The 121,896-nt window shown below is 37.9% G+C and overlaps 2 protein-coding genes and 1 long non-coding RNA gene across 6 annotated transcripts; 2 read left to right on the top strand and 1 right to left on the bottom strand.

The window, feature by feature from the left end:
* Positions 1 to 4,536: 4,536 nt before the first annotated feature.
* XRN2 (5'-3' exoribonuclease 2) lies at positions 4,537 to 89,938 on the top strand. Of its 3 annotated transcripts, XM_027621623.2 has the most exons (30): positions 4,537 to 4,749; positions 27,468 to 27,595; positions 27,683 to 27,794; positions 30,157 to 30,268; positions 32,737 to 32,795; positions 32,872 to 32,961; positions 33,973 to 34,045; positions 34,188 to 34,238; positions 34,681 to 34,838; positions 35,851 to 35,925; positions 36,012 to 36,145; positions 36,245 to 36,302; positions 36,386 to 36,493; positions 40,904 to 40,948; positions 42,351 to 42,482; positions 45,819 to 45,937; positions 48,042 to 48,177; positions 49,463 to 49,570; positions 49,657 to 49,746; positions 50,411 to 50,483; positions 56,104 to 56,187; positions 57,499 to 57,596; positions 58,428 to 58,507; positions 59,736 to 59,792; positions 68,117 to 68,185; positions 68,283 to 68,414; positions 69,407 to 69,534; positions 80,532 to 80,595; positions 86,953 to 87,091; positions 89,386 to 89,936. In XM_027621623.2, exons 1-30 carry the CDS (start codon positions 4,675 to 4,677, stop codon positions 89,449 to 89,451), a joined length of 2,853 nt encoding a protein of 950 aa, XP_027477424.1. In that variant the 5' UTR covers positions 4,537 to 4,674; the 3' UTR covers positions 89,452 to 89,936. The 3 variants fall into 3 exon arrangements, 2 of the variants coding, with proteins under 2 accessions (XP_027477424.1, XP_027477422.1); XM_027621621.2 differs by lacking the exon at positions 89,386 to 89,936 and having other exon boundaries at positions 86,953 to 89,360; XR_003524611.2 differs by lacking the exons at positions 68,117 to 68,185; positions 68,283 to 68,414; positions 69,407 to 69,534 and having other exon boundaries at positions 89,386 to 89,938.
* Positions 89,939 to 95,305: 5,367 nt separating this feature from the next.
* On the bottom strand, positions 95,306 to 97,769 carry NKX2-4 (NK2 homeobox 4). The gene is made up of 2 exons (XM_027624317.2): positions 97,116 to 97,769; positions 95,306 to 96,790 (listed from the first exon to the last, which is right to left on the bottom strand). Exons 1-2 carry the CDS (start codon positions 97,564 to 97,566, stop codon positions 96,168 to 96,170), a joined length of 1,074 nt encoding a protein of 357 aa, XP_027480118.1. The 5' UTR covers positions 97,567 to 97,769; the 3' UTR covers positions 95,306 to 96,167.
* A 5-nt stretch (positions 97,770 to 97,774) lies between these two features.
* On the top strand, positions 97,775 to 107,597 carry LOC113938747. 2 transcript variants are annotated; one of them, XR_003524959.1, is made up of 4 exons: positions 97,775 to 98,379; positions 98,600 to 98,743; positions 98,839 to 100,146; positions 107,541 to 107,597. It is a non-coding gene; the product is annotated as an uncharacterized LOC113938747 (long non-coding RNA). The 2 variants fall into 2 exon arrangements; XR_003524958.1 differs by having other exon boundaries at positions 98,600 to 100,146.
* The last annotated feature ends 14,299 nt before the right edge of the window (positions 107,598 to 121,896 follow it).

Below are 121,896 nucleotides of genomic sequence, written 5' to 3'. Positions count from 1 at the left end.
TCTTCTTTTACATTAAACCAAAGCAGGTCCAGTATTTCTAACTCACTTACAGTGGGCCATCTTTTTATCCATGTTTTAGCCAACCAAACAAACTGTCAGAGTCCTTTTTAACACCCCTCCCCTGAGCTGCAACATTCAATACAGAATCCCTGCTCAGTGTGCCCATCTCAATAAATGTGGCCTGACCCAACTTGAGGTTTCTTCTACCATTATTTCACACACTTAATATCCATTCCTATACATACTCTCTGGATTTCTGTCTCTATAAATTAGAAAACTCAAGCAGTTCTTTTGGAAGGTAGTGCACCTCATGGGTCACATTTTGCACTTCACTTTTAGTGGCCTGCTAGGACTTGCGTTTAATTACAGGTTGCTATAGATAGAATGAATGTTTGTGCTCCTCACAAATTTCTGTTGAAATCCTAACCCCCAAGGTGATGATATTAGGAGGCGGGGCCTTTGGGAAGTGTGGCTACTCATGAATGGGATTAGTGCCCTTATAAAAGAGACCTTAAAGAGATCCCTCACCTCTTCTTACAGTGAGAAGAGGACTGTCAATGAGGAAGCAGGTCCTCACCAGACACTGAACCTGCTAGCTCCTTGATCTTGGACTTCCCAACTTCCAGAGCTGTGAGAAATCAGTTTTAGTGTTTATAAACCATCCAGTCTATGGTATTTTGTTATGACAGCCCAAACAGACTAAGACATTGCCTAGAAGCAAAGAGGGGTGGTGAGAGTAGGTCCTGGGAGAATCAGTATTCTTTCAGGGCAACTGCCAGAGGAGAAGCCATTACACTTTCTGGAGGTAATACAGATTAAATCCCCACAGGTGGGAATAGAGAGGCTGTTTCTACTGGCAAAGACAAATCGGAATTAGCAGTCTTAAGGCCCCCAACTCCATCAGTTTTCTCCATGTCCCCATTCCAATTTCCAGGATCTCATTCCTTCCCAATCAGTGCCTTTACCTTAATTGGAGACACCCTGTGAGGCTGAGAATTCAATGTGTGTTGAAGGTCAGCCACTTCCACAATGAGGTTCTGAGTTTGGCTCTCAGCAATCTCAGCCCTGCTGTAGGTGATAAAGGTCTCTTCCAGGGCAGATAGACACTATTAGGTCATTTATGTGATGCTTGAGTTGGGAAATTGAATCCCTGAGCTCATCCTTTTCTTCCCTACTTTGCTCGGTGATGTTAGGGGAAATCAGCCAATCTCATTATCTATTTTTTGGTTTGACAAAAATGTTTGAAGTACCATATACACGGTCACCCAGATCCTTGCTTCTTACAAGTTGATTAGGTTGATTAGGATACCCAATGGTGATATTTTGCCAGGTCATGCTGTGGACTATCAGTGCTCTCTTTACTACGGGAAACAGTCATTAGTGTCTTTAAATCTAATCAGATTAGACAGCCAATTCCAGAAGCCCCAAAACCAATTCAGAAAATTCATCCTTAAGATTCTAGTCCTCTAGAACCACTCCTGGTACCAGAATCTGTATTAGTGAAGGTTCTCCAGAGAAATAGAAATACATATATATATGTATATATATATATATATATATACATATGTATATGTATATATATACAAAATAAGGAATTGGCTCATGCAATTAGGGGGACTGTTGAGTCCAAATCTGCAGTGTGAGTTGGATAACCCAGGACCTAGGACAGTGTGGGGGAGGGGGGTGCAGTTCCAGTCCAAAGGCTGGCAGCGTGGAGACCCAGGAAAGCGGATGGTGCAGATGGAATCTGAAAGCAGTCTGCTGGTGAAATCCCTCTTGCTCAGGGAGGCTGGTCTTTTTGTTCTATTCAGGCCTTCAACTGATTTGATGAGGCCTACTCACATTATGGAGGACAATCTGCTTTACTCTACCAATTTAGATGCTAATTTCATATGCAAACACCCTCACAAAAAGACCCAGAATAAAATTTTACCAAATATCTGGGCATTCTGTGGCCTAGTCAAACTGACACATAAAATTAACCATCACAACTATTATTTCAAACATATCATGTTATTCACAATGAATTCTATAAAGACAATGAGGGAAAGGAAGCACTTGGTAATCCAGAGATAAATAGTAGGCAAAAATTTCTCAAAGATTCTTTTCTATAATTACAATGTTGATAGAACCCTAACATAAATTTATGAATGTTTAAAAACACTGGTTTCTATATATTTCATATTATTCTTCACACTAATATAATCCAGATGTCAGCTGGAGGCCTTTCTCTGCCCACAAGTCTAGGCAAAAATGTTTTATTTCCAATGCTTATAAATTCTCCTCACTTCTGCTTCTAGAGCTCTACTATGTTGCCCAGCCCTACGGTCTTAGACAACAGTGACCCCAACAAGAGACTCATCCTCTTTTTTGATTTAAACAAAACTAAACAAAACTGACACCTAGCCTGAGTTTGTTAGATTTTACTGGAAACCCTGGGCTGAGAAAGGTATCTCAGAACACAGCTCATATTCTCCTCCCACATTTCTGGTTCCCTCTCCTTTCTGCCTTTTACCCTCCTTTTTTCTGCTCAAAATGTCAATTTTTGTTCCTCTTTCATGCAAAGCAATTTTAGCATCCAGTGAATTAGTTGTGTACTTCTCAAATGCCATTACTGGTTTGTTTGTCCTGTTTCCTTTGCAAGGGATAGGAACTAAGCCCAAACCAGCTTAGGGCAAAAGAATTTATTGGTTCATGGAATTAGACAGGTTTAGCAACCAAACTGCAGGAAGAGGGATTTAGCTGTACTCAAAAATCACTGGGAGGCGCCTGGGTGGCTTAGTCGGTTAGGTGTCTGCCTTCAGCTTGGGTCATGATCCTGGAGTACCGGAATCGAGCCCCATGGTGGCTCCCTGCTCGGAGGGGAGTCTGCTTCTCTTCCTGCTCCTCACCCACTTGTGTTCTTTCTCTCATTCTGTCTCTCTCTCTCTCACAGATAAATAAATAAAAAATCTTAAAAAAAAAAAACCCTTTTAAAAAAAACGGGAACTAAAAACTTCTTTCTTTGCAGACTGGAAACAAATCCCATTCTTATCTTTCAGGTTTCGACCATCTGGGAGGGGTACCTTAGCTTCCTTATGGTTCAAAGTTCAAAAATGCTGGGCAAGGACTCTCAGTGGCCTAACTTACCCAGCTGTCCATCCACCCATATGATGTGTGTGTGTTCATATAAGAACACAGCACCTCCCAAGGAAACCAAATACTTGAGGAGGAGGAGCTGTTTCCAGGAGAAATGAGGGATTTCACCATAGACATTAATAATTTCAGCTGCCCTTAGGGGGAAATCGGAGGAGGAGACGAACCATGAGAGACAATGGACTCCGAAAAACAAACTGAGGGTTCTAGAGGGGAGGGGGGGTGGGAGGATGGGTTAGCCTGCTGAAGGGTATTAAAGAGGGCACGTTCTTCATGGAGCACTGGGTGTTATACACAAACAATGAATCATGGAACACCACATCAAAAACTAAAGATGTAATGTATGGTGATTAACATAACAATAAAAATTTAAAAAAATAATTTCAGCTGCTCTTAAGTAAAATATTGGATAACAATTTCTCTAATTTCCACAAGTTGAAGCAAAATGGCATCAGATCACAGAGGAGGGGGCAATGAATATTGCATGCCAGGTAGCAAGGAGAAATACTTCAAAAGCCTCTTGAGGTGAGCCTTTAGGATTGAGTGTGATCTGTCAAGCCAAGAAGGGATTCCAGGGAGAGAGACTTCCAAGCTTGAGCAAATGGACATAAACACCTCCTCTGAGAGGAGGTATTTTTATACTCTGGAAAAATATATTTGAAGCCACCACGAAACAAAGGATAAAAGTATCCTTTTAGTGCAAGGATAGAGGATTCAATGATCTTTAGTTGGACTGAAACACAAGCTGTGTGAATAAACAAGTGACCAAATCCCCCTACAACTTGACTTTCTCATATGTTACATAAAGATGTAATGGTACCTGAAGGCTCAAGTGACGATTAAATGAGATAATCCCTTAGCCAATGCTTTCACACATCGTAAACGCTCAAAAAACCCGCTAGACATCGGCAATTATACTCATAAATGTAGCTGGAAATTTGCATTAAATGCTAAACGCCGGCTAGATTCCATCTTTTAAGTATTTAGAGTGAACTCGTTATGCAAACCAAACATCGTGAGGGCAAAATATTTAAAAGTACTCCTTTTAATAGACTAGATACGTACAGTGCCACAAAACCGGGAGCAACCAGGAAACAGAGCTAACGAGTGGCTAAACCCATTCTAAACATGCTCTGATTTTGTGAATTGAGACAGGTGAGAAACAGTGATAAACCCACAAAGAGCTCCCCGGGGACCTGCGGAGCGCCGGGATTCCGCTACCCCGGCAAAGCTGCGGCAAAGGCATATCCCGGGGACCCACACGACTCAGACGCGCAGGAGCACGGACTCTGCGTCTGGCCCCACCTACAACGAGCACCACATGCCAGGCCCCGCCAGCCCGCCCCACTCCGTCCGCAGCAGAACCCCGCCCCCGCCCCTCGGCCGGTCGACGTCCCCGGCGGCGCAGTCGTGACGTCACTTCCCGTCGCCGGCGCGCACGTGGGAGGAAGTGCCGGTGCCCGCGGCCGCCGCTCCTGCTCGTCTCTCTGGTTACGTTCGTCAGCCGGTCGGGCCGCTTCCTCCAGCTGGGCAGCCGCAATGGGAGTCCCGGCTTTCTTTCGCTGGCTCAGCCGCAAGTACCCGTCCATCATTGTCAACTGCGTGGAAGAGAAGGTGAGGAGGCGCCTGACGGCCGCCCGGCTAAAGCCCAGTGCTCAGGCGCGTTTAGGCCGCGGCCCTCGGCGCCCGCCGCCTGCCCCGGGGTCACCGTGCTGGGTCCCGCTCCGCCCTGTCGGCCCGCGGATAGCGGCGGTCTGACACGCGGTTGGGCGCCGGCACCCGGAGTCGGGGCCCGGGAAAGCGGGCGGGGCGGGGCGAGGGCCGAGAGGTGTACGAACTCGCTTGAGGGTTGTTCCTCCCTGGCCCGCTTTTTCCGGGACCGGAAGGCCCCGCCCACGGCTTTGTTTCCTCCCGGCGCCGCGCGTTTGGGTTTCGGAAGAGTGTTAGGCTTTTGAACCATTCCCGGCCCGTCCACAGAGTTAGCTGGTTAGGACTGCTCAGATGCTGATCCTGGACTTAACAACCTTGTAAAGTAATACCCGGCGGCGAGCTTTTTTTGTTGTTTACCCCAGTGCGAGAGGCCATTTGTTGCTGTAGTTAGATTCGACGGCAAAAGCAGCTGTCTAGGGCAAGATAGAAGTCTGATAAGTGCCCCCTTGTCTAGGTCCCCTACTGTTGGACAGCTTGCTTGTTAAAATTTTCGGAATTCCTGGATGCACTCGAACAATACATTTTGTTGTTAGTTTGTTAATACATGTATAGACTTTTGTCCATTCTTCAGTTTTGTATTTATCGTTTCCGTGTTTCCAGTCCGAGGTCGATTTTGTACTCTTAATTAGAATTTTTAGATTGGGAAGGTTCAGGGTCACATCTTGCCTCCCACCCCTTCGTTTTTGAAGGAAGTGCCCAGCCGTCACTGTGAAAACTTAGTTTCTTTTGGTAAAGGTGGTGGGATCTTGATTTTTGTTTATTTGCTATCCAAGGGGGGAATTGAAAGCCTTGTTTTGATGGTATTCCCAGTATTCCTTGTTTTTTTCTGAAAGAGAAACTGTTAAACTGAATGCTCGTTTCCTTTGTTTTTTAAAACTTTTATCAGATTTAACGTGCATCTCATTCCATTTTTACTTTCTAGTGATAACCATTTCTGTTTTGGTTCTATTTCTGAATATCATGCTTATTCCTGATTTATTGGTTTTGGGTCTAGTTGTGGATTTCTAGCTATGATAGAAGAGGACTTAGTCGCTCATGCAATCTCCCCCCCCACACACACACACCAATCCTCCTAATAATAGTACTTCGCTATCTTTATTTCTTCTAAGGGTAAAGTTGATAATTTTTATGTGGCTTTATTTTTTATTGTATCTTCTATATAAAGATCCCTTGACTTTTCACTGTCGAAGCTTAGGTATTAGCTTTTCTACTCCCGCTGCCCTTACTCTTCACCTCAGTTTGTCAGCAACACTTTTCCCTTGTTGGCATCCAAAATTAAATTGTGTGGGCGTTGGCAATACTGATTTGTTTTAAAAACCTAAAAAAATTAGGGGCACATGGGCGGCTCAGTCAGTTAAGCGTCTGATTTCAGCTCAGGTCATGATCGTGGGGTCCTGGGATCAAGCCCCGAGTTGGGAATACGTGCTTACCGGGGAGTCTGCTTGTCCCTCTGCTGCCACCCCCCCGCTTGTTCTGTCTCTCTCAAATAAATAAAATCTTTAAAAAAATAATAAAAGCTGAAAAAATCAAATAGTATTGTCAGTTATTGTCACTATGCCGATTCAGGTTATGTGCTGCTTTTGTCTTTTTCTTGGTGTTGCTTTTCTCTTTCCCTCTTTAGGTCGTTCCCAGTCCAAACTCCCACTTGTCTCAGCCTATTAAGTCCTCTTTCTTCTTGGAGACTGCTTCTTGAGGTTTTTTACTTCTATTGCTGTCACACCTGGTTATTTAGGGTTGCTGGAAAGCTGTTTGAGATTTTTAACAGTTTCTTTCTTCAGTTGGAGGTACTGTGTTCTGATCATCTTTCTTGGCTTAAATCCTTGGTTTTTATTTTCAGTCGAATTCTTAAGAAGTGCTGTGTAGGATATGAGTTTTCTGAGTCCGTTGTAGCCTTGTGCACATGAATGATCATTAGCTAAACATATTTTGAGTTTGAAAATATATTTCCCTTAAAACTTTGAAAGCGTTGTTCTTTTGACTTCTGTCATCCAGTGGTGGTGATGAGAAGTTGAATGTCAATGTGATTTATTTATTTAACCAACACACTTACGTAGTGTTTAACATGTACCGAGTGTTGTTCTAGGCACTTTACAGATTTATTAATTCTTCATAACCGTATGATTATTATTATAGATGAGAAAACTGAAGCACAGAGGGGTTAAGTAATATACTTAAGGCCACTCAGCCAATGTCAGAGCCAGTGGAAGACCATGCGCTTAATTTCTGTGTTCTTCTGCTTTCATTCTTTTGTAGTTGATCTATTTTTCTTTCTGAATTTTTTAAAGATCTTTATATCCTTGGTAGTGTAAGCTTTCATGATTATGTACTTAGGTATAGGTTTTTTAAAAATTTAAATTCATTTTGATTAGTACTAGGCTGACTGAGTCTGGAAACTTGATTTCTTCAGTTCTAGAGAATGTTCTTTGATTTTTTTCCTGACCTTTTTCTCTGCCCTCTGAATTCTGGATACCGGGCCTCTGATTGATTTATTTTTCATTTTTCTCTGTTCTCCCTTCCCCCCTCCCCTTTTGCAGCTTTATTGAGATGTAATTGACCTGACTCAAACTGTACATATTTTAAGTGTACAATTTAATAGATACGGACATATGTGTACATCCATGAAACCATCACCACAATCGAGATAATAAACAATACTCTAAAACATTCCATCTGCCCTTTTGTTATTTCTCCTTAAAGCTCCACCCTGTTGCCTATCTTTAATCAACCGCTGGTATATTTCTGAATGTATAGATAAGTTTTTATTTTCTATGATTGTGTATAAATGGAATTACATAGTAGGCACTCTTTTTTTTTTAACGTGGTTCAATTACTTTCATTCAGAATAATTATTTTGAAGTTTATTCATGTTACGTGTAGCAGCAGTTTGTTTCTTTTTATTTTTGAGTAGTTCTATGTTGTACATATATTACGTTTTGTTTATTCGTTCATCTGATTAAGGAACATTTGGATTGCTTCCAGTTTGGACCATCAAAAAACCAAAAAACAATTATGAACATTGGTGTCCAAGCCTTTGTGTGGATGTATGCTTTTATTTCTTTGGAGAATATACCTAGGAGTAAAATGAATTGTATGGTAGATGTGTGGTAATTTCAAAAGGAAATATTACCAGACTGTTTTCCCAAGTGGTTGTGCAATTTTGCATTGCATTGCCACTAGTAGTTTATGAGAGTTCTAGTTGCTCTGTTTCTTTGTCAACACCTGGTATGGTTAGTTTTTTCAGTTTTAGTCCTTCCAATGTAGTTTTATCTCTTGGTTTTAATTTACATTTCCCTAATGACAAATGATGTGGAGCATCTTTCTGGGTGCTTATTTGCCTTCCATATATCTTCTTGAGTGAGATGTCTGTTCAGATCTTTTGCCCCCCCCCCCCCCCCCGTTTTTTAAGAGAGGGAGAGGGAGAAAGGGGGGCGGGAGCAGAGGGAGAGAAGGAATCCTAAGCAGGCTTCATGCCTAGTGCAGAGTCCAACGTGGGGCTCCATCTCACAACCATCAGATTATGACCTGAACCAAAATCAAGAGTCAGCTGCTTAACTGCCGGAGCCATCCAGGTGCCCTTACATTGATTTTTTTTTTTAATTGTTAAACCACCTTGCATTCCTTGGCTAAATCCCACTTGATCATGGTATATTATTTTTATGTATTGTTAGATTCAATTTACTAAAGTTTTCTTGACAGTTTTTACCTTTATGCTCAGAAAGGATATTTGTCTTCCAGTGTTCTTAGGTGTTTGTCCACTTTTGGTATCAGAGTAATTTTGATGTCAGATTGAGTTGTGTTGTGTATGCCCTCTTCAGTTTTCTGGGAAACTCTTGGTAGAATTGGTTTTATTTCTTCCTTAAGTATTTGGTAGAATTCACCAGTGAGCCATCTAAACCTAAAGTTTTTTGAGAATCTTTAGCTACAAATTGTTTTTTTTTTTTTAAAGATTTTTATTTTTTGACAGAGAGAGCGTACAAGCAGGGGGACCGGCAGGCAGATGGAGAGGGAGAAGATGACCTGAGCCGAAGGCAGATGCTTAACCGTCTGAGCCACCCAGGCGCCCCAACAAAATCAGTTTAAGTGAACATAGAACTATTGAGATTATCTTTTTTTTTTTAAGGAGTTTGTGTGTTTTGATTTTTATCTATTTCATCTAGGTAGTCAAATTTGTTGACATACAGTTGTTCATAGGATTCCTTACTATCCTTTTGCTTTCCATAGAAAATGTAGTGATGTTATCTTTCTCATTCCTGATACTAATTTTTCTTTTTTGTTTCATTATGAGTCTGGCTAGAGTGATCTCAAAGAACTAGCTTTTGATTTCATTCATCTTTTTTTCCTGTTGTTTCTTCTGCTTTTTATTGATTTCTGCCCTTACTTTTGTTACTTATTTCTTTTAAGCTCACCCAGGGTTTAGCTGCTTTTCTTGTCCTCATTTCTTAAGATGGCAGCTGAGGTCATTGCTTTGATACATTGTTTCTTCTCATGTAGTTTTGGAGTACCTGCTACTACTGTGTCAGTTACATCCCACAAATATTGACATGTTGTGTTTTCAATTTTTATTCAGTAACAGATACTTTCTAATAGACTTTTTGACTTCTTTGGCCCTTTGGTTATTTATAACTTAACTTAATTTTCAAATATTGGGGATTTTAGACTTTTTTCTCTTACTGATTTCTAATTTAGTTCACTATCAGAGAACATACTCTGCATAATTTGAATCTTTTTAAAGTTTACCTGATTTGTTTTATGGCCCAGAATATGGAGTTGGTAAATGTCGTTTTGCCTTAAAAGAGATAGAAGTTCTGCTGTTGGGTGGAGTGTTTTATAAATGTTATCATGCTGGTTGATAAGACATAGAAGAGTTGAACAACACTTACTAATTTTGTTTTTTCTATCAATTACTGTTAGGGGTATGGAAATCTATTATATAATTATTTGGCCACATCTGTTTTTTGTTTCAGTTTTGTTGGTGTTTGCTCCTTGCATTATGTAGCTCTTTTATAAGGTGCATAAATGCTTAGGATTATTATGTCTTCTTGAAGAAAATGCTCCTTTATCGTTGAAAAATTAACTTTTGGGGGACTCCTGGGCGACTCAGTTGAGCATCCGACTCTTGGTTTCAGCTCAGGTCGTGATCTTGATTGTGGCATTGAGCCCTGCCTCGTCTGCTTGTGATTCTCTGCCTCTTCCTCTGCCCCTCTCCCACTCATGCTTTCCCTCTCTCTCTCTCAAATAAAATCTTTTTAAAAATTATCTTTTTTATCCCTGGTATCTCTGCGCCTTTGTTCTGAAATCTGTTTTGTTCAATGTTAAGATAGATCTTCTGACTAGGTCTATTTCTTTTTGTGTTTTTATATATATAGAGTGTGTGTTTTTATAGGCATCAGAGAGTTGGGTCTTGTTTTTGTATACTGTTTGATGATCTCTTCCCTTTTTTATTGTGGCAAAAAACACATAATATGAAATTTTCCATATTATTTTTTAAGTGTAGAATTCAGTGTCATTAAGTACTCAACAGTATTGTGAAACCATTACCGTTATTCATTTGTAGAACTTCTTCATCGTCCCAAACTCTACGCATTAAACAATAATTCTCTGTGCTCCCTCCTCTCCTACTTTCTGTCTTGTGAATTTGCTTGTTTTAGTTACATAATGTAAGTGGAATCGTATATTTGTCATTTTGTGTCTGGATTATCATTTAGCATAATGTTTTCAAGACTTACCATGTTTGCATGTATCAGAATTTCATTCCTTTTTAAGGCTAATAATATCCCATTTTGTGTGTGTGTATATATATGTCACATTTTGTTTGGACACTTGGGTTATTTTTACCTTTTGACTATTGTGAATAATGCTGCTGTAAACATTGGTGTATAATTATCCATATTCATATCAATGCTTAGGGTATATACCTATGAGTGGTCCCTGCTTTCAGCTCTTGGGGTGTATGCCTAGTGGAATTGCTGGATCTTGTGGTAATTCTGCTTACCTTTTGAGGAACTGCCAGACTGTTTTCCTAGTCTCCACTTTGTAAGCAGGACATTAAGGACATTTACATTTCACATGAGTATTGGTATGGTTAGATTTAAATTTATCAGCTGGTTTCTGTTTCATCTGTTCATTGTTTCCATTTCTACTTCTTTTGGATTGAGTATTTTTTATGATTTCATTTTATTTTTTCTTTTGATTTAACTACTCTTTATTCATTCAATCATCAGTTTTTCACTTTGTGTCCTTGGCTTATATAGGCCTCCATTCATTAGCTTTGCATTCTTAAGAAAAATGCCTTGGCGCGCGTGGTTGGCTCAGTCGGTTAAGCATCTGCCTTAGACTCAGGTCATGATCCCAGGGTCCTGGGATCGAAAGCCCCATGTCTGGGTCTCTGCTGAGCAGGGAGCCTACTTCTCGCTCTCCCTCTACCTTCTCCTCCTCCTGTTTGTCCTCTCTCTGCGTCTCTCTCTGTCAAATAAATAAATAAAAATCTTTAAAAAAAATGCCTTAAACTCTCCTAAACTCTGAAGAACTAGCGCTTCTTGCATTATACTGCACTGCTCTCTACAGTCTCTATTCTCTGGTTATTTCTGTGTGAGAGCTGAAACAAGGCAGTGTCGTCTTGTTTGACTTCAGCTGGGAATGTTCATGTTGGTGGACTCAAATTTTTCACTGCTCTTCTCATGTTTGTGAATGACTGTGGGAGTGCTGCAAATATTGATTTGAGGGTTACCAAAAAATTTTTAGTAAGTAGGTGAATTACCAAATAATAGAAGTCATGAATAATGAAGATCAGTGGTGTATATGCCCCACAGGGTAGTTGTGTGAATTAAATCAGTTAATACGAGTTAAGTGCTTCAAACATTGCTTTGTACAGACTCTTGATATTTCAGAATGTTATTGCTAAGTTAAGTTTCAAGGAGTTTGTATGTCCAAGTAAAAGTGGGGATATATTTGTGTCTAACTTTTGGTAATATTGTGTAGTGTAAGATAGTGCTCTGTTTTTATGTAGTGAAATCCAGGTTTCCTACTCTTTTTTTTCTCTCTTCCTTCTATTTGATTGAGTACTTTTTTTTTATAACTGGCACAAATCTGAGGAGGGGAGGAGGGACGGTAATGAACAAGGAGGCTGTTGGTTCCTGATTCTGCATTCAGTTTTGCTCAGTATAATTTTGGGGGAGATGGCTACTACATTTTTAGATAGCTTTATTGAGATATATGATTCATGTACCATACAATTCACCCATTTAAAGTTTATAATTAAAGGGTTTTTTGTATATTCATGGATGTGGGCAACCATCGCCACAGTCAGTTTTAGAACATTTTCATCACCTCAGAAGGAAACCTGTACCCTGTAGCTACCAACCCACTATCCCCTGCCACTCATATCCCTAAGCAACCACTAGTTTACTTTCTGTCTCTCTAGATTTCTCTATTGTGACTTTCATGTGAATGGAATCATATAGTCTGTGTTTTTTTCTGGGTGGCTTCTTTCACTTAACATTTTGTTTTCAGGGGTGCCAGGGTGGCTCAGTCGTTGGGTGTCTGCCTTTGGCTCAGGTCATGATCTTGGGATCCTGGGATAGAGCCCTGCATCGGGCTCCCTGCTCTGCGGGAAGCCTCCTTCTCCTCTCCCACTCCCCCGCTTGTGTTCCTCTCTTGGTGTGTCTCTGTCAAATAAATACATAAAATCTTAAAAACAAACAAAAAAAATTATGTTTTCAAGGTACGTCCATGATACATAGCATGTATCAGTACTTCCTTTTTTATGGCTAAATAATGCTTCATTGTGTGGATATACCACATTTTGTTTATCCATTTGTGTGTTGCTGGACTTTGGGTTGTTTCCACCTTTTGACTGGTATGAGTAATGGTGCTACATTCACATACAGGTTTCTGTGTGGACATGTTTTCATTTACTAGGTATATACCTAGAAGTGGGAATTCTGGATTATAGGGTAACTCTGTGTTTATTTGAGGAACTGCCAGACTGTTTTCCTAAGTGGCTGCAGCATTTTAATTCCCACCAGCAGGGTTTCAGGGTTTTAGTTTCTCCACATCCTCACTAACACTTGTTACCTGACTTTATTTTCGCCATCCTAATGGGTGTGAAGTTGATATCTCATTGTAGTTTTTATTTACATTTCTCTTAGGTCTAAATTATACTGAGCATCTTTTTTCATGTGCTTATTGGCCATTTGTATATCTCTTTTGGAGAAGTGTCTATTCATATTCTTTGCCTGTTTTTAAATTGGGTTGTCCTTTGATTGACCTGGAAGAGTTTTTTAAATGTATGTATTCTGAATACGAGGCCCTTAAAAGATATATGACTTTCAAATGGTTTTTTTTTTGCCTATTTTGGGTTGTCTTTCTACTTTCTTGACAGTGTCTTTTGAAGCAAGAAGTTCTTAATTTTGGTGATGAAATCTAATTTATTTTTTCTTTAGTTGCTTGTGCTTCTGGTGTCACATCTGAAAATCCATTTGCCAAATCCAAAGTCATGAAGATTTATGCTTGTGTTTTCTACCTAGAGCTTTATACTTCTAACTCTTAAATGTGGGTGTATGATCCATTTTGAATAAAGTTTTGCATATGGTGTGAGGTTAAGGTCCAACTTATTCTTTGGTGTGCGGCTATCCAATTGTTACAGCACCATTTGTTGAGAAGTGTTCTTTGCCAATTCAGTGGTCTTGACACCTTGTTAAAAAGCAGTTGACTATAGATATATGGGTTTATTTCTGGTCTTTGATTTCTGTTCTGTTGATCTATATGTTTATCCTGGTACTGGTACCGTAGTGTCTTGATTACTGTTGCTTTGTAGTAATTTTGAAATGAGGAAGTATAAGTCCTCTAGTTTATTCTTTTTTGAGGATTATTTTCTATATTCTGGCTTTCTTGGAATTGCATATGAATTCTACAATCCACTTCAGAGTATAGATTTTACATTTCTTTGATTAATTTTAGTTTTAGGATACTATTACGACTGGAATTGTTTTCTTATTTTTGAATTGTTCATTACAACTGTATAGAAATTAAATTGGTTTTTTTTTATATTGATCTTGTATCCTGCAACCTTGCTGAACTCATTCTAATAGTTTTTTAGTAGCTTCCTTAGGATTTTTAATATACGAGATCACATCATGCAAATAAGGAGTTTTACTTCCTCCTTTACAATCTAGATGCTTTTTACTTCTTTTTTTTGCTTAATTGCCCTGGGTAGAACCTCCATGACAGTTTAGAATTGAAATGGCAAAAGAGTGGACATCCTTGCCTTGTTCCTAACCTTAAAGGGAAACCATCTACTACTTCATCACCATTAAGTATGATGTTAACTGGTTTTTTTGTAGATGCCCTTTATATAAGGCACTTATGTTCCATTCCTAGTTTATTGAGTGGTTGTTTGGTTTTTGTTTTTAATCATGAAAGGGTGTTGGATATTCTCAAATGCTTTTTCTATATCTATTGAGTTGGTCATGTGATTTTTGTCTTTCATTCTATTCATGTGATGTATTGCATTAATTGATTTTTTGATGTTAAACCAACTTTGCGTTGCTAGGGTAAGTCCTACCTTGGTCATGCTGTATAATTCTTTTCATATATTGCCAGATTCAGTTTGCTAGTATTTTGTTGAGGACTTTTACATCCATGTTCATAAGAGTCTGTAGTTTTGTTTTCTTGTGATATCTTTGTCTAGTTTTGGTTATCAGGATAATATTGGCCTCATAAAATGTGTTGGAAAGTGTTTCTTCCCTTTTTTTGGAAAAATTTGTGAAGAATTGGTATTAATTCTTTGGTAGAATTTAGTGGAGAAACTATTTAGGCTTGGGTTTTACTTTTTTTTTTTTAATTAAGATTTTATTTGTCAGGGAGAGAGAGAGAGAGTGGGTGCGCACAGCAGGGGGAGCAGCAGGCAGAGGGAGAAGCAGGGACCCCAATGTTGGACTCTATCCCAGGACCCTGGGATCATGACCTGAGCTGAAGGCAGATGCTTTTCCAACTGAGCCACCCAGGCATCCCTAAGCTTGGGCTTTTAACTGTGGGTAGTTTTTTCTTTTTTCTTTTTCTTTTTACTGGTTTTGCCTCATATAGGTTTATTCAGATTATTTCTTTTGTCATTTTTGTATTTTCTTTTGTCATTTTTGTAGCTTGTCTTTCTATTTGTACATTTCATTTAAGTTATCTAATTTGTTGGTGTACTATTCATGATCCTTTTTGTTTCTGTAAAGTTGGCAGTAACGTTTTCTCTTTTGTTTCTGATTCTAGTAATTTGAATCTTCTCTTTTTCTAGGTCAAAGTGACTAAAGGTTTGTTGATCTTTTGAAAGAACGAATTTTTTGGTCTCATAGGTTTTTTCTCTTTATCTTTTTATTTTCTATTTTATTACTTTTTCCTCTAATGTCATTTCTTCTGCTGGCTTTGAGTTTAATTTGCTATTATTTTTCTAGTGTCTTAAGGTGCATATATGCATGGTTATGTTACGGATTTGAGGTCTTTCTTAATATAGACATTTACAGCTATGTTTTTCTCTGAACACTGCTTTGACTCTATACCCTAGGCTTTGGTATGCTGTATCTTCATTTTCATTCATCTCAAAGTATTTTCTTTTCTATTTATCTATCTATCTATCTATCTCTCTCTCTATCTATCTATCTATCTATCTATTTATTTGACAGAGAGAGAGTACAAGTAGGCAGAGAGGCAGGCAGAGGGAGAGGGAGAAGCAGGCTCTCCAGTGAGCAGGGAGCCCGACGTGGGGCTCGATCCCAGGAGTCTGGGATCATGACCTGAGCCGAAAGCAGCTGCTTAACCGACCGAGCCACCCAGACGTCCCTCAGAGTATTTTCTGATTTCTCTTTTGATTTCTTCAATTCACTGGTTATTCATTCATGAGTGTGTTAATTTCCACATATTTGTGAGTTTGCCAGATTTCCTCCTGTTATTTCTGATTTCATTTCATTGTGGCTGGAGAACATATTTTGAATTATTTTTGTGCTTTTAAATTTTTTGAGATTTGTTTTATAGCCTAGTGTTTGGTCTGCTGGAAAATGTTCCGTATGCAGTTGAGAATGTATATTCTGTTGTTGGATGGAGTGTTCTATAGAAGTCTGTTGGATGTGGTTGGTTAATAGTGTTCATGTCATCTATTTCCTTATTGATCTTCAGTCTAGTTTTACTCATTATTGAAAGTAGAGTATTGAAGTCTTTACTTTTACTGTTGAATTGTCTATCTTTTTTATTTCTGTCATGTATTAAAAGGCTTGTGTTTTAAAAAATGTTTTTTACAACACCTTTTTATTTTTTAATTGAAGTATAATTAGCACACAGTGTTATTTAGTTGTACGCAGTGTTAGTTTCACATGTACAGTATGATTGTACAATTCTATACAGTACTCAGTACTCACCAGGATAATGCATTCTAAATCCCATTTATATGTTTCACCCATCCCCTCACCCATCTCCCCTCTGGCCACCACGAGTTTTTTCTCTGTGTTTAACAGTCTGTTATTTATCTTTCTGTCTTTTTTTTTGGTCTTTAAAACTGTACATATGAGTGAAATCATATGTATTTGTCTTTCACTGTTTAACTTATTTCACTTTGCATTACATCCTAGGTTCATCATGTTGCAAATGACAAGATCTCATTCTTTTTAATGGCTGAGTAATACTGTGTGTGTGTGTGGATACACACACACATACACACATATATATATATATCACAATTTCTTTTTTTTAATAATTTTTTATTATGTTAATCACCATACATTACATCATTAGTTTTTGATGTAGTGTTCCATGATTCATTGTTTGTGCATAACACCCAGTGCTCCACACAGAATGTGCCCTCTTTAATACCCATCACCAGGCTAACCCATCTCCCCACCCCCCTCCCCTCTAGAACCCTCAGTTTGTTTTTCAGAGTCCATCATTTCTAATGGTCCGTCTCCCCCTCCGACTTACTCCCCTTCATTCTTCCCCTCCTGCTATCTTCTTCTTTTTTTTTCTTAACATATATTGCATTATTTGTTTCAGAAGTACAGATCCGTGATTCATCAGTCTTGTACAATTCACAGTGCTCACCATAGCACATACCCTACCCAATGTCTATCACCCAGCCACCCAATCCCTCCCACCCCCCACCACTCCAGCAACCCTCAGTTTGTTTCCTGAGATTAAGAATTCCTCATATCAGTGAGGTCATATGATACATGTCTTTCTCTGATTATTTCACTCAGCATAACACCCTCCAGTTCCATCCACGTTGTTGCAAATGGCAAGGTCTCATTCCTTTTGATGGCTGCATAATATTCCATTGTGTATATATACCACATCTTTATCCATTCATCTGTCGATGGACATCTTGGCTCTTTCCACAGTTTGGCTATTGTGGGCATTGCTGCTATAAACATCGGGGTGCATGTACCCCTTCGGATCCCTACATTTGTATATATCACAATTTCTTTATCCATCTGTGGATGGACACTTGGGTCGCTTCATATGTTGGCTGTTGTAAATAATGCAGTAAACATAGGGGTGCATGTATCTTTTTGAATTAGTGTTTCTGTTTTCTTCGGGTAAATACCAGTAGTGGAATTAACTGGATCATATGGTAATTCTGTTTTTAATTTTTTGAGGAACCTCCATACTGTTTTCCACAGTGGTTGCACCAATTTGCATTCTTACCAGCAGTACAGAAGGATTCCTTTTACTGCACATCCTCGCCAACACTTATTTCTTGTGTTGATTTTAGCCATTTTGACAGGCACGGAATATCTCATTGTGGTTTTGATTTGCATTTTTCTGATAGTGGTGTTGAGCATCTTTTCCTGTGTCAGCCATTTGTATGTCTTCTTTAGAAAAATATCTATTCAGGGCCTTTGCTTATTTTTAAATTGGATTATTTGGTTTCTTTTGGTGTTGAGTTGTATAAGTTCTTTATATATTTTGCATATTAATCCCTTATAGGACATATCATTTGTAAATATTTTCTATTTGCTAGGTTGCCTTTTTGTTTTATTGATGGTTTCTTTCACTGTGCATTTATTTTGGTATAGTCCCAGCAATTTAATTTTGTTTTGTCTCCCTTGCCTGAGGAGACATATGTAGACAACTATTTCTATGGCCAATGTCAGAGAATTTTTGCCAATGTTTTCTTGTAGGAGTTTTATCGTTTCAGATCTCACATTTACAACCCTCGTTAACCCATTTTGAGTTTATTTTTGTGCATGGTGTAAGAAAGTGATCCAGTTTTATTTTTTGCATGAAGCTGTCCAATTCTCCCAACGCTGTTTGAAGAGACTGTCTTTTCCCCATTGTATATTCTTGCCTTCTTTGTCATAGATTAATTGACCATATATGCATGGGTTTATTTCGGGGTTCTCTATTCTTTTCCACTGATCTATATCTCTTTTTTTGTGCCGGTACCATACTGTTTTGATTACTACAGTTTGGTAGTACATCTTGAAATCTGGGATTGTAATACCTGAAGTTTTGTTCTTCCATATGAAAATTACTTTGGCTATTTGAGGTCTTTTGTGATCCCATACACACTTTAGTATTATTTGTTGTAGTTCTGTGAACAGCGTTATTGGTATTTTGATAGGGATTGCACTAAATCTGTAGATTGCTTTGGATAGTATGGACATTTTAACAATATTGATTTTCTCAGTCTTTGAGCGTGGAATATCTGGGTCATGTTCAGTTTCTTTCATCAGTATTTTATAGTGTTTAGAGCACAGATTTTTTCACCTTCTTGGTTAAGTTTATTCCTAGGGATTTTATTATGTTGGGTGCAACTGTAAATGAGTTTTTTTTTAAAAATTCTCTTTCGGGGCGCCTGAGTGGCTCAGTCTTTAAGCATCTGCCTTCTGCTTAGGTCATGATCCTAGGGTCCTAGCATCAAGCCCCGAATCAGGCTCCCTGCTCCATGGGAAGCCTGTTTCACCCTCTTCCACTCCCCCTGCTTGTGTTCCCTCTCTCTGTGTGTCTCTCTGTCAAATAAATAAAGTCTTTTAAAAAAAATTCTCTTTCTGCTATTTCATTATTCTTGTATAAAATACAATGGATAGCTGTATATTAATTTTGTGTCCTGTGACTTTACTGAATTCATTTATCAGTTCTGATAGTTTTTTGGTGGAGTCTTTAGGGTTTTCTATGTATAATATCATATCATCTGCAAACAGTAATAGTTTTACTTCTTCTTTACCAGTTTGGATGTCTTTTATTTCTTTTTCATGTCTGATTGCTGTGGCTAGGACTTCCAGTATCATGTTGAATAAAAGTGGTGAGAGTGGACATCCTTGTCTTGTTCCTGATCTTAGAAGAAAAGCTTTCAGGTTTTCATCATTGAGTATGATGTTACTTGTGGGTTTTTCATGTATGTCTTTATTTTTTATTTTTTTAAAAATTTATTTATTTGAGCAGGGGAGGGACAGGGCGGGGAGAGAGAGAGAGAATCCCAGGCAGACTCCACACGGAGCACAGAGCCCAATGCAGGGCTTGATGCTTAACCCACTGAGCAACCCAGGTACCCCCATATGGTCTTTACTGTGTGGAGGTGTGTTTTCTCTAAATCTACTTTGTTGAGTTTTTTTTTTTTTAATTATCAATAGATGTTATATTTGATATCAGGTGTTTTTCTGCATCTATGGAAATGATCCCATGGTTTATATCTTCTTTTCTCTGTTAATGTGATATACTGTATTGATATGTGAGTATTGAACCACTCTTGAATCCTTGAATCTCTGGAATAACTCCTATTTGATCTTGGTGAATGATTTTTTAAATGTATTGCTGGCGTTCAGTGTGCTAATATTTTGTTGGGGATATTTGCATCTATGTTCACCAGAGATATTGGCCTGTAGTTTTATTTTTTGGTAGTGTTTTTAATCTGCTTTTGGTATCAGGGTAATGCTGGCCTCCTGGAATAAATTTGGGAGCTTTCCATTCTCTTCTAGTTTTTTGGAATAGTTTGAGAAGAATAGGTGTTAACTCTTTAAGTATGGGGATTGGGGGGGGAGTGCAAGGGAGAGGGAGAGAGAATCTTAAGACTCCACACCCATCACAGAGCCTGACTTGGGCCTCGATCTCACAACCCTGAGATCATGACCTGAGCCAATATCAGGGGTCGGACACTAAACTTACTGAGCCACCCAGGCACCCCTAGTGATTCAGTTTCATTGCTAGCAATCAGTCTGTTCAAATTTTCTATTTCTTCCAGAATCAGTTATGGCAGTTTATGTTTCTAGGAATTTACCACTAGGTTGTGCAGTTCGTCAGGATATAATTTTTCACTATTCTCTTATAAACCTTTGTGTGATGCTGGTCATTATTTTTCTTCTTTCATTTCAGATTTGAGTCCTCTCTTTCTTGGTGAGTCGGGCTAATGATTTATCCATTTATCTTTTCAAAAAACCAGCTCCTGGATTTATTGTTCTGTTCTATTGTTTCTTTAGTCTGTTTCATTTATTCCTGCTCTCACCTTTATCATTTCCTTTTTTGTACTGGCTTTGGAAAGCTTCATGTGTTTTGATGCTCTGTTATTTGGAACGTGTATGTTCTTAATTGTTAAAAGTTCCTGATGGATTGATTCTCATTATAAAATATCATTTCTGGTAATTTTTTTTTTAAGTTTATTTTGTCTGATGTGGTATAACAATTCGAGCTTTCTAGTGGTTGCTGTTGCATGGTATTCCTATCCATTTACTTTCATTTTTTATTTCTGAGTCAAAAGTATGTCCCTTGTAAACCCCTGTAGCTATAAACAACATATGGGTGGATCTTTTTTTTTAATCTGGTCTGACAATTTCTGACTTTTGATTGGATTCTTTAATCCGTTTACATTTAATGTTACTGATGTAGTTGTATTTATATCTGCTGTTTTATTTTCTGTTTCCCATACATATTTTATGATGTAGAACTTAATTTTCATTACTGACCTTTTTTTCACTCTACTTTTTTCAGTTTTTTTTAAGTGGTTGCTCTAGGGTTTGCCAAATACCATTGACTCTTGAGCAACATGGGGTTAGGGTTACTGGCCCCCATACAGTTGAAAATCTGCCTATAAACTTTTGACTCTCCAAAACCTAACTGCTAATAGCTTACCCTTGACTGGAAGCTTTACTGATAACATAAACAGTCAATGAACGCATAGTTTGTGTATGTATTATGCACTGTATTCTTACAGTAAAGTAAGCCAGAGGAAAGAAATGTTAATACAAAAATCATAAGGAAGAAAAAATACATTTATAGTAGCATACCTGTATTTACTGAAAAAAATCTGCATATAGGTGCGCCTGGCCCACGGATGCTGATGGTTCTGCAGCCTGGTGGCCTGGGCGCAGGAGCAGCAACCACCAGGCAGGCCTATGGGCAGCAACAATGGTCTGGAAGCCCATCTGCCTGGAAGTGTACCACTAGCCTGTGGCCATCCACAGCTGTGACCATGTGTGAGTGTACTGACATCTGGGAGGCCACAGGCCTGGGGCACAGCTTTGGGGAGGAGTTTATGCCTGGCCCAAGAGGGCCTGAGGTCCAAGCCTGCTTCCTGTGCAGCACCATTCCTACCCTTTGGGTGGATTCCTCAGCTTGGGCCTGGCCTCTTGTCTGCCAGCCCTGGACACTCAGTCCAACCACCCCATTAGCACATGTGGTGACCTGCAGCCCTACCTGGTCCTGGGGCTCTCTGGGGGCTGCTGACAGGCTTAGCTGGCCTCTTCCGCTACTCAGAAGGCAGCAGGTCACCTTCAGTTTGGTCCCATGAAGATTGGGGTGGGCAGTTGTAAATAAATGTTGTGTGGCTTTTGCTGTTAACTTTTAAAAGATCCGTGTGTAAGTGGACCTGTGCCAGCTCAAACCCATGTTCAGGGTCAACTGTAGATCTTACCAAGTTTAGATTTGTAGTAGTTTAATTCTAGTGTTATTATAGTATCTTTGCTGCTACATAGCTTGATTCCCATTTTCCTCTTTCTGTGGTATTGCTTTTATACATATTGGACTTAAAAATGTTACAAACCCAACAGTGTGTTATTGTAATTATTACTTTACTGTTTACAGGAACTTTCTTAGCCCATGGCAACTTTACTCCCACTCCAACTCCGTTTGTGCTGTTACTGGGAAATATATTGCACTATGTTACATTGTGTTATAAGCCACGATACATCATATACTATCATTTAATCCCGTTGCTTTTTATTTTATTTTTTTAATTTTATTTTATTATGTTAATCACCATACATTACATCATTAGTGTTTGACGTAGTGTTCCATGATTCCTTGTTTGCATGTAACACCCAGTGCTCCATTCAATACGTGCCCTCTTTAATGCCCATCACCAGGCTAACTCCTCCCTCCACCCCTCCCTATTTTATTTTTTTTTAAAAGATTTTATTTATTTTTCAGAGAGAGAGAAAGCGCACAAGCAGGGGGAGCAGCAGACAGAGGGAGAAGCAGGCTCCCCGCTGAGCAAGGAGCCTAATGCGGGACTCAATCCTAGGGTCGTGGGATCATGACCTGAGTCGAAGGCAGACACTTAACTGACTGAGCCATCCAGGCGTCCCTCCAATTGCTTTTTAAGTCAGTTAAGAAAAGAAAGGATTAAAAATATGTGTATTTACCTTTATTGTGGTTACTTGCCTTCAACCTAAAGAACTTTCTTTAGTATTTTCTTAAATTGGTTTACTGTCAACGCATTCTCTCAATTTTTGTTTATCTGGCAGTCATTTTTCACCTTTTTTTTGGATTTTAAGTAGGCTCTGCACCCAACATGGGGCTTGAACTCAACCCTGAGATCAAGAGTCGCATGCTCTATGGACTGAGCCACCCAGGCACCCCTTCACCTTCATTTCTGAATAGTAACTTTCCTCGGTTTAAGATTTTTGGCTAACAGGTTTTGCATTCCGTACTTTATAAATGTTATCCTACTGCCCTCTCGCTTCTGTTATTTCTGCTAGGAGCCAGGTGCTAATCTCATTGAGGTTTCTCATTATCTTTTATCTTCAGCATTTTTACTCTGATGTGTCCATCTGTGGTTCTCTTTATGTTTATCTTACGTGGAGTTCTTGGAGTTTCCTGCATGTTTAGGCTATTGTTTTTCAATACATTTGGGAAGTTTTTTGGTTATTATTTCCTTGAATATTCTTTCTGTTCCTCTCTCCCCTCTCCCTCCAGTAGGTGCTCCATTTACATGTGTGTTCATGCATTTCATTGTGTCCCACATTCCTCTCTGGTTTTCTTTTCTTTCCTTTCCTTTTTTTTCCTCTTTGCTCTTTGGCTTGTGTAATGTCTGTTCATCTGTCCAGGTTTTCTAATTCTTTTGCTTGTTCAAATCTGTTGGGTTTCTCAGGTGAATTTTTTATTTTAGTTACTGTACTTTGCAACTCCAGAATTGTAATGTTTTTATTTTTATTTTTTATTTTTGCTGACATTCTTTATTTGAAACAGACTGTAATTCTGCGTTTTTTTCCTTAGGCATACTTTTTTTTAGTTTTATAAATATATTTGTGAACCTGTTTGTAATCGCTGCTTTAAAATCTCTTCTGTTCAATATGACATCTGGACACACTCATAGGTGGATTTTTTGCTTGTCTTTTTCCTGGTCTGTGGTTTATTTTTTTCTGTTTTTCTGCATACCTAGTAGTTTTTTGATGCAAACAGGACATTTTAGATAATATACTATAGCACTTATGGGTACTGGTCCCCCTCCCTGCCCCATTCCAGGGCTTGTTACGTGTTCTTAGTTTATTTACTGGTTAGATTATTGTAGTGAACTATGTTTCTTTCTCACTGTGTTACATGCCTCTGATCTTGCTCCTCAGGGAGGTGCAGTTTGGGGCCATAGGTGGCCATAGCCATCCTGGGGATGACTGTGGTACAGGTAGGGCTCTCTCACACTTTCTGATCACACCCAGCAGTTAAACTTCACTAATTTTGGCCCTTTGGTCTGTTGTTTTCATTAGTGCCCTGGGGCATAAATTGCTCTATAGACTAATCCAGTCAAACTGGTTTCTTCCAGGGATTAGTTTCTGAGATTAATACTGGGTATTTGTTCCAACCAAAGGAGGGTTCCTCCCAGCTGTCTTACTCCCTGGTTCTCTGCTGCAAACTAGCTGGCTCGGGAAATCTAACTAGGGGAATCTAAAACTGAGTTCTGTAGTTTGGTATTTGCTTCAACATGGGAACTTTCCTTACAGAGGAACCTCAGCTAGGATTCATGATTTTTCTAATGCTGCTGTTAGATACTAGGCAGGCTTAAACAAAAATGCATCTACTTAGCTATTACTAAAAGTAGTGGTTTCTGCTTCACATTTGAGGAGCCAGAAAGCCTTGTAAGGTTGACTGGGACAGTAAGTTGGTGTGAAATTAATTTTGAGTGGTTTATGTTAAAACCTGTGGAGTATCTTTTTATACAGACTCACTATTTGTGTATTTGTACTATCTTTACTTTCTTAAAATATCTTCTTTACCTTGATTCCTTGGCATCTTTATCACAAATAGGATGATTTCTCAAGCTGCTTACTTGGGATATATGTACCCTTTTTTCCAAGAAGTGGAGGAGGAATGGGCTTCCTGCTAGGCAGAACTACCTTGACTGCCAGCCTTCTGGGTAGGTATGCTCCTTGTTCCTCTGGGGAAACTGCCACTCAGCCAGGGTACTGCACTACCTTTCCTCCTCAAGCACCCATTTTGCTTGGTCCGTGTGGGGCCTGAGTGGTAAGGGAGGGGGAGAATGCAGGGGACTGACCCTGTTAGTGCTCCTGGTGCTGATAGATCATCCAGAGGCTGTCCCTTGAGTCCCTCTCTGGGCCTGGAGCCCTCTTGTGTTTTCCCACTTCTTGGCAGGAAATCTCCTCTGCATGTTTTAGGCTGTTAGATGTACTAGTTTTCCACATTTCAGGTATCCCTCACGATTTTTCAGCCACAGAGGATTTTGTCACAGATTTGCAGTCGGGATGTTTGTTGTTAGTTTTGTGGTCTTGGGTTAGAAAGGGAAGGCTGCAGTGAAAACCCAAAAGATAATGAAAAGGTAATTGAAATGAATTGATTTTGGGGTTCAAAGTGGCTGTTCTTTTATCTGCCCTTTGATAAAGATCTCTCTTTAACCAGCGAGAGACACATTGGCATTGTATTTGGCAAGGCTTTTGAGGAATGAGTTCGTTTGTTGAGCATCAAAATCTTCTCTTGAAGAAACTCTATAAATTTATGTAATTAGCATGTTGTATATATCTACAGTAATTCTGAGAGGAAAATATGTTCACAGTCTTCTTATTGGAAATCCCTGGAATGCTCTTTTTTCCTCCCAAAATTAACGCTCCCCTCCAACCCACCCCCCAATGCCTCCCTGCACCATGTTGCACTTCTAGGTAGTATAAATAGAAATTCTCATGCAGCTACACTCAGCATTCATTGAGAAGCTGCACTATGCCTAGTGGTGTACTTTGGACAAAGGGCAGAAGTTAGCAAGCCAGTGGCCTCCTGTTTTTGTACGTACAGTTACATTGGAACACAATCATACCCATTCATAGACATATTGTTTATGGCTGCTTTCACTCTACAAAGCAGATAATAAGTTGTTGCAACTGAGATCATATGGCAAAGTCTAAAATATTTTTAACCTGACTTCCTGGGGAGCATAAAGACAATGAGTCTTGATTCTCCTGAGTGTGGTGTCTTGCTTGGTGCAGAGAAAGGAATGTGTGGACTTTGGAATGTAGAGGCTAGATGGAGAGGTAGAGAGCTTCCTGCCTTCATAGAGTTTGTTTTTGTTTTTTGGGGAGAGTTTATCAGGTTCTTCTCTATTGAAATAGACACCACCAAAATTGACCTCTTGTTTTCCTTACATTTTTATCCCATTCACTGCTTCTGATCAAGCCACTTTTTCCTGATATACGAGCATATATGTACAGAGCACTGTCTGAAAGCTGCTTCCCTGTTCTGCCTTTAAATCCCTTTTGTAATACCCTTTTCTCCCAATTATAAATGTACATTGAAATGCAATCTCATTCCTTTCCCTCTCTCAGAGATAACAACCAGGGTCACGAAATCGTTCCCTTGCTTTTTTATGCTTTCACTGTATACGTACTCAGTCCTGAACAATACCTGTTATTATTTTGTCTATTTTATAATTTTCTATAAATGGTACTGTATGTATCCTTCTGAAGCCTGGTGGCTTTTGGTTTTGTTTTTTGTTTGTTTGTTTTTGGCTCAGCAATATATTTGTGACTGTCCTGCTCTGTTTCTTTGATTCTCACTTGTGTCTGGCATTCCGTATATGGACATCCACAGTTTATCAATCCGTTCTGTGGACTCTTTCTTTTCCCCTAATTAAGTTGACCTTTCATTATAGTCTTCTTGAGATGTAATTTATATGCCATAAAATTCACCTGTTGAAAGTGTACAATTCAGTGGCTTGTATACAGATTGTCGCCGTTACCTAATTTTAGAACACTTTTATCACTCCCAAAAGAAATGTTGCACCCATTTGCATTCATTTCCTATCAACACCCCCCAAATTGAAACTCATCTATTTCTGTCTCTATAGATTTATCTATTCTGGATTTTTTCATATAAATGGGATCTTCTGTGGTCTTTTGTGATTGGCTTTCACTTAAAATATTTTTGAGACTCATCCATGATGTACACGATGGCTTTTAAGTTCACAGTTTTTTGCTGTTACAAATGATGCTTTATATGCTCTGTGTGTGTTAAACTTTTTTTTTTTAATGACATTGACTAACAGTAAAAATCTGATCTCATATTCTTATCATTCACTGAAGCTCTGGAAGAAAAAACAAAGGTAATATTCATTACAAAAATACAGTTGAGGGGTGCCTGGGTAGTTCAGTCAATTAAGTGTCTGCCTTCAGCTCAGGTCATGATCCCAGGGTTCTGGGATGGAGCCCCATGTTGGGCTCACTGCTCAGCAGGCAGTATGTTTCTCCCTCTCCCTCTGCTCCCTGTTCTCTTTCTCAAATAAATAAATGCAGAAGGAGGAGCAGTTAGTTTTCTGAGAGGTGTGTACGAAGAGTTATAAAATGAGTGACTTGATCTCAATCTAGACTGGGGAAAATTAGTAAGGTCTCAGGAAGTGGGTGTGGTCAGGAATGCAGAAGGAGAAAGTGTACAGAGGCACTGGGAGATGGAAGAGGGTTTTCTAGGAACTTAGAAGAGATAGGGTTGGCTGGAATGATACTGTGGCAGGACAGAAGGCTAATAAGTGTTGATCTTTGAGGTGAGTGTTGATACAGTTGATGGTCATGGCAGTGGGGCCAAGAGGAAATGAAGTCGAGAGGCCTTTTTCAGGTTAGATTGTTGGACTTACTGATAATGGCGGGGGGGATTGGGGAGGAATTCTAAGATGACTCCCACGGTTTCTCACTTGGACAACTGAATGATTTGAGATTTTGATAAATATCCCTCACGTAGTTGAGATTAACTTGTGTTGGAAGCTATCCGCTTTCTACAGATAAAATATCTGTATTAGTTTGCTTTAAGGAGTAAAATCATTTCTTATAATTTAAAGATGACTTAAAGTGTTCTGTTTCCAATTCAGAAGTGAAATGGGTTCATACTGAGCCTAGGGTGTGTTAATTTTAGACTTGAACAATCAAACTATTATTGTCACTTTCTCACAGCCAAAAGAATGCAATGGTGTAAAGGTTCCTGTTGATGCCAGTAAACCAAATCCAAATGATGTGGAGTTTGATAATCTGTATTTGGATATGAATGGAATCATCCATCCTTGTACTCATCCCGAAGACAAGTATGTAACCCATTTTTGTCACTGTCATGATAGCAGAAGTTACAGGGGAGTATTGTATTCTATTACATTGTTTGTTTGTCCTTGTAGACCAGCACCAAAAAATGAGGATGAAATGATGGTTGCAATTTTTGAGTACATTGACAGACTTTTCAATATTGTAAGACCAAGACGACTTCTCTACATGGCAATAGATGGAGTGGTAAGTGCTAAAAAAGTTAACTTAGAATCTTCTGTTTTTGTTTTTGCTGTGTTCTGAGTGTCTACAGTGAGAGTCAGCTAAATAACGAAAAATGTTGACGGTGGTGAACTTGAGACAGGCAACCTGATCCTTCAGTCATTCATTCAGACATTTCTTGTACCTGTTTGTGCCAGATACTGTGAGCTACTGGGGTTAATGGTGACTGCCCTTTCTTTTGAAGGGCTTACCACTAATGGGACAGAGATAAATGAACAAGGTAGTTAATTGTGGGCTTTATAGGTACTAGATAACACAGGCAGGGTGCTGAGGGAAGAGGAAATCAGTGCTAGTAAGGGGGTTAGGAGATAGGAGGTGACTTTTGTCTCATTTCTTGAAGCATAAAGAGTAACAGGAGATTGGTGGGCAGTGGAGGGGGATCAGTGGAATAGAAAGGAAGAGGGAAGACCTTCTGGATTTCTCAAATGGGCCCAGTAAATACACTTCCCATGCCTTGACCACACTAACACATTTGGGCAATTACAGGTGTTTTAGATTGGAAAGGGAAGTAGAGCAATGTCTTGAGAAGGCCTTATTGCCATGCTTAGGAGTTTGGATTTTCTCCTATGGGCAGTGAGTAGTCCTCAGAATGCTTTAAGAGGGCAATAACTTACTGACCTAGGGTGATAGGTCAGCTCTCAGCTAGCTTAGTTTATAAATAACCAGCAAACTATGTATCAGAGTTCAAGGAAAATTAAGATAAATCATAACTCTAAAATTTATTTAGCTGTATACAAATAAATTATCTTTCTTTTAGATTTAGTAATCCCTAGTGGCTAATGCAATGATTTTGAAGATCTAGAAAACTTTGGGTCCAAGATTAACTTTTCTGTGAGGTTCTCTTTATGCACTGAAAAATCTTAGCTACTTGATAACTTGGTAAGTTGCAGTTAAAGTGCATTGACAAGTAGAGGGAACAGGAAATATCTTATTTGGAGCATATTCCAATTCGTATTAGTGAAAGTTCTTGAAGAAAATCTGTCATTTTACATTCATTGTGCCCTTACTGCTAGAACAAGTATAAACTGTATGCATACCTGTGTGAGTGTCTGTATATCTGTATGTTTGTATGCTCAGGTGTGTAACATGTTTTTGTTGAAATATAAATGTGGATCAAAGAACTTGGTACTTGAAAGAGTTAGGCTAGGTGGTCTTATTTTACAGGAAAGGGAACTATTTAAAAGAGAATTTAAAATAACTTTTATGTAGACAGGATACTTGAGTCCCTTCCAACCACAAAACTCAGTTTAGGAGTTTCAAAACCTGAGAGTCCAGGGCGCCTGGGTGGCTCAGTTGGTTAAGTGACTGCCTTCGGCTCAGGTCATGATCCTAGAGTCCCGGGATCAGATCCCGCATCCCGCTTCTCCCTCTGACCCTCTCCCCTCTCATGCTCTCTCTCTATCTCATTCTCTCTCTCAAATAAATAAATAAAATCTTAAAAAAAAAAAAAAAACCCTGAGAGTCCAGTTCATTTCATTCAAGCTTATCCAGTGATTTTAAATTACATTTGGTCAGAGTAATTCAAAAGTATTTTCAGTTAAAACCTTGTTCCCTTTTTACCTGCTTTGCTTTGCTTTCTCGTAGAGACAGAGTGGTTATTGTGGGAAATACATTATAGAAGTGCCTTGGGGCGCCTGGGTGGCTCGGTCGTTAAGCGTCTGCCTTCGGCTCAGGTCATGATCCCAGGGTCCTGGGATCGAGTCCCGCATCGGGCTCCCCGCTCCGTGGCAAGCCTGCTTCCCCCTCCAACTCCCCTGCTTGTGTTCCCTCTCACTGTGTGTCTGTCAAATAAATAAATAAAATCTTTAAAAAAATTTTTTTTAATGAAAAAAAAAGTGCCTTGAGGTCCTACAGATTAAGAAGTAGTTTTCTTTTGCTTTTATGGGGCGTGGTGAATCTCATTTGGAGACCATCTTTGCTTTTAGGCATGGACATAAGTTCTTCCTGATCCTGGTTCTGTACTAGTAACTATTCACTGCATGCTGGCTGGGTCTTTGAGTAAAGTGAGCTCTCCTTCTTGGGTGCCTTGAAGCACCATAGCCCAGTAGAAGTGGCATTGGGTTGTGGACTCTGCAGTATTAAGTGGCTTCTTAGGATGTTTGTCCATTTGATATGTCACTCACTTACCTGACTGAGGTCAGCTTTTAAGTTCTTGATCCAAATTTAAGTTCTCAGGATTTACTATCTGTCATGAAAGGATTATTGGATATATTACTTTTCCATTTTGGTGTACTATTTTTACAAGAACAACTGGTTGAAAATAATGTACAGATTTCATTATACATATTTTAAATAGTATTGTATGACTGTGAAATAATGTTCTTAGGCACCACGTGCTAAAATGAACCAGCAGCGTTCCAGAAGGTTCAGAGCATCAAAAGAAGGAATGGAAGCTGCAGTGGAGAAGCAGCGAGTCAGGGAAGAAATACTGGCAAAAGGTAAAGAATGTGCATCTTGAACTTGGACTTTTTATGAAATGTGTATAGAATGGGGGGAGAGGTGTCAACTTCGCTCACAGTAGGTATGGTTTTAATTTAATTAGGATCTAGAATATCCGAGGAAAATTTATGTTCACTGTCAAAAAGTAGTTAATGGAATCCTTCATTCCCCCTAACAAGCTTGTTTCTTTTCCCAACTCTAGTAAAAGGGAAACTTAGGAATAAAAGGAGGGAATTCTGGTAGAGAGAGCAGATTGTCAGCCCCTCTTAGGGCAAGCACAACTCTTCAGCTAATTTGTTGTATCTGTAAAGGAGAAATACATTAAGAGTGCCTCTTACTTTTGTTTTCTATGGGGGCTGTTCGAAAGCTACAGTTCTGTAAACATTTTCCTTAAATCAGTCTGGGCAGCTTGCTTATTACTTCCCCTCAGAACTCCGAGGTCTGTAAGAGGAAGCCCGGGATGATGTGCTCCTATTTACAGGCTTTCACTAAGTCAAACACACTTCAGTGGAGGTGGATGCAACAGGCACTGAGGCGGTGAAGTACCCAGGGTTCCCTTGATTTGGGGGAGGGGTGGGGTGTGATCATCTTTGCAGTTTCCCAGAGCTTGAAATTCCTATTGGATATATAGGTAGAAGTTTGAAGTCTCAGGGGAGGAAGGTCAGGGAGTCCAGATACTCCATGGGACCAGTTCTCTCCCAAGACACCTGTCTGTGAGATGGAGTGTGGTTGTAGCAGGGTGATTTGTTTGGTGTTTTGTTACAGAGGCAGTATGATAGACCGGGAAAGCCACAATTTATTGGCTCAAGATACTGTACTTTGCAGGTAAAAGAGGATACCATAGTGTAGTCACCTCAGGCCTACAATTAGGACACATTTTCTGTTTTAATTTGCTGGAAGTGTGCAACTGGATAGTTACTTTAGCTGCAGCTTGTAATATGCTAAAAACCTGTTTGCACTTATAAAAGATAGTCTTCGATTTTAAAGATGTCTTCTTTCTTGAAGATGTTTTGAAATATATTTGTCATTTAAAAAAAGCTAATCGGTGATATGGAGGACAAATAGGACTTTTATATCACAGCTGATAATTTTATTTCTTATCATATAAAGCTGTTATAAACTCAGCAGTTTATGGGCACCTGGGTGGCTCAGTTGGTTAAGCATCTTTCTTTGGCTCAGGTCATGATCTTAGGGTTCTGGGATCAAGCCCTGTGTCAGGCTCCCTGCTCAGTGGGGAGTCTGCTTGGCCCTCTCCCTCTCCCCCCACTCATTTGTGAGCACACACGCACTCTGTCTCTCTCTCAAATAAATAAATAAATAAAAATCTTTAAAAACAAACAACTCAGCACTTTAATTTTTCCTAAGGTACATTTATCTCAGGAATTATTATCAAAATGAGAACTCCTAACGTGTGTGTGTGTATGTGTATGTTCTGCTGCAGAGGGCATTATGAAGAATGTCATCATTTTCATATTTCTATATAACTGTAGTATCTTTTGTATATCATATATTGTTTGATGGTCATGTTAAAGCTTGTATTAAATTTGAGAGCATGAATCTTATTCTCTTCCCCAAAGGGGGAACATTTGTTCCTTAGGTGACAATATTTCCTTTTCTTTTGTATTTGGACTTGTTTTTGTTGTTCTGGCTTAATACTGAAATACTTAATACCTTTTTTTTAATTTTTTTATTGTTATGTTAATCACCATACATTACATCATTAGTTCTTGATATAGTGTTCCATGATTCATTGTTTGTGCATAACACCCAGTGCTCCACGCAGAATGTGCCCTCTTTAATACCCATCACCAGGCTAACCCATCCCCCCACCCTCCTCCCCTCTAGAACCCTCAGTTTGTTTTACAGAGTCCATCGTCTCTCATGGTTCGTCTCCCCCTCTGACTTACTCCTCTTCATTCTTCCCCTCCTGCTATCTTCTTCTTTTTCTTTTTTCTTAACGTATGTTCTATTATTTGTTTCAGAAGTACAGATCTGTGATTCCACAGTCTTGCACAATTCACAGCGCTCACCATAGCACATACCCTACCCAATGTCTATCACCCAGCCACCCCATCCCTCCTACCCCCCATCACTCCAGCAACACTCAGTTTGTTTCCTGAGATTAAGAATTCCTCATATCGGTGAGGTCATATGATACATGTCTTTCTCTGATTGACTTATCTCACTCAGCATAACACCCTCCAGTTCCATCCACGTCGTTGCAAATGGCAAGATCTCATTCCTTTTGATGGCTGCATAATATTCCATTGTGTATATATACCACATCTTCTTTATCCATTCATCTGTCGATGGACATCTTGGCTCTTTCCACAGTTTGGCTGTTGTGGACATTGCTGCTATAAACATCGGGGTGCACGTACCCCTTCGGATCCCTACATTTGTATCTTTGTGATTAATACCTGACTTTTTTATGGGGAGAACAAAACATTGCCTCTTTTTCCTGTAGGTGGCTTTCTTCCTCCAGAAGAAATAAAAGAAAGATTTGACAGCAACTGTATTACACCAGTAAGTAGTCTCATACTTTGCCAGCTATTCCTAACTCTTAAATGGTAGGTTAATTTATTTCTTTCTGTCATTTTAGGGAACTGAGTTCATGGACAATCTTGCTAAATGCCTTCGCTATTACATAGCTGATCGTTTAAATAATGACCCTGGGTGGAAAAACTTGACAGTAAGTTTCACATTTTGGTACTTCAGAAAGATAAGGGTGATCATTTTAGGCTGTACTTTGATATGACTGATAACCCCATAAAATGCTAGTTGACTGTCAGAGGAAAGAGAAGCTTCCAGGGTTATTAGAGATGGGGTGCCCTGCATGGTCCAGTTTTAGACTGCTGAATTTTCTCTCAATGTCAGTTTTGTCCTCTTCATCACTACGAAGCTATAACACGGGACCCATGATTTAAAAATATATGTATATTTTGTATTCTATATAAAATATATATATACATATATATATAGGAAAGCAATTTTGAAATGAAAATTTCTATTGTTAGAAATCGAAACAGCAAGATTAAAGTCGTAGGGCTGCCTTTAAAGAATAGCTCTGTTCTTCTACGTGTTTAAGTAAGATTTAAATGAACTTATATGTAATTTTAAATTCAAAGCTTGTTGGGGCTCCTGGGTGGCTCAGTTGGTTAAGAGTCTGCCTTTTGCTCAGGTCAGGTCCTGGGATCGGGCTCCCTGCTAGGTGGGGAGTTTGTTTCTCTCCCTCCCCCTGCTCATGCATGCACTCTTCTCTCTCACTCTCTTAAATAAATAAAATCTTTTCAAAAATAAAAAAAAAAATTCAAAGCTTGTTTTGCTATAAACTAGACATGGTGAATTATATTTAATGGATATTTTTTATTGATTACTTCCTGGGCTTATGTGGTTTGGGGCTGTATCCTTGGGTTGCAGTGAGAATACTAGAAACCTGTGAACTGATCAGTTCTTTTGGCTAAATTTGACTGAAACATTTCATTTTTTCTCTTCCTGTAGTAAGTTAACCAGTGAAACAATTTTGGTGTTCATCACACACCTTATGAAAAATTTCTAATAACACTGTCTTAATAGAATCATCCTAATTTATTTTTTTATTTTATTTTTTTGATCCTAATTTGTTTTAAGCTATTCTATTTTATTGATTTTTGTGCTAAAAAATTGGGGATGAACTGACAGTGTTAAAAACTATTTTTTTTAGGTTATTTTATCTGATGCTAGTGCTCCTGGTGAAGGAGAACATAAAATCATGGATTATATTAGAAGACAAAGAGGTAAAACTCCCTTATAAATATTTTATTATATGTTCTATTAAAAAAGCTAAGCCATTATATAGAAAATATTTGGTAGAATGTGATATTCCTCTGGTATAAAATACATTTATATAAATAAAATGTATCTTTTCCCCCTCTTTAGCCCAACCTAACCATGACCCAAACACTCATCATTGCTTATGTGGAGCAGATGGTAAGTTTCTTCTTTGGGATTTGATTCTCTTGGATTAAACCATAGCAAGTTGATGGGTTGGTGTGTAGTAGTGGATTATTCCTGGTTTCCTGGAAATTCTAATAGGCCTTGCTCATTTTATGTTTGAGAAGGAACTGGTATTAAGTTGTTTAATCTGTGATTCATGTTCATTTATGTTTATATTTTAAAAATGTTTTTCAACCTTTTGATATTGTATACCTTTAAATGGAAGATTTTCTGTGCCCATGTGTCTGGAGGACAACTTGTTGCCTGAGAACTAAGAAGTTTTAGGTTTTTTGGCTTTACCACCTCTGTTTATGTGCTAATTTGGGCTTTTCTTTGTGTTGGTGTCTTGTGTTACTGTGGTGTCCTTTATCATTGGTTGTGGTAGGGTCTTCTTAAAGTGCTCACTGTTCATTGTTTTATCATTGTTGATTGATAGCTGATCTCATTATGCTCGGCCTTGCTACACATGAACCCAACTTTACCATCATTAGAGAAGAATTCAAACCAAACAAACCCAAACCATGTGGACTTTGTAACCAGTTTGGACATGAGGTCAAGGACTGTGAAGGTTTGCCAAGAGAAAAGAAGGGGAAGGTAGGAATTTTGAAATGGTAGTTGCCTCATTTAAAATTTTTCTATTTTATTTTTTGTTGTAATAAAATATACTTAACACAAAATATACTATTTTAACCATTTTTAAGTTTACAATTTAGTGGCATTAAGTATATTCAGGTTACTTCATTTTTAGAATGGATAAAGAGAAGACTATATTGTATTAGATTTTTACCTACTTGCTCTGTTACCCTCACAGGACTGTATCTTTCAAAGCCCTTTAAAGTGAACACACATTCAAAGCATGCATGCACTCAGTCTTTCTCCTCTCACTTCTAACATAGTTTATGTCTACATGAGACTTAGGTCTCCTAGTTAATAATGTCTCTTACACATGATTTGTTTATAGACGTATTTGTTTCAAATGATTATTTTTTCTTAAAAAGAATATAAATAAAATATATTAATCTGCTTGATACTTTTAAGTTACTCCTAGTTCCTATATATTTTGGGTTCACTTGATTATATCCAGCCCCCTTTGAATGGGTTTTCATCTGATTTAAGAATATGGTGCCTCTTTAAAAGACATGCTCAGTGGAAAAAAGGTAAAAAATTTACTGTATGTTCATAGAGAAGGGTCTAGAAGTATATACCTTGAAATTTCATATTGCCTGGAAGTAGGTCAGGGGTTGGCAAACTACAGCCCTCCAGATTTGACCAATGAGCTAAAAATGGTATTTATATTTTTAAAGAGTTGTAAAAACAAAACATGAAAAAATATGCAACAGAGACCATATGTGTCTCCAAAAGGCTAAAATGTTTACTATCTAGCCTTTTGCAAAAAACATTTGCTGATCTCTGGTCTAGGTGTGATTGGGATTATGGATGATTTTTTATTTTTAAAATGGTTTGGTGAGGTTTTTGGGTTTTTTTGGTTAATACTTGTAATATTAAAATGAATCTTGCTCTAGAGAAAGCCATGATATTTATTTCATTGGAACAAGTTATAGCCTTTAGAGTAGACTTGTTTAATCTTGACTCCCCTTTCCTGCAGCATGATGAACTTGCAGATAGTCTTCCTTGTGCAGAAGGAGAATTTATCTTCCTTCGTCTTAATGTTCTTCGTGAGGTACGTAGCAATAAACATTGGGATTAGTGCTCTAAAGCAGGGTGGCTTTTGATAGCTTTAATGGTAGCATTCCTTCTTGGTTGTAGTATTTGGAAAGAGAGCTCACCATGGCCAGCCTGCCGTTTACATTTGATGTTGAGAGGAGTATTGATGACTGGGTCTTCATGTGCTTCTTTGTGGGAAATGACTTCCTTCCTCACCTGCCATCATTAGAAATTAGGTACGTGTGTTTGTGTGGGTTTTCAAACTAGTGTTTTAGCCTTCTTGCCTTTACAGTGCACACTGGTCCTAATGCGAAATGTTTGTTTCCTGGTGGCAGGGAAGGTGCAATTGACCGTTTGGTTAACATATACAAAAATGTGGTACACAAAACTGGGGTAAGTTCACTCTTGAATAATTTCAAAACAGAAGTATTTGCTTTTATAAGAAGATCATTTTACATGTATTTTATCACTTACAGGGTTACCTTACAGAAAGTGGTTATGTCAATCTGCAAAGAGTACAGATGATCATGTTAGCAGTTGGTGAAGTTGAGGATAGCATTTTTAAAAAGAGAAAGGATGATGAGGTAAAGTGTTTCTATTGCAGTAGCTAAATTGCTCCTGTCTCTAATAGGCTGTGATGATCCTCTGATTGTACTTTTAACCTCTTTGAGTGCGTTGTTATTATTATAGTGTATCAAACACAATTGTAATCATGAGTGGTCAGTGCTTTGATTATTTTATAAAGGTGGTGATGCTTGTTGTGTGGAACTATGTATTGCACACTGTGTGAGTTGCATTGTAATTTTTTTCTCTCTTCATAATTTTAATTAAGATAAAAATCCAAACACCTCTCTAATCAGTAGGCTGTGAAATGAAGGTGCCAAGGCTAGATGAATCCTGGGCTTGAACTCGTGGCTGCCATGTTTTATAGGAAATATTTATGCCCTGGAAGACAGGTTAAGACTTAGGAACTCTCTACTCTGGTAGTGGAGTATAGGGGTTGGGGTTGGATCGCATCAGCCAAAGCAGAGGGTTGCAGGTCTGAGTAAGAAATTTATACGTGAAAGAAAGAAATAAAATAACAAAGCACTTGGAAATTGATTACATATGATAGGATGAGTGCTTAGGTGAAGTCCAGGTTTCTGGCTCAGGCAGTTGGGAGATTGGCTGGTACCATTCACTGAGATAGCAAGCACTTGGGGTAGAGCAGGTTGAGGTGGGGACAACGTAGAAATTGAGTTTCATTTTGGAGATACTAAGTTTGAGGTGCCATATAGGAGACACTGGAGAGGAGAAAGTCCATGAAGCAATTAGATAGATTTGTGTAAAGCTCAGGGCAGAAGTCTTTTGACAGGAGATTTGAGAACCATTAGTGGATGGGAGTTACTTCAAGCTGTCAGTGTGAACTTGAAGTCCCTGGGAGCCTGTGTGGAGTGAAAGTGCCTCCAAAAGAAACGTTGAGAAACATGGACATTTATAAAGAGAGAGAGGAGCTAGTTGTAGAGAGATGGAGGAAATCCCTAAAGAGAGAAGCCATTGGTGCTCTGTGACGTGTCAGGGCAAGATGGACAGGCCTCTAGTCCATGGCCAGGGGTTCAGAGGCTCTGGGGAGTCAGTGGGGCTTAGGGGCGGTAGCCTGGAGTCAAAGGAGGGTGGAGGGTGATTGTGGGGGAGTGTCAAGGGAGGCAAGCAGTAGGTGAAATTAACAGATAGTGCTCCTTAGAGAGTGAAGGAAATCCTTTCAGAAACTGATCTTAAAAAATTCATATGCCTATTTTGAGCAAATATTGCTACATTGCTTCATGATTTCCTTACAGATTAAAACATGTCATTGTGTCTGACAGGATTTTATATTTTCTTCAACTTTGTGTATTGTAGCTAGTGGTCTCTTTCTTAGAACTTTCGGTACCATTTTATGTAACAGAGTGAGTGGACTCTAAGCATTCTTTCCAAAACCTTTGGTACTTGGTAATCCACTATGGTGGCAAGAATTTTTCATGTGTAAGGTTCCAATAACAGAACTGAGTTTGGGATATCAAATGTGTAGCAGCATAGCCATTTTAAACTAAGTCTTCAACAAGTGGAGTTGGCTCCACTTGACCTGCTTCCATTTATGCTTAAGAAAAAAACTAAAACTGTACTGTGTACTACTTGATATAAAAACCTTATATTAGAACAGCCCTTTTATGTGGCTTTAGCAGACTTTGTACTAATAAATATTGGTGATATTTGGCATAGAGCAGGATGTATGAGATTTGATAGGTACCAAAGTGCTTCAGACTTAAGTAATATGATTTCCAACTGGACTAGCAGAGAGGGCATTTTAAAGCTCTTTGGATCTTTTTTGGTGTTCCTGACATCATACGATGTCTATCAGCAAGGTTGGGCATTGGTGGAAATAAATGAACCTTCAGAAATTCAATATAAAAGTATCCAGGTGTATGTATTTTCCTGGAAAGTGTGTCTGTGGCTTTTGACTGATTGCCAAAGGAGGAGTTCCTAGCACAAAATAGTAGAAAAGGAATACATCAGTATTTGTTACTAAAACTGAGCAGTTGAAGGTGATGCTTTTTATTTTATAAGCTTCGATGTTTGCCCTTTATCTTGCAAATGTCCTTCATTTATCCAGCAAACATTTATTAAGTGTTTATCATGTGCCAGACAGTATTCTGAGTGTCATTGATATAACAGAAAAACAAAAAAGCAAACAAAAATTCCTGACCTCATGGAGCTTACATTCTTCCAGAAATGGACAATAAGCACAAAAGCTAAGTAAACTGTGTACTGTGTTAGAGAATGATGAGTGCTGGGAAGAAAATTAAAGCAGGTGAGGAAATACTGGAAACGTGGAGATGGGGTTGTTGCAGTTCTAGAAAAGGGGATTAGAGAAGGCTTCACCAACAGATGACTTTGAATAAAGACCTGGAGAACGTAAAGAAGTAAACCATGCAGGTGTTTGCAAGAAGAGCTTCTCAGGCAGAGGGAGTAGCCAGTGCAGAGGCTCTAGGGTATGTACCCAGGATGTTGACTGTATAGAGGCAAAGTTAGAAGACAAGAGCCTGGTTAGGAAGCTCTTTTGCAGCAGTCCAAGGGAGCCAGCATGGTGGCAGTGAAGATGATAAGAGGTAGTTGGATTTTAAATGTTTTGATGGTTGAACCACTGGATTGGCTAATGATTCAATGCTAGGTTGAGAGAAGGAAAAGTATCAAGAATGACTCCAAGGCATTTTGTCTGAGCAGTTGAAAACTGGTCTGAGCAACTGATGAAGAAGACTGAGAGGTGCAGAGTTGGGGGTGGGGATTCCGTTTTGGGCATGTTAAGTTTGGGACACCCAGTTGGAGATGTTGAATGGGGAGAGGTCCTGGTTGGAGACTCATCACCGTATAGATGGTGTTTAAAGCCATGAGACTAGATGATTACTCTCATAAGAGTAGAGAAGTCCAAGTATTAGGTACAGAGGAACACTAACATTGAGAGGTTGGGGAGTAATGGAGTGAAGGCAATGCAGCAAGAGTGAAAAAAGAGAACCAGGTGAGTGTAGTGGCTTGGAAGCCAAGTGAAGAGCATGATTCAAGACCGAAGAGTCATGGTCAGATAAGGACTGAAAACTAATGGCTTTCACTGTCTGCAGCTCGTTGGTACACTGGATAAGAAACATTTAAATTAAAGGTAGAGAGGAAAGCTTGATTAAAGAAATTGGTGGATTTCATATCTTAGGAGGTTTTAAGGTAGCTATTCACCATATATCCAACATTGAGCTTCTCTTCTGGCAGAAAGTATAAATTTTAGATCTTATTAAGGGTGTTATTTTGCAGTTGGCATTACTGACCTGGAAGGGATAGAAGTGCCGCTAGTCAGGTGGCAGTCAGTATAGTACCTACTGGTCCCTGCTTGGGGCTATTGTAAGACCTTAGTTGTTCCAGTGCCTTGATACTTACAGAATCTTGGGCATGGAAGGAGTGCTTTCTGGGACCAGGGAGGCCTTTGCGTTTTTTTGTTTGTTTGTTTGTTTTTGTTTTTTCTTAAACTTTCTTTTTAAGATTTTTATTTATTTGAGAGAAAGAGAATGAGAGAGAGAACACGAGAGGGAAGAGGGTCAGGGGGAGAAGCAGACTCCTCGCTGAGCAGGGAGCCCAATGTGGGACTCGATCCCGGGACTCCAGGATCATGACTCAAGCCGAAGGCAGTTGCTTAACCAAGTGAGCCACCCAGGCACCCCTGGGGCCAGGGAGGCCTTTGAATGGCCAGTTAGTGAGAAACAAGATCAGTCCCAAATCTGTTTAATTGAAACCGTGACTACATTTTGAAAATGAGTGGAGGGGAAGAATCAATGCAGACTGGACCCTTTCCTGTGAATTAAGTTGGCTCAGAATGAGCAGTGCAAACATCTGAATTTCCTTCCTTTCTTTCATGAGATTGACTTTTTGGAACCTGGCGGCGGTGGGGAGGCCGGGGGGAGGTAGTGTTTGCACAGAGCCCCACTTTTCTCTTTACCCACTTTGTGCCATGCATGCTACAGAATTAGGAACTGTCGAGCCCTTTTTAGGTAACAGAAGTTCATTATTAAATTGTCTTGTTAATATTTTTTAAATGGCCATCTTGGTTATTAACTGTATTCAGCTAAAACTTAAGAACTGTTTTCTTACTTACTTGTGTCTTCTCCATGTTGACAGCCTATTCGCTCCAGGGTAAAGCCAAGAGTCTTTGTCATGACTTTTGCATTCTTTCCTGAAATGATGTCAAAAACTATCTGAAAATATTAAGAGGAACAATTAAATTATATCTGAACTCCATTTACAGTGCTCTCTATCCCTCTAAAGTTCTGATAAACAGCACTTTGAACATACGGTCCATTGCCTAGTTTAATTATGTACTTAGGTTTCTGGGGTCTTCCTTTAAAACTTAAATTGTTTCCCAAATCATTCCTGGTAATGTTTAACTCTGACATTTTTGTGTAATTATTTGACAGAATATGTGGATTTTATACTTTTAGGACAGTTTTAGAAGACGACAGAAAGAAAAAAGAAAGAGAATGAAGGTGAGTTTTAATTTCATAAGATTGGCAATAGCATAAGTTTACGATTTGGGAGAAAGATGTTTATTGCAGTTAACGTTATTCCTTATCTAGTAGAGTTGGATAGGGCTGCCTTTTTGCCTGGAGAAAGAATGCTGGTGTCAAGTCTTTTCTAAACTCTCGAGTCTGAAAAGATGCACTTCATGGGCGTGGGGTGCTTAGCTATTTGATTTTTTTTGTGTGATAATCAGGTATTGTTTCTGTAATAAAAATAATCAACCCTTTATATTTTTTTATAAGTTACTGCATTCTGTCGACATCTTTGTCAGACTAATCTTCCTGAAACTTCTGTTTCCCTGTTCGGAAATGACCAGCGACTTTATAGTCTGCTTGGAGCCCACTTTTCTCTCAGACTGGCATGTGGTGTGTACTCTGATCTGGTCTGATTTTAGCTGCCCGACTTTTCTGTGCTATCTTCTAAATGTACCACATCCCTCCTGACTCAGAGTGTTGCCTACATTTGCTAGCTCTGAGTGGATTTCTGACTTAATGACTCCCTCACATCTTGGCTTTTCCCCTGGGACCTCGGCCCTAGTCCAGGGATGAGCAGTCCTTTTCTTTGAACTCTGCTGCTGCTTACTTGTGATATTTGTTTTCTTACCTCATTGCATAATGCTCTATAGTTACTTCTTTGGTTCTTGTTTTTCTTGTCTTTATTGGATTTTAAACTCATGGAATTTAGGGAATGCCTTTTATTATTATATTTTTTTAGAAGTGAGCAAGTTGGGGAACTTAGAAGGGAGAAAAGTAGAATTATTTATTGTTACAGGTAGGTTCAAAACCACTTAGATTGCAAGGGGAATATCTGCTTTCTACCTTACGTATTACTATTTTCTTTCAGTCAGTATCTATGTAAAAAGTATGTTTTACCAGCCAGCCACAACTGTCACCTATTACAGCTATAATCATAGATAAAATTAATTGGAAATAAAGAGTTAAATTCTAGTAAGGTGAAGGGTAAATAAAAGTGGGTTATCTTAAGTATAAATCAAACTCTTAACTAGTTTTTTAACCTTCATAGTTATATTATTTTTATGTGCCTGAAATTGTTTCTTGAATGTTTTCTGAAATTATCAGTAAACATAATGGAATAGCTTACTGAGTCTTGAATAGATTCTGTGTATCAGAACAGTGTATTATATGTATTTTTAGAATGGTTATTATTAAATAGTACATAATATTGTTTACAGGGTGAGTTAACATCAAATCAAATTGTGGACAGTCCTGTAAAGGCTAACAGAAATCCAGTTCCTCCTTTAATAAGTGCTTACAGTGAGGACTCTATTCCATTGCCTTTTTTTCTTCCTGTCATCTAACTGTATTGTGATTTAATTTTAATTTCTACATTTGTTTCCATTTATGTTAGAGAGATCAACCAGCTTTCTCTCCTGGTGGAATATTAACGCCTCATGCCTTGGGTTCAAGAAATTCACCGGGTTCTCAAGTAGCCAGTAATCCGAGACAAGCAGCCTATGAAATGAGGATGCAGAATAACTCTGTAAGTGGCTTACTTTTACGTGGCATTGAAAAGTGGTGACATCGGAGGTCTCTTGTGGTTGTGTGTGAATTTTGTTACTCAGCCTGGAGTTGTTTTGTTTTGTAGTTTTTCTCAATTTCTTTTCCCTTGAGATATTTTCAGCTTTGTTGCATCCATGGTTATCAATATGTAAATATCTAAATGATGTGAAAGAAAAGAAAATGCATGTAAATATAGCTAAGTGGCAGCAATGTTTCTGTAATGCAAATGGGCGCAGTGCTTCCCCCTTCCCCTAAAGGTACTGGGTGCTAGAAGCATGATGGGGACATCGGAGTATCTCATAGCTGGGGGTAAGGTGGGTTTTCCCCTTTCTTTCCAGGAATCAGCTCTGGGCATTTTATTATATATATTCCTCAGTCTGTCAAGTACAGGTACTCCTCACTGCTTAAACTCTTGCTCTCCAACTCAGGCATGGAATAGATCTGAATACATAATTTAAGGTAGCTCTCATTATGTAGATTCTAGTTGCTCTGTACTTAGAAACTCAGGAATTGAATGGATTTGCCACCTGATATCCCTCCTTGTTTGAACTTGGTGATCCAGACTGAAGAAGCAGATCATCTCAGCCAGCAAGGCTGTAGTCCATCCAGTAGCTTCCTGTTGTAGTGGCAACATACCATGAGCCCAGAGTACATGGCAGGGCAGCAGCAGGGGTGAAGGAACAGACCATGAATTGATGTACAGCAAAGAATCAAAGCTATTGCTTATTTCGGGCTGGTAGGCATGAGAGTGTGTGTTATAGAGAGATGAAATATATTTTGTAAGGTTTGGTATCTAATGTAAGTTTTTGTTTTGATATGTTCAAGGAAATTGCATAAGTTTTGATATTTCATTATTCTAACGGTTACCCTGTTGATGATCAGATCCTTTATTACAGGGCAATCTTCTTTGTGGAATTTTTGCCATATCAGGAGTTATATTTCTCAAATTCCCATCTCAAAGTTGTAGGACCTTAGCTATGGAATTTGAAAATTCATGAGAATTTGCATCTCCTGAGAGAAGCAGCCTGGGTTTCTGTTGTTTTTTTCTTCTGTTTGATTTTTGTGTTGTCTTACTCCTTACACGGTTAACAGTGGGATATGGAGGGCCAGTGAAGGGATTGCAGTGAAATGCTTGAATAGAACAGAAAAGCTTGTGTCCCTCATTAAGATTATAGTGACTGTCTTCCAAAGTGGAACTGAGTGACTTGTTTGTCTAACACCATGTCCATGATAGAATATTTTTTCTTATTCCCAGGGAGGCAGGGAGGTTTAAACTTTGCCAGCTCTAATTGCTTTGAGAAGGATTCAGTATGAGTCTCCACAGGACTGGACCCACTGTTGATTAATAATGTCTGCCATGGGAGTACGAATAGGGAGGTTGATGATTGATTAGGTTGCTTATTCGATCCTGTTTTAATTCCCCTTGACTCAATTATTTCTGTTGGAGTCTTTGCATAGAGGGATTTTCATCTAGAATGTTACGAATTTAAGGAAATCACAAAGCCTAATTACCAGTTTATTTAGAGGGAGCCTTTAAAGTGACAGATTTTTTTGCTGTTTTGTTTGTTTGAGCCGTTGGGCATATTAGTGTCCAGTACTGAGTAGCGTCTACCTGGTGGTCCACACTGTTAATGCTTTACTAGCTGGCTTCTGTTTCCTCATAAATATGTGTTTTTAAATTTTGCATTCTGAAATACAGTTTGACTATATCTGTGGCCATTTCATAAAATTTGACTGCAAAAAGAACTTTTTAAAAAGGAATTTGAATCAATTGGTGTGAATCTGGTATGGTCAGGAAAGACTGTGGGTAGAGAGAGAGCAGAAAAGAGCAGTAGAGATTTAGTATTAAAAAATAAGCCACTTTTTGTTTTCCCCTGCAGGTATATTATTTTTGTTATCAGATATAGTTTGTATCTTTTTCAATTTGGGAAAGGTTGCTTTTTACCCAGCTTCTCTGTACTTAGACAGCTGATAAGAATATCATTCTCATAATGTAATCCATATGGATTTAGTGTTTACAAAATAATAGTGATGACTTACTGAAAGGTGAGCCACCATATGCCACACCGTCATCTTGCTGTTGATCCTTTATACATATCATTTCATTTAATCCTCGCAGTAACCAACAAAGAGATAGAACGTTATCCCCATTTCAGGTTGAGGCTGACAGAGATTAAATAAATTGCCCAAGGCCAAACAACCAGTAAAGGTTGGACTTGGAATTTCAAATTCAGATCTGTCTAAAAGTATACCCATCTCATTTTCAAGTACAACAAGCGCCTTCCTGAATTTTATAGTTTTGGGTTTTTTGAACATACTGGCCGTAGAGTATCATGAATAAAATGGAAATTATACATTTTTTTAAAGAAAGTTATAAACTCTATGAGAAATATAATTTTGCTTTGTTGTAACTTTTTTTGGCCTGTGGTGTGAACTACATTCATACTAAGGTTTTAGTTAACAGTATCATTAAAATAGCCTGTTAAGCTCTCAATTTAAAAATAATTCAGTTTAATCACAATATCTAATATGCTGTGAATAACAGAAGAAAAACTACCATGAAAACCTTTTTTGCCACTTGTGGTTTTGGTCACATTACAAAACTTAAAGTTGCAGAGAATTTTAATTTTTTACTTAAATATTAAAATACTTTAGGGTGTTCACTGTGTTCATTGAATTACATACAAACGGAAGATAATAGTGAATTTAAAGTGGTATCCAAGTCTTTAAAATAATAAATCTGCATTTTTCTAAGTTACTAATACATTTTTACTTGGACCTTGAATTTTAAAACATTATCTGTAAAATAATTTAGCAGTTATCTGGCAGAGTCTTATTAAACTGTTGCTTTCCAAATGGTTGTGTGAGGTTGAGCATTTACCGCTTAACTTCATTCTCACCAGCACTGACTATTTTGTGTATTACTAATTAGGTATTTATATTTTCCCCCTTACAACTTTGCTGTTTGATTGGTAGAAAGTGAGCATGAGTTCATAACATGAGGGAACCACCAAAGAAAAAACAATTCCAGTCCTTTAATTTTTTAAAATCGATAAAATTAAATTCTTTTTTCCTCTGAAGTAATTTTATTCTAATGTGCAGATTCTTTTCAGTTTAAGCATAGGAAGCTTGGAACAATATAATTCTTTTATATAGAGTAGGCCAAGAACAGTCTTCTAAATATATTTACCGTATCTCTTTAATAGCTTTAACAGTTGTATTATCATGAAGCATGATTGTAATAGCAGTTGGATGTAACTTCTTATGTGAAATGAATAATTAAATCCTTTCTCTGTAATGTCATAATTGTTTGCAGAGTCCTTCAATATCTCCTAATACGAGTTTCACTTCTGATGGCTCCCCATCTCCAATAGGAGGAATTAAGCGAAAAGCAGAAGACAGTGACAGTGAACCTGAGCCAGAGGATAACGTCAGGTGAAACCATTTTTTGGTAACTCTTTGTTATCAAATTGCTGAAATAGATGCTGTCTAATTAATGCTGTTTAGCTTAGAGCAGCAGTGCCTTCAGATGCTTGCCTGTGATCTTTTTATCCACCAGTAATTAATGTGGAGGGTTAGAATAGTCAGTAAATTCCAGTGAGATGTGTAAGCTATAGCTGTTAAATCTAAGTACCTAGATTAGTATGCGTGCAGGTTTTTGTCCTCCAAGCCACTTTTCCCTCTGAGACCAGGCACTAGATCGGCTAGACATGAGGTGTTTAGCTCTGACTATGTGATCTGAATGTTACTGTTTTGAGATTAAATTTTCAAGCTGCTTAACATAGAAAGTTCAGTTACACTTGGATACGTAACATAGTTTGCTTTAATCTTCTCATTTGGAAAGGTTCTTCCTCAAATGAAATAGCAAAAGTCCTTTAGTTAAGAGATAAATATGTATATTTTTTAAAACCACAGACTTGCATATATACAATTCTATTTCATGATGGAGAAAGTGGGCTTTTTAGAAATAATTAAATGAAGCTATATACTTAAAATTTGTAAAAGGAAACTTTGATTCTTTATCCAGAAATTTGAGATCATTATATAAGATTAATAGCCTCTCATATAATTAAATCCAGATTTGAACCCTGGGTTCTGAGTGCAAAAGGCCAACAATCTTAATAATTGTAATTCATTAAGAATTTATCAAAATGATATATTTCAAAGTTAAACAGTAGTGGGCCACAACTCATGATTCTTTTATAGGACATGGATGATATGTTTGCATTTATGATGAGAAACTTCTCAAGTGTCATGTATGGTTCTGTATTTTCCTAACGTCCTTTGGTGTCAGATTCGGAGATCTGTGGTGACTTGTGATTGAGCATTTACCTGATCCTCTGTTTCTCCAACTCTGGACTTTCCTCTTAGAGTATGTTATCTGTTTTATTGTGTGGCCATCTTGATCAATACCGGCTTAATAGTTAACTTGATTTCTTAGTACTTTATTGTGTAATCCCAGTGCTGAGAATGGTCAAGGTGGAAATGCTTCTTTCAAGAAATGCTTGAGACTCTTGATGTGTATTTCATTAATATTTTCTGTAAAACAGTTATAATCCACATCATAGAAGATATTTGTCCTAATTGATGTTCTGTGAATGCTTGGGGCAGGTGGGAGGTAATTAAAATTGGTGTGGTGTATTCTGGAACATGACTGTAATTAATTTGTAAATTGTGGCACATGGTAGAAAATAGCCCTTAATGAGAATCATCATGATGTTCTTGATCTGTTCTGATTTGTTTCTTTAGTGTTCTTTGGCTTCTTTGTGTTCCTTCAATAAAGTGTTTAAATCTTTTAGAGAATGAAAAATGAGTACTTAAAAAGAAAAAACACTTTGAAAAAGTGGTTCTTCACATGTATTTTAAGTGATTAATGATAATTTAGTGAATTGATTGACCTGCTTCTAAGTTCTACCAGAACATACATACATGTGTGTATGTGTCCTTCCTTTAAGCCAACAACTCTTAGCTGAAAGAAGGATAAGGCCCAAGGATGGGAGAATAGGTATAAACATAATTTTCTGCCTGGTTCCTAGATTATTATTTTACAAACCATTTTTTACCTTTTAAAAAATTACCCATGCAAATCTTTTTTTTAAAGTAATTTGATTGACTCCTTTGTTTAGTTTAAATGTATTTTAACAAACTGAAGAACTGGTATAAAATATCTTCAATATTTGAATCTTACAGTGTAGTTTCAGAATTGGTCCACCATCAAAAAACATGTAAAACAGTATTAAAATTTGAACAAACAAGTGTTCAGTATCTACCTTAATAGTTAACTTTCTCTTTTTCCAAAATGTAGTTTTATAATGGTCTTACTAGAATCAGTGTTTGGATTTTTGATGTTTAACTATCTTTTAATAAATTCTGTGAAAGTGGGCTTTTTAGAAATAATTAAATGAAGCTGTATTAGCATTACTGTTTATCTCATTCACATTTGACCTGGATGTTAAATATAAAATGATTTGGTTGATAAACCAGCGGACAATTATGGAAAGTACTAATTCAACATGAACCGGCTTTGCCTGGGTTTTAGGCTATGGGAAGCTGGTTGGAAGCAGCGGTACTACAAGAACAAATTTGACGTTGATGCAGCTGATGAGAAATTCCGTCGTAAAGTTGTACAGTCTTATGTTGAGGGGCTCTGCTGGGTTCTTCGATATTATTACCAGGTACAGAGAGAATATTTTCCTCTAAACCTAGCTAATCATTCTAGGAAGATCATAATTTCTGTGTATTACTGAGCTGTATTGTGAGATTAAATCCAGACTCATTTTTTTAAAGCTTCCTGTTTAGAAATTCATTACCTTAAATAATATTTGTTTGTAAAGCCTTTGATGCTTCTCAAGTGTTAATATATAAAGATAATTTTTGTTGTGCTTAAGGATTTCAGCATCAAGTAGTGTGGGTTTGAGTGTACTTTGTCTTTAACATAATTAAAGTATGGTGGTTTTTTAATTGGAAGTAAAAAATAATTAATAGTCACTAAATGACTGAACAAAGGACAAAGCCTAGAAAATACTAGTAAGAATTTGAAAGGCATTTGAATGATACCATTTCCTCCGTGTAACGTAGTGATGTTACATAAAGTGTATTCTAATTGGAGTAATCCGTATCTGACTTAAAGCTTTTGATAATTGAGATGTCAGATTGGTGAGAGATTAGGTAGACATATAGGGAATTTTAACACTAGTAGTTAATAAATGGTTTCATTCTCTGAGAGCAAGGCAAGTTAAGTTTGGTGTGATCTGGGAAAAGATGAAGTTTGTCATTAAGTGGAAAGTATAATTTAATGCATTATCGAGTGTATAATAGTAAATTCATGTTTTACTTTTGTCCTCAGGGTTTTAATTCACTAGGCATAGAATCAAAACATGTATTAGGAATTCTCTTTTCTATCAGTAAAACCTACTGTTTTCTTTTTGATGGGTTTACTTAAATACTTTTATAATAAAGAGAAAGTTGTCACAATGAAAATATAATAGGGAATTGTAAAATGAAACTTAGGAAGTTTTATTTAGTCATTGTTCCAGTGATGTCCTTTACCCATCTATATGCTAAGTGCCAGCTACCACTGCTCTTCATTTTATTTGATGATGGCAGCTTAAAATTGGAAAGAAATGTAACCAAGCACATTTTAAGGGTAAATAGAAATAAATAAAATTGTATTTTACAAATTATATTTACAAAGTTTGGTATTTACTACTGATTATTTAAAGATGCTTTACAGTAGTTTTTAAATCAAGGAGCCATTGATATTAAGTAAAAGTTCAGTTAAAACAACTGTTAGGACTCATAGGAAAAAATTAATATATGGAATGTACGCTGGAAGTCATGTGTTCTATAAATGGAATGTTATAGGCTAATATTCTAATTTTTGTTTGCTTTTCTGTGTCCGTATTGAACGTAGATTTTTGTTTTTGTTGTTTTTTTTTTGTTTGTTTGTTATGATTCTAGGGCTGTGCTTCCTGGAAGTGGTATTATCCATTCCATTATGCACCATTTGCTTCAGACTTTGAAGGTATTGCAGACATGCCATCTGATTTTGAGAAGGGCACTAAACCAGTAAGCTTAATTATTTAGAGTCATAAAATTCATAGAATTTTGGCTTAGATAAAAATTGTGTCTTAAACTTTTTTTCTTTCTTGCAGTTTAAACCATTGGAACAACTTATGGGAGTTTTTCCAGCTGCAAGTGGTAACTTTCTACCTCCATCATGGCGGAAGCTCATGAGTGATCCCGTTAGTGTCTTAGTATTTTAAGTGTGTTAGTAACTGGGTTTTTGTCATATGTTTCACTAACATTAGACACAGTTGCTTTTGCATCTCATAGTTAAAACAGTGAAGTCCAAAAACAAAGTAAAAGTATTGAGTTCTTCTGTATATTTTTCACCTCCCCCACCCCCCACTTTCCTTGGCTATGAGAGCCCTACCTGGTATAAATAAAATTAGTGTTTGGGAGCAGTTCTTAAAACAGTTACTTTGTTCTCAGCCTACCTGTAAATCATTATTTTTATTTGTTCCAGCCATGTGTGGTGGCTACCACAGTTCAGACTGGCCTACCTAAAATTGTCTCTGAGCTTATTTTGTGTGCCAGATAGAAAGAAGGAGAGCCAGGCAAGAAGTAGGAATTATTAGAGTCAGTAAACTCTTCATTGACTGTCTTGGGTCCACAGTTGTCAGTTCTAAAATTCCTCTCTAATAATGCCTTTTTTTTTTTAATAAAATTGTTAATTTTGTTTTACTCTTGGGATTAATGACCTCATATCTTAATAACATTTTTTAAAGGAATGAAACCTGATTTTCTCATCAGGCCTGGTAACATGAATGAAAGAAATGTCAAATTCTTTATAACTCAGACATGTGTGACTTTGTTTTGAATCTTTATTTTTTCTCCTTGACATAGGATTCTAGTATAATTGACTTCTACCCTGAAGATTTTGCTATTGATTTGAATGGGAAGAAATATGCATGGCAAGGTAAAATTTAGATATTATTCTTTTTTTTGTTAAAACAGTTTCCTCTTTTTAGTAAACTGTAAGCAAACATGATTTAGGTGATGAAAGAATTTCTGTAAAAGATAAATATTTTAAGAATTTCATGTCAAAATTTGATTTTTTTCTGTCCATCCTGGCATTAGCAATGATTAGCATTCCTCTAAATAGTAAATTGAGTTGAAAAGATTGATCATTCTTTTGTGGGGTTTTTTTGTGATTAATTAATGGGACTTGGGTCTTGGGACTTGCTTCTAGTTAGTAGCTCACTGACACCTTGTAAGGTTGCTGAGAAATACAGAAACATGATTGCATTTATGTGGAGATTCACTTATACTCCATGGAAATTTGAAAATGAAAAATGTTTTAGAAATTTAGTTTTAAATACTTGACAGTAATCATTAAAGTTTATTTCCTATTTATTTATTTAGCTGTTATTTTCTCATTCCTTCTGTTTACAGTTTTTTAAGAATGTCAATTTTAAATTACTACTAAATTTAACGTGCTGTTTACCACTCAGCAAATGTGTGATGATGACTGAATGTAAAACACAATAAAGAAGTCTCTCACACAGTAAGTCAACTATTATTTCATGCCAAAGCCCCTTTCAGCAAATCACTTTAACCTTTACTTCCACCGTGTATTTTTCTAAGATAATTTCATTTGGTAAAACCATGTTTTTACTTTCTCCTTGGTTATTTCCTGTGGTGCAGATGACCAGTAACATGACTCAGAGAATTGTGAGATGGGGGGGGGATGAATAATAATTTACAAATTGGAAATCATTTTGTGAGATTTTAGAGTTGACTTTTGGTTTATGTAGTGAAGGAAATTTCGTATTACTTTAATGGAATGATAATGGGAAATGCAGCCCACTGATTGAGGTTAGCAGGTGTTGTGCTCTATGGTCATATTTTGTTATATGTAAATGGATTGGAGTCTTAGGTTGTTTTTAAGGTGCTTTGTGGAGGATATTTTGATTAGAGGGAAAGGGGTAAGAGGTAGTAAAGTAAAATAAGTACATAAGTGAGCATGTTTATGTAAGTGTTAAATAAATAAGTAAATATATAAACATGCAGATGTCTTGCTTTCTATATATATCATTGTAGTATAAATCATCCAGAGGAAAAGTGTGGCAGTGCATAATGGTTAGCAATTTCTTCATATCCTTGCCAACATTTGTTACTCTTTTTTTATTCAGTAAATGGCTTTTATGTATTTATGTATTTTTAGTTGAAGTATAATTGACATATACTATCCTGTTTCAGGTGTACATCATGGTGATTTGATATTTTTATACGTTATGAAGTGATCCCCATGATAAGTCTAATTACCATCTATCACCATGCAAAGTTACTACAATATTATTGACTGTATTCCCTATACTGTATGTTACATCCCCATGACTGACCTGTTTTATAACTAGAAGTTTGTACCCCTCAACCCACTTCACCTAGTTTGCCTATTCCCTCAACCTCTTCCCCCTCTGGTAACCAACAGTTTGTTTCCTTATCTGTCAATCTGTTCCTGTTTTGTTTTGTTTTTGTTCATTTGTTTTTTTTAGATTCCACATATAAGTGAAATCGTATGGTATTTGTCTTTCTCTGTCAGGACTTGTTTCACTTAGCATAATAACCTGATGTTGTTGGAAATGATAAGCTTTTTTGTGACTGAGTAATATTTCATTATATATATATCACATCTTTATCCATTTGTCTGTCGATGGACGCTTGGGTTGGTTCCATATGTTGGCTATTGTAAATAATGCTGCAGGGAATACAGGGATGCATTTATCTCTTCAGATTAGTATTTTTCTTTTCTTTGGATAAATATCCAGTGATGGAATTGCTAGATTGTCTGGTGTTTCTATTTTTAACTTTTTGAGAAACGTCCATACTGTTTCCCATCGTGGCTGCACCGTGTATGAGGGTTCCCTTTTCTCCACATCCTCACAGACACTTGTTTTTGTTTTTCTTTTTGATAATAGCCAATCTTAAAGATGTGAGGTGATATCTCATTGTGGTTTTGATCTTCATTTCTCTGCTAATTAGTGATGTTGAGCAACTTTTCATGTGTCTGTTGGCCATCTGGATGTCATCTTTGCGAAAAATGTCTGTTCAAATCCTCTTCCCATTTTTTAATTAGATTGTTTTTTTGGTATTAAGTTGTGTAAGTTCTTTATATATTTTGGATATCAGTCCCTTATTGGATGTATGATTTGCAAATATCTTCTCCCATTCAGTAGGTTGCCTTTTCATTTTATCGATTGTTCCCTTTGCTGAAACAAAAGCTTTTTAGTCTGATGTAGGCCCATTTGTTTATTTTGGCTTTTGTTGTCCTTGCCTGAAGAAACTGGTCCAAAAAAATATTGCTGAGGCTGATGTCAAAGAGCTTACTGCCTATAGTTTCTTCTAGGAGTTTTATAGTTTCAGGTGTTACATCCAAGTCTTTAATTCATTTTGAGTTTATTTGTGCGTATGGTGCAAGAAAATGGTTTAGTTTTACTCTCCTGAATGTAGCTTTCCAGTTTTCCCCACACCATTTCTTGAAAAGACTGTCTTTTCCTATTATATTCTTGCCTCCTTTGTCATAGATTAATTGACCGTATATATGCGGGGGGTTTTCTGGACCTTCTGTTTTATTCCGTTGATCTATATGTCTGTTTTCATGTTAGTACCATACTGTTTTTATTGCTATAGCTTTGTAGTATGGTTTGAAGTCAGGGAGTGTGAGACCTCCAGCTTTGTTCTTTCTCAAGATTGCTTTGGCTGTTTGGTGTCTTTTGCAGTTCCATACGAAATTTAGGATTCCTTGTTCTAGTTCTGTGGTAAATGCCAGTGGTATTTTAATAGGGATTGCATTGAATCTGTAGATTGCTTAGGATAGTATGGACATTTTAACAGTATTCTTCCAGTCCATAAGCATGTAATGTCTTTTCCATTTATTTGTGTCTGTTTTCTGGGTTTTTTATTTTTGTTTTGTTTTTTGGTAATAGCCATCCTAATGGGTATGGAGCAATATCTCACTATGCTTTTGATTTGTATTTCCCTAATGATTGATGATGTTGAGCATTTTTTCATGTGCTTACTGGCTATTTCTGTATCTTTGGAGAAATGTCTATTCAAGTTTTTTGCTCATTTTTGAATTGGGTCTTTGTTGTTGTATTGTAGGAGTACATTATATATTTTAAATACCAGTCTCTTATATATGACTTTGCATTTATTTTCTTCCATTTTGTGATTGTCTTTTTACTTTGTTTGATAATGTCCTTTGATGCACAAAAGTTTTTAATTGTGATGGAAGTTCAATTTTTGTTGGACTATTTTGTCACTGCCTGTGTTCTTGGAGCTGTATGCAAGAAGTCATTGCCAAATCCAGTGTCATGAAGCTTCCTCCCTTTTAAGAATTTTACAGTTTTAGCTCTTAACATTTAGGTCTTTGATCCATTTTTAGTTAACCTTTGTGTAGGGTGTAAGGTTAGGGTTCATCTTTTGCTGTGGATATCCATTTTCTCCAGCACCATTTATTGAAAAGACTGCTCTTTCCCCATTGAACAGTCTTGGCACCCTTGTTGAAAATCATTTGACTGCATATCTGAGGACTAATTTATGGGCTCTCTGTTCCACTGCCCAGTATGCCTGTCCTTATGCCAGTACCAAATTGTTTTAATTACTGTAGCTTTAGTAGGTTTTGCAATCAAGTAGTGGGAGTCCTCCAACTTTATTTTTCTTCTTCAAGTGTTTTGGCTATTTGGGGTCCCTTGAGATTCCAAATGAATTTTAGGATGAGTTGAAACTCAGACCTTTAATATTTTCATATTTTATGTAAGTATTTTCATTTATTAGACTGTAACAACACAACTTTTTTGAGGTCAAATTTAGTACTGTGAGGAGTTATATTTATTCCCCCAGCTGTTCAAAACTTGTTGAAAGTAATGGTAATACTTAAGTTCTTACCTAAGTTGAGTGTGTCTTAAAATGATAGATAAAATATATCTGGGTACTTTTTCAACATTTATTGAACCCTTACAATGTTGTGTTTTTATAATATTAATATACATAATTTCGAATGCTACATATTTTATATATGAATAGAGAATTTTAAGTCATTTGATCACAGTCACACAGTGGCTGAACTAAGGTCTGGACCCAGGGAGTGTGACTACATGTATTTACCTAAGTGTTACCACTACTTGGGTTACTTGTGTTGTTGAGCTAATGCATGTTAACATAATAAATAAGTACTCAGGAGAAATTCGCTGCTAATGTCATTTTTACTATCAGCTCACCCAAGCACTAACTTTATCACATCTGGGTATAATGCATTTCTTCCTATCTTGCCCAGTAGGGCTGATTGTTGCTTAGTAACCTTATTGCTGTCATTAGCACTGCAAGTTGCTTGACAGTTGGAGCTGGCTTTTGGAGTTGATATTGTAGGAAAGTCTTTCTGATAATTTGTTTAGATCTTAAGTGTATGACCAAACAAAACTTGAACAACTCCCTATGTTTTTTCCATGTAAATGTATACCAGTAGATGAAATAGCCTAACTCAGGTGATAGATGTTGATATTCTTGAAATTATTTTTTAGGCCCTTCAAAATTCACACTAGAACTTAGTTTCTTTTTAACTTTTAAAAAAATGCATATTACCCTTCTAGGTGATGAAATTGAATCTGTTTCTAAACTTTGAAAATATGGTAGCTAAATAATTAATGACAACTTTGGGAACCATTCATTTCTCATTTTAAAAGGAACAATCACAAGTATGGCAGTTTTGACTGTCAGTAGTTTCAGAATTATTAGCTCTAGCATTTCTCCTTGCTATTTATTTTACATTTTGTATTTTATTAAAAGACTATACTGTATACAGCACAACATATACAAATGGTTCAATAACTTCATGTATTTTTCTAGAAATAGATAATTGTATTACTGGTATGTTGCTTTGAAAGTTATGAATGTAGGCTGAAATAAAAGAATTACTTTAATTCCGGCACATTCCACAGGACCGAACCGTTTTCAGCCTGAGTATGAATAGTTGCATCCCTACCCAGCACCCAAATTGCTTAAGCCAGTCCTTAAAAACTTTTTGTATCTAAATTAGGTATTGGGTTTTAAAATGTAAAAAAAGAATACTATGCAGTTTTAGAACTGGAAGACATTCCATGTATTTATTCACATTGAACGGATCTTCTGAATATTTTAGTTGAAAACCAAGTCCTAGAAAGATGAAAGGACAAGCTCACACTCTTGTCAGATTAACTGGCTTGCCCAAGGGCATCTGCATAAGTAAGGCACGAGAACAGAGACTGGTGTCCAGGTGGCCACTTGTTCATTTAATTTAAAAATTTTATCATCACGGAGTTAAGAATCTGCAAACATGGTTTTTCATATATGAGCCATCTTAAGGATGGAAAGTATATGAAACTTTTTTCTTCTCTGAACACACGGAAAGTATTTGCATTTTGAGATTTGAATAGAGTTCAGTTCCAAAGTGTTTTTACGTCAGCAGGGATATTCTATTAGAAATGTTTATTTGGACGAGTAATAAGTGGAATTTGGGTGATCCTAATAGCTGGGTGGTTGGTGTGCGTTTTTTTCCCCAGGTGTTGCTCTGTTGCCTTTTGTGGACGAGCGAAGGCTGCGAGCTGCTCTAGAAGAGGTATACCCAGACCTCACTCCAGAAGAGAGTAAGAACTGCACTTCCACTTGGTTTCAACATTGAGTCTGTATCATACAGACTTTACATTTCCCTATGAAATTAGACTCTCTTTTCCATTTGTCAAATTTCACATAAAGGCATAAACCATAGGTTTTTACTTCTTCATAAGAAGTCAACTTTACTTCTTAAAATGTATTATCCAGATTGAATAGTAAATACAATTTTTTTTTTTAACTTCAAGTGTTTGTTAGATTTATTAAAAAGCAGCACTTTAAGGGGTGCCTGGGTGGCTCAGTCAGTTAAGCGTCTGACTCTTGATCTCAGCTCAGGTTTTGGTCTCAGCGTTGTGAGTTCAGATCCCATGTTGGGCTCCATGCTGGGTGTGGAACCTACTTTAAAAAAAAAATTTTTTTTTTCAAGAATATCCTTTGACTTTCTGATCCTTTTTTTTTTTTTTTTTAAGATTTGTTTATTTATCTTAAAGAGCGTAAGCATGCATGAGCGGGGGGTAAGGGCAGGAGAGAGAGGGAGAGAGAAAATCCTCAAGCAGGCTCTGCCTTGAATGCAGAGCCCAACATAGGACTCACTTCCAGGACCCTGAGCTCATGACCTGAGCCGAAATGCAGAGTCAGCTGCTTAACTGACTGAGCCACCCAAGTACCTGCCCCTTGGCTTTTTGATTCTTATATGACATGCGCACACACAAATATTTTTCTGTGCTGGGAGTGTATTAATTGCCTCCTTCTCCCTTCTTCCCTTCATCCTCTCTAAATAACAGTAACTTTGTTTAAAAAGTTATGTTGAAACAAAGGCATTTACTCTTAGATTGCTAACCTGAAATGTTATTTTGTACAAAGAATGACATTTAAAATACAGTTAAAAGTATTGGGAAATTGCAATGCTAGACTCAGTTGGAAAATTTATTTAACACCAGTATAATAAACCTATAGAAATAATTTCTCTGTCAGCCATCCTTAGAATAGTTTTTGTTATCAGATGGTATAATTTGTTTGGGTTTGCTCAGGAAATGGTTATATATTTCTTACAGTAAGAAATTGAGTTCTGTATAAATTACTTTGTCCCTTATCTTATAATACTATATTCAGATATTGTTTTAGTGATAATTTTTTCTGATAGTCATTGATCTTTGAAACCTTATTGTCAAACTTGTTTTTCTTCTACAGAGACCTCACAAGTTTAGGTCTGTCACTTTTACGTTATTTTTTGTAGACCTTATACTTAAGTTTTTAAATTTTAGATGTTTTTATTTTATTCTTATAAAAGTTGCTCTTGCAGATATAATTGTTTGATCTTTATTCTTTCCTTATTATCCCCCCAGCTAAAAGAAACAGTCTTGGTGGTGACGTCTTATTTGTGGGGAAACATCACCCACTCCATGACTTCATTTTAGAACTCTACCAGACAGGTTCCACAGAGGTATGGTCTCTTTTTCCGTCATAAAATGCTTTTAGACAGTATAATTATTTGGTTAATTCATCAGAAAAACATTTGTTAAATGTTGATAAAATAGAAACAAGTGGGGCACCTGGGTGGCTCAGTCAGTTAAGCATCTGCCTTCAGCTCAGGTCATGATTCCGGGGTCCTGGGATTGAGTCCCGTGTCCTGCTCGCTGCTCAGCGGGGAGCCTGCTTCTCGCTCTGCCCCTTACCCCAGCTCATGTGTGCATGTGCTTGCTCTCTCAAAAATAAATAAAATCTTAAAAAAAAAAAAATAGGAACAAGTGTACCATTTTAATCTTTAAAAACCATTTAAAAAGTGTATAATTTTGTGGCATTAAATCTGTGTACAGTGTTGTGTAGCCATCACCATTATCTACTCGCAGAACTTACTTATCTTCCCAAACAGAAACTGGTTATCCCTTAAACAATACATCTCCATTCTCCTCTCCCCTTACTTCTGGTAACCTGTCTTCTACTTTCTGTCTCTGAATTTACCTGTTCTTTGTAAATGGAATAAATGGAATCCTATAATATTTGTCCTCTTTTGTCTGACTTATTTTACTTAGCATAATGTTTTCAAGGTTCATCCATGTTGTAGCATGTATCAGGGCCTCCTTCCTTTTATGGCCATAGTGTGTATATACGACATTTTCTTTATCCATTCATCTGTTGATTGATGGAACTTGAGTTGTTTCCTCCTCCTGGCGTTTAAGAATAATGCTACTATGAACATTGGTGTACACGTATATGTGTGAGTCCCTGCTTTCCATTCTTTTGGGTTTATGATCAGGAATGCTTTTTTCCACAGCCAGTGGATGTACCACCTGAACTATGTCATGGGATTCAAGGAAAGTTTTCTTTGGATGAAGAAGCTGTTCTTCCAGATCAGTAAGCATTCATTTGTGCACATTGGGGTGACTGGGAGGAAGTTTAGCTAGCATTTTTTCCTTGTTGCCTAAATGTTTTATTTTCTGGTAATAGTGAGAAAACAAAACAGAAAACCAGCTAGACTATAAAAAAGACTTGGGGTCAGAGCCCACCTCTTCAGCCTAGTAGCTGTGTCACTGTGTTCAGGGAGCCCTCAGGGTCCCTAAAGCCCTTACGAGGAGATCCATGAGGTCAAAGCTATTTTCATAATAATACTAAGATGCTATGATATTATTTGCTTTTCTCATTCTCTTTCTCTCTTGAGTGTACAGTGGAGTTTTCCAGAAGCTGAATGTAGTGTGATAGCTATCTCAAGAGATTGAATCAGAAGCAGATAAGAGAATCCAGCTATTAAGATAGATATTAAGCCAGATATTAAAGAAATTTTCAAAAATGTAAGACACTGATACTTCTCTTTTTTTTGCTCTGTAAAATAGTTTTTCATAAAAAATGTTACTTATGTTAACATGTAATAGGTTTATTACTGTTATCTTTAAATTAGTATTTTAGAAATTTCTTAGTTTTAATTTTTATTAGGTAAATATTGATAGACATAACCAACATAACCAGAAGCTCTTTGAGGTCCTTGATTTTTAGGAATGTTTTAAAGCGGTTCTGAGATCAGAGTTTGGGAATTGCCGGTCAATTGTATCTTCCTCTTTTGTAGATAATATTGGGTGGTTTTCCAAAGCGATTCACTATTTTGTAATCTCAGTGGCAGTTTGTGAGAGATCTTGTTGCTCTACATTCTTGCAAACCCTTGGAATTGATTGTCATGACCTTAATTTTTGTCAGTTTAGTGGATGCTTATTGGCATCTGTGGCTTACAGTTGCATTTCTCTGATTACTAATGAAATGGAATGCCATATGGTATATTTATTAACCATTTACCATTTGGTTTTCCTCATTTATCAAGTCCCTTTCTATTCTTCTGTTCAGTTATTTGTCGTCCCCCCCCCCCCCGTGCCCCTTTTTGGTTTGTTTGTATCCTTTATAAATTCTGATATGAGCCGTTTGCCCATAATAGTTTTCTGTTAAGGAGATTACAAACAAGGAAGACAGGGTCCTTTTTTAAAGATATAATTGGTTATGTCATTTTTGTTGGTATATTTTAATGATTTTTCTTTCCTAAAGCAACATCTTAATTCCACTTATCCAAAGGTTACAACTTATTCTTCTTTCTCTTTAGAATAGTATGTTCTCCTGTCCCCATGTTACGGGATCTAACACAGAACACTGCAATCAGGTAAGTCTTCCAAAATTCATGTCGTTTGACCAAAACACAGCTCTGAACTTGCAAATAAGTTTAAGAAGACCTCTGAATCACAAGGAAATGGCAGCTATTATTCCACCAGTGCTTTGAGATTGGAGAGTCCCTGTGTTGCAGACCTCATAACACGGCCTCTTGACTTTAAATTATGTATATTGTTAAGGTTACTGATTTAACAAGCTTGCTTCTCTGCTTTCTGGTTTCCCCTGACAACCTCTAATTCTTCCCGGATTAGGAAAGTGGGAGGTAGAAAGTAGGAGTTTCTAGGAGTAGTTTACTATGTAGGAGCAAACAGACCTCTTCACCCCAGAGGCCCACACAGCTTCTCTGTGTTATAACAGATTATTTTCATTATATTTACAGGTGTGGCCCTGCAGAGTTGAAAAACAAAACTATTACATATTTTATTTTGGTTGAGATAGAATGAATTTTTGGAAATGTTTACCAACAATTACTATAAAAACTAAAATTATATCAAGGGTTAACTTCTGCTACCTGGAAAATGTACTTGCATTTCTTTCTTTATTTTTTTTTTTATTAACATATATTATTTGTTTCAGGGGTACAGGTCTGTGATTCATCAGTCTTACATAATACACAGCATTCACCACAACATACGCCCTCCCCAGTGTCCAACACCCAGCCACCCCATCCCTCCCACCCCCCTGTATTTCATTTCTGTCACGATGACAGCATTCCATATGTATAAAATATAATGTGACTGTTGAGAATAAAAACCAACACCCTACTCATTTGCTTAATTCTTGTATGTAATTACTGATCTTGATGGCAGGATTTATGTTACCTTTTTCTTCAGTCTGTAGGCAAGACTAAGGCAAACACAGCCTAGTAATTCAAGGATTTTGTAAAAGCCTGCTTGGGAAGACTGTTACTGAATCCTTTTTTCCCAGTCATTCTTACTATTTCTCTTACTCTTGGGAAGTATTTTAGATTTTATTTAGATTTATCATTGTAAAGTGTAAGCATGTTCATTTTCCTATCCTTAATGGATTTAGATAGCAACTGTCACTTTAGAAGGGCTTTTATTTTAAAGAAAACTGTCATGAATTTGGAAAATCTTTCTGGATTAGTTGCTTTTATTTATCTTTACACACATTTTTAATTTATCTTTACGTGTAATTTGTTCTGGCTCTTTGTCTTTGAGCTCTTCTGTTAAGGGTGGGGTTTAGAATTGTGAGCCAAGCTCTTGCACCCATCATGAACAGTCTGGTTCAGGCACATCCAGTGTGGACACTGTATTAACCGGTGGAGTCTCTGCCTTCCAGCGGTGCTTCAGGCCAGTTAATCCCACCAGTTCTGTCTTTGGATTGTCACGTGCTTGCTCGTGCTCCTCAGTTTTTCTGCCTTATTTTCAGGGGCCTTTCTGCCCAGCCCTTTAGAAGTAGTTAATTCTACTTAACTTTCTAATTAGGATAGAAAGACTTGTCCAAGGGAAAAATTACAAAATTGACAAATCCTTTAGCTTCTGTTTGTATGGTGGTGTTATTGTTGGCTGGTTGGTTCTGAGCCTGAAGAGGCCTTTGATATTATTTGGTACCCATTGTGTTCATAAGATTATTAAACTTATAAGACAAATCCCAGATCTAGGTGCATATTCAGCTATATGTTGAAAATAACTTCATAATAAAATTGATTTGAGTTAATTTCCTAGAGATTTGTGAAAGACCATGTTAACTTTTACCTTATGAGCTAATTTTCAGTGTTTCCTCTGAGGGGTAATGAGGTTGATCCAGTTGATTACAGTTTTTGTGTGTTTGTTTGTTTGGGGGTTTGTTTTTCATCCCAGTGTTGTGTTTGCTTTATAAATGAAAATCTGAGAGTGCAGGCTCTGGTGCCAGTTGCTGGTCATTTCTATTTTGACTCCTGTCATTTTTTTCCCTTCTCTATTTGGATGCATCCAGTATTCCATCCTGTATTTGAGAAGTTGTTTCTTCAAGTTGAGTTTAGGTGGGTTTTTCCCATCACATAGGTCTTACCTGTAGTGTTAAAAAGGTATATGATAGGGGTTATTGAAGTGTTTAAGTTCCTAGAAGGAAAAATACAGGCAGGTGTGACCTAGGAGATCTTTTTTTCCCTCCCAATTCTGATTCCATAAATCAGTCAACATATTAGTCGCTTAACTTTGAATAGAACAGAGCTATCTCCCGTATTTTTCCTCATCCCACTCTTCACCATTGTAATTTGCTTAGACGTAGTATCTTTAGACTAATTCTTTGTTAACTTTAAATGTAGGGGCGCCTGGGTGGCTCAGTCGGTTAAGTGTCTGCCTTTGGCTCAGGTCATGATTCCAGGTGGGCTCCCTGCTCAGCAGGGAGTCTCCTTCTCTCTCTCCCTCTACTCCTCTCCCTGCTTGTGCTCTTCCCTGCCCTCAAATAAATAAATAAAATCTTTAAGAAAAAAACATTTTAAATATATAAAACCTCATATGATTTTAAAATTAAAGAAAAGGTACTGCAGCAGCACAATGTTCTATTCATCTGGAGGAGTACACACACACACGTGCGCGCGCACACACACACACACACACACACACGCGCACACACACACACCCCTTTGTTTTACCTCAGACTCAGTGTTCCAGACCTCTTTGTCCAGTGCTCCTCACCAGTTCTCCTTGTTGATCTCCCCTTTGTGTCCCTGACCATCCTGTTGCCCAGACTTAGATTCTGCTCTCTTACACTATATGCTTTGGCTTCTCATTCTACCTTAATCCCTATATATACACCACTGTTCTGGATTTTCTTTTTCCCAGTTGTTTTTTCTATCTGGCTTTTCCCAGTGAGCGTGTATTTTGTAGTGTTTTTTTTTTTTTCCCCTTCATTTTGTAGTTTCTTCTCCTGAATTACTGTAATGATCTCCCAGCTAATTTATTTGATTCTACCTTCCCACTAAATCTACTGGCATACACTGTGAGGCTTATCTTTGTTAAACACTACTGCTCCTCAGAAATCTTTGCTCTGTAGTGTCAGTGGAATTACACTTCTTTGCTTTTTCAAGGCCTGTCATGGTTTGGCAGAGCCATATCTCTGTGCCTGAATCCCCACAGTTCCTCAAGGACACCTACCTCTTCCTTCAACCCAGGCTCTTCCCATGAGTATCCCATTGACCTCTGTACCTTCCTTCCATTGTTTGGAATGTTCGTTCCTTTGTAGCCTATCTTTCATAGCTTTTTTTCTCTTCTGAAATGTAATCTGGAATTTATATAATCTTAGATGTTATTTTTATCAGTAGCATTGTTAAATTTTTTTGGGTGTTTTGTTTGTTTGTTTTTCCTCATAACACCTGGCATAGTTCTAAACCTGGGTAAAAGCCCAGGTGTTCATAGTGTCAAAGCCCAGTGTTTGCCAGCATCTTCCAGGAGCCCTTATTCCTTCAAAGGAGTGTTTCTCAGACTTTCTGTGAATCAGGCAAGGGGTAGAATGTTTTTTCTCTTCAAGGAGCTTTTTTAAACGTAACCGTTAACTGTAGTATCTGTAAGACTTGTGGTTGGCAAGCAGATAACTTGAAATCAGAAGCCTAGAAGAAGAGGAATACATACAATCAGTCACAGACTTGATGGTGAAAGCTCTTGGGAGGGTTTAATTTCCACTGCTGGGTTAACTTCTTCTGATAGAATGTCAGAAAAGACATCTTAAGTCCTGTAAACTCTTAAAGTGCTTTAAAATGTCAAGTATATGAATCACGAAGTTTTTCTTACAAGAACAGTTTGCATTGGTATGCTGATTTAGCATTAATTAAGGAATGTATCAGGGAAAGGTAGAGTAAAAATATGTAACTTGATATTTGGAGTTTTCTGGTATCTTTGTGAAGTGTGCTAGCACTCAAACAGTAATAGTACTTAAAATAGCATTTCTAAGGATAATTCTTACAGTAAATTGAGTTGGAAAGGGATGTTATACATTCCATTCCTTTTCTGTTGAGACTTTGCTATAGTATTTTCTTGTTACTAATGGTGTCTAAAGTGCTACTTGTAATACAAATAAAAACACTGCTCAGTTTTATTTTCAACCACGCTTAGGTTTACAGTTTTTATATTTTGTCCTTAGGGTGTTTGTGTTGACAGGTGATTAAAATAATAGGGAAGTTCCCTACCAATGGATGGGTCCATTGTGCTACTCCTGGGTGGGCTGGTAGATAGAAGCCCAGGCTGGGTAAGTCAGCCCTGTGCCACCTGGAAGAAGTGGTGGAAAATGCTTGTGTTTACAGAGTTAGATGAAGCAGTATACATCTAAGCATAGTTCTCTTACCTCGAGGGGCCACCTGTTGAATCTATAAGCTGTTCTGTTAACTCATTTCCTCTCTGAAGGTGCTTCTGTCTTTTTCTTTAAAGATTTTTAAAATTTATTTGACAGAGACACAGCGAGAGAGGGAACACAGACAGGGGAAGTGGGAGAGGGAGAAGCAGGCTTCCTGCTGAGCAGGGAGCCTGATGCGGGGCTCCATCCCAGGACTCTGGGATCATGACCTGAGCCAAAGGCATACGCTTAACAACTGAGCCACCCAGGTGCCCCTGAAGGTGCTTCTGTCTTATCTAAGTGTTACTGCTTTCCCTCCCCTGACGTGCTCCACAGTAAGCTCTTTTGTTTCTGGTGGTAGAAATTTGCCAAAGAATAATCTGTTTTTCTTCTTTATTATTTCTAGTTTTATTATAATAACATTATTTCTGTTATTTTAGTTTCTCTGTTTATAAGAACATAAGCCTGAAGAAAATGAAGGAACTTTGAAAGCTTGGATCTCAGTAAAGTTCCCCTTTGGGACTAATGAGCTCCTGCCTGGTTTATGTATTTCAGTTTTTGGAGAGGTTTGTTTAAGTTGTGGCTGGTGTTTCACGTTAGAAAAGTATAGTTGAGTTGTGCTTTTCTTTTGTTCTTTATTTTCTAAAAATATAATAGTTCTTAGTATATATTTTTGGGAACAAATTACTAAAAAAACCTCTCAACCAGTGAAAGCTTAACTCATTTTAGGAGAGAATAAGTCTTCAAATTGTTCTCAAAGATCCAAGGGAAAAGAATGCTTTAATCTTGGAGATCAGAAATAGTATCACTTGTCTGTTCAGTAGGGACCTCCAAGCTTATTTTTAGATGCTCTTTTTTTGTCTCCTAATGGTTTGTTCCCTAAGAAGTATATGGATCACTCTGTGGAGTTTAGTTCTGAGGGTAAGTAGAGGAGATTTTGGAGATTTTTTTCCTATTATCTTGGAAATTTTTTCCCTTTTAGAACATGAGCATGAATGATGGAATTTTTAAAGTTTTATTGAGGAACAATTGACAGTAAACTGCACATATTTCATAAATAAATGGGTTTGTTTTCTCAAACACTGGTTTCAGCTGTTTTAGTATGTCTCTTATAACCATTGTCCTTCTGGAGAGATTATCCCTGTGAACCTGGGGTTACCTCTTCTGCCTGGGAACTAATTACCTTGGCTGTTTCCTTTATTTAGTTTCCATCTTTCTGTACATGACATGCAGATTTTCATCTCAAGCCCTATCGGAATGTGATCTTCATTCCAGTTCCAGCCCTGCCATTTCTTTTGCCTGCCCAGCATTCCCACCTCCAGCACATATTGAAGGCCCTTACCTAGACTGTGTCGATGATCTTCTTTTGGTTCTCTCCCTCTGCTCTCTTACACACTGCTGCCAGGAGGTTCTTTTTGAGTTGCATTCTTGATCTCATTTACTCCCTCACTGACTGACTACTTGAAGTGATTTCATGTTGTGGTCAGAACAGCCCCTCAATGACATTAACCCAGTTTGGTCAGTCTGTGTTCCTGCTCACTTCTTTTCATAAACTTGCTCACTCTAATCTAGCTCTTCTCAACTGAGGTCCCACTTGGGAGTTAAGGCTTGAGAACTTGGGGTACCTGGGTAGCTCGGTTGAGCAACCAACTCTTGATCTCGGCTCAGATCTTGATTTCAGGGTCGTAAGTTCAGCTCCTATATTGGGCTCCATACCCAAACTCCATGCCCAGCTCCACTTAAATTAAAAAAAAAAAAAAGGGCCTGGATGCCTGGGTGGCTCAGTCGATTTGAGTGTCTGCCTTCGGCTCAGGTCAGGATCCTGGAGTCCCAGGATCGGTTCCTGCATCGGGCTCCCTGCTCCACAAGGAGTCTGCTTCTCCCTCTGTGACCCTTCCTCCTCCTGTGCTCTCTCTCCCTCTCAAATAAATAAAATCTTTAAATAAATAAATAAATACAAATTTTTTAAAAAAGGCCTGAGAACTTCATTCATTGCATGTAACCAGTTGGTTTGTGTCCTGCTCCTTTAGAATGGGACTAGTTTTGTGTCTTTCTTAGGAGAATTGAGGATGCAATCACTCAGATCATTTGTATAAGGCTTACTTCTCTCCCAGATCCCCATTGAGAAGGCTACTCCAATTAAACTGAGCTATTCTTTGATTCTAGAACCCCTTTCCATGTCTTGGTTACATTTATTTCCTCTCCCATTCTGTAACCACTTTATATCATGGCCTCTTGGATGATGGTTTCTTTGGTCCCAGGTGAAAGAATCCTCTTCCCTCTCCCCCATACACACATGCTTTTATCCCACGTTCACAAAGACGTGTGGAAGGTATGTACACACACATGCTTTGACTCAGCATCTTTTCTGGTCTATTGTTGTCTTTTCCTCTTTCTTACGAAAATGTTATTAAATATTTCCCATTTCCTTTATCAGAAGGGGAGGCAAGCTTAATACCTGGCCAGTATTTGTAACCCCACGCCCACCCTGAGACTGTTTATGCCCTGGGAACTCTTAAAGTTTGTTTGGTAAACTGCTGAAAAGCCCTGCTAACATAAAGATAACTGTTTTTGAGACAGACTGCTGAAGAGCCCTGCTAACACAAAGATAACTGTTTTTGAGACATTCTCGTTGCAAGTCTTGCTCTATTACTGATTTTCTCTCTTTGTATCTGAAGGCCCTAATGAACCCCTATACTTAACTACCATTTTCTCTGTCACCCTCTTAAACCTGTGACACTGCCCTAAGCCACTTTGCCCAGTAGAGAACATTTGAGATAAAGACGGTTGCCAGTGAAGAGTGAGTTGTAAGAGGAATGGGTTCAGTAAATGAAGTATTGTTCAGCTGCTCTTGAAATCATTTTTATTATAAATGAAGTTATTTTTGTGTGCTTAAAATATACAGTTAAATCCCAGTGCAATGAAAATAGGCCCTAATAATTTAAAGTGGCAGTATTTGAAGAGAAAAAAGTTAGCTATCTAAGATGTCAACCACTTCAATAAAACCTTGAATAAAACTGTTTTCAATTGTAATCATGGAGGAATTTTAGAAAATATTAAAAAAGCACAAAGAAGGAAAGGAGACAGTTATACAGAGAATATCACTGATAACTTTTTGATGAATATATGTCTAGTCTGTTGTATATGTATTTTCCCCATGTCAGTAGGTATTCTATTACTATATTTTTTGAAATGTCAATTGAGGATTACATTTTTAGGGAGAACCATAGTTTCTTTAACCAGTCCACTATTAGTCATACACTTAGGTTTTAGTTTTTCAGCATGAATACAAATGTCGTGAACATCCTTAGGTATAAACTTGGTACAGATCCAGAGTCCTAGAAAGAGGCATTGCTATATCAAAAGGAAAACTTAAATATTTACCAGCCTTTGGGACACACAAACCCCACCAGAAAGGAAGCTTGATCCAGCTTATACTCAACAGTCTGAGTGTACAGACTTATAAAATAAGCCTTCTGTATAGTTTTCAAATTGTGACTGTTCCTGATACAAGAGAAACATTGAGAGAGGGCTCCAACTGGGAAATTTAATGTTTTTTTCCCCATAGATTATTTGTGTTCACTTTCTGATTTTGCAAGTGTTTCTAGTAGTGTTTGCATCTTTTCTTTCTTGCAACAAGAACTAATTTTCCCTAAGATGCTGGAGGGTAAGTGCCCCATACGAAACAAAATGAAAGGTGGTTTTTTTTGTTGTTGTTGTTGTTGCTTTTGTAAACCTTTTCCACCTGTCTCCAGTATCCTGTTGGAATTTCTTGAGATTTGAAGCAGTGTCTGTTTCTTCACTCTGATCACCCACAGTTAGTTAGAGCATGGCTTTTCCCACAGAGAAAATTACATGAAGGCTGTGTACTAGGAATTAGCAGCAGTTTGGTGAAAAAGATATTTAGCTATTTGGTGAAATTTTTGGAGAAGACTTTTGGAATTTTAGTTACTCTTTTTAAACATGAAATGTACCTCAGTTTACATAATAGTTGAGCCAAGGTAACATAATAAAGTCATTAAATTGTATGTTGCTCTCTTCTAGTATTAATTTTAAAGACCCACAGTTTGCTGAAGACTACATTTTTAAAGCTGTAATGCTTCCAGGAGCAAGGTAACAATGATGCGGCTATAAAATATGAACTATCTAGTTTTATTTTGTATGAACAATGTTTATCCCAGTACTGAATATTGTATTTTCAAATGGTCAGAAAACCAGCACCAGTACTGAAACCTAGTGACTGGGAAAAGTCCAGCAATGGACGGCAGTGGAAGCCCCAGCTTGGCTTTAATCGGGACCGGCGGCCTGTCCACCTGGATCAGGCTGCATTCAGGACTTTGGGGTGAGTGGTAGGTTGCTGTCCTTTGTATGTTTTGCTTTTTCTGAATCATTCACAAGGATTAAGTCAGTATTTATGCTACAGATATTTAAGAGACCATTAAATGAAACTATTTGGCAAATATTTTAATGACTTTGATACTCTTATGCTCTTCATTTTTAAAATTCACTTCTGTTTCTTTGCATTGTGCTTTATGTGCTGTTTGAGAATTATGTTATTTTCTCTTAAAAGGTTCTCCTATCTTTCTGACAGATCTTTCAAAGGAATAAAACATTCTCTTTACCTTCCAGAAAGTTTTAGCTGAATTAATGTATGGCAGAATCTGATTAAAGTGTTAATCAGTACATTACAATATATGATACATAATACATAGCAAGTACAAAATACAATATATGATCAGTACATGAAGATAACTCTTAACTTTGATCCATATTCCTACTTCTTGGAATTTATCTTGAGAAAATAATTTTAGAGGAGCATAAAGTTATATGCCTAAATCTGTAGTGCATTGTTATCAATAATAGTAGTACTAAATGAGAGGAATGGTTTGGTTTAATAAAATAAGAGACATCACATTGTAAAGTACTCTATAGGTATATACATACTATAATTATGAAGACTATGAAAAATACAGGGAAATGTTTGATAGAATTGAAAACGGCAAGGTATAGAGCAGAAGTATAGTGATAGCAACAGCATGAATCGTTGAGGGCAAAACTGAAATATGATACAAAAAAGAAAAGTAGACTCTTTACATGATGTAATTAATTACTACTTAAGTAATTATTAATCTTGATGTGGCAACGAATATACGCTATCACCCTTACCATTGGTACTGTTTTGAACTTTGTTAATCATAAATCTTTTAAGTTTGTATTATCTTAATCAGATCTAGTAGTAAAGAGACAACTACTAGCATTTATTTAATTTATATCAGCTGTGATGTGATGGGTCTGTCTATAAATTTTTTTCTGGTTGGTGGGGTCTTTTTATAGCCATGTTATGCCAAGAGGCTCAGGGGCTGGCATTTACGGCAACGCTGCACCACCACCTGCAACTTATCAGGGGAACTTATACAGGCCACTGTTGAGAGGACAAGCCCAGATTCCAAAACTTATGTCAAGTAAGTTTTTACAAATTGATTATTTGACATGCTAAATTAAATATTACAACAAAGGTTGGTTTCTAATCTCATTGCTAAAAAGATATATTTTATCAGGGCAGAAATAGTGGACTTAAAAACATAATTTAGAAGAATTGTAAGAGAATGTAAAGTCTTTCAGATACTTTTACCTTGGCTGTATATAGTTAATTGAATAATATGAATTGGATTTCTTATTTTCATCTATAAATCTGCTACAGTGAACATATGTAGAAGGAGGTATGTGGAGTGAATTGCTGTTTATTCCATTAATACAAGTATTGGGGCAGTTAAATCAGGTGCAGTAGATGCAGAATTGCAACCTCTTAATCAATTGAAAGACAACAGTATCCCTTTCATGATGCACATTGTAGCTCAGGACTACTTAAGATAAAGCCAGGCATTGCTTTAGGGAGGAATGCTCCTTTAATTCTGTGGTTCTGTGAAAATCTTGGCCTTTCCCTGACCCCTTGTAACCTGTTTGTGGATAGAAGTTGTTCAGAAATGTTACCCATTGAAAATAATTACATGGCATTTGGATTACAATGGAAAAGGAGAAGAAAGAGTTAAATGTTAGACTTTTCATAGATTTTGTATTCATTTTAAATTGTGTCCCCATTTTGTTATTTTTTTGAGTTCTATGGCTGTGTTCAAGTCATGTCCCGGGTTCTCAAAACCATCTTCTTCATAAAGCCTTTGCTTCTCCATTCCTGGTTATCTGGTTGCTACCCAACCAAACCAGGACAGCATGGCGGGTGGGGGAGACACAACACATGACTGTCGCAAGATGTTAAACATATGTTAAATCTAAGTGTTATTTTATTAAGTTTCTTTCTGATTGTTGGAAATATTTCATGCAAATTAACAAAAACAGAAGGGGCCTTTCTGAAAAATCTTTTTAAACCAAAGTTATAGTTGTCAAAAAAAAAATACCAGATTAATGTGAAGATTGTTGGGAAGTATTTACCCTATGTGCCTACCACTGTTTTCATGCTAATAAGTTACAAACCCATTTTTTTTTTTTTTTTTAACCTGAAGCCCACCAAATTTTCTTGGTACAATACCCAGGAAGAAATGTGTTCTGAAAGTCTCATTCTCTTTCAGAGCCCTCTCTTTTCACTGTATTCTGTCTGTCTGTCTCAGTTTCTCTCTTTCTCTCTTTGGCTTTATGACATTGAATGGAGCATTATTAAGACTCCATGAGAACTATGGAGTTCAGCGGTTTTATTCTATTTAGTGAAACACAGAAAGGGTCACAGAGTTTAATGGGCCAGAGTTTAATGGGGATCTGCTTGGTGCAGTAGTTTACTTAGCTGCTTTACCCCCAATATTTAGCAAATAACATCTCTGAGTATTTCCATATATATCAAGCCATGCCACGTACAGCAAAATCTAATCACTTTGAAAGAGCTACCTGTGCCCTGACATTTTACTAGTAAATGGTGAAAGTATATCCAGTTTATTGATAAAGCCAGCTGTTTATTGACACATTCCTTATCAGTTCCTTTTTTATGGCTCTTCACCATGTACTTCTATCCATAATGGTATCATAGCTTCCAAATAGGAAGAAAAAAATTGAGATGCAGAATGCTAGAACCAAGTATAATCTCTATGCCTTAAGTTAGCTGGTATTTCTCAAGATGATGGTTATGAGGCATTTCTGAGGTTGTTGCATTGAGTAAACTTGGAGAAATTTGGAAAGAGGTTTGAGCAGGAAAGGTGAAAGCATGTGTTCCACATTACATAGCTTCTTTCCATTTCATGTTTCCTAAGGCCCAGTCACTGGGCCTGCTGCCACCATCATCTATCCAGATTTTCACCCAGACAGCTACCTAAAACCATTTAAAAACCTCTTTTCCCCCACTTAAATTGATTTATTTTAAATATAAGATTATATCAAAAGTATATGACAGTATGAGTTTGATGTGCTTGTTGTATTTTTTCAAATATACATAAAAATAAATACATAACCATGAAGATAAAAGGCTTGTCCACAGTCCCCAGAAACTGATCTTATGTACCACCTGTGGTTATGCGTACCACTCTTTGGGAAGTATTCCCTAGATTTTCTAGGGAATCATAGACCCATATGAGAATCTGTAAAAACCATGGACTGCCTTCACAGAAAATCACTCACTCATTGTGGCATTCATGTGAATCCAAGTGCTTCATTCTCAGGTCCCCTTCCATCCTCAGGATCCATCTCCAACAGTAAGAGTAAGAAGGAAGTCAGGAAGGTCTTTTATTTATCAAGGTCACACCAGAGGTAAAGAATTTCATGTCTTTCATGGCCTGTAATTTTATAGTTCTTAGTTTGTCTTCTTTATAAACAGTCAACTCTTAATCAGCATCTGTGCATTTTATTTCAAATAGTGGGGTCACCTCTCCCTTTTTATTACCTTGAGTAACTCATTTGCCATTGTTACAGGTCTTATGAGTGACTTTAATTAGAATCTATTCCAGTCAGAGTCTCTATTTTAATTACGTCATTAAAAAATAGGAAATACGTTTTGTAAAGTAGGGATTGACTTATAGCAAGAAGTAAGTGTTCTTCTCTGGATGGTGACTTGTAAACATTGAGCCACCTGAGCATTAGTGCTGGGACTTTCAAAGGGAATGGGAATGGTAGGAATGAAAAAGTTTATGGGAACAAATCAGCAAGAATATGCTATCCAAATTGAGCCTACAGAAGGGAATTTGGGATACTCTGGGTTCAGGAAAAAAAAAAGAGTTTGAAATATATGGCAAAAAGTCAGGTGGTATTAAGCTTAGAATAACTGGTACAAAATTCTGGGAGCATAAATGGGAACCAATTATGAGGTTGGGAAGGCTGATGATTTTTTTTCCTCCATATTTTTAGTGACATTTTAAATGGATTTTAACCATAATACATGTTAATTAAATAAAACATGGCAGATAATAAAACATAAACACCCATAATCCCACTGTCCTGCAATAAAGCAGTAGTAGCATTACAAGGCTAGGGTCATGTTCATGTTCAGCTTTTGTGAATAGAAGTGCCAGACACATTTCCCAAGTTACATTCAGTTTATACCAATTTACATTCTTTTAGCAGTGCAGGGAAGTTCCAGTTGCTCCACATCCTCACCAACACTTGGTATTGTCAGTCTTTACACTTGTAGCCATTCTACTGGATGGGTAGTGGTCTCCTGCTGACATTTAATTAGCATTTTCTTGCTGCTCTAGTTGAGCTTTATTTTTTTTGTGATGTGCCTGTTTGAGCCTAGTGTCTATTTTTCTACTGAGTTGTCTCCGTTCTTTTGTTTTCTTAGGGGTTCTATAAAATAATTCTGGTTATGAGATTTTTTTTTTAATTGGAAGTACTTTTTTCCTTTCCTTTTTCCACTTGCTAGCTTGCATTTCACTTTAATTGGTGCCATGTGAGGAACAGAGGTTTATGCCGACATTTGGGGACTGTGGGTAAAGATGTGGGAATTCTTTGTGCTCTTCTTGTAGCTTTTCTGTAAGGCTTGAAATCCTCACAATAAAAAATTGAGGACAAAAATATTCATCAATATTTGATGTGTGTTGATTTTTTAAAGATTTTATTTGAGAGAGAGTGAATGAGAGAGAGAGCACAAGAGGGGGGAGGGTCAGAGGGAGAAGCAGACTCCCTGCTGAGCAGGAAGCCCGATGCAGGACTTGATCCCAGGACTCCAGGATTATGACTTGAGCCAAAGGCAGTTGCTTAACCACCTGAGTTTGGTGTCCCTGTGTTGATGTTTTTAGTAATATTTTAAATATCATTTTCCAGTTGCTTGCTTGTATGTAGAAATAGATTTTTGCATATTGACTTTGTATCTAACGACCTTACTAAATTCATTTGTTCTGAATTTTTTACCTACGCAATCATGTCATCTGCAAGTGATGACAGTTTGTTTATTGACTTTCTAACTCTAATGCCCTTTGGTCTTTTTGCTTTATTGCACTGACTAGGACCTCTAATGTGATTGGTTAGAAGGGGTGATGGTGGACATCCTTGTTTCATTCCTAGTCTTAAGGAGAAAACTTGTAATATTTTACCCATTAAATAAGATGTTTGCTGTAGTTTTTTCTTTTAGATAAGAAATACTGAGGAAGTTTCCTTCTGTTTCTTGTTTCTGGTGGGTATTAAATTTTATCAAATGCTTTTCTGTCTGTTGAGATGGTAATAGGGTTTTGTTTTTCTTTCTTTCTGTTAGGTGATTAAACCAACCTGGCATTATTGGAATATGCCTAATTCAGTGTGATAATAGCATTCCTTTTTATATGCCACTACCTTCTGTGGGTCAGTATATTGTAGGGTATTTTTCATCTGCGTACTATGAGAGATTAGCTTATGACTCTGATTTCTTTGTACATTCTCGCCTCATAAAACAAGTTAGAAATTGTTTCCTACATTTCTGTTCTCCCTAGGGGTTACTATAAGATCACTGTTATATCTTAATCCCATAGAATTCAGTGGTAAAGCTGTAAAGCCATATGGGCCTAGCAGTTTCTTCATGAGGTTTTTAATTATAGATTCAAATTAAGTAGATATAGGTTATTCTGATGTTTTGTTACTTGTCTTGGTTTTGCTAATTTCCCTTTTTTTGTAGGAATTTGTTCATTTATTCTGAAATTTCACATTCATTGCCACAATTCTAATATCATGGTATGTTCTTAATGTCTTTTTAATGACTGTAAAACTTTAAAAATTAATTTATGGTATTGGTAATGTATAGTATTGCTTCTTGATTATTGTTGCTAGGGCCCATTTAATTTTATATTTTATTATCATTTTTTAATTCTTATTTATTTTTTTAAAATAATCTCTACCCCCAATTTATGGGGCTCAAACTCATGACCCCAAGATCAAGAATTGTAAGCTCTGGGCACCTGCGTGGCTGAGTTTGTTAAGCGTCTATCTTAGGCTCAGGTCATGATCCCAGGGTCCTGGATCGAGTTCTGCATTGGGCTCCCTGCTCAGTGGGGAGTCTGCTTCTCCCTCTACCCCTCCCAGCTGCTCATGATCTCTTTCTGTCTCTCACGCTCTCTCTCTCTAATAAATAAAATCTTAAAAAAAAGAATCATAAGCTCTATTGACTGAGCCAGCCAGGCATCTCTTAATTTTATTACTTTAGATGTTTTTTTTCTTTTTTCACTGAACTAACAGTTGAATTTTTTTTTTTGGTCATCATACGTTTTCTGTTTTTTGATTTCTGCTTTTGTCTTCATTATTCCCTTCTAATTTCTTTGGGATTAAATTGCTATCCTTTTTCTAATTTTTTGAGGTAGAGACTTAGATCATTTGTTTCAGTCTTATCTAATATATGCACTTGAGTGCTCTATCAATTTCCCTCTGATCATTTTAGTTTTATGTCATAGTCATCTTATTTTCAGTTCATAATTTTTGAATTCCATTTTGTTTTCTAATATACACATGGATTATGTAGAAGTAGCTTGCTTAATTTTTAAGCATGTATGCTTTTCCTAATGATCTTTTAAAATAGATTTCTTTCTTAATTTAACTGAAGCTAAATTTCTGCAAATTGTATTGCTGTATCAAAAGGTATGCTGAATTTCTAGACTTCTGGTGAATATCACCACATTAACCTCCAGATAAGAGTATACCAATTTACACTTCCTATAGCAGCAGATGAGAATTTCTAATATCTCCACTCCCACCAATACCAGGTATTACCATTTTTTGAAAGTTCTTGCTTATTTGATAATGAATAATATATCTTTGTTTTAAAGTATACTTTTTAAAACTGCTGCTTCAGTCATACTTTTTACTAACCAGTTTTTCCTTAATAAATTGCCTGTTCTTGCCCCTTGCTAATTTATTAATTTAATAATTATTATAAATAAAAAGACTTTTTATTTATAAGAGCTCTTTAAGAAAACTTTCTGAGTAGAAGAGTGCACAGTTACATCTCCTTTCTAGAACCACAACTCTGTTGGTTTTGGAAAAGACTTGGTGGTGGTTCTAGTTAGGGAAAATGAAGGTCTGAACTGATCTGTGGCAAAGTGGATTCAAAGTGGAAAAGATAGGAGAGGGGGAACTGAAGGACTGGGTAATTGAATATGTTACATGAGGGAGAGAAGATGAGGCTCGTGTGTGTAGTGTGGAAACCTGGGTGACTAATGAGAATTGGAAACCCAGGAGGGTGAAGGAATATGGAAGAATATGCTGAGTCTGAATTTTGTGCAGGTTGAAGTGCCTGGGTATACAGATTACTTAAAAAAAGAAAAAAAAATAAGCAGTGATTTCAGATGTTTTAACCAAAAATTTTTTATTTTCTCCCCATGAATCTGTGTTTGTCAAGATAGTAACCAAAGTACATGTGTTAAATACATTTATTTTTCTTCCTGTCTTAATTAGATGTGTGGAATAATGTTAATTCTAAACTTTAGAAATGTTGAAAGTAGTTTTTAAATCCCTAACCCTGCCTTCTTGAAACCCTAAGCTTGTGAGCCTCCTGGTTAAGGTAGTGGTTCTCTGATCTTCTGTAAGTAACCTGGACAAGTCACCTCTACCAACAGCACAAGTTCATGTGAACCTTGGAGTAGCATAGTGTAGCATAGTGTAGAGTGGTTAAGAGAACATATAGCCCCTGGCTTTTACTCTGCCACTTAGTAGCCCTGTGACCCTGGGTTTTTATCAGTACTCCCGTTTCCTCATTTCTAAAATGGTACTGGGAATACGCCCCTCACAAAATATCCATAAGAAAGGAGTTAAAGTTATTAAGCGTGGAAATGGTGCCTAGCACACAGTAAGTGCTATGAAGGCATTAAATAAATGTTAAAAGATAAGCTTTCTTTTTTTAATAGAATCTTAAACTGTGAAATTTGGTCAGAAATAGTTATAGTAAAATTGAGATCTAAGCCATTTAATTTTTAAAAATATTTGTAGTATCATAGCTATTTTTTTCATGTGGTACAAAATAACACATTTGGTCAAACTCTGTGTCTGCTGTAGGTGTTTTTCACTGTTGGTTTTTGATTTGTCTTTGATATGTCAGTTTTTGGCTGATGAGTAATTGTTTGGGTGCTGATAACTTGCTGGAGTCAAGTGCAGCCTTGAGTACTCCATGTGTGAATAAAGCATTTCATTCCTGCAACCCAGAGAACCCAGTATGTCACTTCTCTTCATTTCACTTGGTAAACTTGTCAATTAGCCACATTTGGAAAGTGATTTTTTATTAGTGCAATCAGTAAACATGGAATCTTTCCTGTGATTGCCACGCTGATTAGGTAAATTGTCACTTGAGCTATTCGCGAAGCCTTGGTTTATATGGCCTTAGAGCTTTTAGAAAAGGGATAAGTTTTTAAAGACCAAAGGAAAAAATTAACTCATTTTTCCTCTCTCGCTGGTACCTTTCTGAAGTGCAATTCACTACTTTAGAATTTTTTTTTCCCTCCCTCTCAATGGATCTTCTGTTAGAGCCATACAAATGAATGATAATAAGTTTGTTTTACCTTCTACTTCATTACTTATCAGCCAGGAAATATTTCTGCTTTATGAATACTTAAGGGTTATATATATTTCTCAGAGCCACATGAAGAGATTTGTTTAAAAGTAGCCTTGAAGGTTTTCTTTGATCCTTTTTATTTTTTTATTTTTTATTTTATTTTTTTTAAAGATTTTATTTATTTATTTGAGAGAAAGAGAGAGAGAGAAACAGCATGAGAGGGGAGAAGGTCAGAGGGAGAAGCAGGCTCCCCGCTGAGCCGGGAGCCCGATGTGGGACTCGATCCCGGGACTCCGGGATCATGACCCGAGCCGAAGGCAGTCGCTTAACCAACTGAGCCACCCAGGCGCCCCCCTTTTTATTTTTTTTTAATGGTTGAAAGCAAGAGATGTTTTAAAACTGTATGACAGAATTTTTATGTCATGAAATTTGCCTAGGTTTTAACAGAAATCTATGGTTTTTGCACGTGCTAAGTTTATGTGAAAGCAGTTGTTCTGGAAGTGAGAAATAGTTAAAAGCAAAATAGAGTGCGAAGTACGTGGCATACTAAAAATGATGGAAATAGGGACTTTTACCATTTGTCTAGGCAGGTGTATAGGTAGACTATTACGAAGGATTCCTTCTCTCCAAAGAAACTATTTCTACTTAATGAACTTTACATTCCAGTTCCACTTAGAAATATTGTTGTACTTAATCTAACATGAAGCATATTTGAATCTAATGAATATGTATTCTGGATGATGGTGACTTTCCCTCCATTTGTACTGTTTCTAGGAGAAAATAATACAAGATTTTTTTCTGCCTTTATTTTTCATGAAACATTAGGATAAACATTTCTGAAGGTTTCTCTTGATTTAGATGTATCTTATTATTTTTGCTTGATTTAAAATTTATTAGGGATCCTGTGTGGAAGCTTCTACAAGTACCACAGAGAGTATGTATTCTGTGATGATACCATGTATATAGAGACACCATGGAACCAGAATCACGGAAATAAGTCTTCATGGTAAAAAGGGGCATGTTTCCAGGGTAACTACAGTGATTCTGGGACATGGGAAATACAGACAGGGGTCCAAATGAAATTCATGTATTTCTTTTGACTTTGGTTATATTAGCTAATTTTATATATGTAAGACACTAAAATAAAATATACTTCTGGAAACACTTTAACCAGTTCTCATGAAACTAACTTGTGTACAATATCTGAATAGACCAGTGGCCTTCCACATTTAACCAAGTAATGATCAGAGGGGCGCCTGGGTGGCTCAGTCAGTTAAGTGTCTTCTGCCTTCGGCTCAGGTCATGATCCCAGGCTCCTGGGGTTGAGCACCAAATCAGGCTCCCTGCTCAGTGGGGAGTTTGCTGCTTCCTCTCCTTCTGCCCCTCCCCCCCACGCATGTTCTCTCTCTCTTCGCTCTCGCTCTCTCTCTCAAATAAATCTTTAAAAAAAGAAAAAGTGGCCCGAAAGTTGATTTACTTTCAGTAGATTGCTTTCTCATAAGTGGTAATGTGTTGAAAATCATGCATGTGTTGAGGTAAGTGTATGTCATGTTTTTCCATAGGAATAAACCACACAGATGATCATTGCTGTTTTTGTAGGAATTTCGAGTTTTACCTCATGATTATGATTTCCTGATTGTATATGGTCTATAGTAGTGATTCAGATGTTATTCTAGGTGGTGTGTAGGGATCCTTCTGGCCCTGTTCCCTGGGGGTTGTATGGTGATAAACCTTGTGCATCCCCATTCAGGTTTGGAATATCTGATGACTGCTATGAAAACTCCTCAGCAGTGTTCCTCAGTTTGACCACTACTAGTCTGGCTTTTAAGAAAAGGAAAGGGACTTAATTGAAATTGACTAGAGGTGCCACCTTTCAATTCAGAATGGGTTTCTGCCTGAAAGTAATGGTGGTGAAGGCTTCCTGCTCCTTTCCAAGAGAAGCATCTGTTGTGGCTTTGGCTGCTGGACACTTCGTGCTGGCTGAGAGGCAGTGCGCTATGGCTGCCCCCCTGCCCTGGCCAAGGTGGTTGTCTTTTTAGGAAACTGTCTTCAGGGGGCATTGTCAGCCTTGTTGAGGTGGGGGGAGCCCGAAGCAGTAGGAGTGGATTGTTCACACTGGAATCATGTGAACAGCTAGATCCTTTACTTGTTCCATATTCTCCTTTGTGGGGCTTTCTTTTAAGCACAGTTCTACTTTTCTTCCCACCCCATCCCCCATTTTTAAGTAAACCCAGATTGTATTTTTTTGGTTCCTAACCAGAGATAAGCTTTCATTTCTTCTTTCTTTTAAGAAAGTAATTTTGAAAAGCATGTTTCTAGTTTGTGTTTCCATTAAAATGTGAGCCTGAATACATTATGGTAAGCCTTGTTGTCCTTGGGTCTCAGGAGTCTGGAGGAGGTTACTGTCCTCACACAGTGAACTCATTAGACAACTCCTGGAACCAGCTGTTTTAATTAGGTCACACACAGACCCTGCTGAAGGGTGGCCAAGGTGACTGCAAGACTAGGGACCGGAGTGCAGCGGCAGTTGGTTAACACGACCTGCTGAACTGCTGAGCACCCGCCTGGCCGGTGTTTGGGGCTGCTCCTTCCAGCTTCACTTGGTTAGGTGCAGGAGCAGCAGCCACGTAATTGTCTCTTGGAGTCCGATGTTGCCAATTCAGCTTTGTGTTAGGGGAGGAGGTGTGACTCTCAGAAAACAGTAGAAAAGTGGATGGTCCCTTATTAGCATCTTCCTGGCCTGTGTTGGAGATATGTGTGCCCTCCACTTTGTTATGATAGCTAGGTAAGCCAGGGTTCCTTCCAGTTTCCGTGCTTAGGGGGAAATTCTCAGGATTTCTTTTGAAGTTACTATTCATTCAGTTGCATTTGTGGAAAAGAACCTAAATCCCTTTCTTTTGCACAGCATTTAAAATAAAAATGTGGAAAACATATACCTTTACATACTCATGCACACATACATAGGCAGTGAGAAATGTAGGAGTTTAATGACTAAGACTCCTAAAACTGTGTTTCATTATCAAAGAAAAAAATAATGAAAAATTTACTGACCCTGTTGATTCTTTGTCTTTTTACATTTGCAGTTTGTGTAATTATACTAGTTTATTTGGTTTGTATTCTGTCTCAGATTTTTTTCAAGAATTTTTAATTATGCAAATATATGGGTAGCAGAATAGTGATTACTTTTTAATTGGGTTGTGGGATTTTTTTTGGTGTTGAGTTGTATCAGTTCTTTATATATTTTGGATACTAACCCTTTATCAGATGTGTCATTTGCAAATACCTTCTTCCATTCTGTAGGTTGTCTTTTAGTTTTGTTTCCTTCACTCTGCAGAAGGTTTTTAGTTTGATGTAGTCCCAGTAGTTTAATTTTGCTTTTGTTTCCCTTGCCTCAGGAGACATATCTAGAAAAAAGTTGCTATGTCCTGTGTCAGAGAAATTACTGCCTGTGCTCTCTTCTAGGATTTTTATGGTTGTGATCACTTAAAATCTTCTTTTAACCTTTCCCTGTTTATTTTCCAGATATGAGGCCGCAGGATTCCTGGCGGGGTCCTCCTCCCCTTTTCCAGCAGCAAAGATTTGACAGGTAATATTAAAGCAAACATGACTTTTAAATATTTTTCCACATCAACATTTGAGGTTTGGGCTTTCTCCATGGTTCAAAATGTACCTTCTTTCCTCTAAACAGTTTCTGTTGTGCTTGTCCTGTAGGAAAATAGATGCCTAACATGTTGAATTAAAAGAATCCTCTTTATATACTTTCCCACTTTCCTTGGTCCTTGGCCTTTATTTTTTTGAATGTTTTAAGGTGCCCTGAAAAATGCAACACAGAGAGCTTAAAATTGTACTAGGTTTTGATCAGGCTAAACAAATTTCTTTTTAGAAGGCTTGTGCAGCTTAATGAGGCATAACTAATGGTGTTCCACTTTTATCATTTCTGTGCGGGCAACACAGCATTAGTACAGACCAACCATTGATTCTTGCTACAAACCTCTTGAAGTCCTAATCAGCTTCTTTGGTACAACTTTTTCAGGGCTGACAAGCCTATTGTAGGGCAGTGTCACTGTAGGTCAGTAGTTATTAGTTGCCACTGAAAACAGTTTCTTTAACTACTTAAGACTGAACTGAATTAAACGCAGAAGGGACTCAGAAGAGGATTATGGGATCTGCAGTCTAATAAGTACTGGGGACTAGGAAGAGTGTGACATGGTTTAATAACAAGGGATGTTTGACTTGTGTTCTTCCATTGATAAGTTGTGTGCTCCTAAGTCAGGTGGTCTCTACACGACAAGACAGCTAGGCTTGTTATGAATAATTATATTAACATCTGTAGAATAATTGTTTACAGGGCAGCTTTCAAATCTATCATTTTATGCTGGTTTGCCAGCATCAGTAAATGCTGAAACCAATTAAGCCCATAATAAGGCTTCCCTCTTTGCCTTCCCAATTCTAATGTGTTTTGTTCCCCTCACCTTTAGCATTTTAGCAGTCTGATTCTTTTCACATCTGAAATGAATAAAAGTGTTGTTATGAAGTTATAAATGTTGCTCGCCCTTTAAGAAAACTTTTCTTTAGAGATTCAAGATGACTGATACAATGCCTGAATTTATGTTTTGTTTTCAGTATAAGTGTTGCAAGCACACCATATGCACTACTTCCATATCTTTGGTATAGGACCATTTTCAGACTAATTTAAAAATGAGTAAGGGTTAAATTTTTCCTAAATTACAGATTACCACATTGGGACTGATCTCATTTTAAATATTTGTCTTTCTGCATTAAGTTTGTTGAGTTTGATTTTCAGTTTCCCCTACTTTGTTGCTTGCTTCTTTCCCGCATTATTAATAATCACTAACATTTACAGTCCACCTACGAAGTGTCAGCACTGTGAGCTAACATGCCTTTAGAAACATGACTTCATTTATTCCTCCTAGCAAGCCTCTGAAGTACATGTTGTTTTTACAGATGAGGAAACCTAGGCACACAGCAGTCGAGCAGTTTCCATACATTTCTCTTCTGTACCATTCTTCACTAAGAAACTTTCACTTGAACGAACAGTACTCATCAGAATGCTTATGTTTGCATAATAGTAAAGCTGTAGGGACTTAGGGGAAGTAAAGGATCTCCTTCCACTTGCGAGACATTCTTTCTTCATTTCCGGCGGCTTTCCTTCCCTCTACACACTAAAAGATTTCCTAAGATCATCACCATTGTCCTGATTTCCATCAGGTTTTTGTTCTTCTGCCCTAGCCAAGTACTTGTATTATCTTGACTGCCTTTGTGAACCCAGGAGGTTAGGGACAAGTTTTGTGGGGCATTCGTTTTTGGTTTAATTTTAGTCAGAAACTTGAAATCATACCTTAAAGCAGAAGTTAAATGTGAGCGTAAGAAGATTCTGTCTTATGTCTTAGACCATGTCATTTAAGAAACATAACATTCTGGGGCGCCTGGGTGGCTCAGTTGTTAGCCGTCTGCCGTCAGCTCAGGGGGTCCTGGGATTCAGCCCTGCATCAGGCTCCTTGCTCTGCGGGAGGCCTGCTTCTCCCTCTCCCTCTCCGCCTGCTCGTGTTCCCTCTCTAGCTGTGTCTCTCTCTGTCAAATAAATAAAATCTTTTTTAAAAAAATAACATTCATAAAGAAAATGAAGTTTGAAATCAGCCATTCAAAACTTGTCCATTAGCCTGTTGGCAGATACAGTTAGCAGAAGCAGACTGACAAGTGTGTCTAACCATTCTGACTTCACAAGGCGTAGAGGAGAAAATACAGACTTGTAGTCACTTTGACTTTGCTGAGATGTCACAACTAGTTAAGTAGTAGAATTCTTACTGTAACCAGTTTTAATTTTTTTTTTTTAAAGATTTTATTTAATTGACACAGAGCACAAGCGGGGGGTGGGGGCGGCAGGGAGAGGGAGAAGGAGAAGCAGGCTCTCCACTGAGCAGGGAGCCCGATGCGGGGCTTGATCCCAGGACCCTGGGATCATGACCTGAGCCGAAGGCAAACGCTTAGCCACCTGAGCCACCCAGGCGCCCCTGATCCTTATTATTAGTTCAGTACTTGCCCATTGCACTATTTTGAGTGTTTGGTTGAGAACCGTACTAGAAAAGAAAATGTTGAGTGTACTTTTTTTTTTTTTGCTAAAATACACTTTCTTGAATTATTTCCTACTGTGAGATAGTATCTGTAATCCGTATGTTCATTTCATTTAAAAATACAAGAGAGGGGCACCTGGGTGGCTCAGTGGGTTAAGTGTCCGAGTCTTGATTTCAGCGCAGGTCATGATCCTCACGGTTGTGGGATGGAGCCCTACCTCGGGCTCATGCTCAACAGGGAATCTGCTTGAGATTCTTTCTCCCTCTCTCTCTGCTCCCTTTCACTTATGCTCTCTTTCTCTCTCTCAAAAATAAATAAATATTTAAAATATATATTTAACAGGAACACCGCCCCTCCCTTGCCTCCCCGCACAGAGACAAGCCAGTGCGAACTGAGTAAATGGTAGACAGAGTATCTGAGTTCTTTTTGTTGCTTGAGTTCTACCCTATTGTCCATGTAATTCTTGCCAGTGGGGACTTCTCTTTTCTGGCCATATCCAAGGTGGCCATTTACTTTTTAACTTACGGTGGTTAAGCTTAGTCAGTCATGGAAAATCTTTAAAAACTGCCATATATATAAATTAAAAATATCCAAATTGGTACTAGTTACTTCATATTGCAGTCTACTTTCCAGAACGGAAATTTAGAAGCTTAAGAATATTGTCCTAGACAAAAACCAAAAAACAGAGTCTTAACCATAGAGGACAAACTGCTGATTACCAGAGGGGAAGTGGGTGGGGGATGGGTGAAATAGGTGATGGGGATTAAGGTACTCACTTGTCATAATGAGCACCAGGTGATGTATGGAATTGTTGAATCACTGCGTTATACACCTAAAACTAACACTGTGTGTTAACTATACTAGAATTAAAATTTTTTAAAAATATTTTTAAAAAAGGGGCGCCTGGGTGGTTCAGTCGTTAAGCGTCTGCCTTCGGCTCAGGTCATGATCCCAGGGTCCTGGGATCAAGCCCCGCATCGGGCTCCCTGCTCAGCGGGAGGCCTGCTTCTCCCTCTCCCACTCCCCCTGCTTGTGTTCCCTCTCTCTTTGTCTCTCTCTCTCTCTGTCAAATAAATAAATAAAATCTTAAAAAAGCCCTTTAAAAAAATTCTAAAAAAAAATTGAATGTTGGCAATTTTGTATATATATTTACCATCCATGATGCCAAGTGCCTCAGATAAGTTGCCTCAATAGATAGCCACTAATTTAAAAAAGTTAAAATGTGTCAACCTCAATACTTCAGTCCCAGATTTAAAGTGTATATTTTTTTAAAGATTTTATTTATTTGACAGAGACCGCAAGAGAGGGAACACAAGCAGGGGGAGTGGGAGAGGGAGAAGCAGGCTCCCCGCTGAGCAGGGAGCCCAATGCTCAGATCATGACAGGAGTTGAAGGCACACGTTTAACGACTGAGACACTCGGTAGCCCTAAAGCGTATTTTTTTACCCCAACTTTTTTAAAAATTATTATTATGTTAATCACCATACATTACATCATTAGTTTTTGATGTAGTGTTCCATGATTCATTGTTTGCGTATAACACCCAGTGCTCCACGCAGAACGTGCCCTCTTTAATACCCATCACCAGGCTAACCCATCCCCCCACCTCCCTCCCCTCTAGAACCCTCAGTTCGTTTTTCAGAGTCCATAGTCTCTCATGGTTCGTCTCCTAAAGTGTATTTTTGAAGGCAAATTTACCTGTAACTATTTGCAAATTAATACAGTTAGTATAGAAATATGGTAAACCTGTGGAAAAGAAGGGGCTGCCAGTAAAAAGCAAAAGAGGATAGTACCTGCCCCTCTTACTGTTTTTTGCTTAATTTCAATTAAATTTTCTTTTTTTAATTTTTTTTTAATTTTATTCATTTATTTGACAGAGCACAAGCAGGGGGTGCTGCAGGCAGAGGGAGGAGCAGCCTCCCCAAGGAGCAGGGAACCCAATGCGGTACTTGATCCCAAGACCCTGGGATCATGACCTGAGCCGAAGGCAGTTGCTTAACCAACTGAGCCACCCAGGCACCCTAATTTCAATTAAATTATTTTTATAAAAATTATCTTAGTCAAAAACATTTTAAGTAATTATTTTGAACAAAGAGAGAACTTTGTTTTTAAACTGTGGCTTTCTAACCTATTTTTAGAACATAAAATAATGTAAAATTGCATTTATAATATATACCATCCATACTAGCAGATTCTCCTGAAGCTCAGTTGAGTAAGTTTGATCATTGCAGATCTGAAAATAAAAATTGATTACAGTTAACACAACATGTGAGTTGCATTTTTGGCGTGTGGGTTTTGCATTAATGACCCAGTTTTGATGAGCCTTCTTGGTTACAGTACAAAACATTAACCCCTCGCTCGTGTACAGACCAGAAGAGAACATTCCTATCTCTCTGCATAACTGTTCTTGCTAAAGAGATGAGGCACTCATGCTAAAATATATTTATATTAATAAGGAACCTGAATAGTAATTAGAAGCCCTGAATGTATGGATATTCCTTCTGAGATACATTTTTTATTTTGAGTACAGCAAATTTTATTGGTTAGAGCTCTGGTTTCACCACTAACTGAAGAATAGTATTGGCTTCTCTATAGTTCTTCAAAGAGTTGTTCTTTGAGTCATCACACAAAAAGAATTATCTTTGGTATTAAAAAAAAAAAAAAAAGGGCAAGCTCCAAGTGAAGGCAAGGAGAGTGGGAGGGTAGAGAGGATAGATTCAGGTTTGAATAGCTTGTGAGAAGAATGCATTACCCAGTAAGCCCAACTTCAAGCTGTTCTCCCCACCCCCAACACCTGGGAAGTGAAATTCATATGCTGTTATGGTTATAGTTAATACTAGTCAGTGCTTTAGTAATTTTAAAGTTCTGTAATTTCTCCTAAAATCTGTAATGGCCTCAAAGCATCTGGTATTAAAATATATTGGAGAATTTTGCTTCTATTTATTCTTTATAGTGACTGTTCTATAAAATGGAAGTTGAAAATGCCTCAAGAAAATTGTGTCTTAAATGGTGATTGTCTTTAGAAGGTATATCTTGGCTACATTGTTTATGTGACGGTTTTACATTATAATTTAATACATCATACCTGTTGCTTTGTATCTGCAAAGTTAAAATAGGCACTTGAAGACAATTAAAACATTTCTTTTGACTAGTAATCCGGGCCAGCAAACTGGGTTATAATAGCTGTTGAATCTGTGTTCCCATGTAAACTGTACACCAAATGCCAGTCAGCCCATGCCAATTAGTGCTCATGTTGCTAGGTCACCGTGGTCAATTGAAAGCTGCATCAATAGAACTTGAAAAGGTTTCTTCCCGATCAGACCTTCTGACATATTGAGCAGAATAATGGATGGGAAAAAACAGCCAAGTCCCCTACCCTAGATTCAAAATACTGAGCAGTAAGAATTCATTTGCAACCTGCAATTAACTAGAAAGAATGGACTTCAAGAACGAGTCTAGACATTTTTAAAAATAAAGCCCATTTTCTTGTCTTGTACATGTTTACTCTTTGGATAGCATCTTAAATGTAACCAACTTGGTGATCTTGGATCCAAATCTTTAAGTGACCAAAAAAGAAATTTCACAGTTGAAAATGAACAAAATATTTTTAAGTCATATGTTTCTGATTCATTCGAGTTTAGATCCCTTTTTTCAAAATGCTGATACTTGAACATGTTAGACTACATCAAATATGAGGGGCATATAAAGGTCACTCTGATGCTGTATGTCCCATTTGATAAATGCAGGCAAATTGAATTGTCCTCAGAGTTGGAGATGATGCTAGCCAATTTGAAACTTTGGGCTATATAACAGGTTTGACTTACAATGCAGACATCATACTTCTCCACAGAGGCGTTGGGGCTGAACCTCTGCTGCCATGGAACCGGATGCTCCAAACCCAAAATGCAGCTTTCCAGCCAAACCAGTACCAGATGCTAGCTGGACCTGGCGGGTATCCACCCAGACGTGATGATCGTGGAGGGAGACAGGTGATACAGTGTGGGCTGTGGGATGAAAAGCATGCTGCTCTCTTTGTACTTAGCCATGCTTCTCAGGACACCATATTTTCTTAAAAACATTTATGGATAAGATACTGATAGAGTAGGTCAGCTGAACTGGGTCCTCCATTTTAAAACATATAGAGTGAGTATGTGCCTTACTACATCTGTTCTACCCTGAAGATGCTAAAGATTTTCCAGCCCCAAAGCCCTTTTAATGATACACTTGATCTTAGCCAAAAGGCCGAGAAGCAATAGCCCTTTTAATCATAGCAGTCAGTAATATTTAGCATAAATAGAGTCAGTTGCCAAAACATTTTTTTATCCTTTAAGGATGTTGTTCTTTGTTTTAGTAGAAACTAGATTTCATAATAGATGATAATTTTCTAGAAGCTGAAAGTAACAGTCTATCCTTTTAGCTGTTACCTTTATTCATCTTAGAGGTCTCCTGTCTTGATTCATCTTTGATATACCTTTTCATGGAAAGAAATCTCTCCATTTTTTCCCAGATTTCTTCAGCTAAATTTAAAATAGCTGTATATTGAGTATAACAATTCCTAGACAAATTTATTTAGTATGTGTAAGCTTCATTTCCTTCTCTATAAAGCATCCAGTTTTAGCAAAATTTAAGACAGAGGTCTGTCTGCCTCAGTCTATTTGTCCCCCAACCATTTGATGCCCTGGCCCGTATTTACATGCTCTGCAATCAAATCCTTACCAGAGAGCAGGGTCAGAATGCTATGATTTAGTGTGGGCAGTGTTCATGGAGTTTAGCACCTGCGGTGATGTGAAGTCGTTTTAAAATTGCTTACCTGATTTTGCCTATAGGCCTTTTGCAGTGCTTTGAATATTAATTTTCTTACACAGGTTCTTGCCATGCATCCGTTTGTGTAAGACCTCTCTCTCTTGAAAGCATAGGAAGATCTTTTTTTTTATACTTTTTTGTGTATCTTTTTACAAGGCTGTTCACTTTACAAGAAAATAATCATCTTAATTATCTTTTGAGAGAATTTTGTTAACAGTTTATTAAAATCTGTTCAAAGAATTTTACTTTGAATTACTGTCAGCTCCAGAGTTCTAAAAATCATATCAGTAGTTTTCCACTTCATACGGGATGATAGTAGGCAGTCTACATAATGAGTATTTTTGATATGGGGACATACTTATAAACAAGAAGAAACCCTGGAGAATTTTTAGTCTGATCACCTCATTTTCCAAGTGGGAAATCACAATCCTGCGGCACCTGCACTTGGGCAGCAGAGCTGGGGACTGGCTGCCCAGTCCTTCTGAGCCCAGTTCCTCCGGTTTCTCATCTCCTTCAGAGGAGGTGTTCCTTGGAAGGAACTCTGCTGTTACAGCAGGTAAAATCATTATTCACTTAGAAGATATAAACCAATTGGTAAATTTATAATTCTTTTAGGATCTTTTAGAAATACATTTCTTTTTTTCAGTCTCTTTTCTCACAGAGCTACTTTTTAAATAAAATCACAGGTTTTAAAGCACTATTAAATTGCAGAAGTTCATTGTTAAAAACAGTATAATTATGACTTCACTATATTTCGTGAAGTTTATATGACTAAAAAAGGCCTTGATGGTCTACACACACTCATATTTAAAACTACTGAATGACAATACAGAGGCAGGGCCTGGGGTGGGGAGTCTGTTTGAGAATCCTAGAGGCCTGGAAAGGGAATTGTGAGGGAATTTTTTTGTACAGAAATGTTATTTGCAAGCTTACTAGGGTATGTTGTGAATGTCACCAGTAATTGATTATGTAATAATCTAATGTGTTACTTAATACTCTACTATCTATAGCTAAACAAAAAAAAATCCCTAAAATTAATAGTTCATTAGGCTTCAGCTGACTTACTTATTAGCAAGCTCTTGCCTTGGTTAAGCAAAATGACTTCTAGTATAATATGTTTAAACATGATGTGGACATCTTACCACAATGTGACTTGAATTACTGCCAGGGATGGCAGGGAAGATTGAGAACCACTAGTCTTTTACACAGAACACTTAACTGTAGTTCATTTGTGTGCATTTTAAGGAGTTCTTAAGTGCTTGTTAAGGCTTCTTTGGGTAGTTTTCTGTGGTAGCATTTGTAGCAAGCATTACATAAAACTGGGGGCCTAAGGTACCTATTTATGAGAGACCGTCCATAGGATATACTTTTAAGGCATATTCAGCTTCTTTATGGTGTGTTTTTCCAGAGAAATGTAAAATTAATTTCTTTGAAGGGGTGTTAATCCAGAAAATAAACTCTTGCTTTTGCTTATTTTCAGGGGTATCCCAGAGAAGGAAGGAAATACCCTTTGCCACCACCCTCAGGAAGATACAGTTGGAATTAGGCTTTTGTAAAGCTTTCCCAAATCCTTCCATCGTTCTACAATTTTATGCTATTTGTGGAAAGATTTCTTTCTCAAGTAGTAGTTTTTAATAAAACTACAGTACTTTGTGTATTTCTTTTAACTGTGTATATTTCTACTGACTTGATCTCACTGTTTATGTTGCTTTCCAAAGATGTGTGTTGCATAATACAGTGGATCTGAATTTATTATTGCTTGTAAAACACATTTGATGGATTAGGAATACTGGTTTTTCATTATGGTTAAAATCAAACCAGCTGTGGATTTTAAAACACAGTGTATTCTAGATCATCTAAGATCCATGCTGATTTTTAATGCACAAGAATTAGGTATGAACTCTTGAGCTGGAACCCTCAGCTAACTAGAGTATATATTGCTCGGTATTTCTTTGGAAACATTTCATTAATGTACTTGTCTTATGGAAATTTCTGGACTTTAGTAAAAAAAAAAAAAATGAAAACTCTGGTCTCTTGTGTCCTTATTATAAAATTTCAACATTGAGAATCTTGGCCACGTGTTGTTTTTTTAAGTCATTTTTTCAGAAACAATTCATTTCTACAATTAGATGTCAAAAGAAAATCAGTGAAGAAGCAAGACAACCCAACGAACTCAATTAGTATGTCAGCTACTGACTTGGCTAACTGTACAATCTCTGTAAGAATCATTTATTTACATTTTATTAAATTTCATATAGACTTGTGCTCCAGTTTTAAGGACTTAAGTCGTTTTACGTCTTTAAGGTGAAAAGTTTAATTTGTAGCTAGTCTCTACTCCTTAGCATATTTTTTGCATTTTTTGTAATAATTTCAGTTTGTACTCATTTTTTTCTTGCCTGTCAGCACAGTATTACTCCTTAAATTTATTCTTACTGTTCATACATGCTACTACCATATGTACTTTCATTTGTTTGTCACAACAAATTTACACACACATGTAGACTTGCTGCTTTGTTTCCATTTGCTATTCTAGGCCAAGATTGTAGAATAAGGTTTTTCTTTGACCTTCTGACTTAGGACATTTTTGCTTTAATATTTCAGCTAAGGTACACTTGTTAATCTTAGCCTATGCAGAGAAAAGGCCGCCTTAATCTTAAATAGGAAGGTATTTTGAAGCTATTGAGTTCTTTGCTGGTGGTGGGTGAATAGAGTAGGGTCCTTCATTGTTGAGACAAAGCCTCTCCGCTGGGAATTAACAACACAACCATTATAATCTTCACAATATGTTAAAGTGATAACACCTTCTGTTAAATTTCTCTATCTTCCAAATACTACAAATGAATAGCCACCTAAATCAAGTATTTCATGTTCCAAAGGAGCCCATATAAATGTCTTACTCTATAGCTTTATAGGTACCCCAAACCCACACTTCCACATAACCTATATTTTCTCAGATTTCCAGTTTTTGTTTAATCTTAAGCTATCATGAGTGTGTATAAAATAACTTTTTGCTCGGCCTTTGCATAATTAACATATAAATTAAATTTGAAAATGAATGTTTAAAGTATTTTGAAGACATCTAAGCAAAAAGCCTGATGGAAAAGCAGTGCCAGCTAGATTCCCTCTACCTGGTGGGGTGCCCTGCAGGACACCTGCCAGCTAGCTGAACCCTCACTTCTGGACCTGCTCCATTCCTTCATCCTTGCTCCCTCCTCTCGCCCCTTACTCTCCCTCCCTCTCCTTCCAACTTGTTCCCCCCCGTCTGAATCTGCCAGAAAAAATGCCCTATTACTTCAACAAGTGAACGCTTCTTAGAACTTAAAATGGAGTATTTAAAGCTATAAACATTTCCTCCATATTCGGGGGTAAAAATAGTTAATGGGCCAAATTTAAATAATTAACTATCTTTAAGTAGAACACAGGTTTTCAGGGTCTCATATTAAAGATGCTTAAAAATCTTAGAACATGAAACTGACTTTATTGTGGCGCTAAGGGCCCTTAATGAGCAGTTGTCTTCCTTTTAAGGATCAAATGAGGTAATGCACGTTAAAATACAAAGCCATGTACAAACTACTAGATTGCCGTTTGGTGTTACAAAGGCAAATTGCATGTAATGAGCGATGGTTAATTTTCGTCCGAGGGCGCGGGTCGTCTGGGCGGGCCGGGGTGGGGCTGAGGGTTCCGAGCTCCGGTTTTCCGCGGGGCGCGTTGGAGGTCGGGCGCACCTCCGACCGAGGCAAGGGCCTCGGGGCGCGGTAACATCGCAGCCGGGCGGGACGGTGGCGGCGTCCGGGAGCTGCGGGCCTGGCACGGAGGGGACAGAAGGGCTGCTTCTCAGAGGCAAGGTCCCAGGCCCGCGGGCCGGGGCGCCGCGAGGTGGGGAAGCGCGCCCGGGGCCCATCCGCTCCTCTCAGCGCTCGCCTGTCCCGCCCTCCGGCGCCACGGCCCGCGTCCAGCCGTTCGCCGGCTCCGGAGTCCCTCGAGCCGCCGGTGTCGAGCAGGGTGGTCACAGGGAAGTTCAAACCCCCGACCCGCAGTGTGGTTTGTGTGTCGCGGCCGCCGCCAGGCCCCAAGTGGATCACTGCAGCAGCAATCCTCAGTTCCTGGAATTGGCGCCGCAGCTTTCTCACCTGCTCGTTTTACCGTCTCAACTCCCTGCACGAAATGCATACACCGATCCTGTAAGGGGAGAGCGGCGATCTTACTTCTGAGGCTGCAGTTTTAAGTTCTAAGTCTGAGCGTAACCGAATTTAGCTAAGCTTAGAAATCTAAAGTTTAGACATTCTCTTAAGAGTCAACTAAGACTCCCCATTCCCGGACCGCTGAAAGCTGTCTGGCTCCGTCTGGCTCGTCCGACCCCTCTTCCAGATCACTCCAGAGGGTCAGGGAGCTGAGATCCCGCCAGACTATTCCTGGAGATCGACTGCCCTGCTATTTCTAACCAAGAAAAAAGTCAACAAACAATAAAATAACAAACGGCCCGTTCTTGATGGATTTTTCCTCCACTCGGTAAAGTTAACCACTTGTGTTGCTTGTTTCTGGATTTCGTATTTATGGAATGAGGGCCAAGAGAGAACGTGCTTTGATTTTTGTATGTGAAATGGGAATAGAGTTATTCATTACTGCAAAATAGTTAGCACAACTTAGAGTTAGGCAATGTTAGTGGTTAAACCTTTATTAGAAGTCACCTAAACAATGACTGAAATAGAGGTTACAAGGGATTAAAAAAATAAAAGGCCTTTCATTCAATTTCCAGTACACATGTCATTCGATTGCAGGTAAACATCTAAAGCAAAAACAATGAAACCAAAAAACTCTCCCAGAAGCTTCCACTACCCTCCAACTTAAAAATAATAGAAGTGATCTTGAAATCACAAAGTTTTTTCAATACTTACTAGGGAGAGCAAATTCCTGACAGAATGTGAATGCAGCGCCTGTCATTTTTTCTGAATCTTCTCCAGATGTTCACCAATTCTCACTAGCAGTAAAAAGCTATTTACTTTTTTTTTTTTAATAAGTTGTATCCTAGTTCCCTGTCTCATTGGGTTTGGGCATGGCAAGTAGCAGCATTTTAAAAAATTGGGCCAAAATAGTCAACATACAGGGGTTTATCCACATGTTAGTGTTGTGTTAACCGGTTGGGCAATATCATTCATGCTTTGAACATCTGAAATTTGTATTGCCACTACATATGCATTATTTATGCACAAATTCATATCTAAAAACCCAGTTGATGGGTCTTTATGTGATTGTGGCTTACAAATTTACTCCAAAAGTCTTTCTAAATCATCATTCAACGCAGCTAACAAAGCCATTCTTTGGAAGGTGCTTGCATTCAGTGAACGGGATAGAGTTTCTGATTTGCTTTAAATTGAAAGTAAACAATTGATAGCAGAATGGAGTTTGGATACAACATCTGTGTTGATAAAAGTCTGATTGACTACTTGTTCTGTTTTAATTCTAAGCAAAGCCTTAAATAGAAAACAACTGGGTTACACCCTCCATGCTTTATATACAAAACACCATTCCTGTGCCTTCAACATTGCACACTGCCACACACTCAAAGCTTTCATTCATATCCCAACGCAGATCACAGAAAAGTATTTGCAATCCCTGCTGTTCCTCTCTGCAACTTTGATTTTGGGTTTTTGTTTCTGTGCCTCAACTGGAAAAGATAAGTTTGTTGTACAGCCCCAAAACATTTAGGAAAATATCACATCTGCAGTTAGCATTTCTGGAACCGAGTTTTGCTGTGGCCTCTGTTAAACTTCGAGAGGGCTTTGTTCCACTCAGACCCTGCCTCAGCCCTCCCTCTTGGTTGTGAAGACACTTATCCTCCTCTTCAGTTAATGAGTTTCACCTAGTCTGGCCATTTGTGTTTTTATAAAAGATCTGCAAAGCACTAATTGCAAGAAAAGAAAAAAAGCTCTTGCTTTGCATTAATCAGAATGCAGAATTCTATAGTAAAAACATTTTCTATTTCAGTGTTTCAAGAAACAAACCTTATCCTAATTTCGGAATGTGCACACATAAACTCAGTGCATTTCTGGGTGTAGAATGTTAAGCCATCTGCAGCGATTACTTCTGCAGCGATTACTTCTGGCAGTGGTTCCTCTATTACTTAAAGGAATGCTGAAAGGAAAAAGATATGCCTACAGCAAATACACTTTTTTTTCTTAATGATCTTTTGGATACAGAGTTCACTTGTCTAAGATTAGACTCTTTGTTCCAGAAATAAATTATCAAGGGAAAAACTGTCCATGAAGATTTTGTTTTCTTTAAATATGTTACTTGGAGCCCTTAGTCCATAAGCTATTATTGGTAAATAGTGGGTTGTAAAATATAAATATTGCAAACCATGTGGACTTTTGGAATACATTTTCTAGAAGTAAAATTTCAGAATTCTTGTACTGCTATGAGGGAATCAAATCAATATAAACAAGCATTTTGAAATTTGGCACATCAGTAATAGTTATGCTAGCTTGGCAAAAATTTTGCAAGTCAATTCTATCAATATGGAAAAACCCAAATTGGGAGAATTTTCTGTAAGTGTATTACACCATTTTCATACTATTTTTTTCTGCTCAAATTATTTCCTTTTATGTAAAATGTTTTTTAAAAAATTAGTTCTCATTTTCCAAAAATGCATTCACACACCCTTGATAAAGATGATGCACTTGTTTGTTCAGTGGTTGTTTTTCCCCTCTGTGAAAGGGACTGAGTTTTATCATTATTATGTAAAATACCGTTTAGAGAAAGTGCAAGTTTAATTTCTAAAAACACCTTCTGAAGGATTCACTTTGCACATTCGAAAAACACCCAAACAATGAAGTGAAATGTTTCAGTCTCAGACTAATTCTAAAACTTCAAATGTGTAAAAGTTTTAGAGTCTCTGGTGACAGTTTGTGATAATTTATAAATCATGCTTTATCCGTGTTAGGTCTTTAATTTTCATTCATTTTATAAGCTAACATTCTTCAGCTTGCTTTTGGTATTTTTACTTCAATATCAGTTATTTAAATCATGAGTAAACTGAGCTGCATTGTCTTGTCATGCCAACTACTGTTAAAAAAAAAAAAAAGCCAAACCAAAATAAAACCTATACAACTTAGTGAAAAAGAAATGACCACTTGACTTTAACCAAAAAAGTACTTAAGATTCTTTTAAGTTATATTTAAATATTCATTTGAAACATAGGAAATATAAATTGGCATATTAAAGAGTAAATACATTATTTGTACAATAAAACACCAACAAAAGCGGTGTGCAACCCTTATTAAGTTGCAAATATAATGGGAAAATTATAATTCTTACTCTTTACATTCTGATTACAATTCAATAAATCACCTTATTCTCTTCCTTCTTGACATGCTTTGAAATATAGACTGATGTCAATTTTAGCAAATTCGCTTGCTTGTTCTAGTATTTTATCAAGGTATTCAAATTCAGACAGGCAAATAACTTAGAGCAAATAACAGGTCCATGGAAAGACAGCGTACATTTATTTTATCCTTTGATTTTGGAGAGCAGATTCCACATAAAAAGTAGTTTACAACCCTTCCCTCTTACGAGCTGCATCTTAGGTAGGAAATATCCTCTTTTAGAGTAATATATAAACACTCATTTGCCAAATAACGATCAAAACATTTTAAAATCGCCATTAAATTTAAAAAGCTCTATCAAGCCATATAAACAGTATTTTGATTATTTTTATTCCATTTCTCTATTACCTAAATGGCAGTAATTCCCCTGCAGTAATGTTGCTATGTGCATGATCCACCTTGAGCTACAAGTTACTTTCAATCAAACATTAATGAAATTGCACTTAAGGGGGAGGCCTTTGAAAATTAATCTCTCAAATTCCACTTCAAAAAAGGATTCATTGTTAAAGCTGGGTTGATTTTTAGAGCTACAAACACCAACAAAGTTTCCAACTTTTAAAACTCTTGAGAGCTTTGGTTAGGAACGTGGTGGATGTGGACTCAGCCAGCTTTTCGAATAATTTAGGAACTTCTGAAGGAGGAAATCACCACCTCACAGCCTCCTGGTGTCGTATTATTCAATTCCGGGGCCGTCGCTGTCCCCCCCCCCCCCCCCCCCCAGCAAAGAGGTTCTGAGGCTGCCCCTCTCCATGACCCGTTCATTAGTTTTTGATCTCCGTGTACTCGAGTCAGCTTCGGTGTGTTTTCCCCATCCGTTCTCGAAGTTTCTTACACACCCTCCGCGCCGCAGGCGGGACCCCGCCCCGGGGCGCCCGCGCGGTCACCACGTCCTGCCATAGAGCAGGTTGGCGCCAAGCACGCCGCCGCCGCCGCCGTAGTCCCCCGCGGCCGCGTCCAGGACCGCCAGGCCGCCCCCCGGGCCGTGCAGCGCGGGCGGGCTGGGCGACAGCTCCTCGAGCTCAGGCGCGGGCGTCGGGGCCTGTGGCTGCGGGCCGGCCTGGCCGGGTGTCGGCGTGCTGGCATCGTTCTGGCACGGCTTGCCGTCCTTGACCAGCACGGGCACCGCCACCCGACGCGGGGACGGCGGCGGAGGCGGCGGCGGGCCCAGGCCGCCCTCCTGCTGCAGCTGCTGCGCCGCCTTGTCCTTGGCCTGCCGCTTCATCTTGTAACGGTGGTTCTGGAACCAGATCTTGACCTGCGTGGGCGTCAGGTGGATCATGCTGGCCAGGTGCTCGCGCTCGGGAGCCGACAGGTACTTCTGCTGCTTGAAGCGACGCTCCAGCTCGTAGACCTGCGCCTGCGAGAAGAGCACGCGACGCTTCCTTCGCGGAGCCGCCGCAGCCGCATGCAACGGCGCCAGCGTCTTGGCGGCGTCCGCGATGCCCGTCAGCGACCCCATGCCGGCCACGTTCACGCCCGCCGATGGCCCCATGAACCTGGAGACTGGGGAGGGCCCCAAGGGAAGAAGCCGGGTGAGCGCCAGGCCTGCAGGGATCCCGCTCCCGCCGCTGCCCCACGCTCTTCGCACCGCGCGGGCCGCGACACCGGTGGGACCCCGGCTGGGTCCCAGCACGCTCCGCGCGCCTAGGGGCCCGGTGCCCCCGGCCGGGTCCCAGGACTCTCCGCGCGCCCCCAGCCCAGTCCCGGCACCCCCCGCGCGCCCCGGCCAGAGGCCCGGGACCCTCGGCTCCGCGCGCGCCCCGGTCTGTGACGGGCAAAGCCCGCGCCGTCCGCCTGCCCTCAGTCCCGCGCTGCCCGCCCCGCTCACTTGACGAGTAGCGCGGGTCCGGGTTGGCGCCGTACCAGCCGGTGGCCGCGGCGGCCGCGCCGCCCCGCATGCCGTCCGTGTAGGCGGGCAGCTCGCCCACGTTACCCAAGCCGCCGTTGCAGTAGCCGCCCATGGCGCCGTGCGGGAACTGCGAAACGCCAGGCGGCATGTGGTAGGTGGCGGCAGCCGCGGCCGCCGCCGCCGCCGCGGCCGCCGCCGCCGCCGCGTTGTGGCCCGCCATGGCGTGGGGTGGCTGCATGCCCGCCACCGCCGCCGCCTGCGAGGAGGGGCCGAGCGGCGGCGCACGGTAGGCAGCCGCGGCCCCCAGGGGCGCCCCCAGGCCGGGCGGCGCGCCGTCCATGGCGCCGCCGAACTTCTTGTAGGTCTCCTCGATGGGGCTCAGGATGTCGGACACGGAGAAGGGCGTCGTGTGCTTGGGGCTCAACGACATGGCTCGGCGGACGGCCAGGTAGGGGGGCCCGGGGCGGGCGCGGGCGGAACGCGGCGGCCGCTCGTCGCCGCCACCCCGGCTGCGGCGGCAGCGCCTGTGACGAGGAGTCGGCGGCGCGGCGAGCCCTCGAGCCGCGGGATCTGGGGTTTATTTTAGTCCGCCGCCAGGTTTACGACAGACTCGGGGGGCGGAGCAACGTCCCAAACGAGCAAACAATGGTCATTGACATCTTTTTCTCTACCCCCCACCCCCCGTAATGGAGGCAAAAAAGGTAAAGGGGGCAGTTGGGTGTTTCTTGAGAAGATCACCCCCCTTTGCTTTCTCCATCCTTCCCGCCTCCATCCCCAGCAGTTACCCCAACCCTCAAGCACCAGAAATAGAAACTCCGAGGTTGGCGTCGGGGCTTGACGTCAAGGACTCAGCGCTTCTTTCCGTCCAGACCGGAGTTTCCCTAAAGGGACTTTGTAGGAAAGTCCAGCATATTTGGGGAGCGGGGATGTGGTGCTGATTTGGAGGGGTTGTGCAGGGCTCGCCTGGTCCTCTACAGCGACCAACCCCTCATTCCCTCCATCATCTAAAGTGTTAAAAAAAAAAAAAAGGCTCTTGGGTCCCACCATAAGAGCGCCTGAAGAGATGAGGTACAATAACCATCCTCTGCCATTGTAGGACTTCTAATTTATGCATCTTTAGACCCTTAAGCATCATTTTGTGGGCATCCAAACGGGCACTTCCAAATTAGCTCAAAGTATCCAAATCCAAAGAAGAGAGAAAACATGCACACAGAGACACCCACAAATACACAGATACTAACTTGTAAGTATTCTGTTTTTATCTGTGGGGATGGAGGTTGGATAAGGGAAAGAGGGTACATTTTTATTTGTTAGAATGTTTCATGTTCATTTTGCACCTGTAAAGTTCTTCACAGTTTTCTTTCCTTTGCTGCTGCTCCTTTTCCTCCCCATCCTCCCTCCCTCCTTCCCTGTTTTTCTCTCTGCCCCCTCATCTCTCTCTCTAAAATAAATATTCAATTTAGGATTTATTCTCCTATCACTACAATGATCAAAAAGAAGAGAAAGAAAAAACCCTGAAAACCTAAGTATTTCTAGCTGTTTGAAATGGGTCTTTTTGTTGTCAGAAAATACATATTCAAGGAATATGAAATGGATGCAGAAACCAGGTAAAAAAGATAGTTTCTCTTGAAAAATACAAAGCCATAGATAAACTGATTTTTAAAAAACTTTGTCATTCTTTAATTTGCAAATTTATCTGCAGAGCAAAGAACTTAGACATTGTGAACTCTCCACCAAATGCTGAACACGACAAAGAATAAGACAAAAGAAGTGTGCAAAGCATAGTGACTAAATTTTGAAAACAATCTTGCAGTTAAAAAAAATGAAAATGGGAAACAAAGATACAGTGCTTAAGTTTTCCTGCATACTGGTGGGGCAGGAGAAAGAAAAACAAGGAGAATGCTTTCTTAAGCCATATTTTATTGTTTAAAAAGAAGAAGAAAAGGATGTGTGAAAACCATTCCAGGTCAACCTAACAGTACATGTCTTGAAGGCAAGAACAGTGTTACCTATTCCTTTTCCTGTTTGGTTTTAGCCCTTTGGTTGGAATGTCTTCCAGAGTTTTGTTCTTACTGTTTTAATCATTGTTTTGTTCATTTCAGTGAGTTTTGCAAAGAATCTGCCCTCTCTAGGGGTGAGGGGGTGGGAAGGGACCAGTATGATCCTCTGTGAGAACAAAGTGTCAACCAGACAAGTGTGTAGAGTAGTATTTAAAAATGCTGAAAGAACAAAAGGCAAAGTTACATGAATTGTTTGCAGTTGTCAGTTAATTGACTTAGCAAGGTTAGTATTGCTACAATTTTAACATGATGCTACTTTTACAGGTCTTTCCTGAACTTGAAATGTTTGGGCTAGGTCTTCATCCTCACCTGCAACTGGAATTGTCTATTAATTTTTAAAAATTGGTGACACACAAAGAAGCATTTATGTATGTACTTAAGTGATTGCTGGAACACTGAAAACAGCAATTTGGCTTTTAAATTTTGGCTTAATTAAAATTGTATTCTTTACTTGTACTGGCTTGAACAAAAAATAGTAGAAAGACATTTCAAACTTCTATCAGAGACAACAAGGTAAGTAAAAATACTTGTGTGATGGCATTTACGGATAAAAAAGTCCATGTGAACCATTATATTTTATTTTTCAAGTTCAAACATGTCTCAGAAATGAAACTTATTGTCATATGTTCATGTCGATTAGTTACCCAAGTTGAAGAAGTGTTTATAATTACATTTTTTCCAGTTATTATTCAGTCTGTTTTCAGGTTATACATTTCATCTTGTGTAATTTGTTTTATAGAACTACAGGATAGCAATTCACATCAAGCGGTTATACTGCAAGTTGTTGCTTATTTTTTCAGCTGTATTGAGTCCTGTTACAGGTTCATTTACATATGGAAGGATCCCGTTTTTAAATAAAAAAGCACTTTATCATATTTGGAGGCTCTCTGCAGAGAGTCACTCTGGCTGCTGGGGAGCTTGATACCCTGAATATTACTCCTTCACTGGAGGTCAGTAGTTATGAAAAAAATTCACAATCTTTAACATTTCTCATTATCAATTATTTGTGTCTCATTCTAGAAATGACATACCTTCATGCTGAAAACACTATTTGGATACATGCAGATGATGTCTAGGGGATGTATATATACATTTATATACAGACACAAATTAAAACAGTCCACTTAATATTCCATTAAAGCTTTTCATCAAATTCACTTCATCAGATTATTGTCTGTCTAAATTATGTATGGAAACTTATACTCCATAGATTCTTAAATATTATTGACTAAATTGGATTTCACAGAAATGTATTTTTAAGGAATGTTTTTTGTTCGGTTTGCTTTCCTTAAAAACAATGCTGGCACACAGAGGGGAAAAAAGCAAATACCACCAAAGGGAATACAGTGAAAAGAGATGGCCCTCCTCTCCTCCAGCCTCTTCCCTTTTCAGAGGCACTATTACCTGTTTTTTTCTGGGATGGTCTGTACAATTTGAAACATATAACCATTTTTACACACTAGGGGTAACATGTTCTATATGGTTTGGTACCTTGCCTTTTTCATAGTTTAGGTTTTTGTAATTTTACACATTACATTTAGCACTGGAAACAATAAATAAATGGATTCTGGCAGAGATAGAAAATTTTCCTAGACAAAAAGTTTCAGTAGGCTCTCTTGGCTTCTTGACAAAAATATAAAAAATGAGGTATTTATTGAAAATCTCTGATGTGTTAGTTAATTTTAAGGCTAAAGGTATTTGGCAAAAAAAAAAATCTGAAGCCTTTTCAAGATTTGGGATTTGCTGCTGTCAGAAGCTCAGAGACAGGGGTCTGAGTGATGTTGAGAAACCTGACCTATCTAGCCAGTACTTAAAGGGAAATATTTTTCTAGGTTGTTGCTTTTCTATCTAGCAAATTGATATCTAATGTGTCCCAGATTTCCTAAAAAAGACATACTGTGTTTGAAAATATAACTTTCTGTTTGATACTCAAGAAAAGTGACTTTTAGAAATGAGACACTTTCTGTATTTGTGATTAGTTTAAAATAGTTGTGAAATAATTTGATTAGTAAAATTCCTATTTTGTGGAAGTAACTTTAAAATACAGTAGGGAAGGAATAAAGAAACATGTGAGGATAGTACTTTGACGCAAAATTTGAGGTTATAAAGAGGAAATAAAACTACAGAAATAAAACAAAAGTTAAAAAAAATTATTTTAAAAAAATTTGCTGGGATGCCTGGCTGGCTCAGTCTGTAGGTGTGGGACTCTTGATCTCAGGGTTGTAAATTCAATCCTCATGTTAGGTGTAGAGATTACTTTAAAAATAAAATCTTAAGAAAATGTTTTTGCTGATTCCCATCAATTTCTGAAATTTGGTTATTTCTTTTTAGTCATAAAGGTCTTTTGTTTTAAATGTTCATTTCATTATTTTGAATCTCTTATGATAATTTTATACTTGGATTAATGTGACTTTGTTATTTGTCTTTCCCTCTTCTAATGGGTACAGCAGAGGTAGGATTTTTGCGGTACCTGCGTGCCTCCCTGCCATACTTCCCTCTCTGAATCTTCAGTCCATCTCTCCATGGTACACTGAAATGCAGCTAGGGACTCTGACTGAGGAGAAATGGTAATCTCTCTTCTTGGGAGAACAAGAGGAAGAGGCTAGAGAACTTGATACCCCTCACCTAATCCCTGCAGTCATCCTTTCATATTTTCTTCACAAAATGTAAACTTTTTGCAATTTAGCTCCTATTAAAAAATCTTGAGTTACTCTTTCTTAAGATTCAAATAGATTGAAAATAGTTTTCTGACCAATGAATATATTTTAAATTGATGATTATTAATACAATGTGAGAATGAATGGTAGGTGTTAAAGACGTTATTGTTGTTGAAATTATCGTAATAATGAGGTCCAATTGATTCCTAAAAAACAAAAACTAGAAGCCTGTCTTTCTAAGGTCAAGCTGTACAACTAGTTTTTTCAGTTTTGATAGAGAATAACATTAGGCTACACCAGGAATGTAAGTATATGAAAATTGACTAGTATGCCATAATTCTCTCACCCTAGGATTATGAGCGTGGCTAGAAATTTAAATTTTTGTGTGTTTTAAAACATTTTTTAGAGTAATGAAATACATGATAGCAGAAACAATGGCAATTTTGAAATATATTTTATATATATATATTTTTAAGATTTTGTTTATTTGACAGCACAAGCACGGTGAACAGGAGGGAGAAGCAGGCTCCCCACTGAGGAGGGAGCCCTATGCTCCATGCTTTATCCCAGGACCCTGGGATCATGACCTGAGCCAAAGGCAGCCACTTAACTGACAGAACTACACAGGCGCACCTATTTTTTATTTCCGAATAACAAGTTCACTTGTGTGTCTTACCTACATAGAAAGTTTAAGACCTTTTAGAATATAATAGCATTTCCATTGAACAATATCTTTAACATATTTTTACATGTTTTGGAACGTCATTAAATAGCTCTTTTATAAGAAAAAAGAATCCTTTAAATTTTAGGTAAAACTGTATTATTTTGTGAAAGGAGCTAGTTGTTCTAAAGGTTTAACCATATCTCTACACATACCTGATTAGAGTGCGTACATATAGCTTTTTAAAAAAAATACATATTTTTATAACATTTTTCTCACTTTCAATTTTTCTATATCTAAGGGGCTTCAGTGAATTTAATGTAAAATCTCTTTCTCTTAGCAAGTCCCATTAAAGATGTATATCACCTTGCATTTACAAATTGAATTGTGATTATATAATTGGGTATAATTGGGTTATTTGCTGCCATCACTTGAAGGAGAAATTCCAGTTTTTGACATTTTAATAAATTATTTGTTGCATTTGTTATTAATAGAGTTTTACTATATACATTTTAGAAGAAGTAACTATGATGGTAATATAATTTGAGAATAATTTGCCCAATTTTGTCCTTTTTTGTTCTGTGTACTGCTAATGTTGATGAGGTATTTGTATGTATGTGTCTGCGTTCTAGGTTGAGAACTGTGTTTGAAGCAATAGGCTAGTGTTTACCTCATAAATCAGTATGAGTTTTAGTATATTTTATTTTTTTATTTTTATTTTTTAAAGATTTTACCCACTTATGAGAGAGAGAGAGAGAGATTGAGAGAATGAGTGGGAGGAGGAGCCAAGGGAGAAGCAGACTCCCTGCGGAACAGGGAGCCTGATGCGGGACTCGATCCCAAGACTCTGGGATCATGACCTGAGCAAAGGCAGACACTTAACTGACTGAGCCACCCAGGCACCCGAGTTTTGGTAGATTTTAAACAACTTAATTGTTGGTTCAGTAATTTGCTTTAAAAAATATACATAATTTCGTTAATCTACTTTATATAGATGTTAAATGCCATAAAGAGAACAGATAAAAGTCTGTGAAGAACTGAGTGATAAAAGTTTGTGAAGTAAACTAATAATGGAATCTGACTCTTCAGTAAACCTAGTATTTATTAAGTTTTTGAAAATGAAGTACAATACTAAATTTAAAAGGTAGTTTACCATTCAGGGAATGACAACAGGTTAATACTGAGAAAGTGATTCAGACTGGTTTCAAATTGAACTAGAAATAATGGAAATTTTAGAAAAGTGCTACAAGCCACAAGCTATTGGAATTTGGCCAAAAATGCCAAATAAGAATTGCTTAAGAACATAAGTACCGGTTTGAATGAAACAAACTTATTTGGTATACAGTGTAATATAGAATTACTTAGTAGAAGAAATGTATAACATTTGGAGTAATCTCTTCCAAAATAAAAAGCGTATATATCCAAAAAAAGTTAAAAAAAAAACCAACTAAGCCATAAAAATAAATGGCAAACTTCAATGGGCAAAAACTTTTTAAAATTACACGGTAAATGGGGTGCCTGGGTGGCTCAGTAGTAGGTTAAGCCTCTGCCTTCGGCTCAGGTCAGGATCCCAAGGTCCGGGGATCCAGCCCCGAGCCCTGCTTGAGCAGAGAGGCTGCTTCTCCCTCTCCCCGCTTGTTCTCTCTCTCTCTCTCTCTCTGTGTGTCAAATAAAAAAAAATTATTTGATAGAGAGCAAGCACAACAGAGGGAGCGGCAGGCAGAGGGAGAGGGAAAAGCAAGCAGGCTCTCCGTTGAGCAGGGAGCCTGATGCGGAGCTTGATCCCAGGATCCTGGGATCATGACCTGAGCCAAAGGCAAAGGCTTTAACCAACTGAGCCACCCAGGCACCCCAAATAAGTAAATAAAATCTTAAAAAAAAATAAAATTACACAGTAAAAAAAAAAGGGAAGTTTAAAATTGAATTTACAATTAATTGTTTAAAGTTCACTTTTCAATGGGATAAATAAATTTGAACTGTGAAGGGTATATTAAGTCTGAATGTTGTGCTTAAGTTCTAGGAATTAGGTAATGAAATACTTTATAATTGTTTAATTTGTGCTTTATGTCCTTACTGTTATAAACATAAAATATGCTGAAAGATCTGAATGAAAACTTTCACATATGAAATTTTATTTTTCTATAAATAATCTGGTATGTGTGATGATTTCATCTAGAGTTAATTCTCTGAAATGTAGTATTTCTTTAGAATAATCAGTGATAGTGCATATATGACTAAGCCACCATTGTGAACATAATTGATGGCAGACTGCCTTGATGCAGCTCTTATGAACAATTTGCTGAGATTCAAAGGGTGATGGTGGAAATGGTAGTTTAGAAATTGCTTTCTAAAGACACTGGAGGATGGAAAAGGAACCTGGGGTTTCCAGTGCCCTCTGAGATCATCACATAAAACCCTGGTTTAGTAGGTACAAGTGTTTTGTGAGTGCTCTGCTCATGAAAAATAATATTTATGTGGCAAAAAAAAAAGATTATTTGGTCATGGATCTTATTTATTTATTTATTTAGATTTTATTTATTTGGGGGAGAGAGAGAGCGCAAGCTGGGTGTAGGGGCAGAGGGAGAGGGAAGAGCAGACTCTGCTGAGCAGGAAGCCCCACATGGGACTCTATCCCAGGACTCTAGGATCATGACCTGACCAGAAGGCAGACACTTAACTGACTGAGCCACCCAGGTGCCCTGGTCATGGATCTTAAGTGAACAAATCGGAGTGTCATACTATATCTGTTTGAAAAGGAGAAATGGAGAATGTTCTGTATATTCAATATTCCATGTGAGGTTGGCTTTAACTTCTTGGCAATAAGTCAATAAATGTAAATCAAACACTTTTCATACCAAGAAAGTCTAATCATGAATAGTCCTTAGCTTTCTTCTCCAAAAAGATTGTCATATTTCTTTGTGTTCAAGCAGTAAGTTGTATCTCTCTTACACAGATATTTTTAAAAAGATTTTATTTGAGATAGTGAGACAGAGAGAACAAGTGGAGGGCAGAGGGAGAGGGAGAAGCAGGCTCCCCACTGAGCAGGGAGCTCGATGCAGGGCTCTATTCCAGGACCCTGGGACCGTGACCTGAGTTGAAAGCAAATGCTTAACTGACTGAGCCACCCAGGTGTCCCTCTCTTAAGTTGATATTTTAACATAGAGACTCAGGAGGAATTAATTATGTGATGCAATAGAGCAAAGCTTAATTATATATTTATTCTTCCTCTACATTGATTCATAAAGGATATGAGGCAATTTATAAATATATTTGTGTACTCTTAACATTTAGAAAATAAAGATCCTCTGAGTAGGAAGTTAAGATATAGGTGAAAAAAAATATACAAGCCATGAAGCCTACTAAGTTCTATAGTTGGACCTCACACGAAGCTTTCTAGTGGTCAAATGAAAAAGCCAGTTTCCACTTTTTTTTTATTTTTAGGAAGAAAAAATCCTGATTCCTCAGGGAAAGAGGCATTACCTTACACTTCACTTAGAAATTCCTCATGGGGGACTTCACATTAGGGAGCACTGAATATAAAGTACTTCATAGTTCTATAGCAGATGGAGTTATTCCTTAAGGTTGGCTCACTACAGTGGCCATTCCTCAAAAATTGGAGACCTCAACCCCAAATCAGTTTAATTAAGGTAACTCTGAATGAAAGGTGGGAGCAAAATAATATGGTCCAGGTATGTAGCCTTCTGATATTCCAGGAATGAATTCCGTACTTTTCAAAGAAAACTTCCTAAAAACCACAACAATGTTCAACAATTTGGTATTAGAAGGTTCTTATACTGAGGCTAACTAAGTTACTGTGATTTATATGAATCTTACCTAATTTAGTCCTTTCATGCTAAATTGTAAGTCTAGCCTTTTTCTATAAAACCATCTAAATATAAGAAGATATATTATTACCATATTATCTTATGTTTTCTCCTTTTCACACACAAAAAATCCCCCAGAACAAAAAAATCTGGAATGAACATAGACAATTGTATTAACCAATAATTTGTCAAGTGATTACTAAATGCTTAAGAGTATCCTAAATGCTTTAGAAAATTGGGAAGAGAGCCCCTCTGATACCAGAGAGCAGAAACTTACTCTTGGCATACATATCTTGATCTTGAAACAGCACTTTTATATGTATATATGTATTACTTTATGTATTATTTCAAATTATGTATACATATGTTTATGTTTATATACTTGTGAATGTCTGTGTATGTGTATGAATGTATATATGTATGTATGAGAATACATGCCAGGTTCTAAACAGTCGATTTACTAATGAACTTTTTAGAATATAGCCCATTTGTAAGGTGAAGATAAAGCTAATACCTAAATCATGAACATTTATTAATCTTTTGCTAATGTGCTAGGCATGTTCATGAACGGTAGGTGTTTATTTCATTTAATAGTTATAATAGAAGAGAACTTAAAGTCTGATTGACATTGCAGTGAATTCAAGTTAAAAAATATTTTGAAAAGGAGTAGGGAAAGAAGTCTCAAAGAAAATTCTTTATACTGCTTTCCTGCATCTTTGCAAGGTTGATGGATCAGAATTTATGCAATCTTTGAGTAGCTATTGTTAATGAGACTATTCCTACATAGACTATTTTGATGGCTATCTAGAGAAAGTTTACAAACTTACTATTCAACTTGATGTTTGTTTTGTATACATTTTCTTTATAAGGACAGCAGAAAGTTAGGAAGCTTTAAGTGACTATAAGTAGAGTTAATAGAGCAGTGATAAAAGGTGTTTCTTTCCTATACTTACTAAAATAATTTTCTTAGAAAAATTAACAATATAATTTCTCAGGTTATAGTTAATTATAAATATTTGATTTATAGATTATAGGCATTAATTATTGATATTAGCTTCTTCTTATTAACATTATTAAAGTAATAAATAGAAACTTGATGCAAAACAAACTAAAAATACTATCTAAGTATATAAAGCAATTCTATCCAAGAGTGATACAATGTGAGCCACGTGTATGATTTTAAATTTTCTTTTTTTTTTAAGATTTATTTATTTGAGAGAGAGAGAGAATCTTAAGCAGACTCCATGCTGAGTGTGGACCCCGTCACAGGCCTAATTTCACGACCCTGAGATCAGGACCTGAGCCAGAAGCAAGAGTCAGACGCCCAACCTACTGGACCACCCAGGTGCCCCTGATTTTATATTTTCTAATAGCCACATTAAACAAATAAAAAGAAACAGGTGAGATTAAACAAAAATATATCTTATTGAACCCAATATATGCAAATATTTCAAAATACAACCAACATTAAAATTATTAAGGAGATTTTTGGTCACTAAATCTTTGTAATTTTATACTACTCATATATACATATTTCTTTATGTATCTAGATCTTATATTCATACTTTAAAAAGATATAATGATATCACATACATATTCTGACTTCCTTTTTTCACTTAATTATATTTTATGTTAATTTGCACATCAGTATCTATACATATATTCCTTGTCAGTACAAATACATGCTCTTAAGGCATTGAACATAGATGTTCATCATTCTTTCTAATGATCACGTTATAGTCTATGATATGGTTTTACTATATGTTATTTTATCAGCCCCTGTTAATGCGTCTAGGCTCTTCTCCTTTCTTCTCCTCTCTCCATCCCCAACCTTCCCCTTCTCTTCTCCCCCAACCACCTCTTTCGGTTACAAACAGTGGTGCAGTGAACACACATGCAGATCTTTGTGCACTGGTACAAATATTTCGGCAGGATAGATTTCTAGAAGTGAAATTGGGTCAGAGGTAAGTTCATTATACATTTTGGCAGATGCTGAAATTACCATCCAAGAAGGTCATCTCAGTTTACACAACAGCAGTGTATAATGTACTCTTTTCTCCCTGCATTTGTCACCAACACTAGATAATCATTAAATTTTTTTACCAGTCTACTTCAGTTTTACACACATAATGTAGTATCTCTTTAATGTTTCTTTTACTGAAGTACATTTGTTCATTTAAAAAACAAAAAGAAAGTTAGCCAAGAAATATATAAAGTGTGAGGGGGGAAAGTCCCCTGAAATACATCCAGAGATAACCAGTCTCTTTTTTTTTAAGATTTTACTTATTTATTTATTTGAGAGAGAGAGAGACCACAGGAAAAGGGGCAGAGGAGGGAGGGAGAGGGAGAGAGAGAGAATCTTAAGCAGGCTCCATGCCCAGCACGGAGCCCTATGTAGGGTCCATCTAACAACTGTGAGGTCATTACCTGAGCCAATACCAAGAGTCAGACACTTAACCTACTGAGCCACCCAGGCACCCCCAGATTAAGAATACTTAAATAAGTATTCAAGCTAGAAATCTTAGCTTACAACTCTAACATATTTGCATTTCTCTTCTTACTACTTTTCTTTGAGAGGAATATGGCATAATACAAATTGATTGTGCTTTAGAATTAGACTTCAGTTGAATCCTACTCTACCAAACTGTAAAATTTGGCTGCAGATTTTACTTAACCATTCTGAACTCAATTTTCTCATCTGTAAAAATGTGAAGGCTAGGGGTCCCTTGTTGGCTCAGTCATTAAGCGTCTGCCTTCGGCTCAGGTCATGATCCCAGGGTCCTGGGATCGAGCCCCGCATCGGGCTCCCTGTTCTGCGGGAAGCCTGCTTCTCCCTCTCCCACTCCCCCTGCTTGTGTTCTCTCTCTTGCTGTGTCTCTCTCTGTCAAATAAATAAGTCAAATAAATAAATCTTTTAAAAGAATGTGAAGGTTAGCTTAAATATGTTTAATAGCTGAAATCACATATCAGTTCCATAAAATGTTTGCTTTATTTTAGTGCTTTGTTTTGCTCTCACTGCTTTCTTTCTGAGAACAACAAAAGGACATATTTTCTAAAATACTATGTTTTATCAAAATGGTTGGAAGCCCACAATATGTCAAAGGACATAACTGAGAAGTAATGTTAGCGTAGTAATGGTTCTGGACTTGTGGAGAGATTTATACCTTTGAGGACTGAGTCTTTCCTCACCATCCTCTGGCACCTCCCCTTCACTTAATCCCCTCTTGTCCCATCACATTCTATAGCCAAAGTGTTCTCCCTTTTGGGAAAACATGAATCTTCAGGCACAAAGGAAATACCTTTCTCTTTCCTTTTGGAAGAAAATTATCTGAATAATCCTGGACTCAACCAAGCAGAAAAGTTTCTTTATTCCTTTTTTTTTTAAAAGATTTTATTTATTTATTTGACAGAGAGAGACACAACGAGAGAGGGAACACAAACAGGGGAGTGGGAGAGGGAGAAGCAGGTTTCCTGCAGATCAGGGAGCCCAATGCAGGGCTCGATCCCAGGACACTGAGATCATGACCCGAGCCAAAGGCAGATGCTTAATGACTGAGCCACCCAGGTACCCCAGCAGAAAAGTTTCTTATGCAAATAATTTGCCTTTGGAAAGTTCTGTGCCCGTGTAGAAATACCTCAAAGGTTATATCTTTAATAAAGCCTAGATGGGAACTCTACAGTACAATATATGGTATGCTACTGAAGGACACTTCTGTAACTAGAACAGTGTTTTGTATTGCATCCAGTATTGTTTGGGTGCTAAACTAACAATTACAGAATCTTTGTCTAGAGATGGAATGGCTTTTAGCCCTTTTCCACATATACATGAATACGTGCTTTACCCACTCAGTCCTTTGTTCAGTAGCATTTGTGAATTGCCCACCACATGCCAAGCTATAGATACAAAGAAGACAGAACAGGGTCTGTCCTCAATGAAGCCCTCTAGTAGGGGGCAGGGAAGGGGGAAAGAGAGGGATAAGTGAGCCAACATTTATAATTTATTTTTAAAAGTGCTATGGTAGTTACGCATAAGGTACTATGAAAGTACAAAGGAGGAACCCCTAACTCAGTCTGAGGAGAAGATGGATTGTGGAAGATCAAGGAAGGTGACTTGGCTGAAGTAATATATGGGATGAACTTTATAGATCAGGGAGTTAGAAGATGGAAATGGTATTCTAGATAAAAAAGAGCATGTTCGAAAAGGCATTTTAAGTCAATGAACATTTAGTGAATGTCTACCATGTGCCAAGCCCAAGGAAGCATGGAGTGTGTTCAGGGAATGGCAAGCAGCTGCATGTGACTGGAGTATAAGATACAAATTGGGAATTAGTGGGAGATCGACTGGAAAGTTAAGCAGGAGCCAGACCATGAAGAGCCTTATATACCATGCTAAATAGATTGGACTTTATCCATAGAGAACAACAAGACTGGATTTATGTTTTGGAAAGTCATACTGGCATTAGTATAAAGAATGAATTCAGGAATACTAATGTTGGAGGTAGGGCATCCAATTAGGAGGCTATTATAAAAATGTATGAGGGCTTAAACTAAAGCAGCAGCCATGGAAATGGAGGACAGATTTAAAAGATATTTAAGGGGTGGAATAAATAGATCTAGAAATCTAAGAGTCACCACATATGAAGCCATCTCCCTTATCCCCCATTAGCAGTTTTAGACCTGTCAACTTAGTAAATTAAAAAATATATAGCCCCATGTAGGAATTCATGCCATTAATTTCCATTTAAGCCCATATTATACACAACTATTTTTGGCTGCAGATTACAGGAACCTACCTTGAAGTAGCTTATGTGAAGAGGGGGTTTTGCATGATACTGCAGTTTGTTTCATAGACCAGAGAAGGATAGGCATGCAGCTGGATGTTAGAGACAAATGGAACCAGAAACTTAAATGTCACCAGCACACTCATTTCCTGACATCTTTCAGCATGTTGGTAGTGTTTCTCCTATACAGATCAGTTTCCTAAATGTGGCAGGAAATGGCCAGTAACAGTTCTGGGCCTCCGATTCTGTGGTTCCCTTCTCAGAGTCGTTTCTCCTTTAATCCTAACATTGGCTTGGCTGTTCACTTTGGCCACAATTCTATGATAGGCAGCTACCACTAGAACATGGGAGTCTAGATATCTATTCAAAACAGTGATTTTGTTTCCTTTGGATAAATACCCAAAAGTGGACTTGCTGGATCATATAATAGTTCTATTTTTAATTTTCTGAAGAACCCCATACTGTTTTCCATAGTGACTGCACCAATTTACATTTCCACCAACAGTGCACAAGGGTTCCCTGTTCTCCATATCTTTGCCAACACTTGTTATTTCTTGTCTTTTGATAATAGCCATTCTAACAAATGTGAGGTGATATCTCAATGTGGTTTGATTTGTATTTCCCTGGTGATGTTGAGCACCTTTTCATGTAACATATGCAAAAGATTAATATTGCTACTATAAAAGTGTCTTCCAACAAATAAGCCATTAGAGAATGGACAATTTACAAAAGAATGCAAATAACCAATAACCACCTGAAAAGGTGTTCATTCCCCAGAAGTATTAGGGATTTGCAAATTAAAACAGCCATTAGAAGCCATTTCTCTCTCCCAGAAAGATTTATAGTCTATCTAGAATTTGAGACTATAGGACCGCAAAGGCACATTGTTGATGACAGTTTAAAGTGACAAAGTTTTTTTGGTCTGAAAGTGTTGGACAAGGATACACACACACATACACTGTCCTGATGGTAGCATAATTTGTAGTATTATAAATAATATGAATTCCCATCAACAGGAAAATGCCAGGTAGTTGCTGAAAAGAGTGGAGAAGGCCAGAATTCAGCTGCATTCACAGCCATGAATAGAAATGAATGATTTTGCAGGTTGCAAAACCATACAATATAATCACATTTTGTAAAAGAAAGAAGGAAGGAAAGTATTTAAACATATACTTAAAACTTGATCATTCTGTTTATATGCCTGGAAAATTATTTGGAAAGAGTCACACCAGTTACAAAGAATTACCCCTAGGGAGCAGAAGTAGGAGAAATAAAGTGAGGAATTTTCACCTTTTAAATATGGCTGCAATTGTTAGGATTATCTGTTTTTAATATGTTAATCTTGTCTCTCCAATTATTTAACTCTGGCTCCAGATAACATCATCTCTTCCTGGTAGCACTTATCACAGTGCTGATCATTTAAATACTTGACTCTACTATTCACTTTCTTACATGGTGTCTGATTAGTAGTCTGCTGCAATTTTTATCCTTATTCCTCTATAATATAATGTTAGCCCCTATCCTCCTCTGACTTCTTAAAAGATTTTATTTTGTCTTTGGTTTTCTACAGTTTGAATTTTATATGCTTAGGTGTAGATTTTTTTAGTATTTTTCTTATTTGGTGTTCTGTCAGCTTCCTGGATTTTTAGTTTGCTGTCTGCCATTAAATTTGGAGCATTCTTGGCCATTATTTTTTCCCATTAGATCTCATAACATATTAATCACTGTCTGATAAAAAAAAATCTGTGCCATGCCTGAGTGTGGTTCTGATGCTTTTTTTGTCTCTTCAGACTGTGCTTTTTCTTGCCTTTCAACATGGCTTTTAATTTTTTTTTTGCTGACAGTCAGACATTATGTGTCAGGTAATAGTAAGTGTCAAATAGGCTTTTTAGTGTAAGATTGTAATGTTAATCTGGCTAGGATTTGGGCTGTGTTTAATGTTTTCTGTAACGGTAGGTACTGGAGGCTTCAAATTTCTCTAGTGTCCTTGCTTTTGGCTCTCCTGTTGTTATAGGGCTTAACTAAGGACTCTCTCTTAAATAGAATCTGTTTCTTGAATCTCTTTCAGCTATAATCCACTGATTCTAATAGAGCCCTGACAGTGTGGTGGTAAAATGTGGGTAAGGGAAGTATTCTGTAATCTTATTATTAAATCTCAGTCTTTTAGTGGATCACTTCAGAAGTGTCTCTTAGCTCCCCACAATTTCTGGTGAGGCAGGAAACCTAGAGAGGGCTGGAGTTGGAGAAATTCTCTTCCCTCAGATTGGATAAGTCTCTGGTAAAGTCCTTCCCCCTGGAGAGTGGGCATCTGTAGGGGAATTCCCTGTGTGTATTTAACAATGTCACTTTTCCCCTTCCCCTGCCACAGTGTTGAGGAAATCTTTCTTGGCTTTTTACCATAAGAAGTTGGTGGGGACCCCCCTCCCTGCCACAAAAAGTGTAAACCCCACTAAGGCTAAGCCCCCAAGAGATTATCATTGTTTTGCCAGTCTGCCCTCAGCCTCCAGAAGTTAATCAAATTTACCATTTAAGGGTCCCTACCAGTTTATGGCTTTAGCATTTCTGCTCCAGGCAAGCAGATAGTTGTGACACTCCAGGTTTTCCATCTTGCCAGATTTCAAGGTAGCACATAGCCTTGCATCCTCAGTTTTCTAATGGGTACAAGAAAAACCATTGCTTTTCAATGTGTTCAGTTTTTTGCTTATTGTAAGGAGAGTTATGACTTCCAAATATTTTGCATGTTTTAGGTGATATGTGCTAAACATTTAGTAGCCACTAAATTATATTAGACTGTAGAATTTTGTATATTTACAACTTTTTTGTTCTGCAAATTGCCAGCTTACATAAAAGTTTTTAAATGAAAAATTAAAGCCATTTTCAAATATTTAGAGAGTTATAATATGAAAGATTAGATTTATTCTCAGTGGCATCGAAAGATCTAGTAGAAATTTTATATATGTAGGCAGATCTTAATATAAGGAACTTTTAGGAAAATTATTCAACAATGTTGACATATAGGTTTATCATTTGAAAATCCATTTCTAATTGTGAATTGATTTGGGAATGTCAGTAAGTCTTTCCTACTCCCATGGGTGAATATGTGGAAGCAGAAGCTAAGTGACAAATCTTCAGGTACTTGCAGTAAAAGAAAAACTATCTTGGATGAGAGATGGTCCTATATAGCTTCTGATGAGGAGATTCTTTGATTCTCAGTGTATCTTTTAAGCCTCCCAAAGGAGAAAAAGTCCACTCCTTTTTCAATTTTTGTCTAAATAGAGTTTAAATCCATTTACACACTTGTAATGTGATGGCCTTTGAGGAAGCTGATGTAGAGTGTCCTGAACGCCGTTCCGGGCTTGCAGCTAAGGGCTAGGCATGGAACCCATCTGCAGCAGGATGCCCCAGTAGTAGCCATGCCTCCAAAGGAGACCCCAGTGGGCAAACTTGCATGTATGTGTAGTGCTGAGCTGTCTTGACATTGTTCACAAGGGTGCCTATGAAGTAGAGGAGAAAGAAAATGCCTTTGTACAAGCTCCTGTGAAGTGACTTTCCCCTTATGCAGGAACTTATGTTCAGGGAAGAGATAGGCTCAACATGTCTTAAAAATTTATCCACATTGCTGGGAAACTGCTTTATGTAGCATGCTTGCTGCAAATACAAAGCCCATGTGTAGCATGGCTATTTTGTATTGCTTTTGCACTAAAAGCTTTATTGTTAATGAAAAAGAGGGAAAGACCTTGGTTGGTTGTTTTACATCTTAGTGTTTTATTTTGAAGAAATAGTCATGTTTCCAAAGGTTAAAAAATAAGGTCTTTAAAAAGTTGTTTTCAAGGGCTAAGAAATATTTTGAAATAATAATGTTTCTGAATTGTATATAATTCATGGTTTCTGAACTCTATACAATTCATTGGTTTTCCCCCCCTACTGATGAACTCAAGATATATTTATGAATATATTTTCTCATTTTATTTTCCAGGAACCACTTATGTTGACTTCAATATACTTATTATAGAACTGGGCCCAGAAAATTTAAGTTTTGCCCAAGTCACATTTGATGTTAGTAGCAGAGTTCATAGGTTTTATATAAAGTGATTCTTTCCTAACACTCATAATCTTAAAAAAAATTAAATTATAATTTGTAAACATTAAAATTCATTCTTTTTAGTGTTTAGTTCTGTGAGCTTTGACAAAGGCATACAGTCATATAACCACCACCACAATTAAAATATAGAATATTTCTTTGGGGCACCTGAGTGGTTCAGTCGTTAAGTGTCTCCCTTCGGCTCAGGTCATGATCCCAGGGTCCTGGGATCGAGCCCAGTATTGGGCTCTCTGCTCTGCAGGAAGCCTGCTTCTCCCTCTCCCACTCCCCCTGCTTGTGTTCCCTCTCTTGCTGTCTCTGTCTGTCAAATAAATACAATCTTAAAAAAATAAAAAAAATATAGAATATTTCCATTAACCAAAAAAATTCAATTGTGTCCTTTTAAAGTATGTTTTATTTATTTATTTTATTTATTTATTTGACAGAGAGAGACAGCAAGAGAGGGAACACAAGCAGGGGGAATGGGAGAGGGAGAAGCAGGCTTCCTGCTGAGCAGGGATCCCGATGCTGGCCTCGATCCTAGGACCCTGGGATCATGACCTGAGCCGAAGGGAGATGCTTAATGACTGAGCCACCCAGGTGCCCCTCCGTTTAAAGTTTTAGATTTTACTTTTAGGTCTATGATCCATTTTCAGTCTTTTTGTGAGGATGTGAGGAAGTATGGATGTAGTTATTTTTTCTTCCTTCTATCATTTCTTCTCTCTCTCCATCCTATCATCTCTCCCTCCTTTCTTTTTCCCTTTTTTCCTTTCAAAAGTGGATATCCAATTATTTGAGGACCATTTGTTGCCTCGCCTTTTTGTTTTTGTTGAAGATCAATTCACCTTATATGTGCATATATAAAATTTCTGAGCTCTCACTTTTATTTCATTAATCTATATGTCTATAAGTCTCATGGATTTTAAATTTATTAGTGTGGATAAGACCTAACATGGCCATCGTTATCCCACTGCTTGAGCTGTGACATGCCAAAAAAGTACAAAGCAAAGATTTCTATGTATATATACATATATATTTTGACTTTTAAAAAATGTCTTACTATAACTCATTCACATTTATATTTCTAATCTAAAATACTGAGATTACATTTGGATCAACACCTTTGGTACTTATATCCTGAAACTAATTATGTTGCCAGTATAATGAAATGAAAAAGTTAACATGTTTAAATCTGCCATGTGAAACTATTTCAGATATCACAGTGAAACCATTTTGCCATCCTGTTTGTCTCTGGTCCCATAATTACTTTTTAGTTTCGAGAAAATCTGTTTCAATATTAAAAGTATTCAAGAGTAAAACATTACTAAGAAAGTAGAGATATTTCCTTCTCTTAACTCTTAGTACAAGTCTCTTTGTTTTTGTCTAACTTCATCTTGTCTGGCCTGAATTTGAGTTGCAGAGTGTATATCAAAATTGGTGGGATTCCAGCTTCTCCCTTGCCTACATTCAAAGCAAGACTTCTTTGGTTCCTCTGACAAGAGCTTTATTCCAGCAGTTATTTTGTTTCTCAGGTACTCTCTCTTCAAACCCATGTTTACCTATAGGTAGGTTTTGTCTCTATTGTTGGAGGTGATGGGTTGCAGGGAGCAAGGGATGGAGTACCAACTGCTAAAATCTCTGCTCCCTACACCTCCAGGTCTGGGGTTCTAAATCACTCATTCCTGGGAGTGGCCATGGCTATAGAAGAGAGAGGAAGGAGAAGAGTTTTTGTAGCAGTTGTTGTTGTTTACCTTGACCCAGACCACCCTGATATGTTCTATTCTCTTCCTCAGTGACTCTTATTCTCTACCATTGATTGGGTTGGCTTTCTATAGCCTTGGAAATGTACACCTCTGCCATGACACTGGATGAGCATGGTCACTCCCAGACCATGGCTATCTCCTACTCTGTACTATGCACATGGCCGAGCACAAGATTCCAGAATGCCACAGCTGGGCTTACAGATAGGACAATTCTTTACTGCACCTACTAAGGGTCACACTACGTTGCCTCCACTATACTGTGGTGTTTCCTGCTTACCAAACCTTGGCTCTCTCTCTTTTAATTGACACTTTGCAGAGTGTGCCTTGGAAGGGACTCTGCCCAACACGCTCTTTGACAGCTCCCAAAAGGCAAGCCATTGCCCTTTACTTGATGCCATTCCCCTCCCTCCCTGATAAAGTGAGTTGTTTTTACCCTCCCCTCTGCCTAGACCAGAGTACAACTCATTAAGACAGTCTTGGGGGTTTGCAGATTTCCTCAGCACTTTTTAACACACCCCCTCTACACACATACAACTCCACCCCACTCCACTGTTACAACAGACCCTTTCATCTCCTTTTTTTGAGGGCACTATAGCCAGGAATAGCTATTTCAGTGGTGCTAAATGAAAAAACATTCTAAGCCTCCTGATTCAGTGACCCAAACTCATTGTGTTCATGGTGCCTTATTTGAAGGGACTGTTGTAAGTGGAAGACATCTTCCTGTACCCTTAATGACCCAATACTTGGAGCAGCAACCAGCTGGGGCTTTTACCTGTAGGCTTCATGTCTCTGTTTTGCTTTCCAAATTTCAGTCTTCTAGAGAGGCACTTGTGCAAATGATCCCAAGGCCTTTAGTCATGCCTTCCCCTGCCCTCTTTTCCAGGGTGAGCCATTTAAAGATTTGATATGTCATCTTCTACATTCCTTTATGCATTTTTAAAAATATACATGGGGTGATACTACACAGACAGTAGTCTTTATTTACTCCTATGTTGATGGCATTTTCCATGTTCATGGAAAGGTATAGTTCTAGCATGGTTTACTTCACCAGATCTTTACTGACAAATATTCATGTTGCTCTAAGTATCAGATATTGCAAATATCAATTCCTTGAACATCCACGTATGTACGTGTTTGTGCACCTGAACAATGATTTGCTTAGGATGTATACTTAGAAGTGAACTGAATATAGAGTTTATATTTTGATACACGTTACCCTTTGGGAAAGCAACACCATTTATATTGTCACCAGCAGTACATAAGGATCACCTTTCCCCTACACTTTTACTAGCTTTGGACTTGATTATTTTTTTTCATCTGTCTCACATCATACCCATGCCATGGGAAACAGAGTATTTTAATATTTTCATTTGCATCTTTTTGATTATCAGTGGGGTTGAGAATCATTTTTTATACTTAATAGTCATTTGAGCTTTTTTTCTGTGAATTGTCTGTTCATGATCTTCTCTACGGTAGTGTTCATCTTTTCTGTATTGATTTGTAAGAGTTCTTTATGTAGTAAATATGTTAACTTTTTGTTTTGTGTATATATTACAGATATTTTCCCCAGTTTGCCTTTTAATTTTGATTCTAGTGTCTTTTGTTGAATGTCATTTCAAATTTTTATGCAGTCAGATGTGTTGGTATTTTCCTTTGTGACTTCTGGTTTTTCACTCTTTTCCCACTTAATGATTATAAAAATATTTAAGTGTGTTTATTGCTCCTAATGATTTTTAAAAATCTTCTTAGCTTGGAGAATTTGTTTTGTTAAGGGAAGGATTATTGTAGGATGACTTCCCATGCTGAATAAAGAAGAGTAATATGAAGTCACTTCTTCATAGGTCTGGTGAAATAGAATCTTATGAGCACCATAGAAGTTGAGTGCAGCCAAGAGCCTAATTCAATGACATTGGGTATGTCTACACAGTTGTTTAAATAATTGCCCCAAATGTTTCATAAGTAAATGAAAGATAGAACCTATGTTTCTCTTTTATTAAGTTGAACAAATCTTTTGTTTCCAGCCTTGACCAAATATATACCAGCTTTATAATTTTTAGGCCACTAACCAATTGGCTTAGATTTTTGTGTAAGGGGAAAGAAGCCCAGGTAAGCAATATGTTATTAATTAATGTTGTAGCCACTCTGAGAAACAGAATGGACACCCTCTAAAAATTAGTTTCAGGGGCGCTTGGGTGGCTCAGTTGGTTAAGCGACTGCCTTCGGCTCAGGTCATGATCCTGGAGTCCCGGGATCGAGTCCCACATTGGGCTCCCCGCTCAGCGGGGAGTCTGCCTCTCCCTCTGACCCTCCCCTCTCTCGTGCTCTCTCTCTCTCTCTCATTCTCTCTCTCAAATAAATAAATAAAAAATCTTTAAAAAAAATAAAAATTAGTTTCAGATGTTGAGACTGATGACACCACACACACACCAAGAGGGTATGAAAATGTTAATTATCTATGTAATACCGGTCTTTAGGGAGAGCAGAGCAGGGCAGGCATCTGAAGAGATCCAAAATGGCTTGAGAGAGTAAGGAAAGGAGACTGGCATGGCTATTGTGGTTGGGGATGGAGCTGGGGAAAAGGTTCCTGTGTGTGGGCAGGAACTTGCTTGGTTTGAATCTTCTGGGGTCAAAGGAGGAGCACCCAGGCTTTCTTATCAGCTTTCCCAGATGTGGGGTAGAGGGGCAGGTTACAGGCAGGGGTGTGGCTTACAGGCTTCTAGAGAGGCATTGCTTCTTCTCACTTTCACACAGCGATCAGATTCTTATTATAACCACTGATGACTGAACAGTAGCATTTACATATCCTGAAAGGTGGGAGCACCAGTATATTGAAGAATTTACACTCCCCCCAAAATGCTGGTTTGTACTGAATGGTGTTCATGTAGTTGCTAATAGCCAGAAATGACCAACTAACCAACCAAACACCTTTTAAAAAAATGAGAATATTTGTGTCAGGAATTGCAGATAATCATGATGTGGGTGTTCATCACACCTAACCTGAGGCTTCTTGATAGCCCAGACATTTATGTTGAAACAGATTTTAAATGATTTCCTCAGCCACATGGATACATCTGACTTTATACTCCTCTAACAATAATGCCTCAGTCCTAAGTTTTTCCATTATTTGGTGATTTAGTTACTAATGTCCTATGAATCAGATGTCAGCAATGCATTTATTCCTAGAATGTTGAGTATCTAGACACTGTGGCTATTTTTCTTTGTAAAAATTCTATTTGTTGATACATGATTTTCTCATTTCTTGCTGAAATCATTCCATCATTGTCAGTAATTTTATTCTCTCTCTTTAGGCAGCAGTTACTACCCTTGACTGCTTGCTTTTCAGATTTTCTGTCTGTCTTGGTAACCACTTTCAACAGTACGAACAGACATAGTGGAGCATTTACTTCTTAGATATTCCTGCTTTTGTTGAGAGTGTAAGTGGCTATTTTATTTCAGTGGGTTCTTTGACTTAGATTAGTTACCTATATCTTTGTGAATCTATTTAGTTCTGAGGTAAGTTTGGTTTCATGTTTAATACTAATTTTTAGGGCCTGAATGATTGGTTGGGAAAACCAAAGAATCAAATATTACTTATTTTTTCACCACCCTAATGCTATGCTATATAATTAATTTTTGCCTTCTGCTTGTCATACACCAGGCTCTTGAGTCACAAATTCCATTTGCAGCTATTTGTTTTTAGAGAGTTAGTATTCTGTCCTTTTGTTTTTATACTACTGTTTTTTAATCCTTTCATCCATGCTTCCTGCATAGGTTTTTACTATATGTACAAAAATTTGCTTCCTTTTTCAAGGTATTACTCAAGCACCTTTCACTGCATGAATCCTTTTCCATTATCCTATTTTTTGGAATTACAAACCAGAGATTTCTGAGAGATCAACAGGAATTTCACACTGATATCAAATTCATGGAGTTGAGGTATTTCTTTACTAGACATATTTGGCAAATATAAAAACTGTTAAAATAAAAATCTCAAAAGTTAAAAATAGGAAACAGTCTTTGGTCCAGCTTTCTTGGAAAATGTTGAACAAATTTAATTTTAAATAGGGTCAATAATTTTCCAATCAAAAGAGTAATGTTAGCTCCCTGTTCTTATAATCAGAAACTCATGAATAAAATGCAAAGGGATTGTTCTATCAGCATTAACATGGATTAGATTTGTTTCTTAAATGGGATTAAATCACTAAGCTCCGAACTCAGAAAAATTTCAGCAAGTGCTGTATAATCTTGATATAACCTACCGTATAACATGACCTAGGTAATCATTATAATCTATCAAAATTACATTCAACATACCTACACATTGATTATTGAAAGATAATTATATATTGTTCCCTATGAAAATAAACATAGTACTAATATGATGATGAAATGCTATATAGGTATAATCATGATGTTATCAGCTTCCAAGAAAAGGTTAAACTTTTCCTCCAACATTACTATTTAATGTTCTAGTTTATGCCTCCTTTCACAAATCTAGGTTTGGGTCTCTTTCTGGATTCTATTCTCTGCCATTAGTCCATTTGTCTTTCCAAGCACTAAACCACACTGTGTTGTTTACTGTGACTTTATAATTTTGGATACCTGATTAAGTCCTCCTACTTTGCTTTTCTTCAGTTGTCGGCTATTCTTTGCCCTATACATTTCCATATAAATTTTAGAATCACTCACAAAATGCTGATAGCACATACAAATAAATGACTAAAACCCTAAGAAAAGATCACTAGAAGCCACATGTTTCAGGGGTTCCTGTGCTGTTTCACTAATAGGTTACTCTGCAATGATAGATGGGAATGAGAGTAGCAGGATACCACATCAACTGGTGCTCCCTGAGCCTATTTGACCTGTGACACCACCACCACTGTTACCACCAAGGAAAATACAACTGCTTCTTCTCAACTTCCACACACAAACT

The sequence above is a fragment of the Zalophus californianus genome, chromosome 8, assembly GCF_009762305.2.
Source record: "Zalophus californianus isolate mZalCal1 chromosome 8, mZalCal1.pri.v2, whole genome shotgun sequence".
Lineage (NCBI taxonomy): Eukaryota > Metazoa > Chordata > Mammalia > Carnivora > Otariidae > Zalophus > Zalophus californianus.
This window is presented reverse-complemented; position numbering and strand designations above follow the sequence as displayed.

What these genes read in the sequence shown, in the direction of transcription:
- NKX2-4 (XM_027624317.2), bottom strand. Translation starts at nt 97,566, where the DNA reads ATGTCGTTGAGCCCCAAGCACACGACGCCCTTCTCCGTGTCCGACATC. An exon ending in GGACCCGCGCTACTCGTCAA is followed by an intron (nt 96,791 to 97,115) that starts GTGAGCGGGGCG and finishes GGCCCTCCCCAG; the next exon opens with TCTCCAGGTTCATGGGGCCA.
- XRN2 (XM_027621621.2), top strand. Translation starts at nt 4,675, where the DNA reads ATGGGAGTCCCGGCTTTCTTTCGCTGGCTCAGCCGCAAGTACCCGTCC. An exon ending in TGAGGATGCAGAATAACTCT is followed by an intron (nt 42,483 to 45,818) that starts GTAAGTGGCTTA and finishes AATTGTTTGCAG; the next exon opens with AGTCCTTCAATATCTCCTAA. An exon ending in GTAATGCTTCCAGGAGCAAG is followed by an intron (nt 68,186 to 68,282) that starts GTAACAATGATG and finishes TCAAATGGTCAG; the next exon opens with AAAACCAGCACCAGTACTGA.